The 106,217-nt window shown below is 40.4% G+C and overlaps 8 protein-coding genes across 16 annotated transcripts; 4 read left to right on the plus strand and 4 right to left on the minus strand.

Annotated features, from left to right (window-relative positions):
* Positions 1–1,533: 1,533 nt before the first annotated feature.
* Positions 1,534–23,028, plus strand: glyr1 (glyoxylate reductase 1 homolog (Arabidopsis)). 2 transcript variants are annotated; one of them, XM_030057874.1, is made up of 16 exons: positions 1,534–1,657; positions 2,722–2,758; positions 3,159–3,238; positions 3,333–3,471; positions 6,479–6,589; positions 8,041–8,124; positions 9,774–9,827; positions 11,100–11,150; positions 11,847–11,920; positions 13,474–13,573; positions 16,287–16,397; positions 16,513–16,614; positions 18,622–18,784; positions 19,294–19,473; positions 20,002–20,126; positions 20,353–23,028. In XM_030057874.1, exons 1-16 carry the CDS (start codon positions 1,620–1,622, stop codon positions 20,425–20,427), a joined length of 1,524 nt encoding a protein of 507 aa, XP_029913734.1. In that variant the 5' UTR covers positions 1,534–1,619; the 3' UTR covers positions 20,428–23,028. The 2 variants fall into 2 exon arrangements, with proteins under 2 accessions (XP_029913734.1, XP_029913735.1); XM_030057875.1 differs by lacking the exon at positions 8,041–8,124.
* Positions 23,029–24,893: 1,865 nt separating this feature from the next.
* rogdi (rogdi atypical leucine zipper) lies at positions 24,894–35,057 on the plus strand. Its single transcript, XM_030058607.1, has 11 exons — positions 24,894–24,968; positions 26,192–26,263; positions 26,889–26,971; positions 28,076–28,130; positions 28,254–28,334; positions 29,285–29,380; positions 29,627–29,725; positions 30,326–30,439; positions 30,926–30,975; positions 31,557–31,683; positions 34,274–35,057. The coding sequence occupies exons 1-11, from the start codon at positions 24,894–24,896 to the stop codon at positions 34,313–34,315; spliced, it is 894 nt and encodes a 297-aa protein (XP_029914467.1). The 3' UTR covers positions 34,316–35,057.
* Positions 35,058–35,588: 531 nt separating this feature from the next.
* Positions 35,589–55,857, minus strand: smim22 (small integral membrane protein 22). 6 transcript variants are annotated; one of them, XM_030058612.1, is made up of 6 exons: positions 55,846–55,857; positions 54,798–54,803; positions 38,509–38,535; positions 37,647–37,778; positions 36,264–36,331; positions 35,589–36,110 (listed from the first exon to the last, which is right to left on the minus strand). In XM_030058612.1, the coding sequence occupies exons 4-6, from the start codon at positions 37,774–37,776 to the stop codon at positions 36,063–36,065; spliced, it is 246 nt and encodes an 81-aa protein (XP_029914472.1). In that variant the 5' UTR covers positions 37,777–37,778; positions 38,509–38,535; positions 54,798–54,803; positions 55,846–55,857; the 3' UTR covers positions 35,589–36,062. The 6 variants fall into 6 exon arrangements, with proteins under 6 accessions (XP_029914472.1, XP_029914475.1, XP_029914473.1 ...); XM_030058615.1 differs by lacking the exons at positions 38,509–38,535; positions 54,798–54,803; positions 55,846–55,857 and adding an exon at positions 38,575–38,698; XM_030058613.1 differs by lacking the exons at positions 38,509–38,535; positions 54,798–54,803; positions 55,846–55,857 and adding an exon at positions 38,386–38,408.
* clpp (caseinolytic mitochondrial matrix peptidase proteolytic subunit) lies at positions 40,987–49,805 on the plus strand. The gene is made up of 7 exons (XM_030058608.1): positions 40,987–41,087; positions 42,565–42,666; positions 43,632–43,703; positions 44,345–44,441; positions 44,598–44,785; positions 45,168–45,273; positions 48,684–49,805. The coding sequence occupies exons 1-7, from the start codon at positions 41,076–41,078 to the stop codon at positions 48,908–48,910; spliced, it is 804 nt and encodes a 267-aa protein (XP_029914468.1). The 5' UTR covers positions 40,987–41,075; the 3' UTR covers positions 48,911–49,805.
* Positions 52,936–65,060, minus strand: aldh3b1 (aldehyde dehydrogenase 3 family, member B1). 3 transcript variants are annotated; one of them, XM_030058604.1, is made up of 11 exons: positions 64,822–65,060; positions 60,921–61,090; positions 60,666–60,776; positions 60,071–60,191; positions 59,413–59,498; positions 58,697–58,778; positions 57,493–57,885; positions 54,400–54,566; positions 54,211–54,310; positions 53,547–53,753; positions 52,936–53,281 (listed from the first exon to the last, which is right to left on the minus strand). In XM_030058604.1, exons 2-10 carry the CDS (start codon positions 61,080–61,082, stop codon positions 53,557–53,559), a joined length of 1,419 nt encoding a protein of 472 aa, XP_029914464.1. In that variant the 5' UTR covers positions 61,083–61,090; positions 64,822–65,060; the 3' UTR covers positions 52,936–53,281; positions 53,547–53,556. The 3 variants fall into 3 exon arrangements, with proteins under 3 accessions (XP_029914464.1, XP_029914462.1, XP_029914463.1); XM_030058602.1 differs by having other exon boundaries at positions 52,936–53,753; XM_030058603.1 differs by lacking the exon at positions 64,822–65,060 and adding an exon at positions 64,344–64,650 and having other exon boundaries at positions 52,936–53,753.
* A 9,113-nt stretch (positions 65,061–74,173) lies between these two features.
* On the minus strand, positions 74,174–82,338 carry LOC115364155 (serine/threonine-protein phosphatase 4 catalytic subunit B). Its single transcript, XM_030058606.1, has 9 exons — positions 82,181–82,338; positions 81,213–81,524; positions 79,932–79,983; positions 79,782–79,832; positions 77,976–78,077; positions 77,111–77,284; positions 76,348–76,474; positions 75,947–76,136; positions 74,174–75,139 (listed from the first exon to the last, which is right to left on the minus strand). The coding sequence occupies exons 2-9, from the start codon at positions 81,320–81,322 to the stop codon at positions 75,010–75,012; spliced, it is 936 nt and encodes a 311-aa protein (XP_029914466.1). The 5' UTR covers positions 81,323–81,524; positions 82,181–82,338; the 3' UTR covers positions 74,174–75,009.
* A 406-nt stretch (positions 82,339–82,744) lies between these two features.
* Positions 82,745–99,228, minus strand: cln3 (CLN3 lysosomal/endosomal transmembrane protein, battenin). Its single transcript, XM_030058605.1, has 15 exons — positions 98,797–99,228; positions 98,658–98,694; positions 98,219–98,315; positions 98,008–98,091; positions 96,367–96,446; positions 94,740–94,825; positions 93,336–93,408; positions 91,594–91,737; positions 90,021–90,175; positions 89,147–89,199; positions 88,981–89,049; positions 87,616–87,671; positions 87,410–87,503; positions 86,869–87,009; positions 82,745–84,791 (listed from the first exon to the last, which is right to left on the minus strand). Exons 1-15 carry the CDS (start codon positions 98,849–98,851, stop codon positions 84,675–84,677), a joined length of 1,341 nt encoding a protein of 446 aa, XP_029914465.1. The 5' UTR covers positions 98,852–99,228; the 3' UTR covers positions 82,745–84,674.
* A 2,511-nt stretch (positions 99,229–101,739) lies between these two features.
* On the plus strand, positions 101,740–103,750 carry LOC115364053 (tryptase-like). Its single transcript, XM_030058467.1, has 5 exons — positions 101,740–101,803; positions 102,060–102,231; positions 102,680–102,957; positions 103,109–103,248; positions 103,365–103,750. The coding sequence occupies exons 1-5, from the start codon at positions 101,752–101,754 to the stop codon at positions 103,533–103,535; spliced, it is 813 nt and encodes a 270-aa protein (XP_029914327.1). The 5' UTR covers positions 101,740–101,751; the 3' UTR covers positions 103,536–103,750.
* The last annotated feature ends 2,467 nt before the right edge of the window (positions 103,751–106,217 follow it).

Here is a 106,217-nt window from a genome sequence, read left to right on the forward strand (position 1 = left end):
GGTAGGCTGTAACCCATGAATCACATTCTGCACATTTTCAATGCATATTCAGGTTCACAGTGGAAAAGACTTTGATAACAAGTGATAGTAAGTGCACTAGATTCAAACAAACTCAAGGACAAATTTCATGGAAATCTGTCCACCACAGAGAAGTCAGGTAACCTTAAATTAGTGTATAGCCCATATTTTGATGCCTTGGGAACCGTAGGCTATCACACCTGATGCAGAACAAGAGGAAAGACTGAAAAGCTATTACTTGGAGCTAACACAAATGACTACAGGGGCCTTTTTCGATTTGCCAGTCCTGTTTCATTATATTGCAATCACGGTTTTATGTCCTCTGATCAGATTTTGTCTTCATTGGTACAAAATGCTCACATAAACCTGATTATCGCTGGATCACTGGCTCGCAATCTAAATAATTTGATAAGACGTTAACTCATCCGTCATTTCAAATACCTGAACACTGTAGGCATAGCATAATGGTGACCTTCAAAGAGGAGACTGAATACCTTCCCATGTATTTTATTCCATATAGGCCTATCTTGGGATTCATTTAAAGTAGCCTTTACATTGACCTTCCGTGTTTATTTGTGGGCTGTATTTTGGAGACTACTTGTGTTTGGCCTGTTATTGTGTCACCTTGTTAGACCACATCACACTGCCAAGGACTACTTGTCCAAGTAGCCTATGGCAAACACTGAAGAACAAAAAGGCACAAACTGCGGGATAAGGGCAAATTCCATAAAATCTTCATAATATTCATCTAAGTTTATATTCATATAAGTTTAGAACGGGTGTGTGTTTGTCTGTGTGTGTGTGTTCTCATTTGCTACCTTTTTGATATTTTGCAACAATAGGCCTATAATAGAGTTGCATTCAATAACATTCAAGCACATAATAAGAATAAAAACTATAATAATAATAATAACTCAATTATATAATATAATAATATTTTGCAGATAATGCATATGTATAACTTAATAGTAAACTTTTTATCGTCATCTGAAATAATAATAAAATCAACAGATGCACTTTCTGTGAAAAAATGTAGTGCCAACAAAGACTGATATACTACTCATGTTTAACAATCCCACATTTTCAGCAGATGCATCTTATATAATTAATTTGGTCATTATTTTGTTTAAGTATTATATCCCTAAAATGATTTGGCTTAAAAAAAAAAAAAAAAAAAAATCACCCACGATTTTAAAACATATTTGAGTAAATCTCAGAAATCAAATTTGAAAAAATAAATAAACAAATAAATAAAACTATTAAATAACTTTGACATTTCAAATTTACTTCAATTAGTTGGCAGACTGAAGGTTTTCTTTCTTTCTTTCTTTCTTTACCCTGGATTTTGTTATTTCTTGTGCATTGTAATTAGGTGTTGTTGTTTTTTTATTTTGTTATACTGAATTTTATTTATAGGGTTTTGTCTACTGAAACATGTGTGTGACATGTTTAAAAGTTAAAAGTCAGTCAATAAAAGTCCTGCTAAAGGCAGAAGCAGCGGATGTTACATGGGGAGGACGGGCCTACGGGCGCACGTGACTCCGGTGGGTGTGTGCTGTCCTCAGCCTTCATTCAGAGCGACGTTTTACTAAAGTTGTAAGATGGCGACGGTGCATCTGAGAATCGGGGATCTTGTATGGTGAGATAACCTTTTGACATCGTTAATTAACTGGGCTGCTTTGAAATGTTATTGCGTTACGTGAAGCAGCGTCTTAACAGCCAGGGCGGGCTTTGTGGCTGTTACAGGAGCGAGCTAACACGGAGAAATGCTCGCGGTTTAGATGATGGTCAAACCCAAACAGTTTGCTAACGCTAGCCAAGCTGACTCAGCCAACAGTCGTCGTTAGCTGCTAGCTAACGACGACTGTTGTGCTCGTGACAATCTAACGCCAGAGCAAACACTTGAGTTTGACTGATCTGCGACCAAACGGGCTTTTACTGTTGGAAGTCTCGTGCGGACTCGCTCTTGAAGGTAACGTGAGCTTAGCTTATGCGTGTGCGTTGGTTTCGGGAGTTGGGGAAATTGTGGTGAGAGTGAGTAGCTTTAGCTTTGTAGCTTGTTTGTATTTACCAGGTGAACATCTAATTAGCTTTCAGTCTTATCGACTTCCATAGTTATTGTTGGAACCAGTGTCCTGTGTCGCCAGCATTTTTTATTTCGTTTACTCGCAGTGTCCCATTAAAGGCTTCATGTACGTTGACCCCGATGCGTGACGTATGCTTGCACGGAAAAACAGGGCACCAGACCTCGTTCAAAAAATCTGGCAGTTTGTTTCTTAGTTATCAGCAAAGGTACCTGATAGAGTACGACTCATGACATTTTACAAATGTTGAAGATTCACTCTTCAAGCATGCAACCAATCACCACTTGTTTTAGTAAATGTGCCTGAGGACCTTTGCAATGGAAAATTAGTTATTCACACGACATAAAAGTGCGAACGGTCACAGGATTGGAGCTAGCAAACAGTTGGCACAACATTTAGAGTGAGCTATTGGCATATTGCTGTTATTGAAAGATAGTGCTGTTTCCAAATTCGCCCAAAGACTGCAACAATTCCTAAAATATATTCAGTGAGCAGGTATGTTCCTTTGCTGACAAGTAATGCAGCATTACATTTAAATGGTCGTTTTTTTAAATGATTCTCTCCATACTGGAGAAAATGTCAGGTATCAATCTGAATTTAAGTGTCTTTCTCATTTCAGGGGAAAGCTTGGTCGCTACCCACCATGGCCAGGAAAGGTAAGGACATGTTCTACAGATCATAGAATCTGGTTCAGAGTAGGGCTGCACAATGTGGACAAAATGTTGTACCTTAATATTTATATTACATATCTTGATAGTAATAGATTGTAACTGCTGGTTCACAGCTATTTGAAATTTTAAGTGTAGCAGCACTCAAAATTAAGCACTCTTCCAAAAACAGTACAATAACACCAACTGGATAACAAAAATGCAGTTACTTCACAAAAGATTTTATTGATCAGAACAGATTAGTCACTGTCTTAGTCTTACCCTAACCCTAAATTTGATACTGTCCATATTGTTGCCTTTTGAGATATTATTATTGTGCATGTTCATATGTAGATTGCACTTATGAACATGGACCTAAGTTGCAAACTAACATTTATCCATATTTCAGATAGTAAGCCCCCCCAAGGACCTGAAAAAACCAAGAGGCAAAAAATGCCATTTTGTGAAATTTTTTGGAACTGAAGACCAGTAAGTATTCACAGAGCCGTTTGCTCTTAACAAACATACATTTTCAGTTCCCTCCCTCACAGTTTCCAACTTTCCTGTTTGTTTGTCTGTCCAGTGCTTGGATCAAAGTGGAACAGCTGAAGCCCTACCACGCCCACAAAGAGGAGATGATCAAGATAAACAAAGGCAAACGCTTCCAGCAGGCAGTAGATGCAGTGGAGGACTTCCTAAAGAAAGCGAAGGGGAAAGAACAGGTGAGGCTCGTCTCCTAAATTCCAAATGTGTAACGCTGAGGACACACCACCGGAGTTAAAAGGACAACCTCCCCCTTTTTTTAAAAACAGCTGCTGGTGCCTTACCTTGCATGTGTGCGGCTGTTTGTTTGTGTTGCACACTGCAGTGTTTTTCTTGTTTGTCACACTGACATGTTCCCAGCACAGCTACAATGGAGTTTGACAGCATTTGACACACCAACTGCAAACGTCAGGTTTTGGTGTCTGTCGCTCCCACTCAAAGAACTAGAGGTTCTTTCTAGAGCTTCCATTTCGCACTGGCGCTCAACAGTCATACAAGGAGACATTTGTTGTAGAGGAGACAGATATCAATTTCTCATCCCACAGTAGCCTCAAGAGGTAGATAGATAAGGTAAGAGATAAGATGTTCCTTTTTTGATTTTCCCCCATAGCAGAAATTCAAATTGACACAGCAGCCTGGGGCAATGTAGTTAACGTCAAGGAACACATTTCTACAAAAACCTATATACCAGAAAGTAAGTAAAAATTTTAAAGAATAAGATAACATAGGTATAATAGATACAATGCTTGTGCAGTGTCTGTGTGTACACACATGATGCTGGACCTAAGAATATACATACAGCACAGTATGCACGCACAAGACACTGTGTTGTCAGGAAGGGGGAACTCTCACTGTTTGCTGACCAGAAAAACTTGTTCTCTTTCTCACTCTTACTATAGTAGTCATTGTTGCTCTCTTACCATATACATAATGAATGCAACCCATCCAGGCAAATTTTGTGGGGGGTTGCTGCAAAGCATGCTGGAAAATGTGGGTCATCTCAAAAAGAAGTAGGTGAGCCAGGTTGAAGGAAAAGAGTGGGGACACCAAAAACAGTCCTGGAATTGAATGAGGGCCTGCTCACATTAGGTCCATTTGGCCCGTATTATGCTAAAGCAAAAATTCCCCCTCACCAGTCCCCGGCTGGCCTGCACTCACATTACCTAAAGCCCAAACGCGCCCAAGTGCGATTGCCCCCGGTATGCACGTCATCATGTTGAAATACGACAACAGGTATGGTCCGACGTCATCATAGTTCAAATACATTCATCATGTCTTCCTTTTAACTAAAAGACGTTTTTGTTCCTTTTAATCAGACATAGGGATGTTTATTTACCTTGACAGTTTCGGAGGTAACTTCCTCCTTCTTCAGAAAGGTCCAATTGACAGGCGGAGCGGCACCTGTCAGATCCGGCAGACCGGGTGACCGGGTGGCCGCACACCGCGCGGTGCCGTGGCCAGTGCCGGCCGGCACCAGGTCTGCTGGATCTCCGCACACAGACTGCTGTACTTTCATTATAAACCGACTTTTGTTTATATGCGGTTGCAGCAGCACAACGGACAATGACACAGACAACATGGTTGATTATTGATTGCGCAACGCGGATATTCACCAGTAATCGCGCTGCGCACATTAAACATTTTTGCAGAGGCAGGAGGAAAGTTGCATGATTTATGTCCGCACACTCTGTTCGTGACCGTGCATGTGCTCCTGTATGCACCCTTATGCACCCGTACTGTGCTGAAGCACACCCCTTCCAACCGTGCCAGAGCGGGGGAAGTGTACTGTATTCAAGCACGGTATAGAGCGATCACACTAGTCAAATAATCTGGATTTTAGGGGCAAATGTGCTTGGGCGTGGGATAAACTTGGTAATGTGAGTAGCTCCTCAGTGTCATAGATTGATGAACTCTATTAGTCAGTATGTTTACCTGAAAATTCATTTTCAACTGTTTTTCTGACAATGACACACATCATGTAAACACCATATTCAATTCAGATATTCCTAATAAGTCTTTTTTCTGAATTTAGCACTTTCCAAATCAGACATTTGTGAAATGCTGATGTTATTCGAGTACTAGGAGCATTCTGTGGGCATGTTTACAGCTCATTCACACTGTGTCTCAGTTGGGGTTTTTACTGCGGTTTGCAACACACGGCCTCTTGTCTGTTTAATGGTCAGCACTGTGCGCTGTAAACAAACCAACCGACCAACAGTTTGCAAGCCTTGGGTAGAGATACATTCACAAAAGAAAAGCCCACATTTCTGCTTGGATGGACAAATATACCTACTTTTAAACATTATGAAAAATTGGCTATCAACAGGTTTTTGAATACCAGCAAATATCACAACAAATGGAACAGGGACGCTATGTTCAGTGTCCCTTCCATTCCAGCGGCTCAGTGTGGAGTGCGACTATTGTTGTTGTCGTAGAGTTCATAATACTCCCCATTTCACCCCATCCAGCACCACTTTTCACCAGGTCCATTTTGGAGTCCCAGTACTCCTTCAGTTCTTTTAACTTGTTGATAGCTTGGTCCTGGGTTCTAACAAACCCAGCCTTCGCCAGCTCTTCTGAAATTTTGAATTAAAACTGTACTTTTTTTTAGTACACCAATTCCTCTTCCTGAAAGTCTGGGGATGTTCAAACTTTAAGGAATAGTTCGGTTTCTTTGGCAAACCACTGCACACTCATAAATTGTTCAAATTTCTCATCTCCCTCTTTCCCTGTAGAATAATACCTACTATTTTTTGGTTTCTGCTGGGAGCCAACTTTTCAGGTTCTGAACCAGTTTTGATCAGAATGCTCAGAACAGCTCAAAATTAGGTTTCTGAAACATGTTGGAACCAGTTCTTTGTTGGTCGAAAAGGCCCATAACTACCTTAAATGAACACAAACTCAGGCCAAACCTGAATATCAGTCATGGTGTCTGTCATGGCTGAAATCAGGATAAAAGTCGTGTAGTTTGTTGGCAGAGAGCAGGGTTCATCTTAAGACACAGCAAATGCTAATTAGCATTAAATCCCAGGCCTTCAAACTGCTGGCAGTGCTGCAGCATGTATGTGTGTGTGTGTGTGTGTTTCTCCACCAAAATTAGTGCACTCGATTTTGGAGACATCAGTTTTCCTTTGCTAACATGTTTGTCACATGCACTTATAAGATGGTGATCTGTGTCTTTAACAGAACTCTGATGGCAAAGGAGACTCTAAAGGCAAGAAGGCTCATAGCAAGCCACTGAAAATTCTGGAGGAGGATGATGAGGATCTGAGTGCCCTGAAGGACCCGTCTGAGAAGGTCAGTAAGACACTGAAAATTCAAACTGTACGCTTCTTTCAGGGAACTCCAAACTGTAGGTTTGTTGAGGGTAAAGGCCATTGTGGTTACTAATGTAGGGCAGTTCCAACACACTGCACAGTTTTTGTTGAGAAGGACATAGTTTTTATTTATTTATTTTATTTATTTTTCAACGATGTACCTTGCTATAAAGTATAAACCAATACTAAAGGCAAACATAAAAAGGAAGACAAATGAGCAGTCAGAACAGCATTTTTTTGTAATTGCCCGGTAAACAGTCAGTGAAGGTTAGTTTATGTAACTGGCACATGGGGACGCAGTGTCTTTTACATTTTGTAGCATGCTAAAGTTTCGCTGACCGCTTGTTTATTTGGTCCCATATATACAAAGTCCTGGTTGGACTTTACAGCAAGTTTCAGCTACTATGGTGATAAAATCTGTTATTGTACAGTCATTTTCATTCGCTTTTGTCTTTGAATTTCAAATTAATAATTGATCGTTTATTTTTACCACCTTCATAAATAGCAATTGGCATTCTCATTGTCCGCAAAGTGTCCATTGTACATAACTCCACTTATGTTTGCCTCCCACCACCAAAGCCTTGGAGATGCAGATGGGAAATACGAAAAAGTATTAAGAGCAGTGTATTGTGTTTTTCCCCCTCATTCATTGGAGGAGCTGAATGATATCTGAAATAACCTTGTGTTCACACTGTGTGCAGCCTAGAACTCTCATTATGTTAGTTTGTTTGTTTGCTGTTGATGAGTTAACCAGTACTAATTATGTAGCATTAATTAAAAACAGCCATAAGCATTAATAAAATTACTTGAGCTAACCATTCAGCTCAATGATGGAAACAACTGTTCAGCAAATAGAACTTTACAGATGGTTATTACTGCACTCTTTCAAGTGAAAGTTGGTGGAAAACTTGTTTTGAAGAGCTACAATCGACTATTTCCATGTGTCAGCTGTATAGAAAATGAATAGATGTCATGTTTTTTTTTCTTTTTTTTCTTTCTATAGTTATTGATTGATTGAACTCAGTGTTAACACTTGGCAAGGTTAAGCGTGATGGGCTTTGTCAAAACATGTTGGCACATGTTTAGTTCATTTAATACTTTGTTGCAGTTTGAAAGTGTTTTGGGAAAATTGAAAATATCTTTCCTGCACCTGTTGTGCTATCAGATTTCACCTGTTGCCTCATTCTTTCTTGGATGGGATGTTGTCCTACATCCTCTTCTCAGCCACAGGACTCAATCATCACTGTTAGCCCACAACCTGAGCAATTATCATTTTTGTTTTTAGAGGGTAAATTGGTTTAAATTTGCTCCTCAGAGTCATTCCTCCATACTTGACAGAGAAACTCTCCCTCCTCTGCAGTAGCAGACACGGAGGTCTGCACCCTATGAACTGCAAGGTGAATGTGTGTCTCTCTCCCCCCTCCTTTAAAGGACTTAACTGACTCTGACCCCGAGCCGTCCACTATTGAGAGGCTGGGGGCTGGACCTGGCTCAGGATTCAAATGGGAAAGCAGTGTAGGTGAACTCCCTTCCCACCAAGCCTGCTTTGCCTTGCTGTTCTTCTATCTTCCCTTAACCTTTGGCTTTATTGGCACACCACAAAGAATTGCAGACCTTTCCTTTCTGACTTTGGTGTTAACTCAGGACTGGAGGAAAATCTTATTGAGGGTAAATGCTAGAGAGGTGGTCACCAACTCTGTAAGCCAAGGCTCACAAGGGAGGCTGGGATTTAGTTCCAGATCAGCCCAGAGAATGTGGAGTTCATCTGCTCTGTGAGTTTGGCTGGTTTCTGTCAGTGTGATGTAGTGCCCAAGCTGCTCTCCAGGACCAGGGTTGATGACCACCCTGCACAAGATGTTCTTAACACAGACCGACTATTTTGGTTTATGAAGGAACATAATCATTTCAAAATGAAAATACTGTCATTGTCAGTTCACACTCCTGTCAGTGGGAGTTCTGCTGAGCTTCTTATGACCACCAGAGCACTTTTGGATTTAAGCCTGTTGAATTCACAGGCCCAAGTTTACCTCTTTATATAGTGACTCTAGAGAGACAAAACTGTAACTTCTTGTGTGAGAACTGAAACAAGGAAATGGAGACCCAGCTGTGCTAGTTGGCAGCAGGAAATCGGAACAGACCATTTCTTTCAGTTGCTACAGTATACAACAAGTTTCCTCTCCTTCTTCTTTTTTTTAATCTAAATGACAAACCCTGTTCGCTTAAAATAGTTACTTAGAAGGTTGATTTAGAACTGTAGAAGCTAATTTGCTGTGTGATTGTTGATTATACAAACTTCAGCAAGCTTCCACTGACATTAGGATGATTAGACAATAACAAGGATTTGCATTTTGTTTTAATAGAGGTGCACAAATAGTATCAGCAGCCACCCAGCTCCAAAGTGCTCATACTCAGATTGGAAAAAGTAAGCCGATATTTTACAGTTGTTTTCGGAAATATACTCTTATTCGTAGGCAAAGTCGAATGACTGCAAAAGCTGTAATGCTTCTTTTTGTGTTGTTTTATCATTATGGGTATTAGTTTCTATCGCTGAATTTTAACTTTATTAAATCAATAATTGAACAGAATTTATTGACTTGTTCCTGTAACTATCATGTAATAGGCCATTATAGGCAGCATGAATGAATAGTATTCTTTAGAATACACCTAGTACTGTCAATGCTATTGGTGCACCTCTGTGTCTTAGTGGAAAAGAGAGTGAATTACATTGAAGTAATGCCTTTCTTCTTAGACAGTTAAGGGATTGATGTGAATAGTGTAACGAGTCAGCCAGTGCTGCTACTGTATGTTGTCGTTGCTGCTGTTGAACTAAACCTTCAAAGTGGACTGACTTTTGACGTGATCTAAGATATACAAGGTTCCCACTGGTAACAGTGTGTCATTGAATTTTATAGAGGTGAACTTCAGACACCAGGATTTAGTAATTCTCTCGAGAAGTGAAGGAATAAGGACTTTCATTCCCCATTAACAAACGAGGGAATCATGTCCTAGAAAGTCATAGCTTTACAGAGGAGTCACACTGGGAACCCTGATATATCTGAATTGCTCAATGTAGACACAAGGATTTCTGCATACTAGAATGGCTCTGCTAGGTCAGCGCATGTCCACTGAGAATACTTTCCAACTGAACTCTTCTTCCATTGTAGCCTGTGAAGGACGACCCACATTTCCACCACTTTCTACTCAGCCAGTCTGAGAAGGTAAGTGGCAATGTGCTGCTCAGCATTTTGCCTTTAGGATTTGATGTCTGCACCCTGTCGTCTGTTTAGTTTTTAGCACCTATATTGTTTGAGAAATAGACTGATCAGTACATTTACTTGTATTGGTTTTATCTCGCTTTCCCCCTTTACTCTCGTCTTTAGTTTGATAACCCAATCATTGACATTGTAGTCTTGTGTTGTTTTTCTCTGGATGGATCAGCCCATCTCTCAGTGGATCAATAGCTTGTTCTAGCACATTGTTCTGTGTTGTCTTCTGTTATCCCTTTCTTGACACAAACTGGTTTCACCCAAGGCAACTGCATTGCTCTTGGCAGTATTACTCTGTTAAATAGCACATACTGTATATACCACTGTGCACAAAATCAAGCACAAGCAGTCACCCTCCCCCCATCTGAACCTACAGTTAAACTGTAACAGCCTGTGGCTAGACTGATAATCCATTTTCATTTCCTTTACTTGACTCTGGCCCAGTGTACTTGTGACTTAAGGTTTGGTAGACTGTAGGAATAATTAGTGGGTATGGTGTGAATCACAACATAATTAGCATGTGCAAGAAAAAGAACAGAAAAAACAGCAGTATGACTGTCAGAAATTTAGTACCTAAATAATACATGTTTCATTTGATAAAAACATACTAAAAATGTATTGTATGTAGCATGAAATAGAGATAATGTGAAGAATATGGGCAAATGATGAAAGGTAAATTTTCATTGATGAATTTCAGTTCGAGAGGGGAGAATATGGACCTGCTCAACTTAAATCTCAATCAAGATATAGACAAAAAAATGGTGTTTGAAGCCCAAAGTGGATCCAAAGTGAAAAGGGCTGTCACCCAAAAATAAAGTAATGAGTCATTCTTTATTAAGTTATAAACATGACCCACTATTGAACATAAACACACTTAACAGAAAAGGAAGAATGGGATGAGATTACTGTGTCATTAATCCACAACTTTCTCTAAATTAGTCAGACATAAACAAATTGTAGCAAATATTCACATTTTCAGAGTATAGTTGATTTTCTTGTATGTAACTGATAATTAGATCTTTATTATCTTGGACTGCCAACACACCAGCTGGATTCAGTACCATGGTTGCTGCTGCTGATTTTCTGATACCAAGTAGGAGATATCAGCTGGCTAAAACTTGCCACATTGTACTTGTAAACGTCAACTAGGAGAGTGACATATGCAGTGTTGTGGTCTGGTTTTTGTGTGGTGTGTACTGAGTGTTAACCCTTCTCTGCCCACAGCCTGCCTCATCAATGGAACCCATTAGCAAACGCCTGAAGATCATTGAAGAGGTAAATTAACCACTCACTCCACCCACAAATGATGCAATCATTCCTCAGGCCAGTCAGCAATTAGAATTTCTCCTAACATGACAAAGGTCATGTCTCTTTTTGGTGTTTGTAGATTTTGCATTTTAGATCCCATTTTTTCCACTGTATTTTCAGTAATTTACTGGTTCACTAATTATGATTAGCTTAAACCCCCACTAAGCAACCTATTTATGATCCTGAAACTAACTTGTGCTTATGACTTTCGTACTGCTAATTATATAAACCAATACCAACTCACTAGACCTAGCCACTGTCCTGATTTCCACCTTTTTGCTCTCTTTGTTGTCAAATTCCAGCATCCCTCCCCCCAGAGTATAAATTTGGCGCTCTCACACATCACCCCCTTGCCTTTTCAACTTCATTCGAAGTATCTCTGAAACCATAAATTCTGCAAATAAACAAATCTACATTTCAGATCAGTCGCACAAGCCCCTCTGTCTCTGCAATATGCACTGTAGTGACAGAAAAAGTTTATCCGAAGTAGCTTTATTTGTAGCTGAAATTCTACAGTTTCACCCCATTTTTGTATTTTAGGTCAGAGACAAAATAATCCAACGAGAGCCTTAGGTTTTGACAGTTTTTGGTGAAAAACAAATTGTTTGCTTGTGCTTTCAGTATTGTGCATGAAACTGATAGTGGTGTTGCCTTTTTGTGCAGGACACAGGTTCAACATCCATCCAAGCAGCAGACAGCACAGCCGTCAATGGCAGCATCACACCCACAGATAAAAGGTATTACAAACCCTTAAGAAAGCATTACCAAATGCTGCAAAACACCATTATGAAAATTACTCAGTAGCAATAAATGGAAAAGCTTTGCTAACAGTAACAGTACTGTGGTATTTTAATAGTTTATGGTATTTATGGTGTTTCATTTATCGTATTGGCTTGGGATACATACACTATATTACCAAAAGTATTCGCTCACCCATTCAAATGATCAGAATCAGGTGTCCTAATCACTTGGCCTGGCCACAGGTGTATAAAATCAAGCACTCAGGCATGCAGACTGTGAAACAAGACATTTGTGAAAGAATGGGCCGCTCTTAGGAGCTCAGTGAATTCCAGCGTGGAACTGTCATAGGATGCCACCTGTGCAACAAATCCAGTCGTGAAATTTCCTCGCTCCTAAATATTCCACAGTCAACTGTCAGCTCTATTATAACAAAATGGAAGCGTTTGGGAACAACAGCAACTCAGCCACGAAGTGGTAGGCCACGTAAAGTGACGGAGAGGGGTCAGCGGATGCTGAAGCGTATAGTGCAAAGAGGTCGCCAACTTTCTGCACAGTCAATTGCTACAGAGCTACAAACTTCATGTGACCTTCAGATTAGCCCAAGTACAGTACGCAGAGAGCTTCATGGAATGGGTTTCCATGGCCGAGCAGCTGCAGCCAAGCCACACATCACCAAGTGCAATGCAAAGCGTCGGATGCAATGGTGTAAAGCACGCCGCCACTGGCCTCTAGAGCAGTGGAGACGCGTTCTCTGGAGTGATGAATCACGCTTTTCCATCTGGCAATCTGATGGACGAGTCTGGGTTTGGAGGTTGCCAGGAGAACGGTACATTTCAGACTGCATTGTGCCGACTGTGAAATTTGGTGGAGGAGGAATTATGGTGTGGGGTTGTTTTTCAGGAGCTGGGCTTGGCCCCTTAGTTCCAGTGAAAGGAACTTTGAATGCTTCAGGATACCAAAACATTTTGGACAATTCCATGCTCCCAACCTTGTGGGAACAGTTTGGAGCGGGCCCCTTCCTCTTCCAACATGACTGTGCACCAGTGCACAAAGCAAGGTCCATAAAGACATGGATGACAGAGTCTGGTGTGGATGAACTTGACTGGCCTGCACAGAGTCCTGACCTGAACCCGATAGAACACCTTTGGGATGAATTAGAGCGGAGACTGAGAGCCAGGCCTTCTCGACCAACATCAGTGTGTGACCTCACCAATGTGCTTTTGGAAGAATGGTCAAAAATTCCTATAAACACTCTCCTCAACCTTGTGGACAGTCTTCCCAGAAGAGTTGAAGCTGTAATAGCTGCAAAAGGTGGACCGACATCATATTGAACTCTATGGGTTAGGAATGGGATGGCACTTCAGTTCATAGTATGAGTAAAGGCAGGTGAGCGAATGCTTTTGGTAATATAGTGTATCTAACTTACAGAAAAATGTATGCTAATGTATGTAAATGGTTCCTTATTTGTGCTAGCTTATACAGAACAACACAAACATTTCTGTTGTGAGTATTTTTTCATTGTTTTTATTTGTGTGTTTTTCCTATTCAGAATAGGGTTCTTGGGTCTGGGGCTTATGGGTAGCGGTATAGTTTCCAACCTGTTAAAGATGGGTCACGTGGTCACAGTGTGGAACCGCACAGCGGAAAAGGTATGAATCAACAACACACATCTCCGCCACATCTTCGTTAGTTTAACAGAAGCTGAAACACACGGCGAAATGTTTAACTGTAAATAAAAGTTCACATTCTCCAGCCTGTGTCATACAGTGCCTAGTTTACTGACTAATTATTAAAAACCTGGATGTGTTGTAAATCTTAACCGGCTCGGCAGACACTAATATCCCCGCACATCTTTTGCTGCTCCCCACCACAAAAATCTCCGGGATTTTACTACTCAAATGTTGGCAGGTACACACTGGAGGCGGTTGGCTCTGACAGCGTTGCATCACGTGCACCTACTCAATATCATAGCCTATGATTTCCGTTTATGTCAAGCTGCCGTCGTCGCAGGTGTGTGCGCCTGCAGTTATAAAACGATTAGACTAAAACTTTGAAATATGCCAATTCTGATATTTTTATACTCAAAACTGATACAGCAACCTAACGCAGACATGTTAGCTTACCGTTTTAGGTGATATGCCATGTTGGTTGTTGAGCTGTGATACGCAAACTGTTGTTTGCAAAGTTTGCATTCGACTTTTTTTTCCATCTATTTTGGTAAAATGCTGTCACACTGACGACGTCTTTGACATGGTAGAGGACTAAATGCTCATTAAACGTTCTTAATTAAGCAAATAGTCGGAAAACCAGACCTTATTTTTTCTTCAATTCAGAACATACAGGCCTACCTATCTGTCTCCGCCAGTGAGTTGGGCTAATCCAAAATTGTGAAAATAAGGGGGGTGTTCTGAAGACAGACTGTTACCTGTGAAACCGTTTGTTCTCCTGATAAAATTAACATGGCAAATAATCGACCAATCAGATTTTGGTCGACCAAGAACGTATCGACCAGTTGACTAACAGACTACAGCCCTAGTTGTAACCATTATAAGTATTGTCGTTACTGCTATTATCACCACTAGTATTACTATACTAGTTGAACTTGCATTGTTGTATGTCCTGCAATGTGCTCCTCCCTCCTCTCTCTCTCTCTCTTTCTGTCCATCTCTCAACCCTTCTGGTCGAGGCAGATGGCCGCCCACCCACAGCCAGGTTCTGCTCAAGGTTTTTGGCCCTGTTAAAAGGGTTTATTCTCTCCACTGTTGCCCTGTGCTTGCTCATGGGAGAGATTTTGGTCCATGGATGGCCAATATCTGTTGGGTTTCTGTAAAGCACCTTGAGATAACTTTTGTTATGATTTGAGGTTATACAAAAAAAAAAAAAAAAATAGAATTTAATTGAATTTTTGTCTGGTACATTCATTAAGGCAAAAGCATAGAGACAGGCCTGGATTTACTGATTCAAATGAAGGAAGATCTGGACAACCAAATGTTAAAATCACAAAAACATTTAGCCTTGTACAAGATATTGCTATTCATTGTTGTATGGCAGAAGACCTTGCAAGCAGTAAATGAAGAAGCCATATGCAAGTTCTCCTGTCATGTGTCATTATAAAAATTTAAATCAGTTTGATAAAGTGAATTACAGGACTTGTGTGAGAATTTTCAACAGAAGTTAAGATTCTGGTATATTTGCATTTATTAGATAGCAGATGCTAGAGAGAGAGACAAGAAATTAAAGGCCTCTTGAAGGCACAAGGTGGTACATATATTTAAAAAAAAAAAAAAAAAAAAAAAAAAAAACAAGCAGCATCCCCTTTATCCTGTCTGTAAATCTCTGTTCCTGCATTAATAATTTAGAGCCTTTTATGCAACACCATCAAGTCCTTCATTAATCAGTAACAGATTTCAAAACCATTTACCCATGGTAACTTGACCTGTGCAGATGGCAGTGATTTATTTTCTTCAAGCTATCTCTTTGAGCTTCATGAACTATGTGCTTCTTACAGTGAAGTAAAACACCCACTATACCCCTGGCTAATTATTTAAATAGTGTTAATAAATATGTACAAATATAATGTATAAATAATATGTTTTGCTTGTTGTTTGGGGCAAACTCCGCTTTGTAGGATTCCCTAATAATAGAGCCAGTACTGTTAACTAGAATATATTGCCATTGCACATCAAGAATATTGTTAATGTACATTCCTGTAAGAAAAATGTCAAAATCTGGCTCATGGAAAATGTATTAATATAGGAGTGCTATTTGCTCAATACATAATACCTTTCCCAAATGCTGTTTTGGTTTTATTGTATTACTTCTAGTATTTTTTCCAGGTAATGAAGATTCATTCTTTTTTATTTATGCAACTTGTCTACTTTCATTTTATCATTTATCAACAAGGATCTGCAACTGTATCTTGCCATCCTTGACGCTGTAATCAAGATATTCTATGTCTTGTTTTTTTATTGTTGTCAGCTGTGTCCATCCACCCCTAGCTCACATAGATTTTCTAGAGTCAGTCCAATGAAATGTATGGCCTAAACTGAGGTTCCAGAGGATGGATTTTTGAAGCCCAGTACAGATTTATATTGTTGTGGGAAAACCTCTCGAACACCAGTGGCACCGTCATGGAACACAAAAATCTTCTACTTCAGCCCAGGACAATATTTATAGTTAATGTATTTATGCATACTCGAGCGGAATCTGAACAGAATGTTAAATTTGATTTTTTTTTTCTTGTACAAAAAATATGCAATCAATCAGACTGAAGGACAGTTATATACTCATAGATCTGCATATCAGTCTAACTTCAGAGTGAGATGTCCTGGTGATGATGCTTGTCATTCTGCTGTGTTCCAGTGTGACCTCTTCATCCAGGAGGGTGCCAGGTTAGGCCGAACTCCTGCAGAAGTGGTTTCCATGTGTGATATCACCTTCTCCTGTGTCTCAGACCCAAAGGCTGCCAGGGATGTGAGTACCAACTCAGCTTTTGTGACTTCCTGTGGAGGTGTGTATCAGTGGCATATGTGTCAGGAAAGCTGACACTGACTCTATTGACCATCTTCTATGTGTTTTTTCTCTTCAGTTGGTGTTGGGCCCCAGTGGAGTGCTGCAGGGGATCAGGCCAGGGAAATGCTACGTAGAGATGTCCACTGTAGACCCAGAGACTATCACAGAGCTGTCACAGGTATACACACTCACACAGAACTGTCTATGGGTGTGTCTATGGGTTCTTAAGAAGTCTAAAGTCTGCATATAGCTTTATTTATCAGTACTACAATTGTTGTTAATGGGAAGACCTTAACCAGAACTGAAAGTTAATTTATACTTCTGATTTGAACTGTTGCCATAACTACACTGTAGCGGCCTGCACCTGTGTGAGCATTTATAGTTCTGCGTGGGAGAATCTGTGTGCACGCTGAGCCAGCCGCTTAAATACTGGACAGTAGCGTCAAGATGCTTCTGCTCTTAAGGGTCGGGGGGGGGGGGCTATGCCGGTGCTCTTTGGGCAGAAGGAAGGGAACACCCTGGACAGGTTGGCCGAGACCGCGAAAGTCTACAGTGCGCACACAAGACACACAAATTTCTACCTCAGCACACATTTCTGTGCTGTCACCCACAGACTGTTGTTATCAGAGTGCAGCAGCCTGCCATTACACACAGACTAACATTATCGGAGCTGAGAAGCAAGCTCAGCGCTCACTGTATGTTTCTGAGTGGTGCTGCTGTGATAGTGACACAGTGTTTATCTCCTAATGTGACATTGTTGCTATGTTGGCCTGTGGCATGGCCGTCGCCTGAAAATCCAAAATAATCTTCTCTCAGCCCTGAATGTTCTCAGCATGCAGCTGCATCCAGAGCTCACGTGCATAAAGCTAATAATCGGATATAATAATAATAATAATAATAATAATTAATAATAATAATAAATCTCACAATCAGTGCAGCTGGTTATCAACCTGAACCATGTTTTACTATTTCATCTCCACCTGAGATTGCTGTAGAAAAACACGTGTAACATGGTCTAAAGAATGTGTGAGATTCTGCACATTCTGTTTTTTATAAATACAGTTTATGTTCGGGAAATGGTGTAGGCCTGTGTATGTATCTGTTCTCAGATACATACCAGCAATAAACAGCATTCCAACCAGTCAGAAAAAAAACTAAGATCATTGCTAGAATTTTTTTTTTTTTATATTACACATTTGTTTGAGTGTGCTGCTGCTTGTGTAGTGAGGGTGTGAACTGTTTTCCAGAAAGTTTTTATGAGGATGTTAGTGTTCAGGAGGACATTTGAGACACCACTCACTGTCACCATATGCTAGGCGTGAGAATCTGTAAATTTAAGGTGGGCTGATGTTCAGTACCAGTACCCACAATTGAATCAGTGAAAATGATGAGCACAGAAATGCTTCACCATGACTACAAATAGTGCACACCTAAATAGTGTAGCTGTACCTGTCTGTTTACTTTTTTCCCAACATTCAAATTTCTGTGTTTCCAAACACCTTGGTGGGCTTTAATTGCTTTGGTTTTATGGTCACAACCAGAAGAGATGCAACAGTGTTGCACATGGAGATCTCCCATCTCAGTCATACTCCACACACTCGTGGTTGCAGTGCGCCAGCTTACTGTGGGGAACAATATCATCTCAAGTCACACTATTGAGCTACAGTATGTCAAATCTGGATCGTATCCATGTGCATGAATTGTCTCATTGAGGCCATTTCATGTGAGAGCTTTTGCACCCAAAACACACAGACCCTAAAATTTTCATACGTTTTAATGGGCGTGGCACTAATTCTCTGAAACACAGAGTTCCTTTGGAAAACTGGCGGTGTCCAAAGCAACATTTGGAATATTTCTCACTATCAATTTGGTGACATGTTGCAGTTTGAATAATTTAGTTTTAAACCTCATCAGTTCCAGCCAGTTGAAGAGACACAAAAAGAGGCATTGTGTTGTCTTCACTCTCACTCACAGAAGCAACACAAATCCATGTAGCAGACCAGTCATCCAAGGCAGCAGCCTGTACGGGCTATGCAGGAGCCAGAGAAACCTATGGCAAAATGGCATTTTGACACAGAAGTATAAATTGACCTTGATTCCCATTCGCTGTCAGATAATCATTCATTGCTTTTGCCTCCTGTCACGTCTCTGTGGGTCTCAGTATGTGATTCCTCATCCCCAATAGGTGATCACATCACGGGGTGGCCGTTTTCTTGAGGCTCCGGTGGCAGGCAGCCAGCAGCTCTCCAATGATGGGATGCTAGTTATCCTGGCAGCCGGTGACCGAACAGTTTATGAGGACTGCAGCAGCTGTTTCCAGGCCATGGGCAAGACCTCCTTCTTCCTGGGTAAGTCTTCACACTATATTGATGTTGTACATCCAAGGTGATGGGTCCAAGCTTCTCACATCAAATACTATTTAGCTCAGCTGTCACATCGTAAATATTACTAGAAAATACTATTCACCTCAGCTCTCAAATGCTAAAATTCTCCTTTGTAACTCCATGCTAGGTATATTCACTGCCATTTTTTAGCACAACTGAGCTATATTTGGTTTGATACAATTATAGAAAGAAATATTTGAAAATATCTTTCTGCTGGGTCATGATTTTATCATGGTGGTGTGCCCCAGTAGAGTTGTGAAAATATTGTTTTTGTTACTGCTTTCCTCAGTTTGTCACTTCCTGCTCTGTGACCACTCTGTGACCACTCTGTGACGTTCTCACGAGCCACAGCAGTTGGTACACGTCTTGGAACATCCCAGCATCACTGGAAACACATACATACTATTTATTTAGTGTTACTTAAAGTGAAAGGCTGCATAATTACAAGACTGCGTGTGTGTATATATTTTTAGGTGAGGCAGGGAACGCAGCAAGGATGATGCTGATCCTCAACATGGTGCAGGGGAGTTTCATGGCGACCATCGCCGAGGGGCTGACTCTGGCCCAGGCCACCGGCCAGTCACAGCAGACCTTCCTGGACATCCTTTGCCAGGGCCAAATGGCTAGCACCTTTGTGGACCAGAAATGCCAAAGTGAGTCAGCTGAAGTGAAACCTCCGTCTCTGCTGTTGTGTAGCCGTAATGAGTACATGACAGAGCCGGTTGATATGAACACAATCCAATATTGTATTCTAGGAAGAGACTATTGGTGCTTTCATAAGCTATTTAAACACAAGAGATTTTTGATAATCATTAGTAATGTGGATATGATAATGGACCAGCTTTTAAGTTCAGAAAATTGCATCTCTTTACTCTAATGCAGCCTTTAAAACCAGGGAAAAACACATTTATATCACAATATTCTGATATCCACAATCCCAGACAATATCTGACCTCATGTCATGATAATGATATAATGATATATAACCCAGCCCTTCTGTGTGAGGTCATGGGTCAAATACTAGATGTGGACATAAAAATAGCTCAGTATTAGTTAATGGGAAAAATGTTTGTATGAACAATAGCCTCCTTACATTAAAGGTAAAAGTCCAACAAAATGGAATGTTTTCCCCATGATTTGTGCAGTCACAGTTTAATAGCCATTTCCCTTGCTGCATGCAGATATCTTACAGGGCAATTTCAAGCCAGACTACTATTTGAAGCATATTCAGAAGGACCTGAGGCTAGCCATCTCCATGGGTGATATGGCCAACCATCCAACCCCAATGGCTGCAGCTGCCAATGAGGTACAGCTGTTGACTATTTTATTTCTTTATTTATTTTTTTAAATTCCTCTCAACTTTGCCTCATGTTTTTGACTGGCCATTGTGAAATGTGTTCTGCTAGCTTGTGGCTATCACTGTTAATCAAAGGTTTCATCCATTTGTAGTTTAGAATACTATGGAAATAAGCAAAAGGATTAAAGTAGTGTTTACTGAAAGGGTAATGCTTGTTTTTGCTGTCTCTGTGTAGGTTTACAAGAGGGCTAAGGCACTGGACCAGTCGGACAACGACATGTCTGCAGTCTACAGAGCCTACATTCACTAGAGCAAGTTGTGACCTATCCTCTGGACCACACAATCTTTAATCCCTTTTTATTTCTCCCATGTTCATGTAATGAGTTATTTTGTTGTTGCTGTTATAATTTTATTATTATTTTGCCCAGCACCAGTTATGTTTCCTGCCCACAAGCAATGGAATGGGAACTGTGTTGTTGGAGGCAACCTTGAGCATTGCACTGACTTTGATGAATACAGCTATAAGAATGCTCTACGAAGGTTGTACTACTGTGCCTGCGCTGTCTTGTGGGCCAGTTTGTCCACGTTGTGAAATCCAATGGTAAAGTAATGCAGGGTGTTTTGGTAAGGATGTGGAGTGCAGCGGGGCATGCAGTTTATGCCAGACTAAACGCTGTCAGGTTATGTGGGTGCACAAATCCTAAAGATGAATTTATTACCTGCTTAGGTGCATATGATTAGGTTATTTAAGACTGTGTAATCTTTCTTTTCTTTTTTTATTGTCCAGAATTCCATGAGAGAAAACACCAAGAACATGCCACTGCATTGCCTTAATATTGTAACCCCCAAGTTGTTCAGTAATAGATGTATTTATTTATTTCTGTTTCTTTATAGGTCTTCTTGGTGCAGTTTGTCATGGCGTGTTACTGTATTTGATGAGATGATCTTTGCTTTTTTTTTTTTTTTAGGTGTTTATGATCTTTCTTGAATAAGTCAAGGACAGAGCAACAGATATGTTGAGGCCTTAAATGCAGTAATAATTAATATCTCATCAAGACTTGAGCAGACCTTTAAACTTTGTCTTCACAAGAGTTTTTCTCTTTCAAATACTGGAACTAAATAATTCCACTTTTGAGTTGAGTTTTAACTAAAGTCACTAAATTGACCCCAAAATAAAGTGCACCGTAGTTGCCAGTCATTGTTTTCGGTAAGAATGCATGAATAAGCTGCAGAATCTGTTATGATATAATGATACGGAAGAGGATTAGGGCCACACAAAAATAAGAGATTGATCTCAGAACACAATATTTTAATCCTCTTCCTCAGACAAGTCACAATGCTGAGTTAACGTTAATTTCAGCATTCTGATGTCTTTTTTTTCCCCCACAGAATTTGGACTTTTCACAAATTTCTGAGACTCATCTCAGAACCTTTCCTTCACATGGCCCTAATCCTCTCCCATAATTCTAAATATTGGGATTTGATCAGAAAGGTTTTCTGAAGTTAGCTTGAAGCCACGGACAGATGTTTTGTTCCTATATTTTGTATATATTAATGTGGACCCTATTTATGCCCCCAAATTCCAAAACAGTACAGGTTCGAGAGACTGGCTCCCCTCAAGCTGTTCAGAAGTCATATCCTCCATGCTGTGATTTGTATTGAAAAGCCAATATTAGTGTAACCCTCAAACACAACTGAACAAATGAAGTTGAGATTTTCATATTCCGCAAAGTCAGGGGCAAAAAAGCACACAGATATCAACATGCTTTTTTTTAAATTATTTTTTATTTTTTAAATTATCCTCAAGACTGGTTCAAGGTATAACAAAGGGACAGGCAGAGGTCATGTGACAAGCAATGGAGGATCTTGATCAGGGACATGAATGCTGTGCTCATGTTGTATTAGATTTACCGTAAATGCGAGCTGCTGACCAGAGAAAAACGTCCTAGTTGTAGTTAAAAGTAGAAAACATTTGAGATTTTGTGTGCGTGTGCGCGTGTGTGAGAGTGTGTGTGTAAGCTCCATCTCCCACATGCCATGAATTGTGGAAGTATTTTCTCACAGGCAGAAAACACTGCAGTGAGTTAATCAGTGGTGGCAGTCTTTGTTTCCTGTGGCCTTTGAGGTGTCTCAGTAGAGAATATGGTTTGATTGTAAACTCTCGAGATCCGACAGGTTGAACATGGAGTTGTAGCAACAAGGTGCCGTTCTATGTGTGCTTTCCCGATAAGACATGAACACAACATAAGTAACATACTGCATTACTTCGTAGAGAGGGAACAACCACCATCATAAGACCCTAAATTGTAGTTATTTCCTGGCAAAAGAAAATATGTATTGTTTTTTTTTTTGTTTTGTTTTGTTTTGTTTTTAGGTCCCACTGTTCTATCAGTTTGAAATAGTAAGTCTCCTTATATTAATTTCTGATTAAATTGAATAATTTTATCGCATGTTAAGAGGAGGTTATCTTCCCATTTTGAAAGATTTGCCAAATGAACGACGTTTAAGGTTTTTAGTTTAGGTTCCTATTACACAGTATAGTGTAAAGAAATGTTTTTAGAAGACAAGACCTGTAAATAGCACATTAGGCTGAGTGGGGTTACTTTTATATATATACGATGGAGGGTGGGGGGAGCAAATGAAGAAACTACTTTTGCTTTTGACTCTACAGGCCGACTGTCTAACATCATTGTGTCTTAATACTGTAGATTGTTCAGTTGAAGTGTAAATGGTTTATTAATATGTGGCTTATATAACCTGGCTTATAATCACATTGAAATGACAATGACTTGGATCCCGTTTGAGGAAGGAGGGTGAAACTTTGGTTTTGGGGATATTTATGATTTTGTGTACATGTGGAAATATCAAGACTTTTTGTGCCGTTTATTAAATCCTCTCCTGATTAATGGCATGTATGCATTTTTATTTATTTATTTATTTTTTTCAAATATAGAACTTAATCACTTACTGGGATAGTTAACTATAAATATATGTGTATATATATGTGTATATATATGTATATGTGTATATGTATATATGTGTATATATATATGTATATGTGTATATATATGTGTGTGTATATATGTGTATATATGTATATATGTGTGTGTGTGTGTGTATATATATATATATACACACACACACACACACACACACACACACATATATAAATATATATATACACACACATATATATAATTTTTTTGTGTGTACTATCTCAGCTGTCTGTGTGCTGGTCCTCAGTCACTGCAAGTGTTCAGGAGCAGGAAAGGTACATGAAACGTGGTAGAGGTGGAGGAAAAAAAGAAGCTAGCCCCAACATGACCTGCGAGCTACCTTTTAGTATTCTGGAGAAAGTTGTTACATTTGTCCTCCAACATGTGTCCATGTGTTCACTGAAGAAAACAATCATTCATTTAATCATTTAAGTTTTCTATAGACTTTGATTACTGAGATCTGTTTTGAACCTGATGATGCAACTGAGTTCCTGTTCTATAGCAAAACAATGTCTAGCACAAACCCAGAATCCAGCATATGGATGTGGCCTGTCATGGTGTTTCAGGTGGCTTGATCACAAAATTACAGACATTTACATACAATAACAGCATGACAACTGTTCATTGTTAGCTCCTACTAACAATAAGTTGTAGAGTTAGACGTAATTAATTGGACAGGCAGCCTGTCAATGTGGCTGTTGTGGTACCATGTTAACACTCTCCCTTATCTGCTCATAAATTTTTTTTTTTTTTTTTTTTTTTTTAAAGTTTAGAGGTTTAAAGTTTTTTTTTAATACAGAGTTTAGTTTGTGGATGTCTTAGTTATTTGGCAATACATTTATTTATGTATTTTATGTATTTATTTAAAAGAAATGCATGGGAAACAGTGCAGATCTACTTAAGCAAAAAGACAAAACAGATGATAAATTTTGTGTCTATTATTGTATTTTGTCAGATGCAAAAAAAAAAAAAAAAAAAAAACACTGGACCACTAAAAGCTGCATCCTTGCACACACAGGGTCTCAGGTATGTTCTTGTCAGAATTCAGTCAGTAAAACTGAAAAAAAAAAAAGGTGAACAGGTGTTTCCATATAGAATAGCAAAGGAGTTACAAAATATCTTCTGAAATTTTATTATCAGCTATTACCGACGTGATGACTGAATCATCAACTGCAACTTAACATTCAGGTTATGTTTTACAGATTTACTTTCCTCAGTTGTGTGGCTCTCACCTCTCCACTCCCGGGCTGAGGACACGCCCCCTGGTCTCCTACAAATGAACGCAACATAGTAATAACAGAAACACCCTCCTTTGACGCAAACCGGAAATTATATTCCCAATAAGGATTAGGGGGCGTGACCTGTATTAACAGCGAACGTGTGACTCGCAGTAATGCTGCATTCACGTGAACTCTGCGATTTGAAAACAGCCTGTCGGAAATAATAATAAAACCAGAGTATATTAACTAAGCTATTGAATACAGCTGTTGATACCGCTCCCGCGCTGTCTAGATCTTGAAAGTCGTATCTTAGCAACTCGGGCGGTAACGACAGAATATCATAATATTTCCAGCTGTGTTTACTGCTTTGTCGGGATGTTCGTGTGCGCTGTGGTCGAAAATAGACATAATTTGGGGAAGCACTTGAACGCATCGTAAACCAACTGCTAAGCTAGCAGGTAGGCGGGGGGGACACCCGTCTTATCCACAGCAGAATAGAAAAGCAGACCATCTTGCAGCGTTTTCATCAAGGTTTAGTGTTCTCCCGTCTTCTGGTGGAAATGTTGAATCCGCAGAGATCCCTGTCCGAACTGCCCAAAATGTCGGCTGCCAGCCAGGTGGAGAGAGCTGTGTTGGTAAGCTCTGCTGCTGCTGCTGCTGCTGCTGTTTTGGAGCCCTACAGAAAAAGCAACCCCTATCATTTGGCTTTTCTGCTCAGCTAGTTTACCCACTAAGCCGTATGTAGCTAACTCGGCTTCTCAGGTGTATAGCTTGGCATTTCTGAGGGGAAAAAAAAAGATGGACATGGCTAACCGTGCTTGTTGTCAGCGTCCTCTCTATTGCCAGTACCATCAGTGAGCTGTGATGCAGCCTCCGGCCAGCTCCGGGCCAGTCCCTGCTCAGCGGGATGTATACACCGAGCCTGGCTAGCGTTACATGCTAAGAGTTGTCTATGGAATCAGCTCGCCATCCTCTGTGACTGTTAGAGAAATGTAAATTAAAACACGTAGCTAATTCAGAAGTCGTTGACAGTTCACCCTGGGGGTAGCTGTTGGTTAACCACCATAAAACAATGAAAGTAACAGTAAAGCTCATGTAAATCTTCTACCCCCTACAGCTGAGGTGTGCAACAAAATGCCCCAGCTCTGTTTACCATACAGCACCACGGTACATACAATGGTCAAGTCAAGGACTTTCTCAAAATGTTGCATTTAAACACGAGGGAAATACATATACTACATATTCTACGACTGAAGAAATATCTTCTCTCCTTGGGTGCCACTCTTTTATTCGGCATACTTTTTAATTTACGAAGGTGCATCTATTTTCATTACAATTTAAACTTGTTTCCCCCCCAACACGTTGTTCCGTATGTTTGGCTGAATGGGGCTAATAGCTGGAGAAACTCTACATTTTGAATTTTCTATCGAAAAATGTGTTGTTACACACATGCCGAATTGAAAAGGGATTTTGTTGATGCAGAAAAGGTATCCAGTCATGTCCTATGACGTTTGCAGCTTTGTGGAAAAGCAGTGAGGAAACAAACTCCCACATTTTTGAATAGAAGTTCTTTCAGTACAACAGAACCGGACATGTTGGATGAAGGTTTGTATGGGAAATTGGGCATGGGCCTATATCTAATCCACTAACTGCGGTTCTTTTATTAATAAATGTAATAAATGACTTGCTGCTGATTTTTTTTTTTGACACTGTGTATTCGGCCAGCTGTAATACTGTTGCTTCATGTTCCCCCAGTCCAGATTCCAGTGGGCTTATGTGTTTTTGATAACCCAGTGACCATTAAAGCAACATGGATCCTGTCTCTCCAGTCAATACAATGTCTGTCTGTCTTCTGTAGGAGGAGGAATTCAACTGGCTGCTTAAAGAGGAAGTGCATGCTGTCCTGAAGCAGCTGCAGGACATCCTCAAGGTGAGTGTTCTCCAAGTGTCTGTGTGCACAGTGAAGATATAAAAATTCCACAATGAAGAGAACATTTACAGATTCCTACACTCTCACACAGAAAAATGGCAACAAAATGGATTACATCTTAAGAGGCTATCATTAAAACTGTTAACAAAGCTATTAAAAGGATAGTTCACCTATTTTGAAAAATAGGATGTTATTTCACTTCCCCCCAGCTGTTCTGTAGGACAGTAGTGGTGCTATCTTCCTCTCATTGTTACTGAGTGCTGGATACTGGCTGGATGCTCCAAATGCTAACTGTTAGCCTCCTGCCTTTGAGCTGGACTTCCCCCCAGCTAACACTCTGAAAAATAACCACTTAAATCCAGTCCAATTGTTAAGTAAACAAGTTTGAGTTTGATGGTGTGTAGCAAACTGTTTAGTAGTTTTATTAGTAAAAGGGTCTTATTATTCCGTAGTATTATTCCATAAGACATCCTCATAGAAATATAACAGCATAAGAGAAATAAATGTGATTATAATGGCAACTTAAAGCACACATCTACAGTGTGTGAGTGTTAACACAACTACAGTTTTTGTTTGTTTGTTTGTTTTTTAATCAAACTGAATTTTCTTTTCCTCTTGTCAACAGGAGGCATCTAGACGCTTTTCAATGCCGACGCCTGGCATGGAGAGTCAACTCAAACAGGAAAACTTCATCCTCGGCAGCTCAACGTAAGACTGGCTGATAAGTGTCACGGCTGAGCTGTGAATGACACAATCGTTTCACCAGAATTTCATTTTTACCCTTTGAAACGCAGCAGCCCTCAGGCAGGTTTTTATTTTCGAAATGTTTGATTTCACATGAACAAAATTCACTTAATCTATTTTCTGCAACTTTTTTTGGATATTTTCTTGTGGACTTAATTTCCTTGTATTTTTAGAAGTTTTTTTTTTTTTTTTAAACTATTGTTTGCTAATATTCTGGTTGTTTTCTAAATGTAATTTTCTTGTAATTGTTTAATTTTTTGGTCATTTTCTAGTCATTTTCTTGGGATTTTTTTTTACAATTTTTTTGCAAATATGTTTTATTTTTCTTGGGTAAAAAATACTTTATTTTATTTTATTTATTTATTTATTTTTTTTTTTTTACATTTTTTGGCAATTTTATGGTAATTGTCTTGGAATTTTTCTTTTTTGTATATTTTTTTTGTGGTCATTTTCTTCTCATGTTTTGAAGGTATGAAAGGGTTACCTGAGGGCGTAACTGATGAATAGTTAGAAAAATACTGTAAATGGTGAATTATTTCTAACCCATATATCAGTATCCTGTCATGCAAGTGGCTCCCAGATGTCACATGATGGTCAGATCATATGTGTGATGGAAAATGAGCAAGGTTCTCGTCAACTCTCAGAGTGAAGGGGATCTCAGGAGACTGTGATGTCTCATGCAGAGGATGTTAATTGATGCTCAGCTGACGAGAACAGAGTATGAGCGCTGCGAGTGTGAACACTGTGAAACACTTGTGAAAGGTGTCAATCTGTCTGCCTTGTCTCCCTGTATCTGGCATGCCTTAGACTTGTGGCCTTGGAGCATGGAGACAGGACATCTTATCAGTGCAGCTCAGAAGGGCCTAAATGTGACCTACAGCCACAGAGAAAATTCCTTCACAATATGAAACATCATGCTGACACACAGAGGCCCTTGTTCACTTCCTTGATGTTGTAATGTTGCATGACACATGGTTAACTGTCTCTTCCTGCAGCTGTCTTCACTACTTTCTTGCTGCTGCGGTGGTCAAATGAAAATGCTTTCCTATCTGATGTGTTGTTTTCCAGTATGGACCAAGTGAAAGGGGTGCTGACTCTGCAGGGAGAGGCTCTCACTCAAGCTGTGAGTTTCTCCAGCTGCAACCTTAACAAGATTCTCTTCCACAGTCCAAATGATTTGCTCTTGTCCCAGTTAAAATGATGAGTCAAAAACAGAGTGTTTCTGTTTTTGTTTGTCTTCTGACAGGACATAAACCTGAAAGTTGCCAAAAGCAGCCAAGTGCTCCATTTTCAATTCAGGGATGACAAGCAGTGGAAATTGCAACAGGTATGTCACTGTGTGTAAACTAATTGGTTAACCAGGAGTTGCCAGGCGGTTTCTCTTCTATTCTTAAAGCTACATTAAGCAATATTCCATGCGTTTCTGCAGTAATGTGACCCCTTGAAGTCTGACTCATCACTGTGGGGCTTCTTTCCACCAGACAATGTACAGCCAGCCTGTTGTTATTCGCTGGTTGGAGCTTTATACATTTCTGAGAACAATCCATCTTGCAAGTAATGCGTTTGTGGCTGAACCACAGTGGTTCAGACCAATCAGCTTCCTACTGGCAGCTATGGGCGTGGCTTATGTGTGGCAATAGCAAGAAACGACAGCAATAGTGACTCCTAAAGAGCTTAGCAGGGATAGTGCAGATGCTGCTGTAGCATCAGTTCTGTCAGAACTGGATGGGCTTTCTTCATTGAATATTCACTAAATTCATAGCTAGTGACATTGCCTTGCTTGCTGTCTGTCAAAGTTCCTTAGACTGCAGCTTACTTCCTCTTCACAGATGGTCCATCCAGTTGCCAAGTGTATTTGAAAGTGCCCGCCATTTCCCAGTTTCCGATGATGAACTTCCAGCATAGAGAGGCACAGTTTAGTAAATAGGAGCCCTGTTTTGAAGAAGAAATGTGAAATAGAAAAAGTCAGTCTTCCAGTGCAGTAGCAATGAAAAGTAGCATCAGCTGAAGCTTTGACTGGCTTTTAAAGGTTACTAGCATATAATTATTGATAATAAATATTGTTTTAAGTAGGGAAAGTGGCAAGGTTAATTATGGAATCTATCAAACACCAGCTGGTGGACAGTAACTTATTCTCCTAACATGGCTGTAATTAAAAAAAAAAAAAAAAAAAAAAATCTGCCTTGTGCGAGCATATTCTATGACCTGACCATAAATCCTGCCTCACTAGTCTCTCTCCACATTTCATCTTTTTCCACTCATCCACCCCTCCTTTAGATCCAGGATGCCAGGAACCATGTGAACCAGGCTCTACAGCTGCTGAGCAGCCGGGATGAGAGCTACCACTTCAAGACGGGTGCTGAGGTCAATAAGGTCTGTGTTTTGACATCAACCACCTCCTCCTATCATTACCGCCAGAGAGAAGTCCCTGGTGGAGAAGAGGAAGGGAATCCATTCAGATCCATTCCATTGTCTGATTTATGGAATATTGAGTGTTACTGTAATAATGAAGGTGAATTGTGGTAGACATCAGTATGGCTGGAGATGAGCAGTCAGAGTAATGCCAGTGCTCCACACAGTAGAACGGTGATGTATATGTTGTGACTTTTGTGGTTGTAGCTGATGGATGCAGTGATGCTTCAGCTGACACGAGCAAGAAACCGCCTGACCACGCCAGCCACCATGACCCTGTCCGAGCTGGCCACCAGCGGCCTGATGGTAAAGGCCAACATGCACATTCCATAAAGATTCTGAGGACATACTGCTTACTTTCACATGCACGTAGGATTACCATCTTAAAGGCACAGTTCACTCATTTTGAAAAATGTTATATTTCACTTCTCCCCTAGCTGTTATGTGGGGCAGTAGTAGTGCTATCTTCCTCTCATTGTTACTGAGTGCTGTTAGCTGGGAGGAAGTCCAGCTCAAAGGTAGGAGGCTAACAGTTAGCATTTGGAGCATCCAGCCAGTATCCAGCACTCAGTAACAATGAGAGGAAGATAGCACCACTACTGTCCTATAGAACAGCTGGAGGGGAAGGTGAAATAAGCTTCTTCAAAATGGGTCAACTATCCAGTTAAACCAGTTACTCAAAAAGCTGGTTCTGGGCCAGCGCATGTAAACATGGTAAGTTCATACAATATAGACCTGGATGCTATGGCATGGAAACCTTTTAATGTATCTCCAAAACTCAGATTCACATTGCATTAAAGGTGAATTTCAGTGACAGCGATCATTCCATAATCCATATTCCTCTTCCTCCTCCTCACATTGCTGATCTCTTTTTCCTGTGTAATCTCTTTTTTATTGTATCACCAGAAAATGTTCACTCCTCCAATGCCAGGGGACGTGATGGTGAATTTTTACATCAACTTGAGCAAGCTGTGTCTGACCGTCTATCAGCTCCACGTGCTGCAGCCCAACACCACAAAGGCAAGATGTATTGCTTTGCAACACTGTAGAGACACACATAACACGCGGTCAGGCCTTTATTACCGCTGACGGGAAACAGATTAAAATCACTCAGTACTTTCCATCAGATCAAACTTGAACGATCCCTGTGGAGAAACTGGGTCACAGAAGCAGCAAGTGGCATACAAGCACAGAAACAGAGTACAGTAAAGAAGGAACAGAGCAAACCTGGTGTGTTGAAATATTCAACAGATTGCTCCATCACTCAGAGAGCAGATGCATGCATGAAAATGTCCAAAGTTGATATGGATTCGATAGTGTTAGTGCTGCAGTCAGCACTTATTTTGCACATTTTCATCAATACCCCTCTACTATAGGACTCCAATCTAATGTGTTGACCCAGAAACTGTCAGTCAGCTTGGATGTGTTTGTGGTTAAACACTGGAGCAGAAATGTGTAGGCTCAATTTTGATTTATGTTTCCATATTTTCTTTCTCATCCTGACAGAATTTCAAGCCAGCTGGAAGTTCAGTGTTGCACAACCCTGGGGCAATGTTGTAAGCTCTGCAATATTTATTTTCAAATTACTCAGCCTTTTAAGGAACTGCATGCTGGGAATACAGACTGTCCCTTATGTGTGTGTGTGTGTGTGTGTGTGTATATATATATATATATATATATATATATATATATATATATATATATATATATATATATATATATGTATATATATATATATATATATATATATATATATATATATATATATATATGTATATATATATATATATGTATATGTATATATATATATATATATATATATATATATATATATATATATATATATATATATATGTATATACACACACACACACACACACACACACACACACATATATATATATATATATATATATACACATATATGTGTGTGTGTGTGTGTGTGTGTGTTTATGTATGTCTGACTACCCTGTTTCATAGTCTCCCTCTTTCATAATAGTGTGATATTAATATATGACTGGTGCCAGTAGGCAAAAGACTCAGCAAGGTTTTCACAGTCCCACATCAGCAGAGGCTTGTGGACGAGTATCATGTCACATTTCTCATCATTTTCACGGAAACTTGTTGTACTTCACAGTGAGCTCAACAACAACCGATTTGAGGTGAGCCACGTCCACAAGGTGGAGTGTGTGGTGCCTTGGCTCAACGACACGCTGGTATTCTTCACCATCTCCCTGCAACTGTGCCAGCAGCTCAAGGACAAGGTGGGTAGCTTCCCTGGAGGTGACACTAAACAAGACCTGGGGCCGGATTCTCCAAAAAGTTCTTACTAATAATCTTAAGACGTTTCTTAAGAGGAAAAATGAGAAGTTCATAAGAATGTTCTCAAGTGCTATTCCCCATTATTTTCTTAAGAACTGCACATTATCTTAAGAACTTCTTAATTTTTTCCACTTACGAACTTCTCAACTATCTACCTTTATGGAAACAAACAGCCTCGAGCTGCAGCCCACAGCAGTTCCATCTAAAATACAACAAAACAATATCCATTATAGTCTCAACTTTGATTTGATGTTATAAAAGTGTTTTCTCAAAAATTGAGATACATACTTTGTATTGGACAGCGACGATATTACTAACCTATTAGTTAATGGAATCTAAATATAACTGACACTTGACAAAATGTCCTCACAGACTCAGAAACAATAGCCTACATGTGTCTAAATATTGGTTTAGATATTAGGCTGAATTACAGTTTCGATAACGATTATCACTATGTTAACATATACAATGTAAAATTATTGAGGTATTAGCCTACTACATTAATCTATGTTATATAATCAAATTCGGCTCTAAATTAATCAAAGATGTTTGAAAAATAGCTTACCTTCACACAGCATGTGGTTACTTAAGACGACCTTTACCGGTCTTAAAGTTATGATACTATTTAAGAAAAATAGTAAGATAATTTCTTTCAAGAATCCCATTTATTCTTAAGAAAAATCTTAAGAATAAAGTTGAGAACATTCTTAAGATCTTTTGTTTGGATTCTTAAGATATTTTGTTTGTGAATTCGAAAATATCTTAAGATTCTTCTTAAACCCAAAATTAAGAAAAAAAGTGGAACTTAAGAAGAAATTTAATCTTAAGAACCTTTGGAGAATCCGGCCCCTGGTTACTTTACACATGACTAGAAAAATGGGTATCACTTGATGAATCATCATAGTGGCATGACCTATTAAATAAAACTGAACGTTGGTCAAGTGTTGGGTTATACACTACTCACAAAAAGTTAGGGATATTCAGCTTTCGGGTGAAATTTCAGGATGAACCTAAAATGCATTCTAACCTTTACAGGTGAACTTAATGTGACCTTCTGTAAACTTTTGAATGCACATGTCCAACTGTTCAATGTTTCAGTACTTTTTGCACAAGTTGCTGTTCTCTAACAAGGAGCTTAACGGCAAAATTCACATCAGGTGTTTGATGCTCCAGCTCATCGAGGTCGTATCATTAGGGAACGGCTGCTGGAGACTGGGGTACCTCAAATGGAGTGGCCTGCACTTTCTCAGACCTGAATCCCATAGAAAACCTATGGGATCAGCTGAGTCGCCGTGTAGAGGCTCAGAGCTCTGTACCCCAGAACCTCAATGTCCTGAGGGCCGCCCTTCAAGAAGAGTGGGATGCCATGCCTCAGCAGACAATAAGTCGACTTGTGAACAGCAGGAGACGTCGTTGTCAAGCTGTAATTGATGCTCAAGGGCACATGACAAGTTATTGAGACATTGACATTTTTTGTTGTGGTATATCCACCACTGTTGTTGGCTTTTGTTTCAAGAAATTGTTTGAGATGAGGAAATCACCAGTGTATGCTTCTACTTAAATGCCCTACTTTCATGATATAATATCACTGTAGAGTGAACATTTTACATTTTCCGTAAATTTCACCCGAAAGCCAAATATCCCTAACTTTTTGTGAGTAGTGTATATTTCCCTGGATGTGATATGAGACCACATGGTGGTGAAATATCCTTAATCATTTCCATCTCTCCATTCACTTCAATAGTGCATCAAAACACTTTTAACTCGTAAACAAATGTAAACAAAGCAAATTATGACAGTATAAAAAAAGAAGTCCCAGTACCCATTTTTTGTGCAAAAACAATGATATATGAAAGTACTGCCAGATTGTTTCTTCCTTGCGCAAGGTTACCATGCGGAAGTTTTTTGCAGAAGCCACTTGTCGGATCTACTTTGCGATTCAAATAGGACGATGTCAAGAAAAGAATCATTGGATTTCTTCACAAAGTGGGTACTGGGAACGTAATCTGCTTTGTTTATGTTTGTTTATTTGCTAAAAATGTTATTTTAAGAGGGGAGTTTGCTGCGCTATAGAAGTGAATGGAGAGACACAAACACAGTATTGTGGATCAGCAGCCACAATACTGATGTAACTATACAAGCCAACACTCTACCAAAGTTCAATCTTGATTTAAAAGGCCTTGTAAAATAAAGTGCTGAGATAAAAAGTAATAGCTGTCATACATTTTCAGTTGAAATATAGCAGTAATGCCTGAAAAGCTGTTATTCACTATGTTTAGTGCCATGGTAAGTTGAGCAGAACTGAACAAATGGCTGCATTGCTCCAGGACTGGACTGATATGGGCTTGGGAAAGAGGGAGCAGATGTGATGTTTGATTAAAAGACACTGTCAGCTCCTTGCGTCAGTCCAACCCTTGTTCCCTGCCATCACTTCTGCTTCAGTCTGCTAGTAGATAATTAACAGCGGTTGTGTATTCATGCTTGTAACTCCGTAATGCCAAACTAAACTATATTCTCTTCCTTTACCTCCAGATATCTGTGTTCTCCAGTTTCTGGAACTACAGACCCTTCTAATCACCTGCCAGTCCAGCCTAAAGAGCAGTCAGTTCCCAAACAAACCTCAAAACTGTAAGGGATATCTTAAACACTATTTACATATTTATGACCATGTTGTTAATTTTCAAGTGTTTTGCAGAAAGAGCCGAATCATAACCCAGCGACCGTCAGTGTTTATTGTTCTTCCCAGTCCTATTAGCAAAGCCGTCATCACTCTGCCTGTGTGAATGTCATTTCACAGCACTAACTTGAACTCCTTGAAATGAAGCAGCTTTTGTGTTGTTTGTAACTGTTATGAAATGTTTTGTCTCAGCAACTAAGTGCATAACACGAGATCCTAAACTTGTCAAATGATTTAGTTCTGTTTGTAGAGACACTAATTTGTGTACTCAGGGGAGGTATACAGACAGGTTTGTGGTAAGGAATGTGTTGTCCCTCTGACAGCACACAGCTGTCTGTCACCAAGGGGTTTTTGGGGTTTTGTCACTACATGGATATACCTAAACGATAAGCTATTAGTTGTCTCGTAGTTATTGTAATCAAACGGCTCTGGTTTATTTTAAAGTGTTTGCTATATTTTCATATTTATTGACATTTTTTGCACCTCTATTGTCTTGATCGTTCCTTGTGAACCAAATATTCATTCCAATCTTGAACAAAATACTTTATTCCAGGAAGTGTTATTCTATTTTGCGAAGCTATATATCATATAAAACATGAAATTTATCTGTTGTCTGTGCAATAAAAATGGTCAAATCAGTATCCTGTTCAGTTTCTCTCCATTCATAAATCCGTCTAGTGATAGATTTACTTTAATTCAACCTTGGAACAAACATCCCTGGAGCCCTTGGTCTCGATTTGTCAGACTTCAATACTGAGACTGACTTCATGGCAGAGACGCAGCATGTTCCAGAGGGGTGCAGGGTGTAGTGATGTTTATAAGTAGATAGTCCAAGATATATTGAATGATTTAGCCATGTAATGTAGCCCTCTGAAGCCTGAGGAAATTCACTCGCTTCAGAATTCAATTACAAGACAATGACTGCAGAAATACAACAGTGCCCCAAAAACAAAAAAAAAGACAAAGTGTTAAGAAACGTACCAGAAATTTACCACACAGTAATAGAAAAATTGCAAAAAAAAAAAAAAATCAAGAAAATTAGCTAGAAATGTTAAAAATCCAAGAACATGACCAAAGAATTACCCCAAAACAAAAAGCAAAACAGAAAATTGTTGAGGGAAAAAAATGCACTGTAAATGTATATATTCATTTGAAAGGTGCTCATAAAGAATTGACATACATGAGAAAATGTCATTGGTAAAGTTTCCATTTTAATAGAACAGTATGTACAAACTTCATTCTTCATGTTAAAAGCCTTTTGAAAAGCAAAGGAAGAGAGTGATGTTACCCCAGTTTCCAAAGAAATCAAATCTGAAGCAGAAATCAGTGTTGTTGTGGTTAAAACTCTCCAATCAGCTGACTCCAGTTCCTCATTGGTGGCGTCTTGGAAATGAACATACAGAATTGCATGTCGACAACATCACATGGCTCTGATTTCCACAATTAGGTGGCAAATTGGGTCAGGGAAAAAAAAAAAACCTTCATTCTCAACCAGAGTGAAAGCACTTATTCTGATGCAGTTGTGTGTAAATGCAAAGCACTTTGGCACATGGATAAAAAGCACTGGGCACTGCTTCTAGAAGACAAAATCTAGCTGATTCTTTGTCAGTTGCTTGTAGAAATCAAATTACTTTGAGTCAGCTGTCAGTGCTCCAGAGCCATGTTCTCTATTCCAACTTTCTGTCTTCGGGGCTGTAAAAAAAAAAAAAAAAAATTAAAAATAGACAGCGTGAGGCAATTATTTTCCACAAAAACAGTCTTTTGTTCAAGAGACACTGCTGTTGCTAAATGAAGGTTTAAAATATCTCCTAGAAAGAATTTCTCAGGCTGTTTATGTGTGATTACCTTCTCATCACAGCAGCAGCAGCAACAGCAGCGGATGAGAACCAGGATCAGCAGCAGTAGAACCATACCTGACACACACACACACACACACACAACACACAGAGCAACACTATTCAGGGCATGAGTATTCAGTGATTCCCCTCAGAATTGAATTGTTGTCAGGGTGAAAAGCCTGAGACGCTGCAACTGTCCACTGAAAGCCAGACCAACGAACCAAGCTGGACTTCCCCCAGCTAACATTCTTAACATTCTTAACTCCCTTCCAACAACTCCCTTAATCCAGTCAAATTATTAAATACACACAGTTTGAGTTTGACCATGTGAAGCACATTTTTACTGCCTGAAATGGTTGAAAAAAGAGCTATTGTGTGGTCTGAGCTCTCTGTGCTGGTCGCTGGTGCTGGGCGGTTATGTTGCAGACTGTTAGCTGGGGGGAAGTCCAGCTCAGTGGCAGGAGGCTAACAGTTAGCATTTGGAGCATCCAGCCAGTATCCAGCACTCAGTAACAATGAGAGGAACATAGCACCACTACTGTCCTATAGAACAGCTGGGGGGAAGTGAAATAATATCACATTTCTCAAAATAGATGAAGTATCCCTTTAAAAAGCAAGTAGGTCAAACAGGTGTGGCACTGTTGTCCTGCCTCTTCATGCTTATTGTTTACATAAAACAGTGATTATGACAGGAGATTTTGATGAGGCTACCACTTGATTGTTTTGCTGTGATTTATTGTGTGCTTACGCCCCAGCATGAGCACACAGCAGTGGCTCTGCTGTTGTGCTCCACTGCCTTCTGAGTGGTGTTAGCCTCCCTCACATCAGAGGTGGGCAGCACTGACTGGCCCACTGCTGCTTTGTGAGGTGATGAGCCACAGACATCACAGCATCATAGGCAGTTCTAGGGGGTGGCAGCTGCCCCCCTAGAAAAATGCCTTGCCACCCTAGTTGCCACCCCAATTTCAGACAGTTTATTTATTTATTTTTTAATTGTGGCTGTTCGGAAACTCTCTGTTACGAGACTCAAATGTCCGAGTGCAAGTAAATTCAGCAAAAGATGACACTCCTACTATTTAAGGGGTTGATAAATGAATAAATAAATAAATAAAAATATATATTTCTAATGCCACCTTTTGGTTTTCTATTCAATGCTTTACTCGTGTACCACAATAATGGAATGTTTTTGAGTTAAAATATCCTCATTTGGGGGTTTTCCAAGAAAATATTGATATATGGGATCGTTTGGTATTAAATTAGCATAGATATTTCTGCCACCCCTTAAAGTCTCCATGCCACCCTCTTGCCACCCCATGAATATTTGTCTAGATCCGCCCCTGCACAGCATCCCTGTGGGCTTCTGCTGTCTGGCTCCATCATCTTCACCTACCGACAAAGATGAAGAAGACCGCAAAAGAGGCTTTGTCCCAGTCGGAGCGGAAGGCGGCCTTGGACTGCAGTCTGGAGAGCACATCGTTGAACTGATTCTCAACCTCCTCTCCAAGGTTCCTCTGCTCCATGGCTGGAGGAACACACACAGTGCAGAACACATTGGATCAGTGGGTCTGGACAGCATGGCGTCTGGACCCAACAGGCAACATGGTTTGATTTCAGTGTTTGGCTGGAGAGGAAATCTACACCCTTTCGCACTGATTCAAAACTCCAGAAAATGATTATAGCACAAATTGTTACCCAAGTTTATGTGATATGGTGTAGTTCCCAAATGTCATCCAGAAACAACTAAAACAAATGTGTGTGAAGTGTTGATATTTCTAATATGTCATGTACCACCGATGTGTGTTAAATGTGTCCAGGACATTGAAAACACATCATGTTAATTTGATGTTTACCCACTTTTCCCTACTGGGCTCACACTGAGCCCACAGACAATATGAGGCTGACTAACAGGATAATATAACCTGTTTGTCATTTCCTCTAAAAGGCCCTGTTGTTCTCCCTTGTTGCTTGTTGTCTGGTATTCTTCCGCTGTAGCTACAGTTAAGTAGTACTTTAGCCTATATGTAAGCCTACTGCTACAGAGGAGGAAACAGCACATTAAGAAGCGGGAAATGACACGGTACATGTCGGGAAATGATATTTAAATCACTGGCTGTGTTATAAAGAGTTACCGAGATAACAACACGATCTGTCACAGGTTTATAACGACAAAGTTACATTTAACCAAAAAGAGCACAAGTCATTAGTTGAAATGCATATTATTCATGCGTCGGTCCCAATAGCTGGGTGCTTACCTGTAAATGGTGTCGTATGTTTTTGTTCTCCTATCTTCCGGGTAACCAGGCGCTACCTGGACTCACCTGTTGACGTTGACGCACTGACGCACTGACGCACTGGTCTCCAGCGGCCTGCCGCGCCGTCACACCTGAGAGAGCAGCCGCTGATTGAGGCTGCTGGACACAAGTGTGGGACTGCTGCCTGGCCTGCCAGCTCTTAGTAGTACTGGTGATAGCAGTAGTATAGTAGTAGTAGTAGTAGTAGTAGTAGTAGTGGTGGTGGTGGTATTGGTAGTGATACTAGTAGTGGTAGTAGTGGTAGTATTAGGAGTAGTAGTGGTAGAAGGCCTAGTAGGAGGAGGAGTAACAGTAGCAGTAGTACTACTACTACTACTACTACTACTAGTAGTAGTAATATTAGGAGTAGTAGTGGTAGTAGTGGTAGCAGTAATAGCAGTTTTATTCTACAACTAATCCAATTCCATTTCTGTGGCATCACCTTACTGAACAGGTTTTTACAGCCATGTCAGAAAAAGGACAAGACAAAAAAGAAAGAAAGAAAGAAGGAAGGAAGGAAGGAAGGAAGTAAAAAGACACAAGCACTTTGGCCCAAATGAGACAGCAGTGAGTAATGAGTGTGCAGTGTATTCAGCGTCTCCTCTGTGGACTTTGAGCAGAGTGTGGCGTGCTGCGGAAAAGACAGGACATGGCTGGGACATAGCAGAGGGAAACCTCTCTAACTGACAATCAGTTGCTATATAGTTGTTGTTGTTGTTGTTGTTTTTGTTGTTATTGTGGGCGGAGGAGGACAAACTGGTGGGTTCAGATTCCAGGGCAGCATGGTGAAGAGCTCTGCAGACAAAACATCAGCTGATAAAACACAGTGGACAGAGACCAGGACGTGTGGCAGGATGTGTGAACTCAAGCACAGGGACAGGACACAGCAGCAGGCTAAATAAGGACATTTTTATCCATTTTTATATACCATTAAATATATTATTGATTTATTTATTTGACTTTTATTTATTTGATTTGATTTGATTTATTGTATATTCTAGTTTAGTAATTCTCTCAAAATATATAAAGGCTACTCTTTCCTTACCTCATCATACAGTATATATACTGTATATTAGCCTATGTGATATTGTATATTTAATATATTGTTGGCTATGCTAGTATTTTATCCTTAAATTGATTTGATTTGATTTGAAAAGTTTATTTTGAACATTAACAAAACAAAAACAACAAGAATAACAACAGACAATGAAAAGTATGTTCAAAAAGGAGTGGGAAGAAGTTAAAAGTTATGTAATCCCACCCCTACTCCCTGCACAAATAATTGATAAACTTATCCTGCTTCTTGAGAATTACTGCTATCAATAGCTATCATCATAATGATGATGATGATGATGATGATAATAATAATAACAATAATACTGCAACTACTACTATCACTACTACCAGCAGCAGCAGCAGCAGCAGCAGCAACAACAACAACAACAACAACAACAACAACAACAACAACAATAATAACAATGATAATAACTATGGACATAATATATAATAAATATACACCAGTTAATCCATTTACATTTATAGAAAAGGACAAAGACAAAGGGACTTAACAATAACAAAACACAACATAAAAGAAGAGAACCAACTAATAATGAATCATCATCATCTATCATTTTACATGCTTATTCCAGAGTCCACTGCCCCTTTGCTTTCGTTGTGCTTTTTGTGTCTTGTCTAGGTCAAGCTGTCCTGCTCATCCTGGAAGGTCATCCAGCTGCAGATGAGATGGCTAGATGCTGCGTGTCACTTCCATCTAGATTACCTGTTCAGGATACCCTGCTGTTTCTGCTGTTGTCTGCTGTCCCAGTTTGTCCCTATCTCCCTGTCTCTGTCTCCTTGTCTCTCTCTCTCCCCTCCCACCCAACCGGTCGAGGTAGATGACCATCCACCCTGAGTCTGGTTCTACTTGAGGGTTCTTCCCGTTAAAGGGGAGTTTTACCTTGCCACTGTCGCCAAGAGCATGCTCAGGAGGGAATCTGTTGGGTTTCTTGTTTCTCTACTATAATTTGTAGAGCGTGGTCCTTACCTGCTCTACCTGTAAAGCGTCATGAGATAACTTCTGTTGTGATTTGACGCTATATAAATAAAGTTTGATTGATTGATTGATTATATATTTAATATATTTATATATAGATGTTCACCTAGACAGGCACACACACACACATACATACTGTATATAATTATGTATAGCGATACATTCTCTACATAATGCCACATGAAGAACTGCCACATGGAAATTATACTAATATACATTTTATTTTTTATTACTCTCACAGGGTATGCATAGTTTTTTTTTAGTTTAGGGTTTTTTTTTTGTGTTTTTGTGTTTGTTTGTTTTTTTGGTCACATACTGTCACCCACACTCCAGCTCACAAGGTGGCGGTACTGCACCTAAAGCTGTTTGCCGCCCGTCAAAAACACCGGAGGGAGAACACGAAGAAGAAATTGGAATAGTTTCCGGTGCTAGTAGGGGTCAGGCAGAGGGGAAACTCATACTACAAGACTACAAGATGCTTCTGCGGGTGAGTAGCGAGTCCAGCAGCAGACACAGCAGCGTCCTGTGGCTCTGGCAGCAGGACACACAAACACCCACACACACACACACACACGTATTATGAGAGACGCGGTGTCGGTGCGGCGGCCTCAGAGGAGCTCGGGCTGAGGCTGTGTGCTGCTCAGTGTGGCGGCTGCTTGTGTAACCGAGCAGCTGCTGGCGGACTACCTGAGGCAGGTCCACGGAGCTGTAGAGCTGGACACGGTGTGGACACACTGTCCTCATGGAGACACAAGTGGACCAGCACCAGTGTACCGTCAGGGTCAGCTGGCGTGTGTGTGTGTGTGTGTGTGTGTGTGTGTGTGTGTGTGTGTGTGTGTGTGTGTGTGTGTGTGTGTGTGTGTGTGTGTGTGAGAGAGAGAGAGGCTGGGGGACAAGGGGCAGGCCGGCCTTACAAAACCCTGTGGGTGTGTTGTAGCCCGTCACAGCTAAAGCAGGCTAATGTAGGACCGCGCTATATTATCACTATACTGTAGTCACCATATGACACCATTGCCATTTTAAAGGTTGTGCAATGTCCCGAGTATCGCAATGATATATATTGTGGTAAATAATGTCCCCGGCATCAGTCAACATTAGTTTTATCTCAGAGGTTGTCAAAAACAAACCAAAAACTACTGGTGGTAGCGAGAGTCCAGCTGCACCTGTCAACAACCTGATACTGAGCACATTCTGTTGTCAAACACACACACATCTGACACCTTCAGGAAAACTGAATATGAAATGTGCCTTATCAAACTTACATTTACATTTTTTATTGAATTTATTATACCACAGGCTGATTATTTTAGGAATTATTCATGACTGATATTCTTTAAACTAACATTTAAAAAAATAATAATAATAAAGTTCTCACATAGCCCCTGCAGTACTCCAGTGTACCACTAGGGGTATGTGTACTCGCATTTGAGAACTAGATTGTGGATACCCGACCCGAGCCCGCTGGGACCCGTCAGGTGGGCTGTGTTCAGACAAACATTTAGAAATTATAAAAATATTTAGAAATTATGTTGAGATTAGGGCCGGGTTTAGTCGTGTTGGTGTTATTTTAGTGAAACTCTGGTGGGAAATAAATAAATGATGGACCAACTGTCTGCTCTGGGCAACTTCCTGTATAGTGCTGGAGTTTCTGTGGTGATGCTGAAGGCAACATGAAAGGCTGTTTCAGGTGGTACATGTAACCTAGTGATGAAGGACAAGTAAAATCTCAGGCTGTGGTCGGGCTCGCTTACGATGCTCTCAGGTTGGCTCGGGTTACCTGTCGGGAATGTCGCGTTGATTCTTGGTGATACACTGTTGTTTCCTGGCGTCCGTGTATCAATAAGTTATTGCCACACAAAATTTTGCAATACAATACTGTATTGAATTTTTTTCCCACCCCCAGTAATACCAGCTAACTTGCACATGTCCTTGTCCTTCCATGCCTCTCCCTGTCTCTTTGTCAGAGGGTCCTGCAGGTGGGAGGGGCGGCGCTGAAATGCAGCAGGTCCATCCAGCACAGCTCGGTCCTGAGGAGTCCACTTATCCCCATCGTGGTGGAGCAGACAGTGAGCTTTGTTCCAACAGCCAGATCTCTTCATCCTGATGAAGCGGCTCTGTGCAGGAGTCCCCCCTGACCAGAAACATGTCGACCTCCACCTGCACTAGGCAGTTCTCAACAGATGCCATTTCTGCGTCACATAGTTGACTAAATTAAACTGTTGTCAGTTCTTGGTTTTCATGCTTTTAATCAGTTTGGAAACCATGCACCTTGTTGTGACAGGCCATGCCCACAGCCACGCCCCAGTGTGACCAGTCAGCATGTAAAGTTAATCAGCTCAAAACTGTTGAGAGCTTCTTGGAGATATGCTGCTGACAGATCAACAAACGTGGAATGGGGTGAAAACAGTACCCCCTGTCCACCTCTGTTGGTGGAGGTAAACCTACATTTGCCGCAAGATCATTTTTGTAGTTTCATCCTGTTGACCAAAAGACATTCAGGCTTCGGTTTTGGTCACTGATGGAAAATGTTCTCCATGCACAGGAAGTGACACATCAAAATTTAAAGTCATAATGCCCAACATTTTCATATAAATAACTCTTTGTCTTCGATTAATGTGACTCGGTAGCGCTTCAGTGCCCAGGTTGTGAGAGCTTGTAGCTTTGCTGCTTTAAACACCTGCCCTGCGTTCCAAATCGCATACTTATACTTTTTACTTTTAGTATGTACTGCAGCTGCCCTTACAAAGTATGTAGTTTAGGATGAAATATGCATGCTAATTCTTTTTTTTCCCCCACTAAATAGTATGGTAGTATGAGTATTGGAACGCAGCGCTGGTCAGGTAGATCTTTCCTCTGTCAGTCAGGAAGTGATGCAGTATATGTTTCCAGTCTGTTTGGAAAAAAACACAAGAAGCTTAATGTTTGTCAGTGATGAGGCCTGCTGCCTCCTGACTCTGACAGCTGGAGCGCTACAGGGAAGTTGTTTTGTCAGCATTCTTACAGATTCTAAAATTCTTCCTTTGTTTCTCAGGGGAGAGGAGAGCGGGCGTATGACATATATTCTCGACTCCTGAGGGAGAGAATTATTTGTGTAATGGGTCCTGTAAGTATGTTCTGAAATCTCAAAAAGACCATACCTGTGATTTTGAATGTTTTGCCCGTTTACTACAATTTACCCACATTTTATATTGCAACAAGTCATTGTGCAAATCATGCAGTGCCACTAAAGATTTCACAACATACAATCAAAACCCCTCCATTTTCCAATTTGAGTTTTTGGTTGAAACAGCCACCTTATAATGTTCTGCTTCTGTGGCTAACAAAGTCGTCAACCTTCATAAACCACACAACTGATAATTGGCTGGGGAGAGCAAACGTTTCCTCAGGGGACTATTTTCTGGCAGAGGGAGCATTTCATTCTGTGAATTTAAAGTCACCAAACAGTGCTGCTGCTTTTAGGAAAACTAAAGTGGAAGACTTTATTATGGTGATGGAGTACTGGAGAGAAGAAAGTTTGAAGTCTCTGAAAGTTCATTTTCATATCATAGTGAAATGAATGGAAACCAATGGCTGGAGAAAAGGGAGGAGTAATTTGTACAGTTTGTAGATATACTAAACATGCAAAATCACTAGGATGGTCCTTTTAAAATGTATCTTGACTTGGGTCTGTTTTTTTTTTTTTTTTGGTTAATATACATACATGTTCTCAAGTATGTCTTTTTTTCACCTGCTTCCATTCTTCAGATTGATGACTCAGTAGCCAGTCTAGTCATTGCCCAGCTGCTCTTTCTGCAGTCGGAAAGCAACAACAAGCCCATCCACATGTACATCAACAGTCCCGGTGAGTGAAGGATGCACGAGGTGGCAGCCACATAGGAAGCCATGCATGCTAAATGCTCTTTGAGGTGCACAGTTCTTAGAGGAAACACTCATCTTCTCCCCTCCCTTTGCTTCCACCTCTTTATTTTCCCTCCATCCACCCGCTCACCCCCACCAGGTGGTGTGGTAACAGCCGGCCTGGCCATCTACGACACTATGCAGTACATCCTTAATCCCATCTCCACCTGGTGCGTTGGCCAGGCAGCCAGCATGGGCAGCTTGCTGCTGGCAGCGGGGACGACGGGAATGAGGCATTCACTCCCCAACGCCCGCATCATGGTGCACCAGCCTTCAGGGGGAGCTAGGGTAAGGGCCCTTCAAAGTCTGAAAAAGTCTTCAATTATTTCAAATGTGAGGCCCTAAAGGGATAGGTTTGCCCATTTTGAAAAAAAAGTGTTTTATTTCACCTGCCAGCTGTTGTGTTAGACAGTAGTGGTGCTGTCTTCCTCTCATCATTACTGCTGCTCTAGTGGTTGGTTGGAATGACACGCTGCAGACTCTTTGGTCACGATGGCCTGTGGCTAAAACATTTTTGAAAGGGATGGAATACATAGATTGTTTCAGTCAGTAGACTTGACGTTATAACTGTGGTATTCAGTGAGGTAGAAAGTACTTAAAAATGCTTGAGTATGTACTATCCAATAGTTGCTGAAACAGTCAAATGACGTGTGAAGTGCTGTGTGTCCAGGGCCAAGCCACCGACATTGCCATCCAGGCTGAGGAGATCCTGAAACTGAAGAGGCAGATCAACAACATCTACGCCAAACACACGGGACAGTCACTGGAAACCATCGGTAGGCTGCTCACTAACTTCAAAAAGGGTTCTCATGCTGAGGAGAGTTTGCAGAGCAGATGCCACAGCCTTCACAGGGTCATGCTGCTTGTCAGTGACAAACACTAAACAGCACATATAGTACAGTGGTCCCTCGTTTATCGCGGGAGTTACGTTCTAAAAATAACCCGCAATAGGCGAAATCCGCAAAGTAGTCAGCTTTATTTTTTACAATTATTCTAGATGTTTTAAGGCTATAAAACCCCTCACTACACACTTTATACACTTTTCTCAGACAGGCATTAACATTTCCTCACTTTTCTCTCTTGTTTAAACTCTCAAAGTTCAAACCTTCGTAGAAAAATATGTCCAGTATTATAGAATGAACGCATTCTGTACTGTACAGGAGACACGGACAATGGTCTACAGTCCCTTAGCCAATCAGGACGCAGAACACAATGCGCTGTTTAAAAAAAAAAAAAAAAACATGCAAAATTGCACTAAAAAAAATCCACAAAACTGCGAGGCCGCGAAAGATGAACCGCGTTATAGCGAGGGACAACTGTATACTAATCTTCATATTATACTATTTTAGCAATGAATATGATGCAAATTCAACATACTACGCCATTCTTTACTAACTGGAAATGACTCCTGTGACTTGCGTCTAGATGTCCTCTGCCACCCAGCAACTTCAAATTTGAAAAACATTTAAAAAAAATGTCCCTCAACAGATATTTTGGTTTATTTTTGTTTTGATGAACTTGTCATGCAGCTGTTGACAGGCAGATGTTACAGCAGATGTTTTCATCAGGTGCAACTCTGACATAAAATAGTTGAGCATTCCTCAGCGACCATGTAGAACAGTTTTTCCTCTCCTGAGCGTTGTGCAGTGGCAGATATTGACTTTACCCTGTCACTTTGTCTTTTCCTGGACATGCACATGTAAAGAGCCACTCAGACGTGTGAATAAACGTTTACATGGCAGAAAAATCCAGAAGAAAAGTACCTCTGCTAACCATATGTCTCTTAAGCTCTTACCCCAGTTATGGAAAGCAGTGTCCTCCCTTACATGGCATTTGAGAATTCAGATACCTACCTGGTGAATAACCCAACTACTAATTTATACACTATATTACCAAAAGTATTCGCTCACCCATTCAAATGATCAGAATCAGGTGTCCTAATCACTTGGCCTGGCCACAGGTGTATAAAATCAAGCACTCAGGCATGCAGACTGTGAAACAAGACATTTGTGAAAGAATGGGCCGCTCTCAGGAGCTCAGTGAATTCCAGCGTGGAACTGTCATAGGATGCCACCTGTGCAACAAATCCAGTCGTGAAATTTCCTCGCTCCTAAATATTCCACAGTCAACTGTCAGCTCTATTATAACAAAATGGAAGCGTTTGGGAACAACAGCAACTCAGCCACGAAGTGGTAGGCCACGTAAAGTGACGGAGAGGGGTCAGCGGATGCTGAAGCGCATAGTGCAAAGAGGTCGCCGACTTTCTGCACAGTCAATTGCTACAGAGCTACAAACTTCATGTGACCTTCAGATTAGCCCAAGTACAGTACGCAGAGAGCTTCATGGAATGGGTTTCCATGGCCGAGCAGCTGCAGCCAAGCCACACATCACCAAGTGCAATGCAAAGCGTCGGATGCAATGGTGTAAAGCACGCCGCCACTGGCCTCTAGAGCAGTGGAGACGCGTTCTCTGGAGTGATGAATCACGCTTTTCCATCTGGCAATCTGATGGACGAGTCTGGGTTTGGAGGTTGCCAGGAGAACGGTACATTTCAGACTGCTTTGTGCCGACTGTGAAATTTGGTGGAGGAGGAATTATGGTGTGGGGTTGTTTTTCAGGAGCTGGGCTTGGCCCCTTAGTTCCAGTGAAAGGAACTTTGAATGCTTCAGGATACCAAAACATTTTGGACAATTCCATGCTCCCAACCTTGTGGGAACAGTTTGGAGCGGGCCCCTTCCTCTTCCAACATGACTGTGCACCAGTGCACAAAGCAAGGTCCATAAAGACATGGATGACAGAGTCTGGTGTGGATGAACTTGACTGGCCTGCACAGAGTCCTGACCTGAACCCGATAGAACACCTTTGGGATGAATTAGAGCGGAGACTGAGAGCCAGGCCTTCTCGACCAACATCAGTGTGTGACCTCACCAATGCACTTTTGGAAGAATGGTCAAAAATTCCTATAAACACTCTCCTCAACCTTGTGGACAGTCTTCCCAGAAGAGTTGAAGCTGTAATAGCTGCAAAAGGTGGACCGACATCATATTGAACTCTATGGGTTAGGAATGGGATGGCACTTCAGTTCATAGTATGAGTAAAGGCAGGTGAGCGAATACTTTTGGTAATATAGTGTATGTAAGCACAGTGACTCAGTCCAGCTGCTGATAAAAAACCAAACCAATCAGTGAACTCTGCTGCTGTGCTGATTCGCTGGAATGAACACCTGCAGACTCGTGGGAACCAGGGGCCAGATTCTCCAAAATGTTCTTACTAATAATCTAATAATAACTTAAGACGTTTCGTAAAAAAATGAGAAGTTCATAAGAATGTTCTCAAGTGCTATTCCCCATTATTTTCTTAAGAACTGCACATTATCTTAAGAACTTCTTAATTTTTTCCACTTATGAACTTCTCAACTATCTACCTTTATGGAAACAAACAGCCTCTAGCTGCAACCCACAGCAGTTCCATCTAAAATACAACAAAACAATATCCATTATAGTCTCAACTTTGATTTGATGTTATAAAGTGTTTTCTCAAAAATTGAGATACATACTTTGTATTGGACAGCGACGATATTACTAACCTATTAGTTAATGGAATCTAAATATAATTGACACATGAATGGTGACTGGTGGCTAAACAAAATGTCCTCATATAGACTCAGAAACAATACATGTGCCTATATGTGTCTAAATACTGGTTTAGATATTAGGCTGAATTACAGTTTAGATAACGATTACCACTATGTTAACATATACAATGTCAAATTATTAAGGTATTAATCTGTGTTATATAATCAAATTTGGCTCTAAATGAATCAAAGATGTTTGAAAAATAGCTTACCTTCACACAGCATGTGGTTACTTAAGACGACCTTTACCTGTCTTAAAGTTACGATACTATTTAAGAAAAATAGTAAGATAATTTCTTTCAAGAATCCCATTTATTCTTAAGAAAAATCTTAAGAATAAAGTTGAGAACATTCTTAAGATCTTTTGTTTGGAAGAATCTTAAGATATTTTCGAATTCACAAACAAAATATCTTAAGATTCTTCTTAAACCCAAACTTAAGAAAAAAAGTGGAACTTAAGAAGAAATTTAATCTTAAGAACCTTTGGAGAATCCGGCCCCAGGAAGGAGAGTAACAGAGCGCTCGTTTCTCCTCTCCTCTCCTGTCTTTCAGAGAGCGTCATGGAGAGGGACCGCTACATGAGCCCCATGGAGGCCCAGGATTTTGGTATCATTGACCGGGTCCTGGTCCACCCACCCCAGGCAGGCCAGGATGAACCCGAGCTGGTGCAGAAAGAGCCGCCAGCAGCGTCCAGCCCCGCCCCAACCCCGGAGTCTTCAGCGCCGGAGCAGGCCTCCCCTGGGAGCCACCCCCCCTCCTCATACAAACCTGAGCCATGAACTTTAGGAGAGCCTTCAGAGATCTGCAAATGGGCCTTCAGGATTTTCTGCCTGAAGCGACCTGGTTTCCAGATGGAGTCTTTATGATGTATTTCAGTTGTTTTAAGCGGCTTCCTTGTGACCTCATGTTACCCTGCAACAATGGTGCACTCTCCACACACACAGGCAGCACCCAGGCTTTTGTTCACAGCCCTCAGAAAATGAAGCACCTTCATGTTAGGTCAGTCTGTTGTTGTGTACAGCCTTATTGATAAAACTGTAGTGCATTCACACTGCAAGCAACTGTTTTGATGTGTTGCTGTGGGATGTGGAACAAGCTCTGATTTCAAATATGTAGACAGAATGTTGAACAAGCAAATGTGTTCACTGCTGTGGTTGTGGCTTTCACACTGTTACACTGTTTTGATGAGTTTACTAACTAAATGTCTTCGGCCTGGCTTAAAATCCTCGATGCAGATTCTCCATGCATTGTTTTAAGAAATTTATTCTTTCAGTCTTTCAAATAAAAGTTGCCGAGAACTGGGAAGTGCAGAATGCCTGTAACAAACTTCTCATCTAACAAGGAAGTGGGGGAATCAGATGACTTTTACCAGCTAACAAGCCGACCGTCCACACACCACCCGGTCCGTCTGGTTGTTCAGCCCTGTAACACATGAATGGACTGCTGGCGTGGACTGTGCTGCTCACAGTGTGAATGCATGGCACAAAAAAATAAAAATCACTTCTTTAGATTAATGTGGGGGCAGGAAGCCTGTTAAGACGACAAACACATCCTACTCAGCACCTGCTTGCAGGGAAGACACTGTTGAAGTTATTGGAGCAGAGAAACAGACTGATCTGCTTTGGAATATTCCTATTTTTAATAAATTTCATCATGTTGACCAAAATTCTCAAACTATGTACCGCCTCTTATTTATCTTGAGTAGTCTTATGTGTGGGAGTGTAATTCACATTGTGCAGTGTATTACTGATAAAATGACCCAGTAGTAATTCACTGATTCTTGGGAATTTGGATAAAACAGGTTTTAATTTTGGAAAAAAAAGTGTGTTAAATTAGAAAATCTGAAGGTATATCATTATAGGCCAAGGTCTTGGCTGTTCAGCAATGTACCGGTGCAACCTCCTCATTTTGCATTTTTTTTCATAAAATAGGTTTTTCCAGTTATTAGGCTACTTTGTTTTTGTCAACACTGTCACGGTAATGTTTTTTTTTTTATTTGAAAAACATATTTTTGTATTAAAGGGACTATTACTTTAATAACTCAACAGCACCAAAGAGACATATTGTAAGCATATTCATTTAAAACAAATATAACTGCCTCTGACGGTGGTGACACTAATCTGATGGTGGTGGCAGTCGCCTCATTAAAACATACATTTCCAAAATTTATACCACTCAAGTCAATGGCTTCTTGCTTAACAGCTTTATTTAACTATTTGGTACAAAAAATAACAATCCTGAGCTCTGTTCTAAGCATTTTTCAGACTTCAGTCATCACCGTCACACAGAAAACCTGACGGTGGTGACGTCTGACGGTGGTGACAAAAACCTGCTCTTTCACATGATAAGCATGAGTTGTTCACATTAGCCAGCTTGTTTCCCCCCTGTTGCTACCTGCATCAGACCTCTTCTTAAAAATATGCATTTATTCCATAATCGAATTTAATATTTTTTATACAGAAGTGACAGTGTTGACAATTTATGGTTGTGACAGTAGCAGTGTCCAAAAATATGAAGAGATTTAAGAGAAAATAGCAAACTTCCAGGAGCCTGAGCGGTCTTGAAGCATGCAGTAGAGCTGAAGGTTTGAAAAGGGATCCTCAGGAATGTAACTGACCTTGTAGTTTTTTTATTATTATTTTTTAAATAAATATCTGACGGTGGTGACGAATATCTGGGACACATTTTGAGCAACCACAAAATAATAGTAAATATTGTTCAAAACCCATCATTTGTAGTTTTTAATACATATTATGATGTACTCTTTCATGTGGTAAAGATATTATTCAATGAAATTATTACTTTTTGTTGTTTTAATCATGTTGAAGTGATTATCTCCTATCCGAGGACAACTGGTTTTGTAGGCCATGGGCCAACATATGATCATTAAATTAATACCAATTAAAAATAAACCTATAAAAGAACCTTACAAATGTGCAAAAGACCCCCTGATTATGCCCTTGATTCTTTTTATTCATTAAAATGTTGTAAATTTCCAGCAGAAATAGCATTTTTCTTAGTGGGACATGATTTATCCAAATTCTCAAGAATCAGTGAATTGTTTATTGCATTTCAAAAAGGGACTGCAGAATGAGCTTGACCTAAATTGAACCTCCTGAGACCCAGCGTCCGCATGTGGGGACATTGCATTTTGGCCTCCCTGCACCATAATACTTACTGCTACTCAACTTAGACCTTTTGTACACATTCAGGGACACTTCATCTCAAGGTAACAGAAGCACAACACAAAAAAGTAAGAAAACAAGATGGCGGGAATATCAGCAAAATGCTTCTATGGTCAGTCCCTAAACAAAAGTGGGCAAGGTACAAAACCTCTTCCAATTTTTTGGTTAAACTTGTGTATTTGTGCTTATTAGTATCGGTTGCTTGAAATGGCATAACATTTTGACAAATTTTAACAATTGTAACTAGGTATGATGCTGCTAAACTTACTCGTACCTGTATGAGGACAAAGTGAACCTGTGTAAAAAAAAAAAAAAAAAAAAAAAAAACGCTTTTTTATTCTTATGCGATTCATTTCCAGGGCACATGACTCTGTCAAGAGCAGAAAGCCTGCTGAATGCAATAGTAGGAGACTCTGAGGTGGAAGATTTGTCTGATCTTCATGATCCTGCAATCGATGGAGATGATGCTCATCAGCAGAGCAGTGATGTTTGCATTAGTGAACCTGTGCAGAGATCCAGAGGTCGTGGGTGGTAAAAGTGTTGATGCTGATTATGAGCCAGGACCTAGTAGACGTCACTCTGTGGGTTCCAGAGGACGTGGGCACAAACGTCAGCGTCGTAAAAGTGTTGACAGTCATGGTAAGGACCTAGTATTGGATTGACACTGATGAATGTGGAGAGCCTAGGCCAGGACCTAGTGGTGACCATGAGGAGCCCAGGCCAGGACCTGATCCTGATATAGAACAACTAAGTGCTGAAGATCAAAGTAACGAAGATTACTGTCCATCTGATACACCAGAATCTGATCAACAGAGCTGGGATGCCACTGACAGTGACAAGGAAAGCATGGCTGATACTGACAATGAGCCGCAACACCATCTGCATGCATCTGAACCCAGACCAAAACCCAGCAAAACTAGACGTGAAGATCGCTGGATGTGTAGTGCATTTGCTCCAGACTTGGTCCAGTGTGAGGCTCAAGATGACAGGCGAGAAGAGCGAGAAGATTGGAAACCACTGGACTATAAGGAGCAGCACATTGACACAGAGCTGATGAAACTCATTGCTCACTGTACAAATGTTATGTCACCTAGCAACCACAGGTGCATCTATCAATACTTGGTCCAATGCCTTGCATTTCATAGTGCATTTCAGGTGTGTCACACTGTTCTAACAAAAATGGTTAAGGAATTAAGAATGACTTGATGTTTTGATGTTCATAAAAGGTGTTCTATAATTTGTAGAGCGTGGTCTTTACCTGCTCTACCTGTAAAGCGTCATGAGATAACTTCTGTTGTGATTTGACGCTATATAAATAAAGATTGATTTGATTTGATAAAAGTGACTTAGAAGAATACATACAGGAGAGAATCCATGTCAGTGTTATGAATGTGGAATATGGACAGATGGCTTGCACTGTTTGCAATTTGTTTGCAGAAAAAAGTTTGTGTGTTTGTGTTGTGTTTTTGCCCACTTTAGGTATTAAAATAAACAGCTGCCTATTTTGTCACACAATGGTGGGGACACACACACACACACACACACACACACACACCTATATACCTACCATACCATATAGCTGTATACACACACACACACACACACACACACACACACACTTCAATGTACAATTCAATTTTATTTCTCAGTATCAGCATCAAAGGAGTCTCTTCTTCACAGCACAACACAATGTAGATGGTTACACAAGCCACTGTGACAACCAAAAACATATTTAAGATTTCTAATTTTAATTTCAGTATTTTATGAAAAGCATTAATAGGAAAAAAAAAAGTACATCTGTTGTATAAAAAGAATTACAATGATTTAATAGGTCAAATTTGTTAAAATATTTTGCTCCAGATGCAGATATAAAATATGTGCAAACAAAACCTGCTTTCACCCTGAATAAAAGACCAACTCAAGAAAAAGTGAGAAAGTGAGAAATTTGGCCCAGTTGAAACAAACCTGGAGATACAAAATAAGTATCAGTAATAGTGATATATAGTGATATATATATATAAAATAACATTTAAAAGAGCTATAATCACAGAGATCAGCCTCTAAGATGAATAGTGTGAAGACTGAAGCAATAGCACTGACAGTGGCTAAAAAACTGAGACACACGGGCACATACAGAGACACTAAATGCAAAAACAACATGTGGACATCATCTCAAAGTGATTCATTCTTACAAACACACATGGAGCGTTTAGGCTCCACTTCTCCACACCTTGCCTGCATCACATGACGGAGCAGCTGGGCCAGGATTTCTTGGCGGAGGCGGTCCAGCACAGCAAGCTCAGGTTGTTGTCTGTATAAGGTGGGTAGCGCAGGACGTTGAGCCTCTCCAGCGCCCAGCCTCGCAGCATGCAGGCCCGCCGGTGGCTGAAGGTCTCGAAGGTCCAGCGGCCGTGGTAGCTGCCCCAACCACTGGCCCCTGTAGGGTGATGGATGGTTAGGTCTGAGTTTACTGGAAAGCAAGAGAACTGCAGCCATTTTGAAATGAAAAACAGGGTAAAAACAGGTGATGACATTAAGGTTCCATGCAAGTGTACAAGAATGTTTTATATAATCCAGCAGGAAGAACTGGCCCATGGGCCGCGACCAGAACCCCTTTCTCAGGAACAGAACATCGTAGAAACACAGAAAAAAAATTGGCGTGTTCAGCGTCCAAGAACCCCCAGACGAGCCTCGGTTCGTCTTACAGTTAGGGTTGGATTGTTTTTATAACATGTTGAGTTGATGCGTACAATATCATTTTAACCTGTACCTCCCCAATTGTAGCGTTATGCTTATTGGAATAAGATGTGAGAAAGGAGGGACATATCAGCTCAGATGATGATATGACATAGGGGTGTAGAGCAGAAAACATAACGGACCAGGGTGACACATACCTACGCCTCCAAAGGGCAGGGTTGGAAGAGTCATGTGGACCATCCCATCATTAGAGCAGAAGCCTCCACTACTGGTCTTCTCCATCACCGTGTTCACTACCTTTAAAAGAAGTGAAAGAAAATGTCTGCATCAAAGTTACAATGCAAGTTTCATCAACTGTTTATATTCAAATGACGTCTGCCTCTCACAGAGGATTCTTCAGAGAAAACGTAGAGGGCCAACGGTTTCTCTTTGCGGTTGATGAAGTCGATGCCTTCTTCCAGAGACTCAACAGTGAGGATGGGCAGGATAGGGCCAAAAATCTCCTCCTCCATCAGAACATCATCTTCCTCCACATCCACCAACACTGTGGGAGCTGGTGTGAGAACAAAGTTACAGAGGAACAGGTTTCAGTGAAAAGGTGCTTTGTGACACATTTTCAAACAGTAATACATTGATGGAAAATCAGTTACTCTTTGGTATAATTACAAATGAAATCATGGTAAAGACAAGAAACCAAAAGAAGGATGAACTACTTCTATTTCCAAATTGCAAGAGGCTGCATCACTTAATCAAAGTGATGAATTCTCAGAACAGACTCCTGAACATGGGACTCAAGTTCTGTTATCATCAAACTGCATCTTGTACAACAAATTTTAAATCATATTCAAATACAGAAAAAATAAGCAACATCAGCCCAGGGTTTTATTTGTATCATTATTACTTTGGGACATATCTCCCAATCTATTTGGTGGACTGAATTTGGTGATATTCATGTTGCCTAGAAGATGAAATCTGTCAATTTTGGTGACCCCATGACCTTTCTTCTACACACTAACATACATATTACATTCATATTAGACACTGATATCTCAAAAGGGTTCTCTTGAATTGCAATGAAATTTTCTGAAGGAATCTTTAAACACCTGGAATGCATACACACTTCCCCAGTGGGGCATCTGCATTAACATGCTCAAAGTGTTTGTTTGCTTAAAAATAATCTGTCTGGATGTTTGATTGCAATTTATATTGCTACAGCAATATTACACAAAATAACTGTATTATTTGTTTTGTTAGGATTGTACAGCTCTAACTGGTACCTTCTATTTCACACCAGTGGTATTGTTGGGGCAAAGGTTTGTTAAGATGAAGACTGCATCTTCCATCAACACCAGTTCCTCTTGGGCCCCCTGCAACTCTCTGTCCTCCTCAAGAAGCCCAAAACATGCCAAACATGTTGACAGTGATTTTTCCATCAGCCTATCAGCCTTTCCACTGCCTTAAACTCTAAAGGTGGTTTAGGAGGAACAGCTTCCTGTTTTGTGCTGTAAAGCAATACAGGACAAATCTCGCCAAATGAAATTCAATGAGACACCTTGGTTCTTCCTCTATATGCACTGATCTTGTGTACTTGGTACTTTTTATGCAATACCTTACCGCCAAAGCATGATCCAAAACAAAATAACACAGGAACAGAGGACACAAAAAGATAACAGATGTTTACTTGCCAGCAAAGGACACACTGACTGTTGAGATCGAATACGAAGAACAAAGATCCACTGCAAGAATGACACAGCAGCGCTACAGTGTACAACCCAGAGCCACTTTAAACTGGGAAATTAGCTGTGACATGTCCTTGACTGCATGAGCAACACAGAGCACATGTCCCGGCTCAAACTTTAAGGAGGCGTCTCTGGACTTACTTTCTTGAGAACTTTGTTCTCTCCATGACAACCTGCAAAGAACTGTCTCAACAAGCTCACATGTAGCAACTCTGCATTTTTGGAATTGGAAATCCACCATTGTGAACAGGAATCACTCTAGGCTTTTTTGCTGTTGTTGTTTTATATTACATGAACGCTTCGAAATGATCTTGGAATAATTACAGATGAATAACAACGTTTGCTAACTTGCATACCTCACTAATACTAAACGACTGCTTAATTCATCAGTTATTGGTGATGACATCATTGTCAGTATTTAACTGACATCACTATCATGTTTGCCAACTTAGGTCTGTAAAAATCTTTATACAATCATACCATACAAGTACCATACAAGTTTGGTATGGTACAGTTTTTTTCCTCAAAAAGGGAAAATGTCTTCTTTTGAGGTAACTTGATACCTTAAATATTTGTCTTTGAAAAAGACACATTTTCCAGTTATGACTTGTCACATTGTGTGCCCTGAAGATTTCCCAATAGGGCTTAGCAATATATGGTTATCACATTGTTATCTAGATAGAACCTGCGTGATGTTAATCTCTCAAAAGGAAACAATATGGACAGTATCAAATTTAGGGTTAGGGTAAGCCTGAGACACTGATTGGTCTGTTCTGATCAATATAATACTTACTGTTACTGTGAAGTAACTGCATTTTCTACATCCAGTTGAAATTATCATGCTGTTTTTTGAAGAACACTCAATTTTCACTGTTGCGGCACTTACAATTTCAAATAAGTGTAAACCCATAGTCATATTGTATCGTTGGAGATATTTGGCATAAATATCAAAGTATGAAATTTTGTCAATATCATGTAGCCTTTTTCCCCACCAGACCAAGGAACATATAAAGAAGGAAGGGACAATATGTCAGTGGGTTGGATGGGGTTGCCACCTCTCTGTTTATGTCTTATTAACAGGTTGGTGCAGCAGCCAGGTGTTGGTGCACTAACCTGGTCCACTAACTAGCTCATATTTGATGTATGGGACTGTACATTTTAAACTTGCGTGTGGTGAACATTAGCATTGTTTTGTTAATGTTGGCTAATGGCTTGAGGTGTCATGCAGCTGCTGGACAGACTCCTGATGTTCTGAGACCAGTAACAAGGACAACTAACGTGCACACTGGACAGAGATCACCAGTCTGCATTATGCAAAGTGTGTTTTGAAGTGGCAGACGGAAAGTGGTTAATAGTGAGGTTTTCCATTCCCCTCCCATTGACTTCAATATCACTGACATGAAAGTGGCACCAGGGCAAATTTGGCACGTTATCACTAAGACATATTGTGCCTAGGGTGCGGATCAGGTCACATATTTTTGTTTGAACCCGACCCGAGCCTGAGAGCAGGTATCCACGCTCCAATTGTGCTCTCTTTCTTTATACATTCCTTGCAGTACCAAACAAGGAAGTCTCATGCTTCAATGATGGGTGGATTTTTTCTTCTTCAGCCCAAACACATTACTTAGACTGAAAGAATATTATATATTACACAGTGTCTTAATAGTGCATGCTCACTAAAAAACACAGCACAGTCCAAATTCTACATTGATGCCTCTGTTTCTTAGTTTTCTAACGCACCTATATACTTCTCCTCCTGATGGCTCTCCCCTCCCAGAACCACCTTGCCCCGGGACTTGTGTAGCAGATCCATCAAACGGGTCCAGTGACGATCGGTCACAATGCGGCCCAGGTCTAGATTCGTCTGAGGCTCCTTGCTGTAAAACTCCTCCAGGGTCTCACGCAGAAAAGGCAGCAGGGCATCACGGACGTCCCGTGTGCACAGAACATAGTCTGGTGCAACACAGCTCTGGCCGGTGTTGAAAAACTTGGACCATACCAAGCGGCGGGCAGCAGCAGCGATGTTCACCCGGCCGTAGATGAGGCATGGACACTTGCCACCCAATTCCAAAGTGACTGGGGTCAAGTGGATGGAGGCTGCCTGCAGGATGCTGCGTGCTACAGCCTGGGAACCTGCAACGAGGGCTCGGAGAAATCAAGAGGTGCAACAGCTACTGTTCCAAAATGACACTTGCTTGAACACAACGGGGTGGATTCTTTTGGAACAAAATTGCATAGAATCAGATAACAGTGCTTACAAGATCACAAGAATTACAGAATGGCAAATCGGCACACCCAAGTATCATCAACTGAATCAGATTCCATCCTTAATATTCAAGGTACCATACTGAATCATGTAACACTGAAAAGCTTATAGATTTGGATCACGTGGTATGTGACTTTTCATGGAAAACCTTTTAGCAAAGTATGGAAATACAACCAAATGCAGACTCACATAAAAATAAATTTGCAATAGATGCGGCTTCCATTCAGCCAAGAATGTACTAGCCAACTTTAGAGTGATAGTTTGGATTCTTACACACAGTCGTATTTGCTTCCCCCAGAAGTGTAAAAGATCCTCCTGTTCTTGTGCTTCCTTCAAAACATTTTTTTCAGCTCAAAATTTGTTTTTTTTTCCTATATCGACCTCGTTCATTTTAGAGAGGAACACTTCCAATGAAGCTCTCATTCTCAGGACACGGAAGGACGGGGATCTTTTACACTCATATGGAACAGCAAATACTCTAACACAGCTTAAGGCAAGAATAAAATATTCAAGATAAACATCCAAGACCAAAACAAGACCAAGACAAGGAAGATGAGACAAAGACTTTGACATTTTGGTCTGCAGATCAGTATCATGAGCTATGGTACATAAATGTAAATCTGCATTTGGAATGGAGAGTGAGTAATTTGGCATCTGATGTCTCCAGGAGGCCTTTACCCGTGTAGAAGATGTGGTCAAATCGATTCTCCAGAAGCGCCTTTGTCTCCTCTGCTCCTCCACAAACGACTGTGTAGCAGTCCTACAATGGCAATTGAGCGTCAATTGTTATATCCAAAAAGCTGAATCTCTGGTCATTGAGTTAACATCTCAAGCCCTCAAGTTGGAACTTACAGTACCATATCATGCGATGAATTTTTGAGTTTCAGTAGGTGGCACTCTTTTGTTTGTGTCCTCAACCGTAATGGCTATCACTATTTGTGCTAGCTATTCAATTATACTTATTCCTAAAAAAAAAAACAACCTTCCTTTATGCCAGAGGATTTCAAAGACTTTCCAGACTGTTTAGAGACGCTATTTATGAACTGATGTTAGGTTGAATCGCTATTGTGCCGTATCAATCAGATAAAGAGAAGCAAAATGTTTTTTTTTTTTATTTAAATGAGCGAAGCAAAATGTTTTAGATTAAAATGTCACTGTTTGAGGATTTTCTACTGACCATTTTGATGACATCACAGATTCAAGCCCTGATTTATAAACTGAGTGATATTCCAATTTAAAAAGAACATCACGTTTAGGGCTTTTCTCGGGTATTTCAACAGAAACACAAAAAGCGTAAAACATCAGAAAAACATTAAACTCACTCGGGAGATGAGTAGGTCTAAGAAAAACAGGACACAAACATCTTGCAAAGAAAATAAACCTGCATTCTTTACCTGAGACAGGTATTTGGGGATGAGCTCTGCGATCAAACTCTCAGTAGCCGCACTGACTTCTGATGGCTTGACAATCACACAGTTTCCTGTAAATACACCAGTAATTACGCTGCTGAGTTTATTTGACAGTGGCTACGTGTAACCTCCATTTCTCACACTGGGAAAAATCAGTGTCAGGTTCATCTGTTTCTATGAACCTTTGGTATATCTGTGACTACATGCCTGTTACCATGAACAATAATAAGAATAATCTTTATACTTTGACAAACAGCAGTAGAATTCTTCTACTACAGGATGAACAAATGCTCATCCTATACAAATAAAAAATAAAAATACTCCTCAGCACTGTGGTCTCTTGGGACATGATAATGTACCCATACTGCTCTGTGAGTCACACTCTATTTGCACTGCATATGGCATGGAGGGCCAAGAGGCTGCACCAGGTGATTTCACTGATTAGTCCCGTCTCTCTGCTTGGAGGTGGGGTGATCAGTGAAATCACCTGGTGGAGTTTTCGGTTGGAATGAAAACCTGCAGCCTCTCAGCCCTCCATGGCACCAGTTTGACCCCCGTGGCATATGGCATTCTTCTCTGGTGCAGTATCAACATGAATTCCGTATCCAGTTTGCCCTGAGAGTGAGATGGGAGTGGATGATACCTGCAGCGATGGCTCCAATCAGCGGTATGAGAATAAGTTGGAACGGGTAGTTCCATGCCCCAATGATTAAAACAACTCCTAATGGTTCCCTCCGTACAAAGCAGTCATCCAGCTTGACGGCCTGTGCGTGGACGAACAGACATTAGCAAATGAAAAAGGCTAAATTACATGAAAACATGAATAGAAAACAAAAAGGCATAATTGTTGGGTGGGAACCAGCAATCTCCCTGACTAAAGGGAAAGGGACCCATTTTTAAAATATTCTGTTATTTCTCTTCCCCCCAGTTGTTGTGTAGGACAGTAGTGGTGCTATGTTCCTCTCATTGTTACTAAGTGCTGGATACTGGCTGCTGCAGCCAGATGCTAACTGTTAGCCTCCTGCAATTGAGGTAGACTTCCCCCCAGCTAACCAAAATGTTGGTTAGCGAGGAAGATCACACCATTACTGTCATATACACCAGAGAGTGGAGGAAGTGATATATCTTTTTTTTTTTTTTTTTTTTAAATGAGTGAACTATCCCCTTAAAAACAAATGATGGTTGAAGTTTAATGAAGTCCAGTCCAGCCTGAGTAAATGACAAAAATACAAACCTACCAGGTGTTTGCTCACATATTCTGGCTTCATCCAGCTACTGAAGTTATCAATGGCGCAGTACAGCTCATTACGGCACATTTCGATCTCTGACAGGACTGCCTCGAATTTTGGCTGGTGATTCAGGGCAGCAATGAGAAAAGAGAAAAACCAAGTTATTCATTATTGAAAAGTACCAGACGTCAAGCATGCTGACCTGTTAGAGGCTGCTGCGGTGCTGGTGTGTGTAGAAATATATATGAACACACACTCTCCTACCTTTCTGAGGTCCTTGTAGACTGCATCTATAATCAGCTGCTCATTATCCTTGACCAATGAGAGAAGGTTGGAGAGCTGCTCTCGCCGAAACTCTTCAGGTAACGTTTTGCCTGAACGAAATGTTGTCCGTAACCTGTTGATAACCTGGCTGTGGGTGTCCATTCCTTCACCTGTTTGTGTGCACGTGCCGACACACACACACACACACACACACACACACACACACACACACACACATCACTCAATAGAAGTTCCTTTTTAACATATTTTCATTGCTAACACATTGAGTGTAGCACATCAGTTGTGACAGGTGTTAAAGCTATGTTCCAACATTTTGGGCAAAATCCCCTAGTATCTACTTCTCCAGACTGAGACAAGATATTGGGTTCTATCTCCACCTCTGTACATCCAGAGGTTCAGTTCCTATGGGTAGCATTTCCTGTTAGCTTATTATGAAGACTTGAAGTGTATGGGAGTCATTAGCATGGCTCCATCAAAGGGGAGAAAACTATACAGCAACTCTGTCTTATTTACACAGTGGATCATGTGGCTTTTAAATACATGTCTTGGAATTAAATTAAAAAAAAACAAAAAAAAAAAAAACATAACAAAGGAGAGTGGTTTCAGGAGACGTTAATTTGTGGTGGATCTTCCTATAGAGAATGCAAAGTTACTTCCAACAATCATGTAGGTGAACACATGTAGCCTCTGTTATATTTCCTGTTCTAAAAACTGTCAAGACTGACATGGTAGGGCAGTACTGCTGCGTGAGACTGCCACAGCAGGTCACATTTAATCGAGCTGGGGGAAAAAAACTGATTACAAAATATGCTTTTTCTCATTTCCTTTTTTCTTGTAAAAAAAAAAACCCAAAAAACTAACGCCCACGTGTGGAGGAGAAAGACAGGGTTAAGATTTAACCTGAGGAAATTCTTTCTCTGACATGCAGCGCCCGGGGACCACGTCCAGCTCTATGCCAGTGCCTTGGTCAGGGGCACTGACAGGAGAATTAACAAAGCATACATGTTTTGTTTTGTTTTTTTGTTTTTTTGATGGTGGGGGAAAGTGGAGTGTGTTTACATGTAAACTCCACACAGAAAGGCCCTGCCCCAGCCAGGATAATAGAAAGGAAAATGAAAAAGGTCCTTACTGGGAAAACCTAACATTTAAGCACAAAACAAAGACATATAGAGAAAATGTGGGTGATAAATGATATAGATCCTTATGAGTTAGCAGCTCATAAGCTAAAAAAAAAAAAAAAAAACACTTGGGTGGCGGCTGTCAGGAGAAAATCCAGTCCAATCCAAATGTAGTTTTAATTTTTCATTTTCCTTTCATGTATCCATTTCTTCCTCTCTTGATTATATATAAGCCATTCTTTTTTTTTCCATGAGTGACAGGTGCTAGGTAAGGGGTGGTAAACAAACCAAAGACAATTCTCAGAGGATGATGGACACAACCCCGCATGCAGCATGACATCATCTTGGCATTCTCTATACCTTCAGGAGTGCACAGATCACTGAGATAGACGGAGGGATTAATGTGTTCAGCAATTACAGTTCCATAATCTAACTTCTCCTCAAACCACTTGTTTTTTTTTTTTTTAATTCCAAAATGTGTACATTGTGTAAAGATACGTTATGTAAATAAGACAGCGTCAGAGTTGCCGTAAGGTTTATTTTGTGACTCCAATAGAGTATTTACGCTAAGTTAACACAAAAAAGCTACCCACAGGAGCTGAACCACTGGACTTACAGAGGTGAAAATGGTATCCAACACCTCCTGTCAGTCTGGGTAAGTCCAAAAAAAAAGCAGAAAAAGCCTATTTTGCCCAAAATGTTGGAGTATTCCTTTTGATATATTTGAGGTATAAAAAGAATCAAAGTAAAACATTTTTTGACACAGACTTTTTGAAGTAGTCACCCCCTTTTTAAATTGGGCTGAATGGGCCTGTGCAAAAACCTACTCCACACATCATGTATGTTCCTCAGACCTCCTTATGATCCTTAGGTTCCTCAGACCTTATGTTGTAGTTTTTGAACAACAGGCTGACATTTCTTAGTTTTCTACGACTTTAACCCTGTCTTTCTTGCTGGCAAAGCTGAGACAAGCTGCCTTATGAGCATCATGAAACCAATCTACACACACCATTCTAGTGGGTGATAAAAACGAAAAATCGAAAATTGACTTATGTTGGAATAAAGGGTTACTAGGTAATCTATGACTTCAATCAACCTTGACTGTCAGACAGTAAGGATTACAGCGTGTCTTATCTCATCCAATACAAGACTTAGTGTACAGAGGGTCTTAACAAAGTGTCTTAAGATGGTGTATTATTTAACATTCCTCCCCACGTTCATGTGTCCACTGCTACCCAATGGCTCCCTATTTATTAGCATCAGTGCCATACGTTGTAAAGTTGACTGGTACAACCGCAGAGGTGTAGCTCAGGTCAAAATGGGTGAGAGCCAAAGTCTTCGACAAGTTAGCTACCACCCATAGTTCACATGCCTTTCACAAGCTAACACAAAAAATCTCGTGTCAGTCCAGGTTTCAAAGGGTTAACTGATGTCTGCTGATGTAACCAGGGGCTGTTGGGTTAAGTTCTGTTAGCTTTATATTTCCACACTGCTGAGTTATTCACAGCAAGCCAAATATTAGTCCTACGATAGTGTTCTAGGCTATAATCCATCCAAATGTGTGCATACATGTTTCTGGTGAAAGCTGTATACACAAGAACCCGGTTCCCATTCAAAACACCTTGACATCTGACAAGCTGTGTCAAGTCTTTAGCATAATCATCAGGTGAGGTGTGGACAATATACTTCACTTAAAAAAATGATAATTCATGATACTCGGGTTATTTCCAGAAGATATTTGCTGTCTAGTTGAGCTTACATTCAAACTAGAATTGTACCTACACAGCGAGTGTATAGTATAATATGATACTGATAGCAGATTTGTTTAGAATGAACAACCTGAGCAGCTGTGACAAGGAAAGCTTAAACAGCCGTGTTCAGCTCCCACAGAGGAGTATGGGTCACTTTCATCAAGAATTGAGATTAACCAAGCAGAAGTCTGAATAGGCTTGGCCACAATGAAGTCAAATATCGCCATTGAAAATCTAACAATTTAACATTCCTTGCCCCTTGTCAAGCATGCAGGTACATGCTATGAAGAGATAAGATTTATGACATCATAGGATTTTTTTTTATTTTTTTTTTTTAAAGGCGACATACATTTAATACACTAGGCAGCTTATATGTCTAGAAAAAAGTTTAACGATTCCGAAGTGTGAAAGAACTATAAAATGTGGCATTTTAATGAAATAATGTGCCGTTTTATAGAACACCTATATGCCGAAAGTGCCAACAGACCCTCAGTCATTGATATTTAAGTATCTTGAGGTATGGGCTGTCTTACCTTCGCCGGTACGCAAGGCAGCACTGAAATGCACCTTTCTTCCAATGGAGTTTGGCGTGAGCCGGTCTCTGAACGACAGGTAACTTTAACAAATGCACTCGCTGAGCACTGCAGTAATCCGTAGTTGCATATTACATGTTACACGTTAAGTACTCTTGCCTCAGCATGGAATATTTTTGGCCCTTGTTCAGTTTAATATCAACAGCAGCAAACGTTAACGTCTACTCCCCAAGGCTAAGCGCGTCTACACCCGGTCTAACGTCTCTAACGCCCCTGCGTGCTGCTCAGGGAAGCTCCAACCTGAATCCGTCACGGGTTAACAGCAAACTTTAAGGAAACACGAAGCTGGGTGATATCAATCCGCCGGACCTACTGTTTTTTGTTTTGGTTTGGTTTGGTTTGGTTTTTTTGAACATGTTTGAATGACTTAAAAAAAAAAAAATATATCTGAATCTGAATCTTTAACGTTACAGCTCACCTGTGTTCTTCGGTCGCAGAGGATTCGGGTTTTTTTCCCCCCTAACCAGCTCACTGACTTCACTTGTCTGTCGGAGGCTGGAGAAACGGAGAGTGCGTGTTCCTGGGCGTTGTTATAGGAGCTACCAGTGAGCTTCTGGGCATGAATGAAAAGGGAATGAAAAGCTTGAAAAACTAGCTTCGAACTTGTCAGGCGAGACAGCCACGACCTTACACGGCTGTGCTAATAGTGAAATGGTGAATGGTTTCAAATCATGTGAGTGGGGACAAACTTAACCGTGGCCTAAGGTACAATTTACACAGTCTAATGCAGTTCAATGCAACAGCACTGCCATAAATTCTACTTTTAACAAAGTTTATAATATTGACATTGTGGAAATTGTGTAAATGTAATTCTATGTTTATTATTGAGGTTATAGATTGCAGAGCTCTTGTACTGGACTATATTGATTATATATATGTATATATATATGTATATATATATATATATATATATATATATATATATATATATATATATATATGTGTGTGTGTGTGTGTGTGTGTGTGTGTGTGTGTGTGTGAATGAAGTATAAACTAAACCTCATCACTTACCAATTGAGGATGAATCCTGGTTCATTGAAATAACTTCATTGGCAGAGAAAATTTTTCTTTCTTGATACCGCTGCCATCTTGAAACTCTTAAAATAGCCTAAAATATCCTAAATAACGTAAAATTGCCTAAGTCACATTTTCTTTTGACTTAGGCAAAATAAAACTACCTGAGTCACAGTTTTGACATACTCTTGATTTAGGCAGTTATACTTAAGGGGTAGAATGGCATGATCTGTTCAACTGAGGATGCTGGCGATTTTACCAGAGGTGGCCAGCATCAAGAGGAGATGATTTAGGCCAAAAACTCATTTTTAACAAAAAATGACTTAGGCAATTATTTTAGGAAGGTGTCGAAACTAGACCCACTGTCATTATTTAAACATTTGTGATTATTAATTTCAATCATTGTAGATAAATGATTTTAGATGATGTTGCAATCATTAGATAATTTACAGTTTCCCATAGACTATAAAATGCACATCCCATATAAATATAAATACACAAAGAGTAACATGATGTTCCTTTATTGAATAAGGATAAATCAAAGCAGGTAAACCATCAGCTCCTTTCAAAACTGAAGTCACACAGTGACTCTACAAGATAGAAAGCACGGAATCAAAGCATATTATACAACAAAAATAAAGACACATTCAAAGGTCTGTATGTAATACACCCTGCATGTCTGCACACTGAACTAAATGCAGGACAAATCCATACACAACAAATGAACAGACAAATGAATGGATGCAGTAGCAAACTTGTATACACACACTATACAGCACAAACGACATAAGAGGTCAAATCAATTTAAATTGAATTAAAAAAAGAAAAAAACAAAACAAATTCCTCTGCCAATGCAGGCCAAATTTAACTGAAATTCACAGCAGGCGTCTCTGCCACTGCAGGACATATTTAACTTAAATTTAGAGCATGCATGTTAACTGAAATAATTTAACACATATTGGTCCCTGAGCAGCCGACCACTGTCGTCATCAGGGAAGATGGCAGGATTGTCCCAGTCTGTGTGTGATGGCACTCTGGGAGCCCTCTCCTTCCTCAGGCAGGTCACATTGTGGAAGATGGCTCAGGCCACAGTGATGTATGCCATCAAATGGCTGACCCTTAAGTCCTGGAGACAGTGAAAGCGTGTCTTCAGGAGGCCAAAGGTCATTTCAATCCTGGCCCTTGTCCTGGCATGGGCATGACTGTAGGCCTGCTGTGCTCCCTGGGGGTCTGTGGTGTCAGGAGAAAAGGCTGGCAGGCATAGCCCTTTCCCCCAGCAACACACCAGAGAATTCACCTGTCAATACAAAATCTCATCATCACAACCTCATAAATAGAGTGACATTCTTGACACAGCCATGATGTAAAAAGTGGTTAGTAATAGAGGTTGTGTGGCTCACCTTGTGATAGGCGCTGATAGATTCCGGAGGTCCGAAAGACTCGGGAGTCATGGACTGAGCCAGGCCACTTTGCCACAACATTGCTGATCAGACAGTCAGCATTGCAGACCATCTGAAATTATAAGATGAAGACTATTAAACCAATCAACGCACATCACAAGCAGTGTACAGTGTTCATTAATTGACAATATCAAAAAGTCATGTTCACCTGAACATTAATGCTGTAAAAGGATTTCCTATTCACAAAACCCGCCTCATGGGCACGTGAGGGGGATTTTATCTTGATGTGCATGCAGAGCATGGAGCATGAGGAGCAAATATAAGGATAAGATAAGAGGAACTTTATTTATCCCAAAGGGAAATTCAGTTAAGTCAGTGAGCTCTATCTATTTGTCAAATTGTTATACAGTCTGATGGAGTTACATTTACACAATTTCACTCACATCTGCAGTCAATTTCACTTACAATTTCAGCTGATTAATAATCAGAGTACAACTACGTTTTCGGAGATGTTAATTAACTATTTGGATTGTAGGCCTAATTGTGATGGTTTCAGCGGAACAGTGAGTGTGTATTTCTGCACTACTTATGCATTCAGGCGGTCTGCAATACTTTGCCACGCTTTCTCTCGTTGTTTATAGCAGCGGCCGTGTTGCCCTTCTTTTTGATTTGATCCTTCACCTCCTCGTATGCCTCCATGAGGATTTCTGCCTCTGACGGGGAAAAGTATGCTGCTCTGGTTGCCATGGTGGATCGGTGAATCTGTGATCAATGGCGGGGTCTATTTGAGAAAGCCGCGTGCGCGCACTTATCCAGGATAGGTTTCAGCTGGCTTGATGAATCTGTGTCTGCTCATCCTGGTTTGGTCTTTGTGCAACCAATTTAGCCTGGACGCTCTTGTTTTGGATTTGTTGAACTCGGCTCAGTCACTTCTTAATCCTACTTTTGTGCAACGGGCCCCAGGATTGAACTGTTTGGCCTCAATTCCAAACGTTATGTCTGGAGGAAACAAGGCACCGCTCATCACCTGCCCAATACCATCCCCACAGTGAAGCATGGTGGTGGCAGCATCAGGCTGTGGGCATGTTTTTCAGCAGCAGGGACTGGGAGACTGGTCAGGGTTGAGGGAAAACTGAATGGAGCAAAGTACAGTGCACCCAGGACCTCAGACTGGGCCAGAGGTTCTGACTTGAACCCTATCCAACATCTCTGCAGAGACCTGAAAATGACTGTCCACCGATGGTCCCCATCCAACCTGACCGAGCTTGAGAGGATTTCCAAATAAGAATGGCAGAAAATCCCTCAATCTAGGTGTGCAAAGCCAAAGGTGCTTCAACTAAGTACTCAGTAAAGGATCTGAATACTTGTCAGTGTGATATTTCAGTTTTTCCTTTTTAATAAATTTACAAAAAATTCTAAAATTCTGTTTTGACTTTGTCATTATGGGGTAATGAGTGTAGATTAATGAGAGAAAAAATGAATTCAAAAGATTGTAGCATCAAGCTGCAACATAACAAAAGTGAAGGGGGTCTCCTGAAGTCTATGGGAGTCATTAGCCTGGCTCCGCCAAAGTGACAATAAACCTCACAGCAACTCTGAAGCTGTAAGGTTTAAAAAGTGTGTCATGTGGATTTGAAATGAGTCGTTAAAGGAGAAGTTGAATTGTGGTGGATCTACCTCTACCTTCAGCGGTGCATGCATCACTGCGATAGACGGCAGGATAAATGTGTTCAGCAGTTATGTTACTGCATCTCACTCCTAATACAAGTGCTCCTTTTACAACAGATACTGCTTCATTTGCTTGCGTGGGATCACATGGGATTTTACTAAGCAAACACACACTTGAAAGAATATTAAACAAGAAAGTGCTCCAGCGTGGAAAGTGATGTGGCTGAGGTGGCAGCCTTCACTGAACAGCAGCTGGAAACATCTGCTCAGTGTCACAGCTACAGATGGATCTACCACGCACACATGGTATCTCATTTCGACTTTCATAAGTTGGACTTTTTATCTCATAATTATGACTTACCATGGGGATTTTTTTTTGTGGGCTTCCATACAAATCTACATGATGCACTGTGTAAATAAGACAGCTCCAGAGTTGCTCTAAGGGTTAGTTCTCCATTTCACTAGGCTAATGTCACTGTGGGTGCACCTCAGGGCTTCCTTAAGATCCAACTGGCCTTCTCAGGACGCACTCCACCTTTACTTCTGTTAAACCACCTCTTGTTGAGATGACTGTGATGGTGCTGCGTACAGGTTTGAATCCACACGTATGACATGTATGCTTGTTATGATTGTATGAAAGTAAAGGGTGTCTTGGACATGATTAGATGTACACTGCTGTCTTTTTTAACTATTAACCGTTCTGTTTTAGCTCCTCCCTCAGGAGGCTTTGCCTTTTGCTAGGCACCATTTTAAATAAGAATTTGTTCTTAATCACTCAAATAAATATTAAATGAGTGAATTCAGTTCTGTGCTCTAATTAAGCATGCGTGGAAAGGAGTACACAACAAGTTAACAGTGCAACTCTCTGGAACAAAGAGGACTATGGCATGTATAGTGAATATGACTTAAATAGCACACAAAGGACTGAAAGTAGTGAAATCATCAGGGATTCAGACAACAGAGCAAAAGGCAAAAACAAACTTTAAATTTCCATAGAAATAATGAAGTTTTAGGGCATATGGTAGGCCTGCAGACACACAGAGTCTACAGCCCTCTTCATAAGATATCATTAGCACTTCATGTCATGTCCTCCAGTTGCATGCCACTGGCTGTTGGAGGTCACCTGTGTAAAGCTGTGAAAAGTGCATGAAGACAAACATCAGTGAAACGTTGGCTGTGAAGACAATCGACAAAGACCCAGAATTATGTATGAGAAACATGACATTTCATTTCACTTCATTGACATGAAATCCCTCCTGAACATGTCATATATTCCCCAGGAATTCATCCACAAAACAGTGGAAGCTCTGGACCCAGACAAGTGGAACTTGTGAAAGAGTGTCTGACATTGACAGTGGACGATTTCTCCTGTGCTCCCACTGCTGGATTTGATTCTTTTAGAACAGGCTATATGAAGCACGGGGCGTTCCAGTCTCTTCAGCTGAAAGAGATACGTCCTTTTGCAAGTTCTTCTTTATGATTCTAACATGTTTATACACATGGAGCCATTGGAAGCACTTTCACTAAACGCTTCCACCATCAGCTTTGAGTATATCTGGAAAAGTCCAAACTCAGACAATAAAAGTTAGAACTGGTTTCTTGGCTGGTTGGTATATGACACTGGAAGTTTGTAATATACAGACTTAGAAGATGAGGAAGCGTACAAGCGCGGCAAGTGTCCTCTTTGTTTGCTTTTATTGTGAACACAAAGACAGATATGTCTCGGCTGGAGGCGATCTCAGCAGACAAAACATTTCTTCATTTTCTTCTTTCTCAGCTGTTAAAAGGACGACAATGGCATCATCACTGCTGCACTATTGGGTTTGAAACACACTTGCATCAACACAGGTCCCTACAACATCACCACATTTGTTCACAAAGTCTCCGTGGGGCCTGCACAACTGCAAAAGGACATAAATCATCATGAAATCTCATAAAAACACCAGTCACCACAGCACACCATACACACACACTTGGGGTCATGGTGATGCCAATCCACTCAGCAAGGCCAGGTAGTTTGAAAACAGCATCAAATCTCAATTTCTCTCACCCCACTCCAAAAAATGGCCAGGAAAAATAATTAAATAAATTAAATAAGTAAAGTCAAATAAATATACAAAATAAATAAAACGTGTAAAATATATTAAATTAAATCAAATTAAAAAATTATAACAAGGGGTAAATTTCATTCAAATGATATGGCAGCAAAATAATATAATGATAATGACAGTATTCACAATTGTGACAGGTCCAACATGTTCATGGGAGAAAGAAAAAGGAAAAACCGAAATTTTATTAGCACAAAAGATACAGTACACATACTAACTGCATGATACATGCAGGATATTCATTTTTGTGTATTTTTTCTTTTTTCTTTCTTTTTTTTTTCTTTTTTTAAACACTATTGTTCCAGTGATTTTTGGCTTGATATGCTAATCTTTGTCCCCATGTTTTTGAAAGAAATTATCTGAGTTTGCCCAGGTTTTTTTTTTTTTTAAACTTTCCCATAATTTTGCCTTTCTTGAGTTTTGAGATTACATAATGCTGATATAATACAATTGACAACACTTTTCTCCAGATATCATTTTAATTGTGAAAACTACTGATGTTTACTACTTTTAAAGCATGAATATAATATTGAGGAATTAGTATTTTATATTTTGAGTATTTTGCAGTGAATCCTGTTCCTCCTGCCTCCTCCTAGGCCTCTTACTTCCAGTTGTCATGGATCGATTTTGATATTGATAACCTGTGTCACACAGGCTACCTAAGAGATGCAGTGAAGTGTACAACTACTAATGCCCTTGACGTTACACATTTTACACTTTGTGAAAATTTCAAAACTTAGTGTGTCAGAGTTTTCCTGTTTAAGTCAGTGAAAAAGTTGGATAAGGTGTGACAGTGTATTGCTGCCATGTCAGAAAAAGAACAATGGATTGGTAAAGCTTTGTTATAACAAGATATTTTCAAATTTTTACAACATACAAACATCACTTCATAACAAGAATTGTTTCTTGTTACAACAGTATACTATTTATCTTGTCATAACATGAAACATCTCACATTAAAACAAGATAAGTTAGTTTAAAGCAGAGGTGGATCCTGCTGATTCAGCATCATCGTGGCCCCAAACAGTGTTTTGCATGGTTTCTACCGAGCCTCCGATCCATTCATCCTTCTGTCCAGCGCCATACATTTTAAAATCCTTAATGTTGAAGCCTCCGCATGACAATATCACCTCAATAACAGCAGGAGCTTGCTAGGCCTTGTGTGGAGCCATTCCTCAGTTTATCAGTTCTCCTTGTCTGCTCTCGTTTCCTCATACCTTGTTGTGCACCTATCCAACCATGTAGATATATCTACATAGTTGGATACTGATAAAAGCCCGTATAAGGTGTGTGTAAGGCTTCAGGAGCAACAAAGACAGTGTGTATCAACAGTCTGCAGATAGAGATCAGGTGTAGAGCGGCTGCTAAACATTCTAAAGAAAAACTTCCATGAAGAAGTCAACATCCATTGTTGGCACACTGCACATACTGAGGAAGGAGCGGGGCTTGGACACAATAAGACAGCTTCCCGACAGCTGGCCGCCTGACAAGATGTGACCCAGTTACTACACTGCACCAAGACACAACTGGAGTTTTTAGTGTTTTGTTTTTGTTTGTTTGTTTTAGCTATGGGTGGTAAAAATGCCAGCGAGGTCCCATGTAATATACTGTTCTACACAGAGAAGTCATGTGAGGTCATTTCATGGGTTCTTTAAGGCGTGGTGCGCTGCAGCAGTGTGCACATCAGTGTAGCCCAGGATCAGCCCTGTCCAGCTGTACTGCACACCATCCTAAATGAAGGCCAGCAGGTTCTGTGAATCTGAATGCAACTGAATGGAGAAAAATGTTAGAACACAAATCAAACGCTGTTGGCAGGAATGCTGGCAAGGATGGATACATCAGACATTGCTGACACACCAGAGCCTGGATGGCCCTGCTGTGATTCATTTCAAATGAGCCAAGTAGAGGTGCTTTTTGATCCTGACCTTCCTCAGTGTCCTCACCTGCTCCAACCCTTCAGGACAGGACTCCTACTACCACTGTTGAACTCGTATGTCTTCACAGCATCCATGATGTACAAACAATGTTCCACAAAGTAGGAACAAACCAGGTCGCCAGGTAACTTTTTAAGTGTTATCAGCTGTATGTTATTAGCAAATAACATACATGACTCAATCAATCCTGACCCAATGTCTGTGGAGATTCTCAGTCATCCAGGTCATGATATTCAAGTAAAGTTAAAATCAAGGCCAACTGGACTTGATAGGTTTTTGAAGACGTTTCACTTCTGTCCATGAAGCTTCTTCAGTTCTGACTGACTGGCAGGGAATCCCAGGTATTTAACCTCTGTGGAGTTGTTATCAGGGTCACTGATACCACTAACATGTAGGTGCTCCTGGGTGTTAACCATCATCACTGAGAGTCTTTGGAGTCACCTGACTTGTGGATACCCTAACTGGACTTTTGTGAAAACAGCCACAAGAACCAGGAAGAAGGACAACACCACTGAAGGGGAGGAAAAGGAGCCCAGATGCCACAACATGGTCCTGCCTTATGTGGCTGGAGGATCCGAGAAACTCAGGAGGATCTTTAACAAACACCGCATCCCTGTGTTTTTCAAACCCAGCAACACATTACCAGCAGAAACTGGTCCATCCGAAAGACGGCACACCCAAACACAAGAGAAGCAACCTGGTGAATGCAGTCCAATGCAGGGAGGACTGCACAGAATTATACATTGGAGAAACTAAGCAACCATTAAACAGATGCTTGGCCCAACACAGGAGGGCCAACTCCTCAGCTCAGGACTCTGCAGTTTACTTACACCTGAAAGACAAGGGGCACACTTTTGAAGACCATAATGTACATATTCTGGACAAGGAGGACAGGTGGTTTGAAAGAGGAGTGAAGGACGGCATCTATGTCAAAGAAGAGAAGCCATCACTCAACAGAAGACGGGGCCTCAGACACCACCTATCCCCCATCTACAATGCTGTCCTTTCAGCCTTTCCCAGGAGATTGAAAACACCAATCACACTTGACCTCATGTCACAACGGTCAATCACATCTGGCACCAGGTGACTCCAATGATGAACACCCAGGAGCACCTACATATTAGTGGTATCTAGCACCCTGATAACGACCCAACTGAAGTTAAATACCTGAGATTCCCTGTCAGTCAGTCAGAACTGAAGAAGCTTCTTGAAGAAGTGAAATGTCTTCAGAAACCTACTATCAAGTCCAGTTGACCTTGACTTTAACTTCACTCAAATCCTAACCCTACTAGTCAGGTTTGTTTCACATATTCAAGACAACATCTGTAAGACACAACATCATCTTTGTCCCAGCTATCTGGCAAACGTTCTAATCCTGCTTTGTGACATACCCCTCTGCACCAACAGGCAACCTGTTGACCAAAAGCTGGTTGACATCAGCAATAAAAGAATAGCAGGATAGGATGAAAAAATTAAAGATGTACTCTAACAATCTAAGTTAGACATCAAAAGGAAAGCAGCTGACATTTTGGAACCGGCAAACTAAAATTTGAAAATAGCAGACACCAAAAAGTCAGATTTCATGAGCCTTAGCTTTGTTAACAAATATTTAACACTTTGCCACACCATGAAACCACACATGAAAATAGAGGAGCATTGATACAAAAACTTTATTCTCACAATATCAAAATTGACAGATCTATGGAGACTTAGATTAAAGGAATTAAGAAGGGGAAAATGTGAATATAGTGACTCCTTTTGGCCAGTCATTTCACTTCTGTAATGATTTCTGATGCTGCAGAGCAGCAGCACTGACTATGTTAAATAGTGTCACACAGAAGACAAAGAGAAACATACGATATTAGCCAAGTGAAGAGGGGGTTCATTTTGCATTTAATCCTGGTAGCAACAATTATACAAAAATCAAAAAGAAAAGCAATGTAAAAGAATGAATGCATTCAAGAAACTTCAATGAGAAATTCAGAATCTTTTGAAGTCTGCATATCTTGGAAAAAAAAGAAAAGAAAAAAGTTTTGACTCCTTCCAAGTACCCCTAAAACTAAGTGACAATGTTCATCATGTAAAAATTCTACAGGGGTGGTGAGAGGGAGGGTGTCATATCTACAGAGAGAGAGAAAAAGGGGGGCCAGAGATGTAAATGGAAGGAGACTGAGGCTGAGAAACAGAAGAAAAAAAATCTGATGGCCATTTTATAGAGCTGAAGAAAAACTACAACAGTCATGGGCCCAGTTTCCACCACGCCCCTTAACCTTTCACAGTGACTGCTCTGTCAGGCTTGGGCAGTATGGCAAAAATCCTTCCTTTCAACGCGGCCGTGGATAAAGCTTAGAGGGGTTAGCAGGTTTTTCTGTCTTACTGCTCTGAGCTGACGCTGACAGAGCTGTCAAGCAGGAGGCTGCAGGACAGCTGGTGGGAAACAGAACCGGAGAGTCAACACGTGGTGGCTGCCTGCTCAGAGACGTCACAGGAAGTAATCGGCCACTGGCTTCTTGGAGGGGATACCTCTGGTCTCCTGTGGTGCCGCTTCAAATATGATAAACTCTCGCTGTAGGTGCTCGTCCAGTTCCAAGATGGCTGCCACGTTTCCGCATCTGGTTATCAGAGAGCAAAGATTAAATGAATAAATAAATTAAATAAAATATTCAAGACTCCTGAAAACTTTTTAAATGCTATCAAGATTGTATTTAAGGCTCTAACTTTAAGTACACAGAAACAAGAAGCTGAGAAAACTAGACTATTTCTGATTGAACAAAGCTGATGAAAGTTATCAAACTGTACATGGGCAGTGTAAGAGTTGTTCAAATATTTAAAACTTACAGATTTTAGCATGGCTTAAGCATTTTTTTTTTTTACACAGAGTGGAATTTTTGTCAACAGCCTTGTCCATTTTTGATCCAGGAAACAAAATAGAAGCTTGTGTGGCTCATTTGTACCCCATGAAAGCGGAGGAAATTCACTTGATTTTTCCTTCAAAAACTTGGGGAAAGGTTACGGAAAAGTTTGTATTAGCAAAAAATGACCAAGTATTGGCTCAGGAGGGAGGGTGAATACACATGCATCCAACAGATGCATTTGGATTAGGGTTAGTCTTAATTGCTTGTGTCAGAACAAAAAGAATTTTGCACGCTCAAGGCAACCTGCATATTGTGTTAATCAAACGGTAAAAAGCCCAATAAATTCAATATGAATTCCAGGTTGCAACACTGTAAATGACTGCTGTATATTGTTTATATGGCATGAATGTATGTATACTGTGCACTTCAAGGATCAGGCTTAGCGTTAATATCAAGGAAGACTTCATGTTCCCTGATATTAAGATGCATAAAATAATGGTGTTATTTGATCAAGGTACTTGCTGTACATTCAAACAGGGGCTATGTGGCTGTTCTTCCACTTACCTATAGCAGTAGTTGGGTGCCGACCAGACGGTGAGCACCGTCTCATTGAAGTGCCACTTGTAGCCCTCCATGACCAGCTGGTGGGCTCGGCAGATCATGTGAATGTCATTGGCAGCGTTGAACTGGGCCACCACGTCGCTCCCAAATAGGTAGCCAGCACCCCTGGGACTGACCCCCCACCCCGTGGTGTCTGAGAACAGGGAGACAACTGTCAGGTCTGAATTATTTCTAATTCATGCACACGCACATGCAGCGTGTATTAATGTTTTTCTTTTAGCACTATTCTGACTTAACGATTTCTTTTCTAGAGGTCATGACCCCACTACCCCTGAAACACAGACTCATGTATCACTTGTGAGCATGTGGGTCAATACAGCAGAACTAATGCTGACAGGGTTTACCTTCAGGGTCTGACCACAGGAGGTCACACATGGGCCCATCGTGGGGTACTTCCTGTTTCCTGTCAATGGTTCGGATCTGGTCCAGTGTCTGGATTGAGGGAGAAAGGCCACCGTGCACACAGAAGATCTGAAGAAGAGCGGGAGAAAGGTGTCAGGATGACCTCTTACATGACAAGATTTAATGTTCAAAAAGATCAACTCAAGCAGCCACCAGCACAAAGCGCTTCAACATACTCCTGGAGTGCCATTCTTTTCATTGCTTCACAGATGACTTGTGGTTGTGTGTGTCATGCAAATTTCTACAGACAGGCTTCCGCTACAGTCCTGATTAAAATTTGCTTGACTTTTAATTACTTTGCAAGTATGAGAGCATCTATGACCCAGAACTCTTCTTTCCTGTTTGTCAATGTTTAGCGATCTGGTTTCCTCTCTAATTTGGCCAAAAACCATCTAATCTGAGGAATGGGTGCAGCCATTAGGGATGTACTCAACAGAATTTCCTGAACTGAATTACGTTCAGCCTTTCAAGGCAATAATTGGACCATGTGTATCATCCACTTTTATCCACCTTCCAGATCAAGCCAGTTGCAAAGTGTATTTCCTATAAGGTAAGCCATAAGTAAATTCCCTAACTTCCCCACAGAAGTTCTTCCAGTTCCCTGGCTTTCTCCATCTCCAACACTCCTCTACAACTTACAAGTCAGTGATGAGTGGCAAGCCTGCACTCCAAGTGTTCATGATTCTGAAAGGGTCTGCATCTCACCTTTCCATCAATAATGGCGGAGAGGGACAAGTAGTCAAATATCTCAGTGCAGTATCTCCAGACGGTGACTGAGCCGTACTTGCGGAGGCACTCATCATAGAAGCCGTAGACCTGTGTGATCTGCCGGGACTCATGGTTCCCCCGGATCAGCGTGATCCTGTCTGGATACCGCACCTGAGGAGCACAGCACAACACAAAATGGAGATGAGGAGGAGAGGCCACACAGACAGGAGCAGCAAGGTTTGAAAGCAACACAATATTAAACAGTATAATATCGTAGAATATCTAAACAACTATAATCCACACATTCAACACAATGGCAATAAGTGTTATTGGGAGCAGAATTAGTCTTTCTATGTCTGTTTTCTGTAGTCCAAAATCAGACTGAGCTTAACAAATGTTACTCTCTGAATAGACCCAAAAACAGCATGTTGAGTAGAATGGTCCCTAAATAAAACTAATGTTCAAGGTATTTTAATCTATTTAGCACAGCATTTACTTGAATACAGTCCTAGTGACAGTCAGTATTAACCCATTTTTGAAGTTTTGACTGTTTGTTACTTAACTTGAAATTTATATATTAAAGATGTATAAGCTGTGTTTTCCCTAACGCCCTTACTGGAGGTTACACTACAATTTATCAGTTTATGACGCTTTTTACTCTGTGAATCCACAGTGATTCTACCCTTCTGGTGAGATTCACGCTTCAGCTTAAATGCCAAATCTAAGTCTTAAAGATAATCTTGGTTAATAGTTCAGAAAAACCCAATTTATTCAAGTTCATTCACTAAAAATAAGATTAGAAATGCTCAGATAACCACATCATTAAAAACAGCCTCAAAGCGATACAGAGATGCCTTAGTACCTTAAGAGCTAGCAACAGAAGGAAGGTCTCCACGCTGTAGAAACCTCTGTCCACAAAGTCACCCATGAAGAGATAATTTGTCTCTGGAACATCTCCGCCAACCTGCCACATGGAAAGATTACAATGAAATAGTTCTAGTGAAACCAGAGTGATAGTGATATACCACCACACTGGAATCATACACCTGTCACACCACTCAAAGGAAAAGAGACTACTCATAAATATATCATTAATACTGACTCCTGTGATGTGTCCACAGAGATTCACAGTGATCACACAATCTTTTTTTTTTTTTTTTTTTTTAAATTTTTACATTAGCTGTAGTGTTGCCCCTATGGCAAGTTTCTTTTTGAGATGTGACAGCAAACCTTTCCAAAGCATTACTATCATTTAAATCATTAGCAGAACCTACACAGGCCCTATCCTCACTCTGACAACACAATGAGTGGAGAATCTGCAAGCACAACCATGGTTAGATGAAGTGTTGAATACTCATTGTGTTCTTTACATCCATAAAAAATGCCAGCTCGGATTAACTCAGATTTAGATAATGACTCATTGTGATGCCTGTCTCTGCTTAAAGGCAAAATATGCCCCTAGTACTAGAACCAGTTATCTCGATGACAAAGTTGAGGCTCATAACAAGGTTAAATGCAGGGATGTCATACCCATTTCAATATGACTTAATATCTGACTAAGCAAAATCACCTTTAGGTGACAATATTATACATAGCTAAGTCATGTAAAGAAAATAAGCGCAGGCTTACAACAAGATTTGCAGCACACACCAAAACAATTCAAGGTGTGTGAAAACTAAGAAGCTAGGAAACACATATTACTCTTAAGCCTTTTTGAAAGACAAGTTGTCGAACTTAACTTTGAATCGTTCTCAGCATTTTGGCTAAATTAATATTCAATCTCCTGAATTTCAGGAAAAGTAGGAAGGGAGTACTAGAAAAAAATAATTTTATCTTGAAACTGCTGAAGAGTTAGTGAAGGCTGGGTTTATTAGAACCCAGGACCAAATTATCAACCAGTTACAAACACTGGAGTAGTTGGGGCATAGACCAGCAACCATGATGTAATGTTTCATCTCCAGACTCGTGCAAAAGCAGGCTGGTTCAATAGTTATCACCTTTGTTCCAGGTACATGGTATTGGCTCAAGAGTTGTGGTTGAAAAAAGGTATTTGAGTGGTGGTGTTTTCCCACTGTTGATAGTTTATACTTGGCAGGCTACTTAAGACATGGGTCCACTACTCCTGTATGTGATTTTTGTTCTGTTCACATCAACAGTGTCTTCCTGACTTTACAAACCACCAATAGTTGGCTATTATCAATATTATCTGTGACTCACGCCAAACTACAGAACAAACTTGTAAAGTTGCCAAGCCACCTTGACCTAGTGTGGGTGGCTTTTCTCAGCAGCAGGAGTCTGACAGCCAGCCAATCCAGGCAACTTGCCCACAACAAGAAGGACCTCTTTCCTGGGAGGACTGATAATATGAAATTTTCTATCATCCCTGCTTTTTGTCTGTACTGGCTATGCTTCAGTTTTGTTCCAATTATGTCAAAATCAATCTCTAGTAAAGGCTCAGTGGGGCTCACCTAGCCAGATCTGTCTGGCACTGCCTACTCAGTTTAGAAAATAACAAAATGAAAGACTGTTTAGTATAAAAATTTCCCTGCGGAATATATCGACATGTCAACTTGTGAGATCAAGGCCTGAGATGTGTTTCATACAGCAGTGAACTGTGAGTAACAAGGCAGTGGAATCATGCAGAATTTTTGAGGGTAGGTGAACTTACTCTAAACAGCTCTTTCAAGTCATAGAACTGCCCGTGTATATCACCGCACACCTGTAATGCAAAGAGATAGCAGATACACATGAAAACAAGACATTTAGTTGAAACACTGTCAAAATGTTACACAGTATAACGCTAGACAAGGTTACTCACTGTGACAGGAGAGTCTACTCTCTGGACATTACTTTCTTCAACCAGAATCTCTCTGAAAACACACACACACAAATTAATATGATTTCCATCCAGCTGAACTGTGTCAAATTTACCAGTAGTGTAGCAATTTCAAAAACTAGCAGCTGAACATGAAGCAAGTGTGGCTCAAAAGAACCACCACAGAATAAAAGTCACTGAGATATTCAGTTGACAGAAAAAGCTTTGATTAGCATGAATAAAACATGCAGAGACTCTACACACCAGGCACAAAATGATGGTGAATATTTCACACCAGAATGATTAGGACCTTTACCATCTGCTATAAAACATTAAAATACTTCAACCTATATATAAGAACCATTCAAGTGGTGAATTTGTGCAGCTGCTCTTCCTGTTCACAAATCTTTAAACAGCTGTCGGCAGTATGGTTGAAGTTAAATTTGCAACAACTGACTGCTTGTCTGCGTTTCTGATAAGATGATAGGAACTAGGGCTGGGACGATATGTTTATCTCCCGATTCGATACTGCCACGATACTTGGGTGACGATTCCATATGTATTGTGATCCTTAAGTAATACTGCAATTCAATATTACATATTTCAATATTATTATTTACTGTGATTTTTTAAATTATCATCTAGTTTGTGACTGCAGTTTCATGACGATGTGATTATCGTAATGGTCACAATAGGTTTGTACATTGACGTCAAGTTTCAAAAATGCTCTGACTGCAGTGAAATGGCTGCATTGGGGGCTAACATCATCACACATGAATCAGATGTGGCTCATTGAATCCACAAGAGTCTCAGCTTTCTAGTCCAACTCCAAGACTGTTTAGGCCCCAGTCTGCACAAACACACCATTTTACAACAGGCCACAAGAACACGTGTGGACTGCAGGGTTTATGGCCCAAACTGCATGGGATCAGCAGAAGGTGGGCATGTCTGCAAAGAGGAGAGCCGTGTCTGCCCAGAGAACCCATTTTCATTCAGATCTGGAGGTCAGAGGTCAAGGGACCCCACTAAAAATGCCCATGCTAGTTTCTCCCTTGCCAAACTTTAGCTTAACTTTAGAGCAATATCTGGCCCTTTGTTGACAACCTAGCATGGCATGCTTGGTGCTAAGGGATTTCTGAAGTGATCGAGTTTCACATGATAATGATGTATGTTTAATTAATTTTATATAAAAATAACTCAATTAAAATTTGTTTTTTTTAATTGCAATACTAAAGTGAATTGATTTATTCCCCACCCATAACAGGAGCCCAGATCATCCATTACCTAGCTTTGGCACACAGTGCTTTGACTTCATTTTCCTTGATGAGCTCACAGCGTCTTAGCTGCTCTATCTGTCGGTCCAGGTCACTGATGTCCCCCATTGTCACACACATAGGGAGAGCTGCTCACACACTCCAGTCACACACACTCCTCTTCTGACACACCAGGACACAGTAGAGCCGCACGACAAAAACACTCTTTTCCTCCACAAACACAGACGCAGACAGCCACAGCAAACCCCCTCCTGGGAATCAGGCAGGCCACTTCAACTCCTGCACGTCAGGCACTTGCTGTCAGGATGTCCAGGAGAAGGAGCTGTACGAAGAGACACCAGTATTCAAACACCATTCAAACGTTACAAAACTAACAGCATTCAAAGCAATGGACAAACATGTCAATGTGTACGTAAACCGCTCGTGAAATAACAAACAAGGTCTCCGCCAAATATTTTGGAAACTTGTTTAAAACAAAAAGGTCAGCGCGGAGATAACTCCCGTCATCTTATGAAGAAGAGAAGCGAGCGAAACCAAGTTATGCCACATGTGTGATATTATCGGCCAAGTAACGTTAGGGCCCCGGGGTGTAGCTCAATAGCGAGCTTCGCTAAACACTAGTTAGCATGTTAGCTAACTGCTAACGACGTAACTGAAGAGTTGGGTCACATCCGTCCAGTCGGCGAACTAGTTCAACCGGAAAATTGTTACCGGGAAGGTTACGGCTAATATCCGCTATCTAGCAACTACACCGAGGTGCCGTGCTTACGAAATTACGAAAAATAGCTAGTGAAATAACAGACACTGGCTAAGGCTGTCTAAGAACCTGGCTAACCTGCTCCGGCTGCCGCTACGTAACGTTAGCGCCGTTCGACTGATTTTATGGGCAAGCTAGCAGGCTAACTAAGTCTAGCAAGCCATACCAAAGCGATTCACAGTACACTTAAAAATCGACTAAACAAAAATTCGAGTCTCTACCGTTGAGTGGGTGATAGTAGAGTTTCGAGAAACAAGCATCAGTATGTTTCATTCCGTGGATTATCGGTTTCTTTCTTCGTCCGCCGGCCCTCCCTTCTGCCTGCTTCACCGGTTCACTCCTGATGAACGTGAACGGCTTGACTACAACTTCCGGTGTCGGGAACGCGCATTGCGCACTCCTGTCTTGGGAACCTAGGCGTGCACGCGCTTGTCCCTCAGCAGATTGTGGTTTGACTTCAGTGTTGTAAAGTCAAGGGAACAAAATTTGGCAGCAGTAGAAGGAAATAAAACAAATGCAAAGTCTTATTGCTTTTATAGCTAAAAGTGGCTATGAGAAATAGTGCTAAACAACCCAGATTTACTGTAAAATACAGCTAAAAAATATTTAAGTACACATGATGAAACTATTCAACACTGAAAATCATTTTCATTGGTGATAAACAACTAATTTTAAGAACTTCAAATTAGCAGTCTGGTATTAAACAAGAATCATATCATGTTTGTGCTTAGATAACATGGTTAAATAACCTCTCCTTGTATTTAAAGAGACATCAGAAGCAGTGATAAGGGAAAACCCTTTAAAGGATAGTTTTATTAAAAAGAACAAACAAAATTGATTGATTTATTTAAAACTTCTAATTACAACAATATAGAATAAAAGATCCCATTCTGAAAAAGCCATCAGTAAAAGTTAGTAAAAGTTAAGAGAGTAAGACAAGAATCAGCATAAATATACTCTAGATGATATGTGCAAATCTAACCAGACAAACTCAAACCTTAAAAACACTATGAATAAATTAACAGTCATGACAATTCAGCTGCAGCAGCATACCATGAAGTGTTGGTGGTCAAAATTTCAGCAGGAAAGTGCATATTCCAATGCAGTCTGAATGAATGTTTAAGACAATATGAGAAACAAGTGGAGCATACCTGCATTTCACCAAAACCAAGGCCATATAATATTAAGGCATGGTCACTAGAAACAAATATATTTGGTTGCTATTTTATTACTTTGTAAACTAATCAGGTATAGAAATGTGTGGAAATAGGAACATGTCCCAACAGTGACTTTATGCAATAAAATAAAATGAAATAAAATAGTAAAATAATGATAAAAACAATAACATAAAGTCACAGTAAAATAAAATTCCTGGAATGGCTTACTAAGTGCAAAACAGACCAAACAGTTTTGGTTATGAGCATAAACTGATGATAGTATAACCAAAAACCTTTTTGTTTTTTGCTTTGTATTCTTATACATTACATTTTTTTTTATATCTGCATTGTATAGTAAGTCTCTATTGGGACATTCTCCTACGTTTCCTGACAGTTTTCATGTAAAATATTGATGCATAGAACAAGGCAAATGTTTCTCCCTTTGGTGAAAATGCAAAAATGAAAGACTTTCCCAATTATTCAAATCATGACGAGCTCTGGTAATACCAGTGACAGAAAAAAAGCAGTACAAAAGCAACAACATGTGTGTTAACAAGCAACTAACAAGCTCTTGAGGCTTGCCTGCCTGAGAAGACAATGACTCCCAAGGAATGGAGAATTAAGAATTAGGTTGGAGAATTTCTGAATTCCCATGATTTTCTCTCTTTAGGCAAGAACCCCTGCACCATTCAAGCCTTATTTTACTGTAGCATCATTAGAGCTGAAACAATTAGCTGAATAACTGATTACCTGCCTACTCTTAAATTAATTGCCAACTATTTTGAAATTCAATTAATGGTTTTAAGTCATTTTTAAGAAGAAAAATTCCAAATTCTCTGATTCCAGCTTCTCAAATGTGAATATTGCCTCCTATGTGACACTCCTCAGAATTTGACACATTAACAAGGAAGCCATGGAAGCCACAGTTTAATTAAATAAATCATATTATCCATTCTTATCATTCAGAATCTCTAATTTAGCAATTACTAGATGATCTAGAAAAGTCTGGGCATGTTGTCAACAAGGACCTAAATTAATTACTGTGCTTTATATAGTACCATCATAGTTATTAAAGCTGTGCTCAGCATTTTTGATTGGTGGGAGGCCAATATTGCTCTAAGAGGTAACTATTTGATTTTGAGACTTCATTATCCAGAAAAATCATGTGCAGGGAAATTAATAAACTTACTGTGTGGTGAGATGGAGTTTGATTTCAACTATTGCTGGTGAGTCCAGTTGTCCACCAGTGTCCTGGTCTTCCACCAGTGTCCATACTGTCACTGGACTCTGATCTGAGCCGACAGCTTAAATCTGGGGTGTCAGAGCTGGCAGAGATTGTAGGTCCACTTTTGTGATTTATACCAACACTATATGACAGGTGTTTTTATCACGCAAAAACATGCTGAGCGCTACTTTAGTTTTCTGTTATAAATAATGATATAAGAGACAAGATTAAAGGTCGCTTTTTTTGCTAACTCGTTTTGGATGCAAACCCTGTCAAATGGAATACAGCTGCATCTTGATGAGTCCTGCTGGCTAGGCCGCTCTGCTGTCAGGGTCACAGGGAACAGAAGTATTTGTGGACGGGGAAAGCAGTGAGGCCAGACAGGGCAATGCCTAGACTGTCTCCTACGCTGGCGGCCGCCATGGCAAACTCCCTCTGCCGATCTTCAGTCTAGAAGGGGAGAAAAAGGAAAAAAAACAGCTTGCACATAGACTTAAAAGGGATAGCTCACCCATCAAAAAACGATAACAGCCCTCTCCCAGCATAATGCAATGCAGAGACAGCGTATAAAATGTCTTTACCATGGAGGAAAATCACAGCGAGATTACAGTGGAAAACAGTAAGATGTTCACCATTAATACAAGCAATGGCAGAGCCTTAGTCAACTCCTGTTTCCTATTAGTACTGTTGCTCCTTTGAGTGAATTTATTTTTTGTGCTATTTTTGGTCTCTAGTGTGCTTTTTTTTTTTTTTTTTTTTTTTTTTTTTTTAACAGTAACTGGGTTATTCCCTATGTATAGCAGTTCTCCCATTTCTCAACTGGGTTAAGGGGTTAAGAGAAACCCAGTTAACACTGCTAGATTTCTGCTGGAGAAAGCCAATCACTGGGCCACGTAAACGCCTACTTAGATTTCTGAAGGGCTTTCTATTTGTTGACACAGACACACTGAACATAGTGCTGGGCGGTATGACCAAAAATGAATATCACAGTATTTTTCAAAATTATATCGGTTTCACAGTATATGACGGTATTTTCTTTTTTCATGCACGACTGGGTGTTAACCACATTTTCTAATGATTTAGAGAAGAATTACTGCAGTAAATTAACTTAGAATGACCTATTTTACTGTCATGAGGAATGAATACTGGACATTAATGTCCAGTATTAATACAGGTTTACATGGCAACACAAAATGATGCAAAGAGGTGGCACTCATGATTCTAATGAAGTGAAGGAATCAGAATGCATGACATTTGTAGTCAAAATATAGAACCTTTTTATTATGCAAATTTAACGCCACTTGCATTAATATGCAGACTGGTTTGACTGATTTAACAATAGTTTAAATTATTATTATTATTTTAAAAATGTGAATTACTTATCAAACAGACCTAACAATTCAGCTACCAATGAATGAGCAGTAGTATGCATGTGATAACATAGATTGAAAAATAAGCCAAAGTGATACCTCTCCTCTGAATAGACAAGCTAAGCCAGTGTGCTGCTGTTAGCCAGTGAAAATAGAGCGGAGTGGCAACTCTTCACTTTGTTACACAATCTATGTCAGTGCACTGCTGTAGCCTGGAAAGTTTCTCTGCCTTTGCCAGACGGATTTTTTGAAGCCGAAGACAAACAGCCGACACAGCTCCTCTTTTTGGTAAAAGTTCTTCAGCTTCATTTTCTGAGTCCCCACTGCTTAGTGAGTGCAACTGCAAAAACAGTCCCCCCTCCAATGATGTCCCACAGCGCTACGTTCCACGTGCTGTTCCCAACGTTATGTGCGCTACACACACCGGTATTGGGGTATCTGAAAAATTCATATCATAAAAAAAAAACAAAAAAACACCGGTATTCGGTATGAACCGGTATACCGCCCAGCACTAATTGAACACATAACATATAATTGTGTGTAATTGTATAACTGAATAATTGCGTTTCAAAATCATTTAGTAGCACAACAAAATATGACAAAAGTCAAGTTGGATTTTTTCAAGGCGGTTCTCATGGTGGAAGATTTTAGAAAACTGGGATGTACTCTATTTCAGCCTCTACTGGCCTGAACAGTGAGAGTTGCAACCTCCACTAGCAGAGTAACTGTAGTATCCACAAAGACAAATCTGAGACTTGGTAAGACATTTTATTGCTACCTGAAATTGGGTTTTCAAAACAAAATGAACTTGCAAAACGAGACTATTTCTAACTGAACAAAGCTAAAGCGTGTTCTGAAACTACAAATGAGCAGAATAAGAAGACACCAGGAAAACAACGAATGAGAGACTTGATGTCCAACATTTTGTCAGGTTGTATGTAACCTGTGTTGTATTAAACCAACACTATCGCTGGTCCTTTTCAAATCTTTTGATGATGTGAAGAGGAACAGCTAAAGATCCATGAATGTAAACATCTGGGATGTTTGCATTTGTGAGTCAAAGTCAGTCACAGAATTCATACATTAATAAGATCAATGATTTAATTTAAGTTTTACTCCCTGAGTGGCAAATCAAACTGACAGAGAAATGGGCTGACCTCCTTGCTTATGAAGTAGAAAGTGTTGACGTATGCAGCTCCTCCCAGCAGACCCTCATAGAGGACAATGGCAAACACCAGCCAAGCACTGGGCAGGAACTGGTAGCGTACTGATATGAGCAGAAACACCGCATTCACAACCTGGTGAAGTCAGACAGGACGATATGAGATGGAGGGACAGGAGGACAGCAGGGTGGAAGGAATTTGCAAAATAAGAAGCGGGGAAGGAAACATGGAGTGGTCTGAAAAAGAAGATGTTCTGAGGTTTAAAGGAGTAGGATCCGTATTTTATGACTTTTTGGACAACAAAGCTCGCCTATTTCCCTGCTTCCCCTGATTTCCTATGGAGCAGAGTGTCCAGGTGAACCTCTCTCACGTAAGTTTCATTTGAAGGTCAACAGGAATATTCTTTACCATTTATTCTAGGGATCAGGTCAGGTTCGGGAACAAAAAAAGAATGCCTGTCGGGTACGGGCAAACAAGCAGAGGGCATCAGTCCTTTCCTCTGCTTGTTTGTATCCTTTGATTTCCGGGCTCTCACCTGTAGCAGAGCAAGACCCCACAGTTTTTTGATCTTGACGCAGCACAGGGAGGAACGGGACGCAAACACACCAACCTGGTACAGCGTCTGGTACCTGTGCACACAAAAATGTATCTGTGTATGTAAATAACACATCTTACCATCTACATCCTAAAAGAATTCCTTGTGCCAAGTAACCTCTTGAGAATACTAGGAGTGAAACTGACCAGCGATACTGCTCTTGGTGAGACAGGTAGAAGTTTGGGAAGTATAGGAGCTCCAGCTGGGAAGGTAAGATCAGTGTTAGTTTAGGTGTTTATTTTGTATGCTAAAACGAAGGCAGATAACATTCATCAACCAGTGTTAACTGTCACAACCAATTCTGATTCTTAGTTTTTGGACTAAAATGCATTTTAGCATTTGTCACATTTTAGTCATTTGAATTTTGTTGGTTTTAGTCAAATGAAATCGAAAGTTTAAATCAAATTCTACTGACTAATTTTTCACGTTTTCTGTAAATTCCTCATTAAAATGTATGTTGTGACCTTATACCAGTGTTAATTTTGTTAACTAAATCATGACTAAAAGTATTCGTCAATGGCACTTTGTTGACCAAAACGATGATGAAATATCATGACATTTTCATCAGCATATAAAAAGAGATAAAAATGCCAGACGTAGACGAATGAAATCACAACTGACCTCAGTTTGGAAGAGAACAGAGATATGGGCAAACGTTTTGTGATATTAAGTGCAGTTTAAAAACAAAACCTGTCAAGCACATACCATGTAGTACTAAAGCTAAGATGCAGTGGCCTGGGTTCAAATCCAATCCAGACTTGATGCTGCGTATTAACCCCTCTCTAGAACACAGATCAATCTGTGTATAAAGCACTGCACTGCAAAAACGCACAATCTTACCAAGATTATTTGTCTTATTTCAAGTCAAAAATGTCTTATTTCTAGTCAAAATATCTCATTACACTTAAAATAAGACACGATCACCTCAGAAGTAATTGTTTTTAGACAATTTTCACTTGTTTCAAGTGAAAATTCACCTGAAACAAGTGGAAATTTGCTTGTTTCATTGGCACAATTTGCCAGTGGAAAAAGTGAAAATTCACTTGAAATAAGTGAAAATTAGCTAGAAACAAGAAACAAATTTTGCCAATGAAACAAGCAAATTTTCACTTGTTTCAAGCAAATTTTCACTTGAAACAAGAGACAATTGTCTAAAAACAAGTTTCTTCTGAGGTGATCATGTCTTATTTTAAGTGTAATGAGATATTTTGACTAGAAATAAGACATTTTTGACTTGAAATAAGACAAATAATCTTGGTAAGATTTTGAGTTTTTGCAGTGAGGTTTTGGTCAACAAAAACTACAGTAAAACTAACAGAATTCAAATGACAAAAATGTGACTGAAACTAAAATGCATTTGAGTCAAAAAAGTAAGACTTGTGGTTGTCAAAATTAGCACATGGTGCAACATTACTACAATATTCTAATTGTTTACTCGGGTAGTAAAAACATGGAAGTGTAACATGCAGGAAGACGGAGGCGCAGCCAGAGGGCAGCAGAGGACGACTCACCAGGCCCTGGTTTATGAAGTACTCCGCAAAGTAGACCAAGCCCAGGGGCAGGACAAACCTCACCAAACCCTGATCAGAGCAACAATACCGTCAGCTGACAAATGCCGCAGTTCAAAGACCATCTAGTATCCATTCAAATGTCGGGCACACTGAGAGGCACACTTACTCTGATGACGTGCAGCTTCTCTGACAGGGTCAGCGGCCCGCTGGCTCTGTCCTCTGTGACATTCATGGGGAAGAGAACATGGCCTGTGTAGTTATTCAATAGCAAACAGCAGCTCTTTAAACAAATTGAATTTATGTCAATTTAATTTACATAATTTACAAGTCGTACATTTATGAGAAATAAACTTGAATATTCTCTGAGTTTAAAGGGGCACATGTCTGAGGAAAGACTCACAAATTTATGAAAAACTCTTGAGAATATAAAGTCACAAATTTTGAGAAAAAACTCAGAAAACAGTTTTTCTTCTCCTCTGGGATTTAGCAAGAAGGAAATCCTGGTGATTTGAGCCCAGAATCCCAATCTCCTCCTCAGCATCTGGACTCTGAAGAGACGTTGCTGTGACTTGGGCCAATTCACAAGAAAACAATCTTGTGATTCTGGGCTCAAATCAGCAGGATCTCCTTGTTCCTAAATCCCATGTCAAAGTAGAATCTGCTGAGGTGATCAGCTGCAGGCCTGAGACACGGCCAGCAGCAGCAGAGGCAGCAAATGTGGCTCCTTGAACAAAAAGTAAAAGAAAAACTATTCTCCTGATGATTTTTGTCGGAAATTTGTGATTTTTTTTTTTTTTTTATAAATTCATGACTTTAATCTCAGAAATTCGGAGGGTTTTTCTTGGAACATAAGTAATAAGTAACATATCAAGTAAATCAACTGGGTGAATCTTAAGACTAGGCAGATGAGTAGCAGCATTAGAATATTTGATACATAACATAAAAGGCTATAGGCATATAGCATGTTTGTGAGGGCAGCTTCATCACAAGTCGGCCACTTGAGTCCCACACTTAATCCTGACAAACACAGCTCCACCCACCTTGGGGCGCTTTGTCCCGCTCTTCCGCTTCCTCTAAATCAGAGTCGTCCATCAGCCGCTGCCTCTCCTCTGAGCTTCCGCCTGCGTGTCCTGCCTCTTGCACCTCGCTCCGCCACTGAGGGAATGAAGGTGGAAAGACCAGCAGGAGAAAATAGCTGGTGGTGGGTACAGGGAAGGTGTTAGGATTGATAAAGGAACAAGCCAGGAAGCGATTTGTGGGTAAAAGGAGGGAACGAAGACAAGGAAGAGAAAAAAACACAAGGCAAAGTGAACATGGACTTTCCAGTGCCATTTGATACTTTCCTATGCTGCCATAAGTCCCGCCTGTTCAACTTGGTGCCTGCTGAGGTTTGTACTGTGTTCTCTCTGGGAACCGTTCAAATCAACTCCAAACATCATCGAACAGGCTGCGCCAAGTTCTACCATCAAAGTGAGCCAAGTCTGAATTTAAACTCTAAGGCTGGATTGCACTGACGAGGATTTAAACGAAATTAAATCATAGTTTCCCATTCAAATTCACTGCATCAAACCTGTAAAGCTGGTATCAAATGAAGGTCTAAATTTAAACCATTTTATAGACTTCAGTTAAGCTCTTACTTTGATCCTAGATTCCTGCTGAAGCTATGATCTGGTGTTAACTTTAAACTTAAACTTGAGGTTTCACTTCGAACCCTTTCAAACCTGAGCAAATTCACTTGATTTATTTCAAATATATGGCGAAAAAGGCACAACTAGCAAGGAATAACCCAAAAGAAAGCCAAAATTAAAAAAGAAATTAAAATGCTAGAAATAAAAAAAAAAAACAAAAAAAAACTAACCTCACCGTACTGAGAAAATGACGAGAAAAAGATTGGATAAAAAAAAAAAAAAAAAAAAAAAACAGAGAGAATTAGTGAGAATTACTGATAAAATTACCAAAAATTAGAAAAACAATACTGGAAAATGAGTAAATGCTGGATTTACTTATTATAAACCTGGTTTTGCTAAACTCAATACAACTAATCTCAGATTAAAGTCATCTAAATTGTTTCTTGAATTTTGGTTTTACTACATGGGGAGGATTGTGGGGTTTCGGATTCTGCTTCTGCGTGTCCTGCAGAAAATGTTAGCGCCACAAGGGATGAAGGTGAAAACAAGAGGCCGGCGAAATAAAGTGCTTGAAGGCAAGAGGCAACCGCGCTATTGAGGAGAATACAAATAACGGCAATTAGAGATGAGCAACTTTTAAGTTGCTCTTTTCTGTTCAAATTCAGATTAGACACCAGTGCAAGAGAGCAATGAGAGGACGGTGGGTGGGTCTTTTCAGCTTCCACCATTTCCCACAATAATCGCAGTACTACCTCCTAGCTTTTGATTCTGTGTGGACGAGAAAGCCTGAGAGCGTTGCTACACAGTACCTGATTCTACACAGGAGAAAGAATATGCCGATAAGGACACACAGACATCATTCTGGCTTGTAAAAAATATTCTTGTCAGGTAAATTTCTTCAGTAAGCTGTTGGTGCGTGAAGCAAAAGGTTAGAGAAGAAGTTGTGAAGAGAAGGAGCACAGGATTTGCCTCTTCTTGTAGTTACCTGATTAACATCGCACAGGGGACCACCAACATGATGAGCAGTGTAATCCGGGGCGACAAGCCAGCCTGGGTGAGGCCTGAGTAAAGGAAAGCTCCAGCCACGCCGGCACCCCCCGTACCTGAGCCCCAGCCTCCCAGCACCTGTCTGAGGGACACAGGGGGAGGGACACAGGCCAGCTGGCAAATGAGACAGGGGGCTTGGACAAACCACTCAGCACGTTTACATGCACATTCATTTTCAACTGTTATTCCCAATAAAACAATATACCAAATTGACAGAGGTCATGTAAACGGCATATTCCATTTGGATATTCCTAATAAGTCTTTTTTCCACTTTCCAATTCAGACGTGTGAAATGCTGATGTTATTCGAGTACTAGGAGCATTCTGTGGGCATGTTTACAGCTCATTCACACTGTGTGTCTCAGTTGGGGTTTTTACTGCGGTTTGCAACACACGGCCTCTTGTCTGTTTAATGGTCAGCACTGTGCGCTGTAAACAAACCAACCGACCAACAGTTTGCAAGCCTTGGGTAGAGATACATTCACAAAAGAAAAGCCCACATTTCTGCTTGGATGGACAAATATACCTCCTTTTAAACATTATGAAAGACTTGGATATCAGCAGGTCTTTGGATATGCATGGCTGCTGGGTGGAAAATTCATTTCCATTAACCCTGTAAACAGCTTAGTAGGAATATTGTCTTCTTTGGACTGAGAGAAACAAGCAGAATATTTTGTACATGTAAACAGTCACTGTAACCAAAGGACAGCAGAGCATGTGACTACCATATAACAGAAATTCACTTTGTCTTGAAACAGGTTTCTTTTCCAGAATTTCCCTGGTTGGGATCAATAAAGTATATCTATCTATCTATCTATCTTTAACCTCCATCAAATTTAACTCAACACATCTTCACCTTTGACCTTTTAAGTGCATGAATGCAGTGCAAATGAGCAGCTTTACAACTGACATAAACGTGAAAATGAAAACTGAGCGGCTAGCAGAACATGCATCAGCTGAAGCGCTGGGTCAAAACAGCGAAGGTCAACAATCCGATTGTATCACACTCTATGTGCTTATACGGAAGCCGTTTACAACCTCCACAAAAAAGACTTAGAGATGATGGATTCACAGCACTATCTGATGACTGATACACTGCAAAACACCACAACCTCAGGAACACACACACACACACACACACACACACACACACAACACTACAATGTGCCTGATATGCTCTTACTGCTTTATCAATCATTTGCATATGCAAGCTCTCAATTTGAATATTGTCATGTATAAAACAAGACCAAATAATTAATAGCTAATATAACTATTATAACTATAATATAACTAAATAATTAATAGTTAACATAACTATTAATTATGCAGAGTTGCATAGAACCAAATAAATTATAGTTATCGAAGACAGTGATGATTATGCATAAAGAACACATTTTAAAGTCAAATGTTTTAGCACCTAAACATGGTTTGGATGTATACTGAAATGACAGGCCACACTTTATCTATTCTATCTATTCAGAGAATGAAATTGAGAAACTGAATTGAGACAAAGTATAGGAGAGACAGAGGCAACGCACAGTTTCATCTAGGTTGAGCAGAATATATGAGCTTAGATGCTCATAAAGGTGTTTGCAGAGGCAAAAACCTGTAGATAACACTTTTCACGATACAAAAAAAAAAGAGTAGCACAAGTTGGACAATGGCCAGAATAAGTCTTTACCTGTTGAAGAAGACGGTGAGAGCGAGGAAGGACAGTTCTCCAAGACCAGAGCTCACACTGGCAAAGATCACACCTGCAAATACAGCAGCAGAGAGAGAAGCCCACTGGGTGAAGCGAGAAAAGACAGAGGCGCTTTAAAACTGAACCACACTGGTGGAAATGAAACACAACATAAATATGGTCAATTTTCTTATTCATCAGAGGAATTTTTTAGGGCAGTCTTTGGTAGACTGTCCTGCTCATTAACACCAAAATCATTCATGTGTCCACAATGAAGTCTCAGTTCTCGTGCTTCATGTTAACACTTTACCATACTATGTTGAGTCATAGTGCGCTGCTAGTAATATTGAAAAAGTAGGAATATGATGTTTTGCTTTAGCAGCTGTAAGACTCAAGGTTAAGCCATCTGAAATGATATGCAGTCAACTCAAGAAGTGCTGCGTCATCGATTGGAAATGTTGCATGATCCATACAGGAGTGAATGATTTGCCCTCGATATATGATAGAAACTGTGTCTGCTCTGCTTGTGTGCTATGAGCTCAGTCTGCTCACTCTAAACTGCACAACAGGAACAGAGCTGACTGACTGATCAGGCTGTTACTGGTGCCTGTTGCTGCTAAAGACAGACATCGCCATGGCAACACCATGGCGATATCTGGTGTCAGTGGAAAAACAGCAGCGATATATTTGGAAATCAGATACAGAAAATGAAACGCAGATAAAAATATTTAAAGGGACAGTTCACCCATTTAGAAAATGTGATATTAGTTCACTTCCCCCCCAGCTGTTGTGTAGGACAGTAGTAGTGCTATCCTCCTCTCATTGTTACTGAGTGCTGGATACTGGCTGGATGCTCCAAATGCTAACTGTTAGCCTCTTGCCATTGAGCTGGACTTCCCCCCAGCTAACATTCTGAAAAAAATAATAAAATAAATAATAAAATAATCTTAATCCTCTCACAGGTTTAACGTCACTTCACAAGTGTCACTATGCGAAACTAAAATGTGCATACAATTACCAAGTGCATATAGTTTTGCTAAAATGACTGTTTAGAGCTGTATTTTTACTGTTAACTTCTGTCATCACAGGAAGAAGATTGTGTGAATTTGCAATAATTTGTTTATTTCATTAAACACATAAACACATGTTAGAGGACAAAATTATCATCTTTCCCCAGAGTACTAAAAGTTAACTGGGAGGTAATGTTGTGGCCAGCTTCTTTTCTTTTAAATAAAACTTTTTCATGCATTCAAACATTTCTAATTAACAATTTGAGTTGACTATGGCTATTATTTTTCTTTTTTTTCCAAATGGATGTACTATCCCTTTAAGCTGCACTAAATCCATAATCGGCGTTATCGGTCAGGCCACTGCCAATATTATTTTGAGTCATCAGTTCATTACCCAGAATGCTCATCCACACAGCTGAGGAGAAGGACACGAGGAGAAAACTTGCTGCGGCCATGCTGACGCAGAACAACACGCGAAAGCTGGAAGTGAAAACAGGAATTAGACAGGAATGTTTCTCGGAGCAAAAGTCAATTCACTAAGTCCAACAACCACACGTCTCGTTTCACTGGCCAGTTTCTAAATATCTCATGATATGAACACTAAATCTGACATGCTGTCTCATCAGAAAAATAAGCGATAATAAACAGAGGCGGCTTGTATAGCTTTTGTTTTTGTTTGTTTTGTTTATTTTATGGCTTATTTTGCATGGAAAATTAGCAAACCTGATATATTTACTACATATATTAATCTGTTAACAATTCATCAAATAAACATCGATCCATATCATTTTGTAAAATCCAGACAAAGATATTTATCAGAAACAGTCAGGGCACACACTCTCCACTATCCAGAGTAAGAGAGAAATGCTCTGGTATGCAGACAAATTACTTCAATAACTACCTAATTTGATTATGTTTACAAAAGAAAAAAAGGCCATGACACAGAAAGTATTTACATTTGTGTCGACATTCGGCATAAAAACGGACTTCTGATCAAAAGAATTTTTTTTCCCTTTTTCATCTGTGGCCCTTGACTTTAAGTAACCTGTGGTCAAAAGCCGAGCCGTCTGTGAGGGAGATGAAGACACTTCAACCTTTTTAACAACAGCCAGCATGAACAGCAGGTAAATACAGGAGCTACTGATGACATTAAAGAAGGTTCTGGTCCTGTTTCCACCTGGTACCAACATCCGTCCTGCGTGTCCTGATCACAAGCTGACACCTCGGAGTTCAGGTGTGAACAGCAGCGATGTGTCCTCAATGTGTCCTGAGATCAGATCGCTCAGGCCACATTCACAGGTGGCCTGGGACACTTCTGTCCACATCATTGTCCACATTAGAGGTGAAACACACGTGTCCCAGGACGCTCTGGAGGACCGCCTGCTCACCTGACGAGCTCCACAGCAGCTGTTTTATGAATAAAAACACAAAGTGCCTTCCTGCAGGGGGGGGCTACAGGGCAGCCAGGAGGAGCTCAGCCCCCCTTAATAACACATGAGCTCCCCTACAGACATGAGAACGGGTTGAGGGGGCCTCCAAAATATGTCCTGACAATATGCAAGGTTTTCTGCCATATAAAACATGCTTTCTTAAATTTCATGCCCTGAGATTAAAAACTTTCTTTGCAATATTACAGGCAGCAGTGTGAATGTGAGCAGTTACTACAGGAGTACCACAGAAATATTACAGGTTGATTTATCCACCTAAGCAGAGAACCCGACCCTCTCAGACCTGCTGGAATAATTCAATAATCTCAACCCCCTTCACCTATCCCCTACCCATCTCTCGCTCTGCATATAGAACAAGAAAGTGAGATCCAAGACACATGTAGAGACACATGTGGAGACACGTTCTAATGGTAGTTGTGAAAGGACGGAAAGAAAGCTGTCCTCTTGTTTAATACCAGGTGCAGACAGGGCCACATAGCCAGGCTCCTGCTGCTGTTCATGCTGGCTCACTGGAGTAGCCCTGATATAATCAAATGGAACAGAATCAAGTCTATTAGAGGGTTATCTCCTTACCCATAGGGCAGTTTGTGGATGAAGAAGGGGGCAGTCAGCTTGATGAGCAGGGTGGGGAGAATGTCAGCCAGGAGCACAACCTGAGGAAGCCATTACACAGGACACCTGTTACATTCACACTAACAGCTACACAGCATGGGGCATGCAAGGCCCTCTTTCACAAAAAATCTTTAGTGGCTGGGCTTCCCTCCAAGTTGTTGTTATGTTAGTGATGTACCACATTAGAGATGCCAAAAGGAAACTACAAATTTTAATAGGGGACTGATACCAAAACATGATGTTAATTGTTGATTTTTTAAAAATCACTAAAAGATTTTCTGCTTTTATACTCCACTATATTTGCAAGAAATATCTAGGTGTGATGTCAGGGTCAGAGGTGCACCAATACAGAACTTCAGGGCTGATAACCATAGCAACTGTTTGTTGTAACCAATACTATACAATAACTGATAACATTACTCTTTCATTTTCAAAACCGCTGAGAGGACAATAAGGCTGACTTTACAGATTGACCAGTTTATATTCCCACTGCCAATACAGTTACTATACACAAGCAGGGCTGGGTGATAAACTGATTAAATCAAATTTATGCTTTGAATCAATACAAAAACTAAAAGCCCCAATTCACTCACGTACACAGAACATGTATACCCAGAAATCTCCAGTCACATGATCAAAGATTACCATCAGTTTGTAGTAGCAGTGAAAAACAAGAAAAATCTAGATTCAATTTGTGAATCGTGAAAAGTTTGGGGGAAAAAAAAAAAGAAATATCAAGATTTTATTTTTTGCCTATATCACCCAGCCCTATGAACAGGTTGTAGGCAACACAACAAAGGCCATTTTTACTGATAATCTTCATCAAATATTTATCCTTTTCTCTCTTTAAGGCTGCAATGCATGCAATATAAATTCAAGAAAACACTTTGTATGGCTAGAGAACCCATGCAACACCCAACATGCAGTGCATCACAACGTCTAATAAGAGCAGCCTGTCAAAACCCAAAACACTTCTGATTTGAATGTGTTCAACCTTTTTTTGCCCTGAAATGACTGAAATGCTAACGGCACAGAGCCACAGAGAAATCAAGCTGTTGCAAGGAAAAGCTTCCATTATTACTGGATGGAACTGAGGGTTGAAATTCTGTAATTGGAACAATAACACTAATTTAATTTTCTCATTTATTAGAGGATAAAACATCAGCCACTGATACATCAAACGTCCATATTTGGCCAGTTAAAAAATACACCACTAAACAACAAAATGGATCAGAAAATGAAAGGAGCGTAGCCAGTAGGTGTTTTCTTGACAGTGTTAAAATGTCTTAAAACAATTTCCCATCAAGGCTTGATTTGTCACTTGCAGACAATCACCTGGCAGCCTTTAATTTGAGGAAACAGGGTGAGTCTACAGTGTGACATTTAGGATAACATTATTAATTTATTAATAAATACAGAAAGTGCTGCTTGGTCCAGCCATAATGCCTTATGTTTTTCACACTTTGATTTCCAAAAGCACTGCTGCAGTATCATTCCCCTTAGATTGTATTTTGCAATAGAGAACTTCTACAGATCCCCTAGCAAGGCGATGTTCACGACTGGTTATGAATGTCTAGTGTTGTATGATGAATCTCCATTTACCGCAGTAGAGACAGGGTTGCAGTCATAGCGGCTACTGTTGCTACTGTTTCCACCTTCAAAGTCCAAGGATGCTGTTGTTGGGCTCTACAATCAAATTGGAAAAAAAAAAAAGAAAAGAAAAAAAGAAATGTGCTTTTAAACATGAAATCATTTTAACATGCTTCAGAGTGAGGAGGAAGCAGGCAAACTGCAAACAAATCTGTGGTCTTACATGCACTGTGGAGTTTCCTGCCCCTTGTTTTGACAGAATGTCATGGGCAGCACTCAGCATAACCACATAAGCAAAATTGTTGCACAATCCCAGGAGCCTGAAGAGATTGAGAGAGGACACAGCACATCAGCAGCTGATAAGTCCAAAGCAGGCCTCAGAGCTGCACTGCGGAAGAACACCGACTGCGCACTGATATCAGGTTATCTTGGTTTCAGAAAGCCAGATGGAACATGCATTTGATCAGCGGTATTTTAACAGCCATGTGATTTAGGTGCACTAAAGGCACAGGATGAGCTTTTCTGTTAACAAAGCAACCTGAACTACTTTTCATCAAGAACTTTAACAACATCATACCCATTTCTTGTCAAGTTAGCATGACGTCTTCCGATGTAAAGGGATTTAACTGGCAGCTTGTGGCTTCCAAACTCTGAGTACTCACCAAAATCCAGTCCAGTTGCGCAGTCGAGACCTCCGATCTATAAATAATAGATAAGGAGTCGCTTGAGCAAACGCAGCTAGAGTTAGGTCCATACTCAGTTGGGTCAAAGAGACATGTCGCTGATAAATGACAGACTCACCCTCAGTGTCAACACCTCGAACAGGATCTGCGTTGACGCTGTCTGCTTGGTCCATCGTGTCGCAGAGAGCATAAATAAAGAAAACGAGCTACAATACACTTATGGAGGAGTTAGCTAGCTAGTTAGCTGTCGGCGGGAACCACAGTAAGTCATAGTAACTTGGCTAGCAGACTCTACCCAGCTAACTTTAACTCGCCTTCAAACAGGTTTAACGGGACAGCGGGCGAATTAACATGATAAAAGCGCGTAAAACACCCCCACGTCACACTTTCACTTTAGAGACTGACAACTAGCGACATTTTGGTTTCGCTGTACCATCTTCTTATTTCTGTCGTTGCCAAAACTTCTGTCACTCATGTGACTCACAAACACAGCCGGCGTTTCACAAAAATAGATTCTCGCGGAAACAAGAGTCTGGACCAAAGGTTCCCCTTGAGATGCGATGGTAAACAAAACCCCTGATGCTTAGTTTAATCCTCTCATTATCTTTGATATTCACTCAGTGGCTACTTTATTGGTCCACATTTACAATTTTATACCATCCAATCCAGCTGTTGAGCCATAAAGTTTCCTCTCCTGCTGCCTATAATGCTCAGCTTGTCTTGCTGTCACAGTAACAGAGGTGTTCATTCACTTCTATGTTTGAGCTCATAGTTAGTGCTGCTGTTGGACTGCATTTCACTGAAAGCTGTTTCTACTATTCTGTCCCCCTCATATATAAAAATAGGAAGGACAAAAAATGAGAAACACCTCTCAATATAATGAAGTCCAGCACAAGACCTCTGCAAACTGTAACCTCAATAATAAACATAGAATTAAATTTATACATTCTCCACAATGTCAACACAAACTTAACATTATAAACTTTGTTAAAAGGTAGAATTGATGGCAGAGCTGCTGACCTGAGCTGCATAAGAGTGTACAGGTGGACCTAATCAAGTCACCATAGAGTGTGTATTATCCTTTGAGTGTTAAACATCTCTAAATACATGATTAATATATTTTTTGCTTCATATTTCACAACTTTTCCTAATTTAATGAGGACTAGTGGGTAAACATGAGATGAGCATGATGATGTGTTTTCAGTGTCCTGGACACATTTTGTAGGCAGCAGTGTGTCTTTGGGGGCTGATTGACCCCAGTCTGTTTTAGCTGTATCAAACGTTTAAGAAATATCAGCATTTCACACACATTTGTTTTGGTTTGGTTTGTTTGGTTTGTAAAACGCTCTTTCAAGTTTCTTACTTGCAGCATCACAACTCATTAATAAGACATATTTTGAGAAATGTGCTTTAGATATGATGCAGTGAAGTACTGTGTGCTGCGAAATGAAGACAAGAAAGAAATCAAATCAAGCATATCAAGTTTTCACATGATTAGGTGTCCCCTTAGCTGTTATTTTTTATTCACCAGTGATACACAAACATGATTCAGCCGTTGTATGAAAATTGTTACATTTTATGCTCTTGCATCATCTTGCTCTCTTGATTCCACGGTGCTCATGGCAAAACATCTAAGAGCCAAAGTGAGAATCAAAATCAAAGAATGCTTAGAATGGAGCACTGATAGGGGAGAGTGGGGTAATTTGTGCCAAGGGGCAAGTAGTGCCACCCCTGTTATCTAGAAAACCATAGAAGAAGTTGGTCATGTGACCACATATTTTTGAAGAGGCATCCATTTCACTCATCCTGCAAAGAAGGGAGACACATGGCTTGAGAGGTAAGCACATTTCAGTTCGAAAAACCTTTTTTTGCCCTCCAAAGTAAAATTTCTATGATCAAGGTTTTTTGATTGCTGTGTTTGAACAATTATAGAAAACTTTGAAAACAGTTCACACAGGTTTTAGTACTTTAGTAACCTACACCATGAGTCTATACAGTTAGTTATGTTAACTCAAGACAGCTGGGGGATGCATTTTTTTATTACTTTATTGTATTTTATTGTTATTGTACATTGTCTTCTTACCTTTGATCACTAAAACTGTTCAGATTCAGATGAAGATGATTTGCAGGTGCTCATTTTGGAATTTTTATTTTGTTCTGGGTATGTGTTCATGTGGCGCTAGGCCTCGTTATAGAAAAGTGGCCTGTGATCTTGTTAAAATAATAAATAAAGGTTAAATAAATAATTTTATATTGAATTTGTTTTGCTTTCATATAGCATTATCATTTGTGAGATTAAAATGATCTGTTTTACTTCAATTATCAATGGCACAATTTACCCCAGTGTATTCTCTCTAATGGCACAATTTACCCCGCACCGGGGGCAAGTTGTGCCACAAAACCACTTTTTTTTCGAAAGCTATATTTCTCAAATAGTTAATATAAGATCCAAAGTGATTGTTCCCAGGGATGCACAACATATGCAACTATATGTGCATATTTTAGTTGGAGGCATTACTGTAATTCCCTAGCTTTAAAGGCACTTTAAGTAAAAATTGGCACTATTTACCCCACTCTCCCCTATAGGTCCTTGAAGTTGACAAATGCAGATGCACTGGATGACGGGTTGATGAAGAGGATGAAAGGGAAGCCCCAGAATTCACTGACAGAATGAAAAATTCTGGCCAAACAACGGTGTAGTCTGTAGGGCAGAAACAACGCAATCAGTATGTGTGTGTGTGTATGTGTGTGTATGTGTGTGCGTGGTTTCATTTAAATTTAAATAATGCGTAAGGTTTACACTGTGTCTGCAAGGCCACCCCATCAAGGTCCACCCCTCCACCACATTAATCCATGTAAATTGTAAACTGAACACATTTTTAGCATATATGATAATATCACATTTTGCTTTAACTTCCTTTAACAGTGATATGAGGGGCAGCTGTCAGTTGTGTGGAAGCAGAGGGCTGATGGTGCTGATTACAAACTGCTGCTGATATCAGATCTCCAGCTGTGTATAAAGCTGAGGCTGGTCTCTCTGGACCAGAGCCTGCTGGTTCACTCTGTCACAGCCATGTGTCTCTCTGGACTGCTGGCTGTGGTTTTGCTGGCCCAGAACACTGGAGGTGAGAAACACAAACAGCTGTCGCTCTCTTAAGAACATTATTCTCACCTTAAAGGGCCGATGTGATGATTTAGGCTGCATGTGACTCCATACAGGTTGTCAAACTGATGGAAATAAGTAGTGAACTGGATGGAAGTTGAGGAGAATGCCTGTGAATCTCAGCTGACTGTATTCAGCATTACTGAGAGAGTTATTCAGTGTTCATATTATGGTCATTTTGTGCTACAGGTGGTAAAATATAACTTATTCCATTTTAGGTGTGTTTGGAGACAAGGCATGGAGCTACATTGTGGGAGGGGAGGATGCTCAAGAGGGCGCCTGGCCGTGGATGGCTCACCTCAACCTGAGCGACGGCACAGTCAGGTGGCGCTGCGGTGGCTCCCTCCTGACTGATCAGTGGGTGCTGACAGCTGCAAGATGTGTGGACCAGTAAGAGTGTGTTTGTCTCTGTGTGTGTGTTCTACAGAAAGAAATGTCCATACTCTCTGTTACAGCTCTGTTTACCTGTGCCTGTTTATTGCTCTGCTGCTGGACATCAGCTTGCTTGCCTTTAACCTGCTTTGCTTTTCTCCAGTGTAGTAACTCAACTGTCTCATGGTAATGATTCTAGAGTCCATGTATTAATACCACAAGATTAATGCACATTATCCCTGTTAAATACAATCATAAAAATATCATTAAAATGCCCTTGGGAAAAACAGTTTGAGTTGTAGACCTACACAGTGACAGCATTTTAATTGGTTCAAGTCGGACTGGAGTTAGCATTAGGGTTAGGTTAGGTTACAGCCGGGGTCAGTGGTTATGTGGTCAATACAAAGTCCTCTTAAGTACTGTATAGTAAAATAAATAAGTGTGTATGTATGTATGTGTGTCACAGACGGAGCAACATTCTAATGAGAAAATCAATGATTTGGCTTGGCTCGCACAAACTGAGGGGGCCATCCAAATTTTTCCGAGGCATTTCAAGAGTGGTCATCCACCCGTACTACCGGGTCCAGGCCAGCGGCTACCTGAACGACATCGCCATGCTTAAGATGTCCAAAAAGGTCACCTTCTCAGCGAAAGTTGCTAATGTTTCTCTAAGCACCGTCGAGGACACCTTTGATTCATCATCCGAGTGTTGGCTCACTGGCTGGGGCAACATTGGGAAAAACAGTGAGTTCAACATCTAGTGCCCATGTAGGGACAAATTCATCTGCAAGGACAAAGTCCTCCTCTCACTTTCTGTCTTTATTTTCTCCTTGAGTTCTCCTTGATTCCTATCTCTCTCTCCCTTTCTGGCCACCCTCGGTTGGTCTCCCTTCAGTCCCACTGCCAGGTGAAGAAACCCTGCAGCAGCTGAAGATTCCCATTATAGATCAAAGTGAGTGCACGGCAGCATATCCTGGCCTGACTGATGAGATGATGTGTGCGGGGTACATGCAAAGCAGAAAGGACGGCTGTGATGTGAGTCCTCAGAAACATTTAAGGCATAGCACGCATTGATTTGACAAGGAGATGTCACTGATTTGCTTGCAGACTTGAAGCAGTGTGTGAGTGTGTGTGATGTTTCTGCTTCACAGGGAGATTACGGCGGGCCCCTTGTCTGTCGTACAACTAGTGGTTTTGTGCAGGTGGGCGTCTTGAGTTATGGGGCTTCTGGAGGTTGTGCCCTTGCAGGTCTCCCGAGCGTCTACACCCGAGTGGCTCAGTACCTAGACTTCATACGTGAAACCATTGAGCGCTATCCTTAGCCCTCAGCTGACCTGTAGACCGCTCAGAGGCTGAGCTGCATGACGTGGACATCTTTCACCGCTTCAGCTTCTCACTTGCATCAATAACTAGGAAAATTCTCCTGTGGCTCATTGTAATTCTGCTGCAATACCTTCCACTGTGTAATGATTTGCCATAAATAGTTAACATCTGCTCTTTCATTTAGCCCAATTCAAGCTCCCAGCAATAAAACCTTGAAGCATCACTTTTTGTGTCTGTATTTTTGTATGTTTGGAGAATTATGATCCAAGTATGCTGAACAATACAGGCAGATATTGTAACAACAAATTAGCTTGAACTGCAAATGTAGAACTGTATTCAAACCTGTGACAGACGTAGGCTGAGCTCAGTACAGAGGGGACACTTTGCATTTTTGACTCAACACAGTTGCTCAGCATATTCCATTCCCCAATTCCTCGACAGCTCAGCAAATCGAATGAAGGATTTACGCTGTTGTCACATTTACAGGAGGCATGAGAGCCATTTTGTTTACAATATGTACAAAAAGCCCCAAACTTTTTTCTTTTTTTCCCCCTTGTAATTTGTTTTAATCAAATGTATAGGGTAATTTTGTGGTAATATTATGGCAATTTTCTTATAATTTAATTTCAAATTATCATGTTTAGGTGATAATTATAAATAGTTTTCATGATTTTTTTTTCACTTTTCTTGCAAAATTTCTGGTAATGTTTTACAAATTGTCTGGTAATTTATTATTATTATTATTATTATTATTATTACTATTATTATTATTTGCTAATTTGCAGAGAGTTTTTTTTTTGTTTGTTTTTGTAAAAAAAAAAATTTTTTTTTGGTAATTTTCTTGTAACGTTTTATTGGTTTCTTTCTCATTTTTGGGTCACATCTTGCTGATTTGCCCATCACCACTTTCACATGTTTTTGAAAGAAATCAAGTGAATTTGCTCAGGTTTCAAAGGTCTGAATGCTTGTGAAAAGGCTGTGTTCAGATGCATTTCACAATTTCACTTTCACAAATTTTAATAATTACAATTTTTTGTGTTTAAAAAAATGCAAAATTTTAGTTATTTTTATATGATCAAAATATGAATTGGAGCAAAACTATCATACGTGTGCAAATTGTAGTCGTATGTGCATTTTAGTTCTGGAAAGGGACACTTGTAAAGTGATGTTTAACCTTCTTTTAATGTATTAAGAGTGGACAAAGTTATTTTTCAAAACATCTAAGAGCCAAAGCAAGAATCAAAATGAAAGAATAGAGAACTCATGAAGATCCTTGAAGTTGACAAATGCAGATGCACTGGATGACGGGTTGATGAAGAGGATGAAAGGGGAGCCCCAGAATTCACTGACAGAATGAAATATTCTGGCCAAACAACGGTGTAGTCTGTAGGGCAGAAACAACGCAATCAGTATGTGTGTGTATGTGTGTGCGTGGTTTCATTTAAACTTAAATAATACGTAAGGTTTACACTGTGTCTGCAAGGCCACCCCATCAAGTTCCACCCCTCCACCACATTAATCCATGTAAACTGTAAACTCAACAAATTTTTAGCATATATGATAATATCACATTTTGCTTTAACTTCCTTTAACAGTGATATGAGGGGCAGCTGTCAGTTGTGTGGAAGCAGAGGGCTGATGGTGCTGATTACAAACTGCTGCTGATATCAGATCTCCAGCTGTGTATAAAGCTGAGGCTGGTCTCTCTGGACCAGAGCCTGCTGGTTCACTCTGTCACAGCCATGTGTCTCTCTGGACTGCTGGCTGTGGTTTTGCTGGCCCAGAACACTGGAGGTGAGAAACACAAACAGCTGTCGCTCTCTTAAGAACATTATTCTCACCTTAAAGGGCCGATGTGATGATTTAGGCTGCATGTGACTTCATACAGGTTGTCAAACTGTGACTCCATACAGGTTGTCAAACTGATGGAAATAAGTAGTGAACTGGATGGAAGTTGAGGAGAATGCCTGTGAATCTCAGCTGACTGTATTCAGCATTACTGAGAGAGTTATTCAGTGTTCATATTATGGTCATTTTGTGCTACAGGTGGTAAAATATAACTTATTCCATTATAGGTGTGTTTGGAGACAAGGCATGGAGCTTCATTGTGGGAGGGGAGGATGCTCCAGAGGTCGCCTGACCGTGGATGGCTCACCTAAACCTGAGCGACGGCACAGTCAGGTGGTGCTAAATGGAGCTAAGTGTTGCCTGACTTCCAACTAGTTCCCTCTAATCTCCGGCCTGGGCAATGCACAGAAGTTGACAGGTTTAGTTTTGCTCACTCGACACTCAGACTTCCTGACCACGGTATACCAGTTTGGTTTAGCTTTGGACTGGCCACAACTCCTCTTTTCTATTGGCTGCCCACACTGTTGACTTCAAGCAGTAGATCTTAGGTCCATGTCTGGCGGCCCGAACGTCTTCACCAACTGGGCTGCCTGCTGGACAGACTCTGGGAATGTTCTTGAACACACTCTCACCTCTGAAGACAGACACTGGTTCTGGTACAGGTCAGTCAGGCAGTTATATAGTTCACAGGGCTTCATTTGGCTGCATGTCTGGATCTCTGAATCTCTGGTGGTATACTTTGGTAGTCCAAGGTGTTAGCAACTGCCATTGTCACATAGGCACTCTGGGACTTTCCATTGAGATAAGGGTCTAGTCTCACTGCCCAGTCATTC

The sequence above is a fragment of the Myripristis murdjan genome, chromosome 8 (genome assembly GCF_902150065.1).
Source record: "Myripristis murdjan chromosome 8, fMyrMur1.1, whole genome shotgun sequence".
NCBI classification, from domain to species: Eukaryota; Metazoa; Chordata; class Actinopteri; order Holocentriformes; family Holocentridae; genus Myripristis; species Myripristis murdjan.

Excerpts from the sequence above, each read along its gene's own strand:
- glyr1 (XM_030057874.1), top strand. The coding sequence starts at position 1,620 with ATGGCGACGGTGCATCTGAGAATCGGGGATCTTGTATG. Across the intron at positions 2,759-3,158 it reads ACCCACCATGGCCAGGAAAG|ATAGTAAGCCCCCCCAAGGA; the intron begins GTAAGGACATGT and ends TCCATATTTCAG. Across the intron at positions 11,921-13,473 it reads ATCACACCCACAGATAAAAG|AATAGGGTTCTTGGGTCTGG; the intron begins GTATTACAAACC and ends TTTCCTATTCAG.
- cln3 (XM_030058605.1), bottom strand. The coding sequence starts at position 98,851 with ATGGACCAAGCAGACAGCGTCAACGCAGATCCTGTTCGAGGTGTTGAC. Across the intron at positions 93,409-94,739 it reads TGTGTGGATGAGCATTCTGG|GTGTGATCTTTGCCAGTGTG; the intron begins GTAATGAACTGA and ends CTGTATTTGCAG. Across the intron at positions 84,792-86,868 it reads TCTACTTCATAAGCAAGGAG|ACTGAAGATCGGCAGAGGGA; the intron begins GTCAGCCCATTT and ends CTCCCCTTCTAG.
- clpp (XM_030058608.1), top strand. Across the intron at positions 43,704-44,344 it reads TTATTTGTGTAATGGGTCCT|ATTGATGACTCAGTAGCCAG; the intron begins GTAAGTATGTTC and ends TCCATTCTTCAG. Across the intron at positions 45,274-48,683 it reads ACAGTCACTGGAAACCATCG|AGAGCGTCATGGAGAGGGAC; the intron begins GTAGGCTGCTCA and ends CCTGTCTTTCAG.
- LOC115364155 (XM_030058606.1), bottom strand. The coding sequence starts at position 81,322 with ATGTGTGTGACAATGGGGGACATCAGTGACCTGGACCGACAGATAGAG. Across the intron at positions 79,984-81,212 it reads GCACTGTGTGCCAAAGCTAG|AGAGATTCTGGTTGAAGAAA; the intron begins GTAATGGATGAT and ends GTGTGTTTTCAG. Across the intron at positions 77,285-77,975 it reads TTCTGTTGCTAGCTCTTAAG|GTGCGGTATCCAGACAGGAT; the intron begins GTACTAAGGCAT and ends TGTGCTCCTCAG.
- LOC115364053 (XM_030058467.1), top strand. The coding sequence starts at position 101,752 with ATGTGTCTCTCTGGACTGCTGGCTGTGGTTTTGCTGGCCCAGAACACT. Across the intron at positions 102,232-102,679 it reads GCTGCAAGATGTGTGGACCA|ACGGAGCAACATTCTAATGA; the intron begins GTAAGAGTGTGT and ends TGTGTGTCACAG. Across the intron at positions 103,249-103,364 it reads GCAGAAAGGACGGCTGTGAT|GGAGATTACGGCGGGCCCCT; the intron begins GTGAGTCCTCAG and ends TCTGCTTCACAG.
- aldh3b1 (XM_030058604.1), bottom strand. The coding sequence starts at position 61,082 with ATGGACACCCACAGCCAGGTTATCAACAGGTTACGGACAACATTTCGT. Across the intron at positions 59,499-60,070 it reads GATTGGAGCCATCGCTGCAG|GAAACTGTGTGATTGTCAAG; the intron begins GTATCATCCACT and ends GTGTATTTACAG. Across the intron at positions 57,886-58,696 it reads TGACCACATCTTCTACACGG|GTTCCCAGGCTGTAGCACGC; the intron begins GTAAAGGCCTCC and ends CCCTCGTTGCAG.
- smim22 (XM_030058609.1), bottom strand. The coding sequence starts at position 38,186 with ATGACAAACAGGTTATATTATCCTGTTAGTCAGCCTCATATTGTCTGT. Across the intron at positions 36,332-37,646 it reads GGTCTTCTTCATCTTTGTCG|GTATGGTTCTACTGCTGCTG; the intron begins GTAGGTGAAGAT and ends TGTGTGTGTCAG. Across the intron at positions 36,111-36,263 it reads GCTGCTGCTGTGATGAGAAG|CCCCGAAGACAGAAAGTTGG; the intron begins GTAATCACACAT and ends TTTTTTTTACAG.
- rogdi (XM_030058607.1), top strand. The coding sequence starts at position 24,894 with ATGTTGAATCCGCAGAGATCCCTGTCCGAACTGCCCAAAATGTCGGCT. Across the intron at positions 26,972-28,075 it reads TTCATCCTCGGCAGCTCAAC|TATGGACCAAGTGAAAGGGG; the intron begins GTAAGACTGGCT and ends GTTGTTTTCCAG. Across the intron at positions 28,131-28,253 it reads GAGAGGCTCTCACTCAAGCT|GACATAAACCTGAAAGTTGC; the intron begins GTGAGTTTCTCC and ends GTCTTCTGACAG.